At 46.4% G+C, this 134,029-nt stretch overlaps 18 protein-coding genes, 1 non-coding gene and 1 pseudogene across 33 annotated transcripts in view; 8 read left to right on the top strand and 12 right to left on the bottom strand.

The window, feature by feature from the left end:
* The window catches only part of LOC112873977 (kinase-interacting family protein-like), a 4,911-nt gene extending 885 nt beyond the window's left edge, over positions 1-4,026 (top strand). Inside the window, exons 2-4 of one of the 5 annotated variants that reach the window (XR_003224864.1) lie at positions 558-822; positions 2,657-3,688; positions 3,897-4,014. Coding sequence is in view for 4 of the 5 variants with exons in the window: in XM_025937098.1 (XP_025792883.1) it covers positions 741-822; positions 2,657-3,576 (1,002 nt within the window). In the remaining variant the exon portion in view is untranslated. Of the gene's footprint in view, positions 1-487; positions 823-2,656 lie in introns of all 5 variants that reach the window. The other 4 variants (XM_025937098.1, XM_025937097.1, XM_025937100.1 and 1 more) reach the window with 4 other exon arrangements.
* Positions 4,027-22,095: 18,069 nt separating this feature from the next.
* Positions 22,096-24,965, top strand: LOC112877697. 2 transcript variants are annotated; one of them, XM_025942055.1, is made up of 4 exons: positions 22,096-22,501; positions 22,613-22,761; positions 23,765-23,985; positions 24,072-24,965. In XM_025942055.1, exons 1-4 carry the CDS (start codon positions 22,286-22,288, stop codon positions 24,575-24,577), a joined length of 1,092 nt encoding a protein of 363 aa, XP_025797840.1. In that variant the 5' UTR covers positions 22,096-22,285; the 3' UTR covers positions 24,578-24,965. The 2 variants fall into 2 exon arrangements, with proteins under 2 accessions (XP_025797840.1, XP_025797841.1); XM_025942056.1 differs by having other exon boundaries at positions 22,098-22,501; positions 23,810-23,985.
* Positions 24,966-25,574: 609 nt separating this feature from the next.
* On the bottom strand, positions 25,575-32,976 carry LOC112876452 (actin-related protein 4). 2 transcript variants are annotated; one of them, XM_025940572.1, is made up of 20 exons: positions 32,767-32,968; positions 32,587-32,678; positions 31,564-31,737; positions 31,414-31,487; positions 31,016-31,096; positions 30,502-30,562; positions 30,381-30,430; positions 29,737-29,791; positions 29,414-29,491; positions 29,287-29,340; positions 28,297-28,350; positions 28,153-28,213; positions 27,888-27,939; positions 27,273-27,339; positions 26,957-27,016; positions 26,802-26,864; positions 26,613-26,675; positions 26,232-26,296; positions 26,031-26,099; positions 25,575-25,949 (listed from the first exon to the last, which is right to left on the bottom strand). In XM_025940572.1, the coding sequence occupies exons 1-20, from the start codon at positions 32,777-32,779 to the stop codon at positions 25,904-25,906; spliced, it is 1,332 nt and encodes a 443-aa protein (XP_025796357.1). In that variant the 5' UTR covers positions 32,780-32,968; the 3' UTR covers positions 25,575-25,903. The 2 variants fall into 2 exon arrangements, 1 of the variants encoding a protein (XP_025796357.1); XR_003225322.1 differs by lacking the exons at positions 25,575-25,949; positions 26,031-26,099; positions 26,232-26,296; ... (6 more) ...; positions 28,297-28,350; positions 29,287-29,340 and having other exon boundaries at positions 29,429-29,491; positions 30,502-30,557; positions 32,767-32,976.
* Positions 32,864-35,019, top strand: LOC112873457 (annotated as a pseudogene).
* On the bottom strand, positions 33,077-33,148 carry TRNAT-UGU. Its single transcript has one exon. It is a non-coding gene; the product is annotated as a tRNA-Thr (tRNA).
* Positions 35,020-36,974: 1,955 nt separating the features above from the next.
* On the top strand, positions 36,975-41,142 carry LOC112874267 (DNA (cytosine-5)-methyltransferase DRM2-like). The gene is made up of 8 exons (XM_025937496.1): positions 36,975-37,291; positions 37,619-37,759; positions 38,043-38,148; positions 38,235-38,281; positions 38,378-38,536; positions 39,429-39,528; positions 39,637-39,725; positions 39,819-41,142. The coding sequence occupies exons 1-8, from the start codon at positions 37,286-37,288 to the stop codon at positions 40,977-40,979; spliced, it is 1,809 nt and encodes a 602-aa protein (XP_025793281.1). The 5' UTR covers positions 36,975-37,285; the 3' UTR covers positions 40,980-41,142.
* A 154-nt stretch (positions 41,143-41,296) lies between these two features.
* LOC112874268 lies at positions 41,297-43,642 on the top strand. Of its 5 annotated transcripts, none has more exons than XM_025937500.1 (9): positions 41,297-41,554; positions 41,640-41,739; positions 41,929-42,056; positions 42,145-42,284; positions 42,381-42,449; positions 42,550-42,688; positions 42,865-42,924; positions 43,070-43,113; positions 43,358-43,642. In XM_025937500.1, exons 1-9 carry the CDS (start codon positions 41,458-41,460, stop codon positions 43,442-43,444), a joined length of 864 nt encoding a protein of 287 aa, XP_025793285.1. In that variant the 5' UTR covers positions 41,297-41,457; the 3' UTR covers positions 43,445-43,642. The 5 variants fall into 5 exon arrangements, 4 of the variants coding, with proteins under 4 accessions (XP_025793285.1, XP_025793284.1, XP_025793286.1 ...); XM_025937499.1 differs by having other exon boundaries at positions 42,529-42,688; XR_003224923.1 differs by having other exon boundaries at positions 42,397-42,688; positions 42,865-42,962; positions 43,358-43,455.
* A 3,485-nt stretch (positions 43,643-47,127) lies between these two features.
* LOC112873456 lies at positions 47,128-51,467 on the bottom strand. The gene is made up of 4 exons (XM_025936403.1): positions 51,196-51,467; positions 50,855-51,099; positions 47,649-47,803; positions 47,128-47,439 (listed from the first exon to the last, which is right to left on the bottom strand). The coding sequence occupies exons 2-4, from the start codon at positions 50,975-50,977 to the stop codon at positions 47,157-47,159; spliced, it is 561 nt and encodes a 186-aa protein (XP_025792188.1). The 5' UTR covers positions 50,978-51,099; positions 51,196-51,467; the 3' UTR covers positions 47,128-47,156.
* Positions 51,468-53,528: 2,061 nt separating this feature from the next.
* Positions 53,529-57,923, bottom strand: LOC112876300 (folylpolyglutamate synthase-like). Its single transcript, XM_025940378.1, has 16 exons — positions 57,675-57,923; positions 57,466-57,590; positions 57,295-57,360; positions 56,991-57,100; positions 56,750-56,810; positions 56,475-56,558; positions 56,170-56,226; positions 55,839-55,899; positions 55,704-55,750; positions 55,535-55,612; positions 55,287-55,451; positions 54,966-55,211; positions 54,773-54,851; positions 54,420-54,572; positions 54,174-54,283; positions 53,529-53,915 (listed from the first exon to the last, which is right to left on the bottom strand). The coding sequence occupies exons 1-16, from the start codon at positions 57,880-57,882 to the stop codon at positions 53,856-53,858; spliced, it is 1,710 nt and encodes a 569-aa protein (XP_025796163.1). The 5' UTR covers positions 57,883-57,923; the 3' UTR covers positions 53,529-53,855.
* A 638-nt stretch (positions 57,924-58,561) lies between these two features.
* LOC112873567 (remorin-like) lies at positions 58,562-60,912 on the bottom strand. The gene is made up of 5 exons (XM_025936569.1): positions 60,516-60,912; positions 59,688-59,732; positions 59,490-59,577; positions 59,100-59,181; positions 58,562-58,999 (listed from the first exon to the last, which is right to left on the bottom strand). The coding sequence occupies exons 1-5, from the start codon at positions 60,661-60,663 to the stop codon at positions 58,799-58,801; spliced, it is 564 nt and encodes a 187-aa protein (XP_025792354.1). The 5' UTR covers positions 60,664-60,912; the 3' UTR covers positions 58,562-58,798.
* A 3,271-nt stretch (positions 60,913-64,183) lies between these two features.
* On the bottom strand, positions 64,184-64,727 carry LOC112877543 (non-specific lipid-transfer protein 2P-like). The gene has a single exon (XM_025941867.1). The coding sequence runs from the start codon at positions 64,665-64,667 to the stop codon at positions 64,377-64,379; it is 291 nt and encodes a 96-aa protein (XP_025797652.1). The 5' UTR covers positions 64,668-64,727; the 3' UTR covers positions 64,184-64,376.
* Positions 64,728-65,584: 857 nt separating this feature from the next.
* On the bottom strand, positions 65,585-67,130 carry LOC112877542 (heavy metal-associated isoprenylated plant protein 39-like). Of its 3 annotated transcripts, none has more exons than XM_025941863.1 (3): positions 66,962-67,130; positions 66,759-66,840; positions 65,585-66,041 (listed from the first exon to the last, which is right to left on the bottom strand). In XM_025941863.1, exons 1-3 carry the CDS (start codon positions 66,968-66,970, stop codon positions 65,809-65,811), a joined length of 324 nt encoding a protein of 107 aa, XP_025797648.1. In that variant the 5' UTR covers positions 66,971-67,130; the 3' UTR covers positions 65,585-65,808. The 3 variants fall into 3 exon arrangements, with proteins under 3 accessions (XP_025797648.1, XP_025797650.1, XP_025797651.1); XM_025941865.1 differs by having other exon boundaries at positions 65,597-66,041; positions 66,759-66,837; positions 66,962-67,122; XM_025941866.1 differs by having other exon boundaries at positions 65,597-66,041; positions 66,759-66,882; positions 66,962-67,121.
* A 597-nt stretch (positions 67,131-67,727) lies between these two features.
* On the top strand, positions 67,728-74,417 carry LOC112876464 (WD repeat-containing protein 6). Of its 3 annotated transcripts, none has more exons than XR_003225327.1 (20): positions 67,728-67,885; positions 68,009-68,289; positions 68,366-68,459; positions 68,557-68,639; positions 68,783-68,985; positions 69,097-69,235; positions 69,446-69,528; positions 69,661-69,873; positions 69,968-70,324; positions 70,407-70,578; positions 70,910-71,101; positions 71,187-71,390; positions 71,478-71,570; positions 71,971-72,170; positions 72,250-72,771; positions 72,876-72,956; positions 73,042-73,124; positions 73,197-73,222; positions 73,345-73,838; positions 73,936-74,086. XR_003225327.1 is itself a non-coding variant. In XM_025940584.1 (20 exons), the coding sequence occupies exons 1-20, from the start codon at positions 67,789-67,791 to the stop codon at positions 74,242-74,244; spliced, it is 3,969 nt and encodes a 1,322-aa protein (XP_025796369.1). In that variant the 5' UTR covers positions 67,728-67,788; the 3' UTR covers positions 74,245-74,417. The 3 variants fall into 3 exon arrangements, 2 of the variants coding, with proteins under 2 accessions (XP_025796369.1, XP_025796370.1); XM_025940584.1 differs by adding an exon at positions 74,166-74,417 and having other exon boundaries at positions 73,197-73,838; XM_025940585.1 differs by lacking the exons at positions 67,728-67,885; positions 68,009-68,289; positions 68,783-68,985 and adding an exon at positions 74,166-74,417 and having other exon boundaries at positions 68,426-68,459; positions 73,197-73,838.
* A 1,443-nt stretch (positions 74,418-75,860) lies between these two features.
* On the top strand, positions 75,861-86,648 carry LOC112874845 (AP-2 complex subunit alpha-2-like). Its single transcript, XM_025938405.1, has 26 exons — positions 75,861-76,345; positions 77,690-77,821; positions 77,920-78,045; positions 78,656-78,718; positions 78,800-78,897; positions 78,976-79,183; positions 79,795-79,866; positions 79,946-80,038; positions 80,215-80,316; positions 80,438-80,535; positions 81,044-81,125; positions 81,208-81,296; positions 82,142-82,247; positions 82,328-82,393; positions 82,683-82,789; positions 82,866-82,970; positions 83,064-83,184; positions 83,420-83,917; positions 84,026-84,106; positions 84,233-84,397; positions 84,480-84,566; positions 84,672-84,797; positions 84,949-85,029; positions 85,105-85,176; positions 85,893-85,972; positions 86,057-86,648. Exons 1-26 carry the CDS (start codon positions 76,214-76,216, stop codon positions 86,196-86,198), a joined length of 3,132 nt encoding a protein of 1,043 aa, XP_025794190.1. The 5' UTR covers positions 75,861-76,213; the 3' UTR covers positions 86,199-86,648.
* Positions 86,649-88,367: 1,719 nt separating this feature from the next.
* LOC112876812 lies at positions 88,368-98,692 on the top strand. Its single transcript, XM_025940991.1, has 12 exons — positions 88,368-88,907; positions 89,046-89,125; positions 90,051-90,235; positions 90,742-91,810; positions 91,887-92,014; positions 92,410-92,469; positions 92,567-92,617; positions 92,723-92,793; positions 93,619-93,764; positions 94,093-97,617; positions 97,699-97,853; positions 97,933-98,692. Exons 1-12 carry the CDS (start codon positions 88,558-88,560, stop codon positions 98,320-98,322), a joined length of 6,210 nt encoding a protein of 2,069 aa, XP_025796776.1. The 5' UTR covers positions 88,368-88,557; the 3' UTR covers positions 98,323-98,692.
* A 2,102-nt stretch (positions 98,693-100,794) lies between these two features.
* Positions 100,795-101,824, bottom strand: LOC112873455 (rRNA 2'-O-methyltransferase fibrillarin-like). The gene is made up of 2 exons (XM_025936402.1): positions 101,606-101,824; positions 100,795-101,076 (listed from the first exon to the last, which is right to left on the bottom strand). Exons 1-2 carry the CDS (start codon positions 101,822-101,824, stop codon positions 100,795-100,797), a joined length of 501 nt encoding a protein of 166 aa, XP_025792187.1.
* An 803-nt stretch (positions 101,825-102,627) lies between these two features.
* Positions 102,628-106,756, bottom strand: LOC112877935 (transmembrane and coiled-coil domain-containing protein 4-like). The gene is made up of 15 exons (XM_025942311.1): positions 106,419-106,756; positions 106,257-106,338; positions 105,543-105,971; positions 105,212-105,377; positions 104,947-105,099; positions 104,509-104,606; positions 104,306-104,397; positions 104,118-104,188; positions 103,905-104,040; positions 103,645-103,704; positions 103,485-103,567; positions 103,281-103,357; positions 103,110-103,180; positions 102,961-103,018; positions 102,628-102,873 (listed from the first exon to the last, which is right to left on the bottom strand). The coding sequence occupies exons 1-15, from the start codon at positions 106,667-106,669 to the stop codon at positions 102,748-102,750; spliced, it is 1,953 nt and encodes a 650-aa protein (XP_025798096.1). The 5' UTR covers positions 106,670-106,756; the 3' UTR covers positions 102,628-102,747.
* Positions 106,757-108,395: 1,639 nt separating this feature from the next.
* LOC112873454 (uncharacterized mitochondrial protein AtMg00810-like) lies at positions 108,396-108,749 on the bottom strand. Its single transcript, XM_025936400.1, has one exon. It carries the CDS (start codon positions 108,747-108,749, stop codon positions 108,396-108,398), a length of 354 nt encoding a protein of 117 aa, XP_025792185.1.
* Positions 108,750-123,939: 15,190 nt separating this feature from the next.
* On the bottom strand, positions 123,940-125,611 carry LOC112876557 (probable receptor-like protein kinase At4g10390). The gene is made up of 2 exons (XM_025940687.1): positions 125,170-125,611; positions 123,940-125,033 (listed from the first exon to the last, which is right to left on the bottom strand). Exons 1-2 carry the CDS (start codon positions 125,549-125,551, stop codon positions 124,351-124,353), a joined length of 1,065 nt encoding a protein of 354 aa, XP_025796472.1. The 5' UTR covers positions 125,552-125,611; the 3' UTR covers positions 123,940-124,350.
* A 731-nt stretch (positions 125,612-126,342) lies between these two features.
* Positions 126,343-127,595, bottom strand: LOC112876992. The gene is made up of 2 exons (XM_025941184.1): positions 126,795-127,595; positions 126,343-126,662 (listed from the first exon to the last, which is right to left on the bottom strand). The coding sequence occupies exons 1-2, from the start codon at positions 127,225-127,227 to the stop codon at positions 126,424-126,426; spliced, it is 672 nt and encodes a 223-aa protein (XP_025796969.1). The 5' UTR covers positions 127,228-127,595; the 3' UTR covers positions 126,343-126,423.
* Positions 127,596-134,029: the final 6,434 nt, after the last annotated feature.

The raw sequence follows: 134,029 nt of genomic DNA, 5'->3' as shown, positions 1-134,029 counted from the left end.
ACTGCTCCCTCCCCTCCCCTACCTGTGAGTCTACCATGACACCCGCATCCAGCTTGTACATCTACAGTAGATCAGTCGATGTAGGGGGCAAAGGTCAAGGGCATCGATAGCCGCGCCACGTCGCAGACGCCACGCAAGGCCTGGACAGGCGCGGCCACGGGCGTCCCATCGGTGTGCCCTGCCCTCGTGTACTGCTGCAAGGCCACGGCCATGACGTTACAGCGACAACACCTCACCTCGCCTGCCGTGTTCCTTTCCTCCTAGCCAGGCCAGCCTACTGTGCTCAGCCTTACCACTGCACTGCACTGCACCTGCACGCTCAAAGTTCCCCTTCATTTACCCTGTTGAATTCTTTTCTTCTCTGTGTTGCTGCAATTTACAAAGAAGTAATACACAGTGCTGCTACAGTTGAATATATTATTTAGACTACCAAAAGCGTATGTATCTTGTGCTTGTACAGTGTTTCATAAGGCTGTATGTGTGGCAGGCAGTGTTGCTTGTGTCTTCACGGCACAGCGGCACACTACCTCTGGAGCTGCTTACCTATTCTATCCTAGGCTGTGGCTTGTGCCAAACAGGTGCCATCGGGGGTGGAAGCGACGCCGCCGCTGCTGGCTCCTGCTGCAGACTGAGCACGAGAGCCGCTGGCCGGTGGCTTCACTCTCTCCGTCGGATCGAAGAAAAGTAAAGGAATCGAATCCCGTCAGGAGGCGCGGCGCGGCGCAGAGGTAGGCTTCCCAATGGCTACGGTGGAGCAGCCGCCTGTGAGCGTGAGCTGCTGCCCGCCCACGTGCCCGCCTTGGCTGCAAGCGGCCATCGCAGGTCAGTGTGTCACTCACTAGTCACTACCCTCCACCCTCCCCTAACGTTCGTTGCATCAGCATCGCCTTGTTCTCTTCTCTCTCTCGTGCCTGTTACTACCTGCTGTGCATGTACTTGTTCTGTACCTCATCACCATGAAATATGGAGGAACGTTGGTAACATCGGAAACCTGCGTACCAACGTGTCACTGTCTCAATGGTAAGATCTCTCTTCGCTATAAGGTAGGTAGTTGAAAGGAGGTAGAGTAGCAGGTTAAATTCACAGGAGGTAAACCCTGCTTTTCTTTTATATTCTTTTTTTTTCTTCTTCCTGTGATGCTCTGCTTGGGGTCGAGGTGGGGCGCAGCAATGAAAGCCAGTGCCACTGATAGATCCGAGCCTGGACTGCATTATAAATGCCTGCACCTGCACGTACTCCTTCCTACCAGCGCGCTGTCTGTGCTGCTGTCTGTCTCTGTAGTAACACGATTGCGTTGCATTGCATTGCTCTCGAGTGTGGAGCAGTAGATTTGCTCGTCAAGTTCTACTTCCTTCCTGCTGCCGCGGTAGTAGTTGCTGGCATCATCACTTCAGGCCATGGATCTCTCTCCACTCTCGCTCTTGTGTGAGGCGCAGAGAGAGAGAGTAGATGACGAAGTGGATCATGCATGCAGCACCTGTGAGGAGGGAGGTCACGGGCGTCCTTTGATACGCAATGGATTGATGACGCCCAGGATCCTCCTCCGTCGGTCCTCTGGCTAGGGATTCCATGATCCGTCCCTTGCCCTCTAGTGTCCTTTTTTTTGAAAAAAGGCCCTCTAGTGTCCTCATCATGCCTCATCTTGGCCATGGTGATGCTGGCCTGACCCTGACGGTACACAGACGGCAAAGGGGCCATGCCGACGTGCGCTCGTAGCCTTGCCTTTGTTCCCTAGCTTCCTCTTGGAATCTTATCTCCCTCCCTCTCTGTCTTTGAGTTCTTTTTCTCCATTCTTTTTACCTGTATAGGTAAGGTGCAGCGCTTCCAAATTTTTGAAATTTGAAACCCATCGCGCTCTCGCTGTCAATCTAGCATTGCATTAGCATACAAAAGGTGACAAAAGTTAGCAACAATCCTTCCAAGTCAACGCATCCATCCATCCCAAGTGCTGCTGCTGCCTCGTCGTGTCATGTCAGTGCCGCCGTGCCAAAAGTTGGCAGGCCACCACCTCACTCACTGACTCAACCTTGCACACAAGGATTACACGGCTCTTTATAGCCCCTCCGATGACGCAGCGCCCACGCAACCCACTGCAGCGAACTTGCGCGCCGCGCGCGCACTCCCCTGGAGACCCGGCCTTCTCCACGTCTGAGCCACGAACTCTTCTGTGAGAGCCGGTCTTCCGTTCTGCCCGCAAGCCATGTCGCGCTCTCCTCCGCTACTTACGCCATGGCCACCGGCTTCACCATCCTTGCGACTGCAACTCCTACTGAACCACCAGCACGCACCGCACCGCACGTCATGCTGGACTCAACTCCGGACACGAACGCGAGCACACACACGCGCACCATCCGGCTGAGCCTACTACCATACCCAGAACGTGGACACACCAGCGTTCTAGCTTGACACGGACTCCCCCTAAACAAGCTAATTGACTCAAACGCGACACACGCAGCACACCAAGTACGGACCTTGGCGTGGTTTATTCCTAACATCGCATGTCTTACAGTGAGTCAAGTCGCTCCTTTTGCGATGAAATTCTGTAACAATCAGCTATTCTACTAATCATCGTCATTAACATTCAAATCATCGATCGGTTTAATCTGCGGCGTGGTGACATGCGTTTCGTCTGAAACTGGTTTCGTTTTGAATGCAGACATCGAGCGGCGGGTGCGCGCGCTAGCCGTGGACGAGGCCGCCACCGAGCACTCCTTCGCCGAGCGCGCCGAGAACTACTACCAGAAGCGGCCGCAGCTGCTGGCGCTCCTCACCGACCTCCACCACCGCTACCTCTGCCTCGCCGACCGTTACGCCCAGTCCCTCCACGCCAAGCAGCTTATCCAGCCTCACCACGCCGCCATCTCCGACTGCTGCTCCTCCGACGTCGACGACCGCTGCTCCGACGCCGACAGCTCGCTCTCCTTCCAGCACCCGCCCATCACTGCTCTCACCGATGTTGACAGCGCCGAGCTGACCCTGGCGGAGCTGGTGCTGGCGTGGGTGGACCGGGACATCCTGGCGGACGAGGCCGAGCGCCGGCGCGCGGAGGCGGCGCGGAAGATCGAGCTGCAGGGGAGCCTGGTGGAGGTGCTGGAGTCGGAGCGCCTGGTGCTGCTGGGCGAGAACGCGCGCCTGGGGTTCCGCGCGTCGGCGGCCGAGGAGGAGGCCGCGGCCGCGGCAGCCGAGCTGGGCTACACGCGCCGGCGTGCCGCGGAGATGGCGCGGCTGGTGGTGAAGCTGCGGGAGGACCACCGCGTGTGCATGCTGGGCCGGAAGATCGAGGCGCTGCAGGCGCAGGTGTACGGGCTGGAGGTCCGCAACCGGGAGTGCTACGAGGCCATGGCCAAGTGGGAGGCCGAGCGCAAGGCGTGCGCCGCCGAGATCCAGAGGCTGCGCGCCGAGAACCGGCGCCTGGCCGAGGAGGCCGCGGCGACGGCCCGGCGGAAGGGGAAAGGCGGCGGGTGGTGGTGGTCGAGGGTGCGGATGGCGGCGGAGTGGACGCCGTGCGCCCCGGCGGTGAGGAAGGTCGGGCAGCAGATGAAGGGGAAGGACGGCGGCGGGTGCTTCTGCATCTAGAGGGAAGCGGGCGGGGCGGGCTCTTTCTTTTTTGGCCCTTGGGTTTCGTATTATTATCCAGTCCATGGAGATGGAGGACCTAACCGTGTGATGATTGCGGATTGTTAAGCGGGTAAGTACATAATGGCGTGTTAGTAGTAATCAATCTATCCATCATCCTTGATCTCTGGTGTACCGTACCGAGAAAGAAAATGGACATATGCTCCGTTGAAATGGGAAATCGCAGGCCAAGTGGAAAGCAAGCATTTCAGATAAAAATTCAGTAATGATCACAGCTAAGGTGTGAAAAACCTCTTGATCTCCGTCATCTCGCCGGACAGGGATAGGGTCTTCCTGGCCCTGGCGCTGGTATGCCGAGGACGGAGGAGTGATCTGGGATGCCATCCGCGTGCGCCCCGGCAGCCGCGACCTCATCGACTTCCAGTCCGTCCGTGGCCACCGCAACCGAGGCATCTTGCGCCTCGCCTAACCTCGAGCGCATCGATGCCTGTTCCCCAATGTCCTCTCCAACAGCTCCGTCACTCTAGGGATTGAGGCTGATGCATCCTCTGATTGCTTCACCTCCGATGGATTCAGCAACGCCAAACATATCTTCAGGCGCTTCTCTTTTCATCCTTCTCTCTAATGGAATAATAGTGCAGGAGCCAGTTGAAATGGAGATCGCATGATTGCCCTTCCTCTGTTCTCCGCCCATGTCCAAATTTCCCATTAGAATAAATTAGGCGTAATTAGGTTAATCTCATTGCTAATGTCAAGAGGAGTTCTGAAAATGCCGTTTGTGTGCTCATGATATGGTTACCAAATTTTAGCTCTACAGTTGTTTTTTCTTTTACATTATTGACTGACTTCATGCAGAAAATAGGATTAAAGGGAGATGGGAACAGAAAAGGTTGAAGTTGTTTTGTTGCAGATATGAGAAATTAATTTGTTGTGAACTATTTGCCTCACTGGATGATACATGTCTTCTTACTTCTACATTTCTTATTCTTTGATTTCATTCTCTTCTCCAGGAAGTGAAGCTGAAGACCCATGGTTTGTATGTTTCTATATTTCAAATGGATTGCTGGCCACTGCTTCTTGCTTTATTATATATAGACCCTGCCATCCTGAAGCCACATGGTCAACCAGGCAATGCCAACATGACTGGGTTCTATATGTCAGTCAGATGCAAACTTCATTAGGGCACTGACATACAAGATGTTGAGTGATGAGGCATTCTTTTTTTTTGGTAAATGAGTAGACTATTTCCAGAAAACAATCCGAGGTGTTTTTTTTCTAAATCCTGGTTAATGATGGTTAAATTAGCATTCATTATGCGTTGCAATTTAATTCTGATCCAGTCATAATTCTTACCTTTGTTTGGTGCCTATGTTATGCATGTACATGTCATCTTTATACGTCCAAATATACTACTTATAGCTATTTTCCCATTGTTGTTTGATGCTAAAAAATCACTTTACCTTCATGATTATATGCAGTGATGTTGTTGATTAATCAGATTTTTTTTGGTCATTTGATTTGAAAGGTATCTTGCACATTAACAAGACGTACATGATGAGGGATAGAGATATAGTGCAAGGTCATGCTGGTTATATAGATGAACGCGGCATCTCCTTCCAAGCATGATGTGAGGGCAATAGCAATTCTTAGAGTTTAATGGAGGCACTTTTGCCATTTTATGCATGTTTCATATACCTTTTCAAATATGAATCTTTGTCATTGAAAACAATACCATAGTTCCTATCCACCTGAGGACGTGCAGCAGCAGCAGGGGCCTAATTTCCAGGTAATTGAGAAGGTTCTAAGAACCCGTCTCCTACAAACTGTGGCCAGGAGGTACGTTGCAACTGACTGATGGTTTTGCCTTTGCCCTGGTTTGGAGGAATGGGATCATTACTTTTGCCGTATGCCTGTCATTATTAGAAAGTTGACAGTTCCACACTGTCTAATCCTTGCCTACCTAAACCTGCATACTCAGTTCTGTTCTTTCTTTTACCAGTCCATATATATTGTTGTGTGTTCTATTTCGTCAATATTTCGGTAATGTTGCTAAGATGTTAGTCGAGTCATGAACTACGAAGGTGTACAACCTGTCCTGCTTCCCACTTCTGACAATCAGGAACAGAAATTAGTTTAACTGCTTTACTATACTGTGATTCGTGTGCCAACATTGTCTGATACTGATATCAACAAGGTTGTAGAAGAAATCTAATTTTCTAAACCCTCCTATTCTGCAATGCCGCCTTCTTTAGTTTGCCTATCATGGGTCATCAATGTAATTGACTGATACTTTGTACTTCCAAGTTATATGTGCTACAATGCTTCATTTTGAACTGATTTATTAGTACTACATACACCAGCTGAACTTTTGCCTTTTCGTTCTCCATATTTACTGGTCTCCGTCGATGATTTTGTTTCCGATTAGGCTGAAAACTATGGCCTAAAGTAGCATGTCCGGCATCACACTGTAGAGGTGAATTATTTTAGTTCAGAGAGGTTGTACTCCTGTTCATTTCTTGGGGCATCTTATAATAGCATCCATGTTTCCACTGCACATATCAGTATACCACATATGCCTATTGGTCTGGATTTTAGTGGGGTGATAGATGATGAGTCCACATGTAAGGCTGAACTTGGATGGCTGCTAATTTGGAGTAAGCTCTGTCTGAACATCCACGTTGAAACACACATATAGACGGGTCACGGGTGTAGCCTCTGGAGCTTCTACATGGGTTTTCCTCCGTGGAAGAAGAATTCGTGCGTATACAACTAAATATTGACTGTTCTTAGGTCTTTATGTGGCCACATCAAGATATGGCAACAATTAGCCCACTTCAATCTTCATGCCACGCAGGCTACACCAAGTACAGAACGACTCAATAGTCCCAGTTGACAAACCCCCTGTTGTCATGGTTTTCTAGCCGGGATCATCAATCCGGGACTAAAGGTCCCGGCCTTTAGTCCCAGGTACCAGCCGGGACCGTCAATCTGGGACTAAAGGTTCTGGCCTTTAGTCCCGGGTCAGGCAACCAGGACCAAAGAGTGTTTTAGTCCCGGGTTAAGGTACCGACCGGGATTGATAAAATTTTCAAAAATAGAAAAAAGCGTGGGACCCTGACTGCTTGTCGGCTTGGCTGGCCGGTGCCCTCTCTTTCTATTTCGTCCTCGTCCTACACAGGGAGCCTACTTTCTCAAATTCCCCAGTCAATCACATCGCCAGCAAATTTTGTAACCCCCTGTAAAAAAGAGAAAGAAAGAAAACTCTCCCGACCCACCCCTCCTTTCTCTCCTTCCTCTCCCCTTTCCAGCCCAGCCCAATCCCTCTTCCCCTCCCTCTCTCTTCCCCCTCCTTCGCTCGGCCCAGCATCAGTCCCGGCCTGCCCTGGCCCAATCCGCTCCCACTCTCCCCTCCCTCTCCCTGACAGGCAGGTCCCACCCGTCACTCTCCTCGCCGTCTCGCTGACAGGCGGGTCCCGCCCGTCAGACCCTCCTTCCACCTCCCGACGGTCCGCCTCCCCCTCCACCTCACGCAAGTCCCGCCGGCCGTAACAGCCGCTCGCCTTCACTCCCCCGCTGCGCCCACCCCCTTCAACGATCGTGATGAGCCCCGCCTTCACTCCCCACTCGCACCTCCTCTCCTTTTGCCGGAAACCAACTCCGCCATGATTGCCATCATGGCCGGCCATCACAAACGCTGCCCCTTCCCCTGCCAGCCGCTCCTCTCCCTCCCTCGGCCTATAAAAGCAGCGAAGCCCTGCCGTGCTTCCACACCTGTGACATTCAGGTAATTAGAAATATAGACACTAGATTTTAGTATGAAAAGTATATGCTTGCTATGGTGTATGTGTGTGGTACAAAGGAATAGGGGTATAATTGTAATTCTGTAAAATATAGGTCTTTTAGTGATAATTGGGTAAGTATGGGAGATAGCATCAAAACCTAGGAAAAATATAACACTAGGTGTCAAATTTTATATCACCATAAGAAAGAAAATGCAATAGCTAGGTTAAATCCTAAGAAAAATAGGTCTATATGTAAACACAGGGACCTAGATGTGATTAATGTAAAAATATGGATCCTTTTATGCAAATTATTGAAGTATAAGAGTAACTTTCAGAGTTTACTTAAGGGCCAAAATGTAAGAATACAAGTCATCATGACATCCTATGAAAACTTACAAATGTGTCCAAAATTACATGAAATCTACCCCAGTAAGGACAAAAGTAATTCAAATACAACCTTTGTTCAAAATTTAACATGTAAAGCTATAAGATTTGGGTTTTTAAACTTGAGCCCTAAAGCAATATTGTAGAGTTTGAAAAACTCTCCAATTTTCATTTTGGGAATTTCCTCATTAGACCTCTACATCAGTGGGAAATTTTAGTTTATCAAGAGGTCCCTGAGGTTTCTGAAATTTTCAAACAGGCCCCCTGGACCCCCTCCCTCTCTTCTTCTTCCCCGGGCACGTGCTCCTCTACTCTGCTCCTCCTACAGCCGGCGCAGTGCCCCGCCCCTGGCCGCCGCTCTGCCGCCGCCGCCGCGCCACCTCCTGCTGGGATGATCTCCACGCGTCGTTCTCCCCTGCCCCGGCCCTGTTCCCCTCCCCTGCTGCTCTCCTCGCCCGCGCCACGACTTCCCGAGCCATCCGCCGGCCGCCACGCACCTCATCGCCGTTGCCAGCTCCTGCTTGCACCCGTAGCACCGTTTCTGGTCTTAAAACATGCCCTACGACTACTCCGTGATCTGTTTACTCGTTGCCGCACTTCCTTTCCACCGCATTCCCTCTTTTCCGAGCTCACTCCCTCACCGGACCTCCGCCGCCACCACTGCTCACCGTCATCAGCCGCCCCCATCGCCTCCGAGCCTCGATCATGTGCTACCAGAGCACCACCGTGATCCATTGGTGCTCTCCAGCCTGATCAATTTCATCCTCCCGCATCCGAGCCTCGTCTTCCACAGCTCCGGCCAGCACAAGTTCCGCCGCCGCCTCCTGCTCACCGTGGGCAGCCCACTCCAAGCCCATCCGCACCACGACAACCCCTCGGTCAGCTCCCTCTCGACCCCGTGAAGCTCTACGACCCCTCCATTGGCTCCCTAGTGCAACACATCGACTCTCCGACGCTCGCCGGCGTTTACCTCCACCGCCATCATCACTGCTTCCGCCGGTTGCCCCTAATCCGAAGCTTATATTCCCAATTGACTGCACCAATACCTTCCCCACAACTCACTGGAGCTTATGCGCAGGTCCTTCACCGACGTCGGCCGCCGGAGCATCGCCATCGTCGTTGACCCCTCCGCTGCCGCTTCGGGCTCCCGTCGAGGTCCCCTTTCCGGTCACCTCTACCCTCGACACGTGGCCCAATCAAACCGTCGTGAGCCCCTGAAACTTCCCCTCCCTTCGGACCTCGCCGCCGGTGACCCTCCTCGCCGGTACAGGGTCGTCTAACCCCTGTTCCCCTTCCTCCTCTGGCCAAGGACCATGAGTTAAAAGACTCAAAAGCCCAGTGGGCTGTCTGCAAAGCCAAGACACATAGGAATAGTGCCAGAAGGACCCCCTTGTGTTATTTGTGCTGTTAACTTTGAAATTCCATAACAACTTGAGGAAAAATTATAAAAATGCAAACTAAAATTTGTTGGATTCCTTATTTTAAGATCTACAACTTTCCTTATATGTTGAATTTCAATTTCTGAATAGTTTGTGTTCTAATTCAAATACTAAGTTTAAGTAGTTGTAGGCTAAGAAAATGCATAATAAATACCAGAAAAATGGTAAAAATGTAAACTCAATTGTGTTAGTTTTACTTTGACATGTAGGACTTAGGAAAAATAATTAAACTACTGTTTGTATAATATTTCTCTAATGTGTGAGTTTATTTATGAATAATATCTATTTAAACTTGAATATTTAATATCTGTGGATTTAAATGTTCAAAAATCATGAAAATATTTTGAGGTATTGTTCTTAAGTAGTGTAACCTGTCCCTAAATTCTCAACCTAAGATCAGGTGTTAAAGAACCAGAACAAAAAGAACATGCTATGATAATGTTATATCTAAATAAAATAGGTCCATACCTAAGTAATAACCTAGGGTTAGTATAAATAATTAGCAAAGCAAATAGATAAAGTTATTAAATATAATTATTCTAAATATTTAAAACTAACTCAATATGTTACCTCATGCCATTAGTTAAATATTTAGGGTAACCAACCCTGTTACTTAATGTAACTAGGTAAAATGGTTAATACCCGATAAATGAATGCCCAGTAGAGAAGTAAATAATATGTGTAATAAGTAAATTATATTTTCATTGGATTGCAACTTTATCGTGAAATAAAATAAAAGTATATGCATCCCTTAAATTATACCTTTGCATATCATATAGATTCGACAACCCTCGCCGACGGAGACTACGAACTGATCCCGGAACAAGAAGTAGAGCTTTCTAAGGACCCCGGGAACGCCGTCAGAAATCTAACTGAATCTCCGAACCAAAGTTCGAAAAACTTTGACACTACTGCCCCCAACCCCACGCAAGAAGGCAAGCCCCGGACATAACCCCTACTTTATCTACACTGCAATCTATATTATTTATACTTATCTATGCATTACGTTCTTAGGAATTGTATGAGAAACCCTAGTTACATTTTCCTAGGAACCAGTGTATTGAATACTAACAATTGAGTTCGAATAGCCGCTCTGCTAATAAGACCGGTAGAAGTCGGGTGATTTTCTGTCACTCGCGCGACATAGGAATTGTAATGTTTACATTCCTATAATCACTATAAGGATGACAGACGGGATTTATGTCAGGTATTATGGTTGAGATGATACCCCGTCTGTGTTGGTGAATTTGATAAGGTCGCAGTGTGTGGTAGCGGTGGTTAAGCGTTTGAAAGTACTAGCCACATACCGTGAAATATGGTAAGCGGTAAGCCTAGTAACCAATCGGCCCGAGAAGTGGACATACCTCCCACCACTCATATTTGGTTTTTCCTGTTACTTGACTCGACGTGTGGGAATACGTGTTGCAGGGCAACCAGGAGTATAGCCGTGTAGTCGCTCTACAGGCATACGTCCTGCATATTGGATGTGCGTATGGTACTGCAGTCGCTTGTGGTGGCTCTGATCCACGAGTCGGAATGAAAGGCAAACGGTTGATTCGGAACGATCTCTAAAAGTTCCAAGCGTGTGAGTTAGGTTTACCCTTGCAAGGCTGAAATTCGATTCAGGAATCGTCCGTTTCTCGCGAAAATTGAGACTTCTTGATCCCTTTGCCACATAGAGTAACAAGAGTAACTTTATGGTTATCAAAGATGATGTTTGGCTAAAGATTCTACCATGCTTGAATAGCTATAGGTGCTTATCTAGAATGAATAATCACATAGAACTTGAAAGCTAAAAGTTGAAATTAAGGATCTACTCTTTGTTGCTTTTCAGCTGAAAACTTTACCCAAAACCAGAAAAGCCGTCATAAGTCTAGTTATATGGCTAAGTATACCATGAACGGGTAAGCCTTGCCTTGTGACTTTTTGTTTAGGTAATCCCCCTGATGACCTTGCTCTGCCTATGCCATGGCCTTACCCGCTGCCCGATGGTTGGTCCGTGGAGTGGGACCCGTCCCCGGCCAACACTGATCCTACCGAGTGATATCATGCCAGGGCTAGCATGATATCCATACCGGCAACGTGTACAGTGTCCGTGTTTTAAATTCCGCTGCCATGACTTGAGGCTTATACTGTTTGTAATAATTCTCATCAGTTGGAAACTGATGTTACTTTTAACACTCATGTAATATACCTGCCTCTAATGTAAAATGTGATGGCAATTATATCTCTGGACTCGCCTTCGTGCGAGGTACCTTGTTTGATCTTGCATTCGGTGGTTTATCGGGATGTTACCCGACAGTCCAAGGGATTATATCGTTTGAAGTTCGTTGGAGCCCTCAAGAGTGGACTCACATACTTGAGCCGGTGTAATTCAGGTTGGTTCTGCCACAACACCTCCCCCTCCCTCGCTCTCTCGCTCTCGCTCTCCCTCATGCTCACCTGCGCTGTCATCGTTCCGGAGCGCCGTCCCCCCCCCCCCCCCCCCCCCGTCGATCTTCTTCACCGTCGCTCTTCCTTGACAACAAACTGCCACCGGAGCTTCGCGTGGTGGTGGGCGTCATCGCCGTCCCTTCCTTGCACTCTCTCTTGCCCTCATGCCACGACGATTGCTCGCCGGAGCAACTAAGCTGCGCGCCACCGTGGCGCGTACCTCTCCGGCCACCGCACCACAGACCCGAGCCCTCTATCAAGTTTGTCGTCATCACCTCTCGCTCTCAAGCCAAATCCCTTGAAAAATCGAGACCCAGAACAACGGATTCGGTGAACTACGGCGACTCCGCCGCAAGCCTCGTCGTCGGCTGCACAGCGCCGCCGCCAGCCCCTCACCCCCAACCCTCTGCTGCCGTCGCATTAGGATCCAACGGTCCAGATTCCGTCCAACTCGGGTCAACCGAGTCCAAACCGGTCAGCCTTGGTGCTTTTGCAAAAGAGGCCCTGCAATTTTTGAAAATCAAGCCGCAATCCACCCTAGTTCAAAAATATTTACAAAACGGTCCTTTCTTTTCTATCTAAGCTCCTAGCTTTTCTAGTTGTTGTACTCGCCATCCTAACCCCTCTATTTTTTTAGTCTAGCCCCTATGTTTTAAGTTTTATTAGGTTTTAGCCCCTGGTTTCTTCAGACCTAGCCCCTGGAAGTTCAAATCTTTCGCAAATAAGTTCCTGAAACCTTGTTTTAGCCATATCTTCTTCTCAACTACGTTTTCAGTAATTCTTGCGCTCACGCGATCCTTGCAGCATGCTCTATATCTTTATCACCTTATCTTTCAATGTTTGTACTATTTGTTGTTCTGTCTCTTATTTTGTGTATATTTTTGCTTGTGTAATCATGTAGATGACATGACGTTTGAGGAAGGTCAAGAGCAACAGCATGAGGAAGAGAACCAGCAGTTTGACGAGGAAGGCAAGTGGATTTTCCCCTACATATTCTGTTTTTATCCCAATAGTACCATGATAATACACTTTGCTTTATTTGTTGAATTGCATAAACTTGACGGGATACCTATTAAGGATTGACCTAGTCTTTTCACCCAAGCTTTGAACATATGGTTTTAGTTATCTTTTTGGTAGAAATGCTTAGTTGCTTAACTTTGAGAATGGTGTTATCATAACCTTTTGAGAATGATACTCAGGACTTTATTTGTTGTTATATCCGGATAATTTGCAAGATCACTTTGTTTAAATGGGATATGGAGAACCACCCAAGAAAAACCGTACAACTACAATGTCACATGGCTCCGACCTTAGCTGATTAATTAGGCGTGTAGTTAATTGGTAGTCCTACTGAAAGGGGGGTCAGTGATTGGAGTATAGCCCGATCCTCTTGTGGTAGCAGCCTTTGTTAAGGTACTGACCTTAGGGTTATGGTTCACGTTGCTACTAAAACTCTAGCGTGCTATCTAGTTTTCTATGTTTTTGTAAAGGCTTCGTAGTGAACCCCTCGCGACTCACTCATACCTTGGAAGTTTTTAAGAGCTTCGCAAACCCGACTCAGGGGACACAACTTGTGGTAAAAGTGTACAACCTCTGCAGAGTGTCTAAAACTGATATATCAGCCGTGCTCACGGTCAAGAGCGGCTACATCCTCACATGATAATTGAACTTAAAGACTAATTAAATTGTGGTTCCTTGGTTTTGCTATGATGCTGTATCCATTATGCTTAAGTGGGTTGGTATAAATTTATATCTAGTTAGTAAGTGATTGCTAATAAAATTTGACCAATTAAAGAAACGCTAACCGCTTTAAGCCTTTAGTCTTTCCTTGATGGCCTTGCATTCTTCCCCTATTCGTTGAGTACCAACCATAAGAGTATGTACCATTGCATAACTGTTGTTCAGAAGAAAACGTGGAAGTGGAACACTATAGCGACTTCGAGGAGCTCTAGGCGTGCGTTCACCAGTCAATCGTCCGTGGAAGAAGCTTTGTTGCAGACCTCGTTTAGGATATCGGTGAAACGCTTAAGACCTTCGTGTCTATTTTATTTTATTCGGAGTGTAATAATGTTACTTACCTTATCTTGTTTACTTTTGAAACATTATCTTTGATATATTTCACTTATGACGTCTATCGTATGTGTGTGAACTTGATCTTGGAGCACATATAAGATGCATCTGGTTTCTTTCTGAAATCGAGTGTGACAAATTCCCCATTCAACTACAACAATTAAGCCCGCATCAATCCTCAAATTAACCATATTCAATCTTCCCCAAATTCCTCCAAACAGCAGTAGCTCAGAACATTCCATCAATAGAAAAATAAATAAAAAAACTATCAATCTCCACCTCCAATCATAAAAATATCATCAAGCGCCGGCCCATGCGCTCGCGGTTGAGCCGCCGCCCGCCGCCAGCCGCTGCGCTCGGGCTGGCCGCATTGCCGCCCGCCGGGGCCTGGCCGAGCCGCTGCCGCCAACGCGCGGCCTGGACGCGCAGCGGCCGGCGGCGGCACCCAGCCCGCTCCGCCCGTGCTGGCGGACCTCAGCCTCATCCCGCGGCACCAGTCCCTGAGCGCTTCTCCTGCTCCCGGCATGAGAGAAGAGTTGAGATGAGAGAGAGGAGTTGAGGGAAGAGACAAGAGTGAAAGAGGATTGGATAAGGCACCGGTGGTGTATGACCAGAGGATATAAGAGAGAGGGAGGGCTTCTCGAGACTTAGAAAAAATCACCCGAGTCAAGGAAATATTTTAGCCCCGATGCGTGGTTTTCACCCGGACTAAAGCTTCCCTATTAGTTCCAGATGGAGACGCCACTCGGGACTAACTCACTTTTAGTCCCCTGTGGTGGCTCTATCTGGGATTAATAGTGGACCTTTAGTCCCAGTTCGTGGCTTCAACCGGGACTAAAGGTCCCACCTTAGCTCTCCTCCAGCCTCCCATAGTTGGACCCCGGACTAATGCTTTTATTAGTCCTGGATATAAACCTGGTCGGGATAAATATAAAAGACCAATAAGGGTATCCGTAGTGGTGTAGTAGTACTAACCAAGTCAGCCTATTACAGTTCAGGACTTCAGGTACATTTGAGCCTATTTCACATGCAAATAAGACACGTAGTCGAGCACGCAGCCCTACGGGCGCGGCGAAGCGTGCAGTTCATCCTAGTAGTATTCCTTTTGAAAGAATTTGGCGACGCAGAATCTGCCGGAACCCAGGTGCACAAGGTAGGTAGGTCGTCCTTCTTGTGGTTGTACAGAATTGAACAAGGATGATCGCCGCCGTGGCTTGAGGCTTCTTGACCCTGAGCCGAGCCGTATGAGGAGAATTGCTGCCTTGTCTGGTGGATGAGCCGGGCCGCAAATGAATGCCTATTGGAACTGGGTGGGCTGAGCCAGACCGGGCCGAATCGTAGCGATTGGCAAACACACTGACAGCCTCGCTGTTTTTGCTTTTTGTGGCAGGGACTAGTCTGGAATTGATTTCAGAGTTTGACAGGAACAACAAGGAAAGAAAAGGATGGTGGTTTCATTTGTGGATGCACAGATTTGCCGGGAGCTGTCTATCTCGACCGACTTTTTTGAAGAGAACATCCAATTTGGTGTGTGGACCTTGATCGGGCGGGCATGTTCGGTCTGGATGACACGATCTCATCAGTTCCAGAGCAAGCAAGCGTCAGTCAGGCTCAGGCCCCGCATTTAATCACTCTCACAGTCTGGATCCGGCTGCCTTTATTTCTATCCAACCCCGGCGCGACCATGTTTGAAAAAGTATTAAATATAATTTAATTATAAAATTAATTACATAAATAGAGACTAATTTATTAAATCTAATTAGTTCATGATTTGACCATGTTGTGTTACAGTAAACATGTACTGATGATGGATTAATTAGGCTTAATAGATTCGTCTTATGAATTAGCCTCCATTTATATAATTAGTCTATATTTAATACTTCTAATTGATGTCTAAATATTCAATGTGACGGGACTAAATTTTAGTCCGGTGAATTCAAATAGACCTTAGGTATAGGATTCCGCGGATCACGGCGATAAGAAAGAGACGTCTAATTAATAATAATAATAATAATAATAATAATAATAATAATAATAATAATAATAATAATAATAATAATAATAATAATATACACCAAACGAATCAGTACCCTCCCTCCATCATTTATCAGAAAACCAACTTTTATGAGTACGACCGTATCAACCCGTAATCTGACGGACCTCTTCTTTCCGTGCATCTCACCTCACTCGATCCTATTCCTGTTATCCTGTAAAGCTTGGCGTCCCAGTTCTTCTGTTCACCCGAAAGCTAATGCAGGCACCATCATGTTTAAGTTCCATTGCGTCCGGCTCTTGCTGCATGTGCTCACGGCCCATTGGACACGGGCACTAGATTCGCCTTTTTCCACGTACTTCCAATCTAGTTCAACATAAAACAACCCACTTGCTAGTTTCCCTGTACACGGTTTCGCTGACAAAACCTGCATGAGCTGGACGGCTTTATTTGTTGGTAACAAGAAAAAAAATGCTCTCAAAGTTAATCACTTCACTTAAACGACGATCGATGTGCTATGTTATACTGATGATTTTTACAGCCTACTAGCATAGTAACTCAGAGTTCGTACAGGATCAAATTCTTTTTTTGTTTTCTAGGATTGTACTACATGGCATAACCTTTTAGGTATCTACTGTAAAAAAATATTTATTTTTTTCTTTATAGTGCCGAAGGACACTTTGGGATCGATAAACACTGGTTTTCTGATTGTTCCTGTGTTAGTCCGAGGTGTATTGTATATTTGTATGGCTACTCTGGGAAAAAAAAGGTCAGTTTATGCAGCTCGCAATTGTACTAAAACCATTACTGTTGATGCGTTGACGTCATCAATCGGGCGATTCTCTTGTGCCTGCGTACCACGCAAAATTATTTATAAAAAAAGGTACAAGAGTTGACATAGATCGGCCACCAAAGTCTTGTTGCTTCTCGTTTGCCGATCATTAATAAAATTATGCTTGGTACCTGCAACTTAAGTTGGACTGTGTCGGTGTTTTACCGGCTGACCACCGAGGGGTATACCCGAGGTGGTAAGTTTAGATGAGGAGATGCCGAGATCAGGAACTCGAAGTTATAAGGAACACAAGATTTAGACAGGTTCGGACCACGATGTGTGTAATGCCCTACGTCTTGTATGGTGGTTTGTATTGCCTTGGGTGTTGATGTTATGTTTTTGCCTATTTAGGTATCCCTGCCCTCCTTTATATCTTCCAGAGGACGGGGTTCCTAATAGGATTACAAAGTATGAGTCCTAATAGGATTACAATGGAATTCTAGTAGCAATCAGGCTTGTTTTTCCTCACGGGTAGCTTCCTTGTGGTACCCAGGGGATCCATCCCTGACAAGCCCCCGAGCTCTTTATAATCGAGTACTGCAGGCATTTCGAGTACTTCTGAAGTAGTCTTCAGCTTCTTCTGAAATTCCGTCTTGAAGGTCTTCTTCGAGTACTTCCTTGCTTGCATCGAGGCTATAAGGTACTCATGCCCCTAATAGCTTCAAGTCTTCTTTTGTATGGGGTGTGTCGGTACATACGGACAGGGGTACCTCCTGCTAGGGTGTCCAGACCCTTAGCGTCTTGCTGTCGCCTCACAGGAGAACGCGATGGTGTCAAGCTCCGGCGTGTGCGCCAAGCGCATCGTGGTGGACGCGCGCCACCACATGCTCGGCCGCCTATCCTCCATCATCGCCAAGGAGCTACTCAACGGCCAGAAGGACATTGTAGTCCACTACGAGGAGATTTGCCTCTCCGCTAGCCCGCCAGGAAGTCATCTGACAGACTATCCACCCTAGTGGACACAGGGTTTTCCAAGCCTACACCCTTATCCTCTGGGAGACGGGACGAACGGCCCGGACCTGACAGCTGGGGTCGTGGCCTCCGTACCTCCCCCCGAGCTCATATAGGTCAGGGGGTCCGGCGCCGCCACGTGTGGGAGCCAGACCCCTATGCGCTTGCCTCTCAAACTGGCCTCGGGGCCCGGACCCCCCCTATTTCCTCTGGGAAGGGGTCCGACGTCGCCACGTGCCGCCACGGGGGCAATTGCAGGGCCGGCCCTGTCACGTGCCCGTGGCAGAAGGCCCTCCGCGGGACACCAGCCCAACAACCACATTAAATGCCGGTGGATGGGCTGTGCGTGCCTAAGTTAAAGCATGGTCTGCCCAACTGACACCACGGTAAGCCCGCTTGTTACCAAGACGGCGCGTCACTGTGCCCTGTGCGCAGGCAGACGGCGTGTAGTCACATCACGGCGCCGCGCGCATGAGTAATGATGGCCTGCTGCATGTGTGCTGAGGCGTGTGCTGCAACAGTGCGCGCGGAGGCGACGGCGCGGCAGGGTCAGCGCTGCTTCTTCGCCTGTCAGAGGGTCCTGACCCAACAGTGGTAGCACGGCTTCTACTGTTGGATAACACTGACAGCAGTCACTGTGCCGGCAAGACGGCACACGGCCATATCTTGGCTGTAGATACGCACATCAACTTCCCGATCGTGAGGACTACAGAGAGGAGCTGGAGATGAAGATTCCATATCTCTCATGGAACAGGCTCCTATTGGCCGGGCCCACCTGTCGGGGCCCCGCATAGTGTAAGTACACCCCTTGGACTATAAAAGGGAGAGTGTACTCGTTAGAAAAAGAGAGTTCCCACTCAGGCTTACATCTGAACATCCATCTCAAGTTCCTTTCAGGCTTCCACAATCAATACAACACCCAAGTGGACGTAGGGTATTACGCTCCTGCGGCCCGAACCACTCTAAAATCCTTGTATCTTTCCTGTGTTCATCCGCCCATCGATCAAGCGGTTCTAGGTCTCCCCTAAACTCTTCCTTAACTAGGATTAGGCGGGTGCATTCCGCCACCCGGCTAGAGATTTCCTCCGACAGGGTGCGATGGAAAATCACACTCCATATGGAGTAGTCCCCGAGCCTTAAGTTGAATCAAAGAATCAGGCTGAGGGTCACATTAGTCTTGATTCTTCCTTGCCTACTCTTGGAATATATTTGAAAAATAAATAGTCGATGACACGTATCCTGCAGTCCCCGAGCTTTGAATCCAAAACCCTTAGATTCGGAAAAAGGATCCAAGAATCGTGGCATTGGTGTTACTCTGAAATCTCGAGAAAAACTCTTCGCCTTCTGCATAGTGAAATTGAGCCTCCCGCTGGTTTATTTAACCGCGCGGTGACTTAGGGTTTCTTCTGCACTCTCAGTCTTCATATGAGTCGTCTTCGAGTAGTTTTGCGGCGTCCAGCCCCCGAGCTTACGAGTCAGGAGAGCCGAAGGAGCCATGTCGAGTAGTGTGCATCGCCCAGCCCCTGAGCCTGGGAACTAGTGGAACAGTGATGGCATGCCGTGCTGCCTGGAGGGTTGTTACCGAAGCTTGATCTGAAAAAAGACAACGTATACATTATGTAGCATAATGCAAAGATACCGAGTAGTACTCAGTAATAATGTGAAAACACTAAAATTTATTCGGTCTAAAAATTGCAGTGTCGAGCTCTTTTTTAGGCCATTTAAATCTCCCAAGTAGTCCACCCTTTACGTTCACCCGGTCCTAATTTAGCCTTCGCCCATAGCATGTACAAGTCGCTTAGGTCTCTTGCCTTCGCTCATGCAGGATGGGCCGCTTAGCTCATGACTGGAGACTCGAGGTTTCACGGATTAAGATATTTGCTACTTGAGTAGAGTAGCGACCGTTAAGAGGAGACAACGAGCAGAAAGTAGTCGTCATGCGACAAAGAGGATGCTGCAGTGCGCAAAAGTGGTCGACAAAGTGTAGCTCTAGAGGGTTTCAATGCCCATCGAGAGTCGTACACGAATAAGTAGTCGGTGAAGTGTAGCTCTGGAGGGTTTCAATGCCCGTCGAGAGACGTACACAGATAGGTAGTTGATCATGGTGTAGCCCCGGAGGGTTTGATGCCCGTCGAGAGGCGTACCCAAAAAGGTAGCCGATCTTGTGAAGAATAAATCGGAAAAGTTATAAGTCACTTAGCTTGATTCGTGGACGAATGTCGACGAAGCCGTGGAGCTCGTTGATGGAGCTACGACGGTTTGCTGATGAAGCTCGACTAGTCGGAGTCGATTCCGACTAGTTTTCAAGTCGAGACAAGTAGTCGAAGTAGTCGTCAGCGGGTCGCCGATCGTCCTCGTGAAGTCGAAGTGATCGCCGACGAGCCGCCGAGCCTTCTCGCGAAGTCGAAGTAGTCGAACTCGTCGCTGCTGCGCGCGGATATTCCGGCACAAGCCAAAGTTGAACCGGGTCGTCGAGGTCGGCGGCCGCGGTGCATCGACGTTGCAGCGCGAGGTGAAGTCGAGCCGAGTAGTCGAGGTCGATGTAGCCGTTCGCTGAAGAATCCGATCTCGAACTCGATGAATCGATCCGCCGATGCATATGTACGAAGTAGCAATCCGCCACCTTGAGTGGATTGATGTTGATGAAGAGGTCCTTCAAATTCGTCCAATGATCGCGACGATCGGTCCCATGGTGCGCGCCAGCTGTCACCAATGCAACCCGCAGCCCCCCGACGTGCGGTGGCTTCGGGTTTTCCGATTTGGAGTAAATAGTCCAAGTTCTTTTCCAATACGGAGAGGGACTCGGACTTGTTGACTTCCTGAAGTTCAGTGGCCGAATTGCGTAGACCGAGTCGTGACCGGCTACGCAAGTCCTCAGATTGGAACGAGTCCGATCCGAGCGTGGTTGTTGCAGCACGGGGCAGAGTCGCGTTGGAAGCGGACTCCTCCTCGATCTTCCTAGTGGAGCCATGGATCAACGAGTCGTCGAGATTGTTGACAAACTCGTTGAGCTCGCTGTGAAAGCTCGCTACGAGAGTTTTCGGCTTCATGACGTCGATGGTGAATCGACGGAAGTCGCCCGCGCCGTCCAATCTTGATTCAACCTAAGGCTCAGGGGCTACTCCATATGGAGTGCGATTTTCCATCGCACCCCATACAAAAGAAGACGTGAAGCTATTAGGGGCATGAGTACCTCATAGCCTCGATGCAACCAAGGAAGTACTCGAAGAAGACCTTCAAGACGGAGTTTCAGAAGAAGCTGAAGACTACTTCAGAAGTACTCGAAATGCCTGCAGTACTCGACTATAAAGAGCTCGGGGGCTTGTCAGGGATAGATCCCCTGGGTACCACAAGGAAGCTACCCGTGAGGAAAAACAAGCCTGATTGCTACTAGGATTCCACTGTAATCCTATTAGGACTCATACTTTGTAATCCTACTAGGAACCCCGTCCTCTGGAATATATAAAGGAGGGCAGGGATACCTAAATAGGCAAAAACATAACATCAACACCCAAGGCAATACAAACCACCATACAAGACGTAGGGCATTACGCACATCATGGTCCGAACCTGTCTAAATCTTGTGTTCCTTGTAACTTCGAGTTCCTGATCTCGGCATCTCCTCATCTAAACTTACCACCTCGGGTATATCCCTCGGTGGGCAGCCGGTAAAACACCGACGCCCATGAGAAAAAAGAAGCTACCGGTAAAACACTGACAGGTAAGGAGGATCTATCCCTGATAGACTGCCTTGTGTTTGATGCTATGTACGTATAGTGCATCTCCAGTAGATTGCCCATTTCCATATTTTATATATATTCTCTCTCCATCACTAATAATATTTTTTATAACTAGTAGTAAGTGTTGTAGAAGATTACTAAATGGATAGAGTAGATAGAGGAATTCTCTATATTTAAGCAAAACGAAGGTATGTTTTAACGATCAATATTTTAGTATTGACGATGAAATTGGTAATCTGTCGGAGCACCTCCTATTATTAAAAGGGTATAAGTAGAATTTAAGCTAGGAATTGCTAGTGTCCACCGTAATGGGTGTGAACGGATACTAGGGGCCTGTTCGGATCCAATGGAAAGAGAAAGAGAAAGTGCAAAACTTTTGCTCTTTTACACTTTTTTTGCACTTTTGGATCCAAACACCTCAAAGTGCAAAAGGGCAAATGCTACCGTAATTTTGCTAATTATGGATTAATTAGGCTTAATAGATTCGTCTCGTCATTTAGTCCTCATCTATGTAATTAGTTTTTTAATTAAACTATATTTAATACTTCTAATTAGCGTCCAAACATCTGATGTGACAGGAGTAAAAATTTCACCATTTGTCCTTTTACCATTTGCCCTTGGATACAAACAGCACCTAGGTGCCAAAGAAGAGAAGGAAGGGGTAGGCGGTGCGTGGACCCTCACCCGTTCATCAAGGTTTGGCCATCTTGACTTGACACATGGAGATGGATGATGTGCTTCCATCCGGAGCACACGATCGAAGCGGCAACCATGTTCACTGTCTCCCATGGCCACTCATAAAAACATGGGTGTCTCGGTCGTGGGGTGTGATGTGGGCAGAGGGGGAGAGAGAGAGAGAGAGAGAGAGAGAGAGAGAGAGAGAGAGAGAGAGAGAGAGAGAGAGAGAGAGAGAGAGAGAGAAGACGAGGTCGGCGGGGTCGCACTTGCCCCGCACCGCTCCTCCTCTTCTCTTGTTTATTGGCCCGGGCGCGGGCGGGCACCGACGCAACGCCGGGAGGAGAGGACAAGCCGGAGGGAGCCCCGACCCCGCCAAAAATAGCAGGAGGGAGGGGGCAGGGCCACCCATGGGCATCAAGCAGGTCCTCGTCCGCCGCCGCCGCCACGACGACGACGACGACGATGACGGCGGCAGCAGCACCGGCAGCGCCGCTGCCCGCGAGGAAGTGCTGCTCGACCAGTCGCCCTCGCCGCCGCCCATGTCGTCCTGCGGCCGCTACCTCCTGCACCGCGTCTGCAGGTTTGACACCCTCGCCGGCGTCGCCATCAAGTACGGCGTCGAGGTCCGTGCTCGCCGATCCTAGCTAGCTTTTCGATTGGATGGATGGATGGCCAACACTAACTAGTGCTGATCTGCTCGCTCGCGCCTCGGTTGGTTCGGTTGGTTGGTTCAGGTGGCGGACGTGAAGCGCGCCAACGGCCTCACCACCGACCTGCAGATGTTCGCGCACAAGACGCTCCGGGTTCCGCTCCACGGCAGGCACCCGCCCGCCGCCGCCACTTCTCCTCCCTCCTCCTCCCCGAGCCACGCCGATCGCGCCAGGTGCGCCCCCTTTCTCCATTTCCTCCTCTCCTACCGATCACAATACTGTACCACGACATTTTTACCAGATTAAAATCGTTTATTTACTCCTCCGATAATGTGATTGCATTGAAACCAAATTAGTATGAGGTTATATGGAACCGTGAGTCGCTCTCTCCTTCCCATCACTAGCACACACTGCATCGTTACATTTTTTTAGAATAATGACTGCATCGTTACATGCGTTCTGCATTTTCGATCTTGCCTACTACCAGTCGTCAACTATTCTGGACAAATTCGGGCCTGATTTTGACTTTGTGCTCATCGCTCCTGCTCCTGGATGCGTACACCACCAGCACACGATTTGATTTGGCAGTGTTCCACAAGGTATACAAGTCAAAGCACGGTGAGGTTGGCAGGTTTGGCCTGGACACGGTTGAGAAGTAGAACCGGTGTGGTAGGCAGTGTTCCACCGGTGACTGAGACAAACCCGCTGCCCCTTCAACGATTCACACTCGCACCCACACTGTTGAGTGTGTTGAGCACTAACCTGACACCTAGTGTCAACTAGGCTAGATTTTTCTTTTCTGAACTTCCAAAGGGATCTGCCACCTGTTCTGCTAATGATGCAATACCCAAGGAGAAACAGCAAGGAGGAAAGATGATGCATTCCTGCCTGGAAACAGATGTGCAGCCAGCCTCCACATGCTTCCACTCTCTACATCACTGCACACACTTTATTCTTGACAGATACATCCATACAACCTTGGATAGTTACAAAAACATTAGAGAACAATCCATTGACAAAATACAGAAACTTTTTTTGTTTTATTCTTGATGAATTTTGATGTAAAAGGACAGAATATTTAATTAGTTGATGCTCCACAGTATAGATTCTTAGTACTTCCCCCTAGTTGTGATTGCATATGCTGCTGCCTTTTCCAGTATATAATGATGCTACCATGTGACTGCCTTTTTACAACGCTGACCAATAGTCTTGATTTCGGTGGACCTTTTTGGCTAGGTATACTCCATGCTTTATCTGCAGTAACAATATGGTTTGTTTCAGAGTGTGGACTATGCGTCGCCCTCCCAAAAATGCTGCTTCTTTGGATCCATCCCTTAAACCGCCGCGGAGCACAGTTTCATCGTCCATGAGCCTCTTGCAGGGATACTATGGCCTCACACCAACTCCAAAGGAGAACCTTACCAATGAAGGCACTGAAATGGCGACGTACATTAAAGGTATTCCTTTACCGTTGCTTTGGTTATGATTCCTCATCGAGTGATGCACTGAATTTCTAAACTTGAACTCTGAAACGCCTGTCCAGGTCATCATAGGAAAGCTAGAAGCTTATCTAGCAGCTTCTCTCTTGAGAATGGAGATTCAAATAGGGAGACTGATGATGCTGAAAAGCCCATAAGGCGGCGCCAGAAAGCCGATGTTGAGCTGACAACAAGGGAGGACAATGGCGGTAGCCTGTTGGCGAGGGCCGGGCAGGGTTTAGCCATGAGGCCAAAGTCTGGCAGTCGGGCAGATATGAACAGTAGCCAGCAAGATCTCTTGGCGACGTGGATGCCTTCTTACGGGGACGGATTGCACGCTGTGAAGAAATCATTGAGCACTCCAGAGTTCCAAGATTCAGACAGCATCAGCATTGCGTCGGTATGGTTGAAGAGCAAGTGGAACCTGAAACCAGATGTGTTCACCCTCACCCTTCCTCTCCCGCTATTCGACGGCATCCCGAAGCCTCTCTTCGACAGCATCCCAAAGCCCCTCCTTGACAACATTCCGAATTCGATTGCTGCTTGGAGAAACAAGGCTGCCAAAGATTAGTGAGGTTCATAGCTTTGTTACTACATGCCTTATACTTATTGGTTGTTTTTTGGTATCTTAGTGGAGGTGCAGGAAGGCCCTGGAAGAGTTGGTTTGTACTGTACCTCCTCAGTCCCCGGCCACACAAGGGACGATGGACACTGCTAAGGCAGGGATGATGCTGCAATGGCATGATGGATGCAGTGATACATAGCTCCCACATACATACTGTACTGAATCTGCTGTGCCAAGGCGGCGGCGGCAGCAGATGTTTTCGTCGTTATAAGTTAAAGTTGAGAGTTGAGCCTTGTGGGGTATTCTTTTGTACACATATAGGAAAGAAGGTAAACGCCAAGCAGCATGTGTATTGGCCCTATGCACAAATAAAGAAATGGCTTTGTTCATTCCACTGTGGTGGGCGTTGCGGTTTCGACCTTATTATTCATATGGGTTGCCATGACAGGCCAATGGGTCCTCTATATTTTTTTTATTTTTGTGAATAATATACACCAGTACGAATAATTGGAAGTTCAGCAATAGGAGAAAGAAAGTCTTGCAACACGTGTAAACATGTGTGATCTACCCCCTCCGTCCCATGAAAACTACGATTCTAGTTTTTCCAGACACATTAGTGGTGATATGAAAAGACTCTTGTACACTTAATTATTTGTTTTCCATATGCAGTTAGTTTTGGCATGCAAATCAAATTTCACCACTTAGTTAGGCGGATAGTTGAGATTCAATCTCTAGAATTTCACTCTTTGTGAGATTTTTTTCAAACTCAGAATTGCATTTTCATGGGAAGAGAGTAGAGACAATTGCCAAGCCCGCATAGCTAACTCGGCTGTGTAACAATCACAAGACTGACAACTGCTCAACCGAGCAGTAACCGTTCTGTTAACAACGGTATGGTTACTATCGTTATCTTTTACCTGCTTGCTTAATATACGTTGTGTTGTCAGGAGTCCAGAATTGCAGATGTTTTGAAAGAAACACAAAAGGTGAACTGCTGCAGGGATTGAAACAACCGGTACAAAGACCAAGTTCATCTTGAGTCTAAACTGCCGGCAAAAAGTTAGCTCCAGTACAAGATAGAGTACCCCATCTCATTCTACAGCAGAGAGAAAAGGATTTAGCACATGTATCTAACATCAATGACAAGTATTAGCTGACCCTGTTCTTACACCCTTGCATAACCTAAAACTAACTAGTCATGACATTGATAAATATAGCTTGACAAAGAGCCTTCATAAGCCAACATGACAAGGCATCTAACTGTTGGACACACGCACCCTTTGGACATACAACCCTTGCGAAGCATATTATTGCGGTACATGTTCCCCTGCTTCACGGGCACTTCCTCTGAATATAGGAAACTCCATGCTCTTCATACCTGGTGAGAGATATAGTGCGGATTATCAGGTGTCCAGGGCAAGTATGAGAAAATGTAGACAACCTAAAAGATCAAGCTTACTCTGCTTTGGAGAACCACATTTGCTGGAACGACCCAAGTGATGCAAGAATACTCCCTCCAATCCAAACGCTGCATTTGAGGTCCAACAAATCAGCCATGCCGTTGCACATAGCAGTTGCGAAAGAAGCAATAGCTGAATCTTATCTACAATCATCAGATAAGGGTAAATGCTACTAAGACAAGCAAACATAGTAGTCTAACCTGAATCGCCTCTCTACTGAATTTCCACTTGCCATAACCTTAACACGGGCAGCTTGAGGAGACTCCTGCAATAATTCAATGTGAAAATAAGAACCAGGACATACAAAACATTCAGGGACTAAGGAACCATTTCAACAGTATTAACCACAGAAGCTTGATTATATGAACTACTGTACTCACTAATACCAACCAACAAGAACAGAGAGGTAGACATCAATAAATCCAAATATACTCTATTGACCATTGCTTCATAGTTATGTAGAAGGAAATTATTTAAATACTGCAGTACCATGAAAACTATTGTATGAAAAATCCAGTAATATAGTGTCCATCTTACAAACCTATATAATATTGTATATATGAGCAAAAAACAAGTTGTACCTCTAGTACTTCTTTCTCTAGGCGCTCCTTTAACTGCAGAATTGATGATGAGCCACCAGAAAGCTATCCAGGAAACAAGTTTGCAGATGTTAGGATAGTGTTGCAAAAGAATAATTCTGAAGGAGCACATGCCATCATGCATGATGCATATAAAGTAGCAAAATGCAGCTGTGTAATTTATGTCTTTACCAGGATGTTGCTAAATAACTCCTTGCGTATGTCAACGTCACACCTATTTACGCTATCAATGACCTGGGTAGAAACGAAGTATCAGCAATTTTAGCTATACAAAGAATTGCCATGCTTCCAGACACGCAAAACAGAAGGGAACTCTGAAAACTCACCATTCGTGGAAGGCCACGGACTGACATTGAATCTGCAAATCCATCAACCCCAGGAATAGTCTGCCAATCATAAAATTTGTGTGCATGATAACGAGAGATGTAGGGAGAGATAAAGCAAGTCCACTGACTTCAAAATAATTTTCTAGACCACTCAAACATGCTAAACAAGAAAGCAATGAACTAGTTATCTGCTCTGCAATAACACAATCTAGTAGCAAAACCAACAAGTCAATACAATAATACCAAAACAAGTTAGGCAGTTACAACATGCAAATCATTCCAACCAGCAAGTACTACCCCTTTCCACACTACTCACCTGGGATAGAGATGGATTAAATAGAATATCAGGAATCTTGAATCTATCAGCACCAACTTCAATAGTCCTGCTCAAATATCAGGTCAATAAGTTAAAAATCCCATAACCAGAACATGCCAAAGAAAAAAATAACATAAGACTAAAGACAAGAGCAGTGGAAAAGGTGGGATATACACTGCATCCACCCTCTCGATGCATCTATGAATCCCACCTCAGAGACCATGCAAATGAATAACTAGCCAGGCAAGGTTATTAGATGATCCACCAAGTTTCAAATGTTCCATGAATATTGTGAGAGATAAGGGCAAAAAAAAATTCAGTAAACAATAGTGTGTCCTTATCCCCTTCATTCTTGAACCCTATTTCATCTGAGTCCCTCATGATCCATTTTGTGGCATGGTAAAATTGGTTTTATCAAAATTATGAAGTCAGAGTATACCATGATCCATTTTTATGCCATTCAAATATGGGATACCCAGGCCCCAGATGCACCAAGAGTTGAGGTGCCCCAAATAAGCCCCCAAGGTAAAAGACCATTCTTGACAGGGATGAATATAACGAGACAATATAAATACTCATTTAACTGGAAATAAATGTGGCTGAAATATAACTTACTGTCCATCAGGAAGCTCATATGAAGTCGTAGGAACATTTGCATATGCCACTTCTGCAAGAAAAATAAAGCTGGGAAAGTAAGTACTCAACATAATAAGAAATGTAAGGAAATCTTTTTAATATAAATCAATGAAATAAAAATATTTATGTTTATGGACTCAAGGTACACATAAAAGCCAGAGGAATTAAGGAATATTGAATTCACAATAGAAACAGCACTGAAGATAGCATCTGCCACATAAATATTGTAATTATAATGGTATACCATCAAAAGCGGTATCTGGAACTCTGCAAACAGACTCCTTGATGTCACTAGCAATGGCCCTCTGTAATCCAACGTATCATCATTGAGATCATAAAGAGAAAAAATAACACGACAAAAAAACTGAAGGTTTGAAAATGAACATACCATGCAGTACAACCTGTAACTCTCTGTTGTGTTTGGAAGATCAAGATCTACAATCTGAAACGACAAGGACAGACAATAAAGTTACAGAAACAGAATGTTTGCCTTTCATTCATCTAAAATGCAGTTTTAGCTGCAAAAGTGTGTCAAAGCTCATTATTGTATAGTGATAACTATTTTGTAGGAGTGGCAAATAGTAGTACTCCCTCTGTTCCAAAATGTAAGACACTTAGTTTTCTCCGAAGTCAAATTTCTCTAACTTTGACAAAGTTTACAGAAAAATGCATCAACATCTACGACATCAAATTAGTCTTATTAGAGCCACCATGAAATAGGACAAAACCAAAACGTCTTACATTTTGGAACATAGGGAGTAGCAAGCAAATACGGCAGTAAAATGAATGAGACTTTATAACAGAGCAAAGGTCAACATATTAAGAGCCTAAGACCCTTATAACAAGCCACATAAGCTGTAAGAGAACCACGTAGGGTACGTGTAATCCAGAATGGGAACTATAATCACTTGAATCTCCTGGGGTTCCTGTATCTGACTATTAAACATACACAATGCAACTTGAGCGATACACTGGAGAGAAAAACAAGGGTTTGTAACCAGAAACCTAAACATTTTTCACTTACAAGTTACAATATGCTGACAGCCTGACACTATCAGTTACCAGGTATGAAACAAGTCCATATGCATGAATATGAGGCGCTATTTCAGAACCATTTAGATCGAAGATGCTAATGATGACAGCCAAATATACAGCCTGGGTTTGTTTCCAGCTATCTTATTTTTGCGTTGGTTGCATCCCTAACTATCAAAACAAGCCTATAAAGTCTTTCTAAAGTATTTCAAGCACAATGGCAGATCAGCTTACATACTACATAGTATTATTATTTCAATGGTATGGCGAGGTTTCCCTTGGCTTGAAAGAATCACAAGCGGACAGAAATAATTTAAATGTCAACATAATTTAAAGGAAACAGCACCTTATATTCTCCAGGACTGATTTCCTTCTTCTTAAATGAATATCTGGGCCTAATCTGGAAAGGGAACAAACAAGAGTGAACAGGGAGCGCAAATTAGTATGCCATGTGAAGCCAGAGAGAAGCTTACAACGACACCCTTGCTCTCCAAGCTTTTCATCATGCAGTCAGTTAAAAATTCACCGCCAACTGGAGAAGTCCCCACAGACTGCAATCACAAAACATGTTAGCAAATAAATAAGTTATAGCCATCAGATAAGATTGAAGGGATGTTGTGTAATAACTGACTAATTTATTAAATATTAAATAAGTATTGGTTGCTCATGTTTTCAAACGGAAATACCGAACAAAAAGCAGAACACTAATTAGACACATACAAGTATGGCATCGTACACTTTCCCCTTACAGAGAGCTATGACTCGCGAGCTTGTCACATATGAAAATATATCCTACCTTTTGCAAAACAAAACCGTCGTGCACAGCTGAAACCACAGTAGACCCACCACCACTGCATCAAAAATGGCCACATTGTCATATTCCAGCCATGTTTATCATGATGAAGCCCCAAAAGCCATGGAAATTAAGATGAACTGAATCAATGGTGTAATTGTAATACGAGCAGTGTCCCAACACACACAGCAGACTTCAAAATGGAGACAATTCAAAGCCATAGTTTGTAAAGCATTGATTCACACAACTATCAACTAACACAATAGAACCAATGTGAAAATCATGATAAGGGAATTATCATTGTGTATGCTAGTTAATAGTCAGAATGGTGTAGAATCTGCTCTTGCAATTTTGCAAAACAAGAAAGAGTATCAACTGAGTTTCTCAATTCCATTTTATTTCCATGGTATGGATGGATGGACTAATCAGCAATCATACCTGTGCAATTGTGCCCAACTTAATGATGCAAAAGTATAGTTCGTATGTTGTATTAGATAACAAGGATGAGGAAGAACTAATCAAAGCAGAGAGCAAATGGAGATGCATCCATTCATGAATTGACCAGTCTAACGTGAGGAAATGGAGCTTTTCATATAAGAAACAATATCTGCTTCAGCTGAGGGAAATGGAATCATTAAAATGCTCACCTGTCAACCACCAAAGATGTAGCTCTTCCAGATGCAAAAGATGTGAGCACCTGAGAGCAGAATCAACAATCAAAAAATAACAAACTAATTGCAATAGGTATTGATTATGACAGAGACATACTGCATTTTTCGCTAGGAATAGTGCTGGCACTTTGTAGTTCTCAAACATAAGTTCTGCTGCTCTATGGAAACATGTAAAACAACAGTCAGCGATGAAAGTATTAAGTCTTTCTAGAGTCATAAGGAAAAGGAGTATGTAATTAATTACAAACAGACAACTAGTAGAGTAAGCAAAGACAGAGGTACCAACAAGACCCAAAAAAACAATAACAGGAAAGCCTTTGGGTCCCAAGCAAGCTGGGATAGGCTACATATGAAACCCAAACATGAAACAACACCAGAAAGAAACAACCCAAATTAAATACAATATATAAAATATAAAAAGGCATAATGACGGTAGTATTTGCAAATAAATCCTTACTAACAAATAAGAAAATAGTTTCAGGTCCTTGTAATAGAACTGGTATGTATGAAAGAGTCATGATCACAAAAGAAGCTAGGAAACCAGTTGTGTTGTTCTATGACTCATAAGTATTGTAATAGAAACAATGTAAATAGAAAGCATAAGCGCATACTTCTCTCTTTGCTGTGCAGTGTTTGTAGATGGTTCGGCTATGAGCATGGGATGCTCCTCAGGATTAATCAACAACCTCCGTCTGAAATGTGGAATAAGTTAGAGTAACACTAAAAGGGGCAAAGGGAAGTGCAGAGCCACACCAGAAATAAAAAATTATAATTTCATTAACGTTGGCTTATAGAGAAATAATACCATGTCATCAATTAAATCAAGCTAAAACAACCAATTGTATTTTACTAGCAGATATAGCAGGAGACTTCACAAACAACACACTGCACCAGGTTAACAGAAAATTATAAGGTTAAGCAGTAACAATGTTCAGATTCAAATAAAAACCTACAAAAGGTAATGAGGAGAAATTTTTTGGAAACACGACAAAAAGGTAGCAAAATTCACCTGAAGGCATGATTCCATATATTATCAACAATATCCCAATCAGTTACTGTTCCATCTTTCATAGGTGAAATCACCTGTATGGGGCAGTGAGGGGAAGACCATCAACAAATGATAACCAAAGTTAAAACCTCAGTACGCACAGACACTAACCTCCATATTATCCCGTCTGAACTCCAACTCTTGACCAACATAAAGTTTGCGTTTTGTCTTGGCTTTATCCACATCCATAGGCTTGGCTCCATTCTTAGAATCTGATGCAGAGTCAGCTTCTTTCTCTGTCTTGGAGTCATCAGTGTCTCTAGTTTGTTCAATTGAACCAACAACCTTGACATGTCGAAAGGCATGGTAAGAATTTGTTGTAGGTAGCTCACCGAGCATGAGTCCATGGAGCAAAAACAAAAACATTTCTAAGCTGCAGTAATTTTGCTAGAAAAGATGACAAGAAATTGCAAAACACTTAGCAGTTGAATTAGTCATTAATGTTATTCATACATAATTTCTCATTGAACATACTAAATCCTTAACGTTTGTGAGTTTGCCATAGATATGATGTCTTAGCATTTTCTAAACAAAATACTGAATCTAACAAGATAAGAGGATAATAATGTCCTATTTATGAACTGGTACAGAAGATGTGGTTTAGATTATCAGTCAGTTCCATGGGATCTGAAGTTAGCCTCTAGAATCAACAGCAGCAGGACCAACTAGGCAGAAACTATGTTCACTTATCAAGAGAGAGCTAATACTAGCAACTATACACCTGCTGGGCTACACTACAGGGCTTGCTGCAAACACCAAACTGACACTAATTAACCTTGCAATCAGCTAAAGTATCCATATACGAAGCCAGAATCTATGTGCAGGTTAATATCTGTTGCAGAATTCACAAATTGAGCCGGACCTATCCAAAATTGTAAGAGAACACAGCATATATGTGTACAGAACGAAGTGAAGCAGCAGCGCGTCATGTTTGAACCCAGCATTTGAAGTCAGCAGACTAAATTACCTCACGAACTTTCAGACTAGATGCTAATTCGCCAGCCCAGAACAAACTACCAGGAACTGCATTTGGCGCCTAACAGCTTACAGACACCCCAAAGCGAAATTGAGGTGTTTGGAAGCAGCAGAGAGGGGGGGGGGGGGGGGGCGGGGAGGGGGACGCATTTCTCTCACCGACGGGAAGACGGCCTTGGGGGTGTCGTCGCCGGCGTAGCCCGCCTTGCAGCTGTAGGAGCCCACGTCTATGACGATTGCCGAGACCTCGTCTGGCAAGGCAAAACGGAGCGGCGGGTGCGTGAGATCTCCAGGGGCTTAGGGTTTAGCGGGAGCGGACGGGAGGGCGAAGGAGCTTACCTCCGCCATACATGGCTGGAGATCCGGGGAGGGCGGGATTGCCGAGCGGTAGCGGCCGGGAGGCGAGGTGGGGGCCGGAAACCCTAGCTCGCCGGAGATGGGGCGGGGAGGGAAGCTTTGCGTGTTTGGGCTCGACTTGGCGGCCGTGCGAGAATTGGCGCGGTGGCACCTCACCTCACCCTCGATGGTGTGGCCCGCTTGTCAGCGGGAGATTAGCAGGAGCTCTTCTTGCCCGCTCCTGGCCTTGGAAATCGAAAAATAATAACTAGGCAGCGTAATAGGCAAAAACAAAACTCCAGACAAAAAAAAATGCCCCCACGCAGGATCGAACTACGGACCTTCAGTTTACAAGACTGACGCTCTACCACTGAGCTATAGGGGCTGTTGTGTGTGGCAGTAATTAAAGTTATTCGTAGATGTGTACCTTCTCGGGGTTTGTTGCCCACTACACCGGCAGCGCTCCAGCTCCGACTAGCAAAACATGCGTTGTAGTCTCGGATTGGCAGCACCTCAGGAACAACATTCTCTCGTTGTGCAGATCGAGTGTACTCATCTATCTCACGTCAAATCCATGAGCCCACGTTAACCAAGAAAAACCAAAGCAAAAAAAATAAATAAAGAGAGAGCAATGCCAATGCAAGCTGAGCCCAGCACACAAAGCACAAGCAGCCTAAAGAGCATCTCCAGCAGATTACTTATCTCTCATATCTTATATATTTTCTCTCTCCATTGCCAATACCACTTTTTATATTTTTGGTAATGAGTGCTAGAGCAGATTATTCAAATAGATAAGGTGGAGTGAGCAATCCCCCTACATTTGAGCAAGAGAAAGGTGTAATTTGGTGATTACCAAAAATTTCGGTATTGGCGATGGAATTAGTAATCTGCTGGAGCACATCCAATTATAAAAAATTAATTTTTTAATATTAAGAAGAAATATGAGTAATCTACTAGAGATATTATGGTATAAACCGCTGGAATCAAACACTCAAACCGCATATGAGACGAGAGCAAAGCCACTTCTCCCGGCCGCCAACTGATCTCCCAGGGCAACTAAGACAACGCCGATCGAATCACCGAGGTCACAAAATTAAAGCTAGTAGCAGGCAAGGTAATAAGTATATGCGAGCAGTGTGGGATGCGTTCGATGATGAGGCACCACGCATGGGCATGGCACGTCGCCGCGCGTTCCGAACGTGACACTCCGTCGTCTCGTCCGATCATCCCCGGCCGTTATAAGCCGCCTCGCCGGCCGGCCGCCCTGGCGACAACGCCTCTCATTGCATTGTTATCCAAGAGTCGCCGGCCGGCCGATTTGATCCATTACCTAGCTAGTTAGGTAGATCGATCGATCAGCCATGAGGGCGGGACGGCGCCGGTTCAATGTCGGCCGCCTTGCCACGGCCACGGACCCGGCCGGCACGCTCCGCGACGCGGTTGCCGAGCTCCTGGCCACGGCCATCTTCGTCTTCGCCGCCGAGGGCGCCACGCTCTCCCTTGCGAGGATCGGGCTGGTGCCGGTGGCCCTCGCGCTCGCGGCCGCCGTGGCATGCACCGTCAACATCTCCCGGCCACGTCAACCCGGCCATCACCTTCGTCGCGCTCCTCGGCGGCCGCGTCTGCCTCGTGCGCTCGCTCCTCTACTGGGTCGCGCAGCTGCTCGGCGCCGTCGCCGGCGCGCTCCTGCTCAGGCTCGCCACCGGTGGCGTGGTACGTCGTCATCGGTCCATCACTTGCACATGCACATACCAATCATATACTGTTAAAAGCTAGCTAGCTAGCTGAAGAATTTTTGCTTTGCTAAAAGCCCAAAACTAACTGATCTGAATTGAAACTGCCCACACGTACGCTTGTTGTTGCAGCGTTTGCCCGAGTACGCGCTGGCCGGGGGCATGACCGGCTGGCACGCGGTGGTGCTGGACGCCGCCATGGCGTTCGGGCTCATGTACGCCTACTACGCGACGGCGATGGACCCGCGGGGGCGCCACGCCGGGGCGGTGGCGCCGCTCGCCGTGGGGCTCCTGGCCGGCGCCAACGTGCTGGCCTGCGGCGCGCTCGACGGCGCGGTGATGAACCCGGCACGCGCGTTCGGGCCGGCGATCGTGGGCTCGCGCCGCTGGAGCAACCACTGAGCGTACTGGGCGGGGCCCCTTGTCGGCGCCGGCCTCTCCGGCTTCGTCTGCGAGCACCTCGATCGTCGTCACCCCGGCCGACGACGAGGAGCCCAGCCGCGGCAGCAGCCGGCGTGCGTAGCGGATTGCAGGACGTACGTCCTCCGATCCTCTTCTGAATAAAGACTGGATGCGTGACGAACGTGTCGTGTCCTGTTACCAACCAACCAGTAGTAGTAGTAGAATGTTTCATGCAGTGCTGCCTGCGTTGGTGTGAGAGCCAAGATCCTGTGCGTGTCTGAATTGTGTGTGCTGTGATGCTGCGCGAGGTCGCAGTGTCAGTGTGTCTTGCTGTGCCTTGTGCCATGGACTATGTTGTGGGTTTCAATAAACTCGGCATTCTTGTTCAGTTCGTGCGCAGCAAAACATTTTATAAACAATAATCATCAATATATAGCAACCATGTGTAGACAAGGCCTGTTTACAAAATCCAGAAATTGGAAAGCGCAGGATTGGAATGTTCTGCCAGTTCAAAATTCAAATCCTATTGAATTTTGTAATGCAAAAAAGAACTATATCATACACTCTCTGGTTGCTTTTTGGGTATTTTGAATCACGAGTTACTTTTAAGAATTATATTAGAACTAAGTTATCCCCTAATAATTTTTCTATAATTTGCATGTACATTCTAGCATATGGATATAGTCGCTATAGTTCGTAATGATGTAATACCTATTCATTGCATACACGCTATTTTAAAATATTTAAAATATCAAAATAGATTAGCATCCAAAGTTTACGTGGGGTTAGAGCAACTCCAAGAGTCTGAATAAATCGATTTGGCTATGTATCTTTGGAATAGCAGCAGTGAAAATCCCATCGAACAGACTCTCCTTCTTCCTCTCCGCGCTATCCCGCTCGGCATCTTCTCCCCTCCGCTAAGCTTTTTTGCCGAGCACCCTCCCCTCGCCATCTTCCTCCTCCTGCGTGCGCACCTATTCCTGCGCCATCTTCATCCTTCCCTTGTTGCACTCGCGCCCTCTTGCTGCTCCGGGCCCCTCATGCCGCCGCCACCCCCCGAAGCGCTCCCGCCCCGCTCGCGCCGCTCCCGCCCCCTCGTGCTGGCCCGCCAATGAACGCCACCGCCGTGCCTCACCATAGACACCAGGCCGGAACGAGAAAGGGAGGGAGGGGCCGGCCCCGTCGGAGGAGGACGGAGTGGAGAGGGAGAGGGAGAGCATGAGGCCGGGTCAAGGGGAGCGGAGAGGAAAGGGTGTGGTCGGCGAGGATAAAGAAGGGGAAATAAAACGGATGACGCGTGGGACTCAACACATCAGTGTGTGGAGGAGAGAGTTGAAGGAGTTGTTGTGATTTGAATAGTAGGAAATGGAGAGTTTGTTAGAGTAAACAACTAAGTATGAAGAGAACTTTTTTTAAAGAGTTAAATAGAGAGCTAAAAATAGCTACTCTCTTGGAGATGCTCCTACAACAAGGAATAAAAATAATAATTTTCTTTATTTATAAAAATAAAGGGATTCTATGTATGCATCTAGACAAGTAATCGTCGAGATACATAGCAAAAATTATTTATATTAAAATTAATGATAAGGAAGATGGATGGATCCAATATTGATTCCACACATCTCAAAATACTATCCTTTTATTATAAAATAATAAAGATCACTAGCTTCTTATAAATAAATATTAGCTGGCACGCGCTACCATGATACCAGTGAATTCCAGCTGTGTTTGGTTTGGCTTTATATCTGGGTAGCTTTTCTCTTTCCTCCCACTTGCATCGAGACACGCGCTACGCAACGAACTCTGCGTCCACTTGTGTGCCTCCAAAATTCGAACGGGGAGCGGGGGACCCGAGCGGCGTCTGTTAACTCTGCGGAACACTCCCCACACAAGTGACCACATGTCGATCGCCACACCGAATCCTTACTCCTTACGCTTACCCAGAACCGCGCCTCTTTCCTTCACTGACAATACTGGGTCACAGTTAGATAGGACCCACAGGTCAGTGGTGAATCATCAGCGACGTGCCCACAGCACGGGCTACTTGGCGGGGGCAGCACACCACACCACACCGGCCTCGTTGAGATTCGCCGTCTCCCCCTCCTCCCCTCTCCTCGTCTAAAGAGGCCAGAGGGCGGAGCCAGGCAGCGCCGCCGTCCGCTAGCCGTCGCGGCCTCCTGCTCCTCCTCTGCCACCGCCTCCCAACGCGCCGAGGCCGAGGGCGACGGAGAAGAAGGTGGGAGGTCGTCCGTGGGGAGATTCTGGAGCGCGCGTGTGGAGAGAGGCGGAGCCGACTCCGTCGCCGCAGCTTCTCACCGCGCCGGGGCCGGGGAGGAACAGAGGGATCGAGGGAGAGTTAGCCCGAGACGCTTCGCGAACGTTCCAGAATGGTGGTGAGAGCTATCTCTCGTCCCCTCATCTTCTCTGCTCTCTTTCCTTCCATGTATTGCGAGGAGATATATTTTTTTTTCTGTTTGATGAATTCTTGATACTAATTTTGCGGTGATTCCGCGCGTTAGATTTGGTTCTGCGATGTTGCGAGGTCATTGCGATGCACTACTCCCAATATTTGTTTTCTTCCTTTTAGCGCTCCAACTTGGGGGGTTTTGCGCTGGAATTGAGTCAGAACTTGCATTCTGGATGCCGTTTTGGGATTGCTGGTGGTTTTATTCAATTGTTGATTGAGGTTCCTGACGTGGGATGTTTAATTCGTGTTACAGCACTGGGTTAGCGACAGCGAGGATAGTGATAAATTCGAGTGGGACAGTGATGAGGAGGATGCGGTGAGCTTCAACGCCGCTGGTTCTGGTTCTTCAGCTCTGGCATCAACGAACATTGATGCTCCTGGCCCCTCGACAAGGGTAAGGCAGTTAGCCGATCCATGATCTCACCAGCTAGTTGTTCTTCAGTTGATCTTACTCAAGAGTGTGAAACCGGCTTGCCAACTGGCCCAAACTGGGTCTTTTTTTGGGGGGGTGGGGGGGGGGGGGGTGTACACTAAACATGAACAGAAACAGGATCATGGTTAGTTTATCCTCCCCCCGCTGGTTTGAGCCGGTTTGGAACAACCCCAATGTTACTCTTACCTTGTTTGTTGTGGCTACGATCATAATGTGCTGTTTGTTTATTGGTCTGATTTTAAAGGTTGCTAATGGTAATGGGAAGGCTGGGCCATCTGCATCTGCAGTTCAGGAATATGTGGATATGGGTTTCCCGGAGGAGATGGTTCTGAAGGCCATGAAGGATAATGGTAGTTTTTAATGACCCATTCCATCTCATTTATTTTCGTTATTGGTGATTTTACATACTCTATTCGACTGCTGCTTTTGCTTTCAGGGGATAACGGGGCAGATTCATTAATCGAACTTCTTCTTACCTACAAGGTATTCATCTACACGCCTGCTTTTATTTGTAATTCTTTGATGACCTTATTGCATGCGTGAAAGAGTATTTGTATTTACAAGTGATGTGAAATGCAGGCCATAGGCAATGATCCTTCTTTGGAGAACGGCTCTGCTTCTCACTGTGACCCCCAAGCTGCAAAGGATAGTGACGATGATGACAATCTAGAAAACTGGGACGATGATGATGCTGGTGGGAGAAACAGGGGTCCTACCTTTGATGAATCCGATGACGAGGTATTTTCATGCTCCCCCTTGGTGACTGTATGCATTTACTTTTCCTTTTGAGAAACATGCTATGCATCTACTACTACTACTAACTCAATCATAAATACTTCTGCATCAAACTTGTTTCAAGTTATAATGCAGTAAATACTAAATAGACTACTTACCGTGAAAACCATAGACTACTTCTGCATTAAACTTTTACCTGCTCCTGTTCCTTTTGTTGTCAAACAGGTGTTAGCTACATAGCTGTATTAGAAATCTAATAATCTGTTTTGTTTTTTCCTTATACTTGGGTGGATTGTGTTCTTTTAGGCAAAACAGCATGTTCTCACGAAACTAGAAACCTGGATTTTGTATGAGAATCGTATTGGTAGTCAAGATAGTTGTGTCAATTATAAACTTTGAACTGCTGCATTTCATCTACAACTCTTGTGTTAATGACATTCTTGAACAACACACTACTGTGGAATAACAAATCTCACCTTCCATCCTATCATTTGTAGCATTCACAAAAGGTTCTGCAGTTGGGTGGAATCTATGTCATCTTAATTGCGCGCTTCCTTTTTGATACTTATGCAAATTGATCACTGGTCCTGAGAATTGGAGGTTCTATGTTCAGAAGCATTCCTATTTCACTAATATTGAACTTGTCTTGTACTTTGCAGTCTTGGGCATGTAATTGCCTGTATCTAAAAGTTGGTTGAATTAGACCGCAGCTGGGGTTCTCATTTTTTATCCCTTGCAAACTTTTTCTCAATCAAACAGCTGTTTGTTTTCCTGACTTGTCCATAGTTATGATGATTCAAGAATTTTATTTTTGTACTTTGGTAGTTAGTTGTAATGCTAGTTTATGTAGCTGCATCAACTGTATTCTCAGTGCTTTCCTGTGCTTTTTGTACAGGATTTCTTACATGAGATGTCACAGATTGATGGGAAAGTTGATTACTTGGTGAAAATGGGATTTCCAGAAGATGAGGTCAACATGGCTGTTACTAGATGTGGTATGCTCTCTCTAACCTCCGTATGCCTTAGATTCTTCAGCAAAGCAAGCAACTTTTTTTTCAGAAACCATGTTCCTAAGGTTAATCTCCAACCTTGAAACTACTCAGGGCAGGATGCATCTATTTCTGTTTTGGTTGATTCGATCTATGCCTCACAAACAGCAGGTGGTTGCTGTGGCAATTCTTCTGACCATGAGGTGCCTTTTGGTTTAACTGTCAATTTAAATCTGCAAAAATGTCCAGTTCTAATGTAATGGGCTGACAATGGAACTGTTTATGTAATTCTGCAGGATAATTCCTATGGAGGGAGAAAGAAAGGAAGGCCCATGGAAGGGAACAAGAGAAAGAGAAAGAGGTTTGGAGGTCAAGCACAAGGAAGTAGAGGGCCCCTAGATGGTAGTGATGATGAGTCGATGCGTCTCCCAAAACCAATGGTTGGTTTTAACTTGCCAAACGGGTTAAGGTCAGCGAACAGATCACTACCTGGACCGGCTATTGGGCCACCATACTTCTATTATGAGAACGTGGCACTCGCCCCGAAAGGTGTTTGGACTAAAATATCAAGATTCCTCTTTGATATTGAGCCAGAATTTGTAGACTCAAAGTTCTTCTGTGCTGCCGCCAGAAAGAGAGGCTACATACATAACCTGCCTCTCGTGACCAGGTCACCTCTACTTCCCTTACCCCCAAAGACAATATTTGAGGCCTTCCCTCGTACCAAGAAGTGGTGGCCCTCATGGGATCCAAGACGACAATTTAACTGCCTTCAGACTTGTGTGGCTAGTGCTAAGTTGACAGAGAGGATTCGCCTAGCCCTAACAAATAGTGAAGATCCGCCTCCTGTAAGAGTTCAAAAGTATGTGCTTGAAGAATGCAGAAAATGGAATTTGGTATGGGTTGGTCTCAACAAGGTTGCTCCTCTAGAGCCAGATGAGATGGAGTTCCTACTCGGCTTCCCGAAGGATCATACCAGAGGAATCAGCAGGACAGAGAGATACCGGTCCCTGGGCAACTCGTTCCAAGTGGACACTGTTGCGTACCACCTCTCGGTACTCAAGGACATGTTTCCACATGGCATGAATGTGCTATCCTTGTTCTCTGGTATTGGAGGGGCCGAGGTGGCTCTCCACAGGCTTGGTATTCGCATGAACTATGTAATTTCTGTAGAGAAATCTGAAGTGAACAGAACCATTCTAAAGAGCTGGTGGGATCAGACGCAAACAGGCAAGCTGATTGAGATTAGCGATGTGCAAACACTGACATCGGAGAAGATCGAGGCATATATTAGAAGAATTGGTGGTTTTGATCTAGTTATTGGAGGCAGTCCGTGCAACAACCTGGCTGGGAGCAACCGTCACCACAGAGATGGCTTGGAGGGCGAACATTCTGCACTGTTCTTCCATTATTTTAGGATTTTGGGCGATGTGAAGGCCATCATGGCTCGTCTGTAGTTTCTGTGTATCTTTGTTGTCTTGTTCCAGAATTTTAGCATTTTTCTTTTTTTGTCGAACTAGTGAATGATTTGAAGGCTGGCTGGTGTCATTCACATGTTACTCTAATTTAGGCTTCTTTAGTTGCCTTTGGTGATCAATGCAAAATTGTCATATTGGCACAGTTCTGTGGCACTGACGCTTTCCTTCTTCAAATTAGTATTTCTCAATGAGTTCTAGTAGCTTTGGGAACAAATCCTTGATCGGAGCAACAGTACTTCTGGATGCAACAAATATCTGAAATTGTGAAGCTGCGAAAGGGACAGTGCTATAAGTTGCAACCACCCACTGAGGGTGAGGAGCTTGTGTGCACGCCAACCCAAAAGATCCTGCTTCTCCTCACGGTTACCACCATACCGCAACTCCACCCAAAGCCATAAAAACCAGTGCAGCAACAATGAGAATGAGAGCTAAAGCTTCCAGGATCTGAATTTTCAGCATGTTGGCGCCAGCATCAGCCCAGGTGCCTCACACCATACGACCTGTTGCAAACTGCTTTGGGCTTCATCGACGATCTGTGCTGAATTTGGACCGATGTGAGTTCTCAGTCTTAGCTTTGGGCTTCTTTGCAAAGTCTATGCATGTTCAATGTAGATTTAGCACTGCCCTGCGTTTGTGTAGATCACAGATGGCGGGGGACTGGAAAGCAGATGATCCTTTCCACTCGTGGTGTGCTCGAATCCAGCAATGGTGCACCGTCTGGTGGCCTTGTGAAGAAAAGGTGGGGGTGTTCTGAGTGTTGCATTACTAAATTGCCTCAAAATGGAAAAATGTTGCCCTGTGAAAGTATAATTTTTACCTTTGTTGTTCTAAATTCTGCATACTGTCATCTCATGTTTCAGAAGAGCTTAGTATAGATGCTAATCCGGACTATGCAGAGCTGTAGACAGCTGATTCAGTAACTTTGCAGAAAGATTGTGGAGCACATTATTCTGCTTGGAGCCAAGCCAAACATCTCAGATGCTGAAGAGAAAGATATGCTGGATTATCTGTATACATCACAGTACCAGATGAGAGGGATACTCACAATCTCGTTGGGTGAGAGGCTTATATCCACCTCAACCGCAGAATCAATTAAAATTATGAACTTCAGTTTGGTATCCCTTTGTGGCATATTTGTATGCAGGCCGCATAGAGGAGCCAAATAGCGAGAACTTTACGCACGCTGTCTTCATGCGTTTTCAGCAGAAAGAAGACATTGCCAAGTTCCAGAGCAGTGCCTACTATTCCAAAATTCTTGATGACCACGTAAAACCTGTTTCCTATGTACGCCTCAGCATGTAATCTTCTTTCCAGTTCCTACACCGTCCTGATTCTTTATGCTCATAGCACCATGATAGTCACATTTTGGATAACTTACAGGGCTCAGTTTCTGTAGATTTCGAGTCTGAGGTGGAAGATGACATTATTCCCCTCTTTCGTAGGGGAGAGGTATCTCAAGCTACCTTATTCTGGAGTAAATTGGTACCATTCTTTACTATGTAAAATACTACCCATTGCATTTAAACAGAAAATCTGGTCCTTGAGTCAGGATTTTAACTACGGTGTTGAGTTTATGTTGCTGATATCTTTCTTGGAGACTGCATCTCGAGAGGCAATGGAGGATGCATCATCTTCTCTGCAGAGGTTGATCAGCCAATGCAGTTCATTTATTGTGCAGGCAACCTGTGGTAAGACTACATGGTATCCGTACGGTTCCTCTGTCGAATTGCCACTGCAACCTTGGATCACCTGTACATTTTGCTGAAGCTGAAGATCCATCTTGTTTCACATAATTTTTTTCTTCTTACTTAACTCTACAATCTCAGGCAACTGCTTCTGATGTCATACTTCTATTTTGTGTCAGGCCGCTGTTTGAATCCGGAAAACGGATATAATCACGCTGCAGTGATCCGCTTTCCATCATGTTAGTGGGCTATAAGTTTCCTGGCCTCTCATGCTCAAGTCGTAAACTCTATACATAAGTTTGAATTCCTGGGTTACTTGATCAAAAGCTTGACTGCCACTTGGTTGGATCTAAGGTTGCTTACTTAATTCATCGTTTCATGCAGATGATGACTTCAAGTTGTTCAGGGAGAGCATGGAGTACAAGGATGTAAGGATTCTCTACTTGCATCTGTTCATATTTGAGTTTCCTGTCTGGATTCGCATACCTTAAACAAATTGTATTACATATAAGATACTAGATGTTTACCTACCGAATTACAAATCTGGAGATGAACGCCAAATACATTGGATCCAAGCCTATAGTGGATCAGCAAACAAGAGGCACTGTTTCAATTGTACTCTCCGTATTTGCCATCTCCATAGCTGATTGTTTGTTTGCCTGTGAGTTGCAGATGTGGGCATCAAAGTTCCACCCGATTGTGGAGAAATCCCTCCAGCTACATTTCACCGTCGACCCCGTGGGGAACCAGCTGATGTAAACCAGTCACGCCTCTTCACTCTTCAGATGAACAACGATCTTGCTGGGAGTTTCCATCTCTGCTCATTTTGGTTGAAAAGGATGGAAATGTTTTACTGTCGTCCACTCTGTCCCAAAGCGTCACTGCAAATTGTGCTCCACAACGACTCCTTGTAGTATACTCAATATAAATAAGAGAACCATGCTTCTTAACAGAGAATCGAACTCGACGGTCAACTGCTAACGTGATTGAAGTTACCGGTATCAACAGGTCTCGTATTTTCTCAGTTAGAGCAGATATCATCAGGCTGATAGATGCCTGCAAACCAAGAATATGCACGCCACCTTGAAGTCGTCCGTGCTCGAACCTCCGTGTACCGGACTTGAGTCGTCTCCCTTTGCTGCTCACTTAGAACAGCTCGACAAGGCCGATCACATCGCCTTGCCGACCTCCGGACAGAACACCGCCACAGTTGCATTGCTATCCATGACTCCACCTTCAACCACGCTTCCCATCAGCTTGTATTGGTGTGCACTTGACTTCTCACCAACCATAACTGTCTTGTATTCCCGCATGACCCTCGAGATCTTCTTATCAAGCGCCACCTGATACAACCATCCTTCATCATGCAATAACTCAAGCTAAATTAGATTCCTCCCTAACACGGCACTTGCTTCACACTCTTGAGTAGAATCTCTTGTCCATCACACATCTTGAATTTGATATCACCCACTCCTATGATACGGTAGCCCGAATCATCTTCCAAGTGAGCAAGACCACCATCCTTCTCAATGTATGACGAGAACCGCTCCTTCTTTGGTGTTACATGAAACGAGCTAGCTAAATCCAACAACCACGCTTCACAAGAATTTTCACTTGATATTGTGAGAACATCACCATCACTATCTGATTCATCCTGCTTTTCGGCAATCATCACACTTGCGGTTCCTCCAACCTTCTTCAGTTCCATACACTCAGCCTTTTTATGTTCCCACCCATCCCTTGCACTTATAGCACTGCAGCCCCTTCTTCTTCCCGTTGCCCTTTTTATCCTCACCACCGTGACCACCTCTGACTACAAAAGCACCTCCAAAAGGATCTTCAGATAAATTGTTCTTCCTCCTTTGCTCATGCAAACCCAGCAAAGCTGTAACAATTTCATCCAGCCATACGTCAGTGTAGTAACCCAGTGCTCATAAGACCCTGGCAACGAACACATAAGAATAATAGCCATGTCTTCATTATCAATCTTCACATCGACCTTCCCAAGATCAGCAATTACTTGATCGAAGACATTAATATGCTCAGCAAGATTCGACCCCTCCCACATCTTTAGCCCATATATACAATTTCTGCTTCAGGTACGGCTTACGGGTCAGTGTCTTGGACATAAACTGCTCTTCCAACTTGTCCCAAATATCCTTCGGCGATGTTTTATCCATGATATGGTACATGATTTGATCCGAGAGACACAACTCACACCGACGGGATTAAGTACTACGGGTACCCCAAAGCACGGCCTTTAAAGGAGGTTACATGACCAGGAGAGACGACCATTGGCCACTGAACCATCCAATCATCATCCATGTCATCGGAGGTTACATGACCAGGAGAGACAAGCCATTCTGCCAAAGGACGCTTTGGGCAACTAGGCTGAAATTGGGCTATATTCAGCATGTTCGGGTCATGGGTACTTTAAGCCGATTACTAAGATAATATATAGATGGTCTATATATATGGGAAAACTGATTCAGCTCATAACAAGTTGCTATATTTAATTTGAAAAAGCGAACAATTTAATAAGTAATAAGTTGAGGAACGTATATGGCCGATTCTTAATCGGTGTCGCTGGACCTAGACGACACCCAAACAAAGTTTAGGGGTGAAATATGTATTTTGAGAACATAGCTAGAGATCGAAATGACATGACGTCCAAAACTACTAACTTTTAAGTAACTAAGCGACACAATCATTCAATTTCAAGGACAGACCAAGCACTTTACTCTAAAAAAAATGAAACAAGTATGAAAACTACTTAATGAAAAATGGTAGGCGGGATGCACATATTCAGGGAAGGTTCAGGCAACATCCGCTCCGACGAGCTCGATCGGCGCCCCCGGCCGGCCTTCCTGGATCCATGTCGATCGCGATCGCACTCGCGTTCACATCCTGCAGAGTTCAGTTGACCGACCAATGCAGGCAGGCAGGCACGCATTATACTATCCATTATACATCATCCATCCCCATCATAAAAATCTGCGATCGATCAATCAGCTCTCTGTACGTATTCAATAGCCAGCCATGTCGCACGAGCCAGCACTGCAGGGCTGGTGATGATCACGAGGAGCGGAGACGGCAGCGATGACTCCATCACGGCCAGCCATCGTTGCCAGGTCTTTCCCTAGCTTATCACGGCCAACGATCAAACAAGGACAACGATGGTTTCCGTTGGACACACCCACAATAGGATCCCGTAAATTTACGAGGATCGTATCGTGTTTATAAGCCAGCAGCAGTAGTGTGTGTATATATATATAAAGGGATTATTGCGTTCTTGCTCCTACTTTGAAATCCAATTATGATTTTGCCCTCGCTTTTGCTCCGTTTGTGATTTTACCCTATGTTTTCACTGTGAAGCCTCCGTTTACCCCTACTCTTGACTTTGTTTAGTTGAATCAATAAATAAACCTCTCAAAAAAAATGAGAAAACCCTTTGTAATATGGCGAATAGACAAAAATAACCCTTATCTCTTCAATCATCTCTCCTTGCGGTACCTGACTCATGCTCCTCTTCCATTGTTGTACACGGGCTAACCCTAATAAGCTCAGCGGCGATTCCCGCCAGGCCAGCAGCAAGCGGTGAGGCCACCCGCGAGGTGCCACGGGTGGGCACGGGCGCGCAGCGCTGCCCCATGTGCTGAGCGAGTGCCGGCGGAGGCACGGGCTCATGCTTGTCTAGACCAGTTGCACCGGCCAGCCACGGTGCACGTGTCGGCCATGGATGCAGGGGGCAATCCAGTTGTGGATTTGGAGGCTAGGTAAAAGAGCAATCTAATTATTTTTCATTCTGAATGTCTTAAGGAGTAATTATAGGATGAATTAGCTTATTGTGTTTTTGTTGATGTGATTTGTAGGTCACATCATATGGTTTTATTATAAAAGTAGGGGTATATTCGTAAGGGCAAACTTATCTTCTCTTAGGTCATTTGACACCGTTACATGCTCTTCACGGAGTAGGGGTAAGCAAAGGCTTCGCATTGAAAAAGTAGGGCTAAAATCACAAACGGAGCAAAAGCGAGGGCAAAGTCACAATTGGATTTCAAAGTAAGGGCAAAAATGCAATAGCCCCATATGTAAACGTATGCAACACTCTATTTATGTAAACTTATGCAACACTCTAAATAGAACATGCATCTCGTTTACAAGTATAGTATAGGTATGTAACACTTTGTATTTTAACTTTTGTAATTTATATCTCATTAAATAGTAAGTAGAAAATCCAGACAACCAAACCAAAGCTTATGAACATCAATCACAAAAGTAACCAAAAACATAATAAATATATTTATAATGAAATGAGAGCTTAATTATGAACATCAATCAATCACAAAAGAAATCAAAGACATACTAAACATATTTAGGCAGTAATGCATTACAGTTTCCGAAACATGGATATATACAATGTTGCGATACTACACCACACACTATCACTTAGTATACCGCACGCTAGCTATCACTTAGCATACACCATCTCTGAAATACTCACCAACTCCTCACACACCGGCCGAATAGGCGACCAAGCAACAAGGACTTCCAAAATGCAAGAACCAAATGTAAGAGTTGCATAACTTTTACCTTTCTTCTCAGCCTTGAACAACACATCGTCTTGCATTGTTTCATCACCTCTCCATGCCTTGTAAGAAACAACCAAATCTCCAGATGATTCAACGGAGACGACAAAACGAGATAGGTCCACGTTACCATTATTGTTACCATTATTATCGTAACAGGCCCGTCATCTCCAAACTCAGCGAGCACGATTTTCTTACTCTGGCTAAATGCAGCAAGTTGTCCACTGAATACAATTGGCCATGTACCATTAAGGACTCGGATAAACATCAAGGACGCGGATAAATATGGTGGCTTCCACAGATGCCACAACTTGAGCGAGCGCAATCTCTAGTTTCCTATTCCTGCCCATCAAATCAATGTGCACCAAGGAAACTCATCAGATGGTAGTGCCCCAGCTTCAAAAATCAAGTGCTTATTTAGAGACCCATCAATGCTCTTCACTTTTAGAGCGGCCTCTTTGGTCATAGGGATTGTATCCTCATTCGTCACAGCAGCACGTGTAGAACCCGTCACTACCAAATATGGATCCTGCAAGAAACATCATTAAATAAATAATAAAAGATAATTAGTGCATAACAAAAATGATTGCCACAAAAGATGAAAGAATATCTTTATGCATTACACAAGCAACCAAAACTCATATGTGGTGCGCCTATCTATCTACAAATTACAGCTAGTCGTTTGGTCATGCGTGTGACTGTAGGGTGTAAGCATAAAAGAGCCTGGAGTTCCTTAGGCATTCCTTTGGGTCCCAGGAACTGAAGGACAATGACGACGGCATTGCAGATGGCTTCTCTGCAGGCGAGATTGCTTCCCTCCCAAGTATGCAATCTAATATGCAGCGCTAACTACTATACGCCGTACTGTGCAACTTAAAAATAATTACCCCCTTTGCTTATCAATGTGCAGACACATGCAGGGAGGATCTGTGCTGACAAGCAGACAGGCAAGGGTAAAGCCTGGGCTGTTGACTTGAGAAGCAGGAAGATGTGGTGTGTACTGCGTTGACTACGCCATGAGCTATCTACCAGCATTCATCAACAGTGATGATGAAATCGCAGGTTGCATGTCTGCAGGGTGAGACCCCTTGCCTCCAACTATGCAATCTAATCTGCAGCACTAACTACTATACACTCTGCTGTGCAACATAGAAATAACTAGAAATGTAGTGCGCCTTTGGTGCGCTTGTAGGGCCCATGAATTTTGCTATTCAATGAAACATGTATATGAAGATGGAATCAGGAGCATATATAGTGAATATTTTAAAGAATAAGAATGCCGCATGAGCTGTATCTTCTTGTTATAAAGAAAGCAGACAGCATATTAGCATGTAAATACCACATGGATATAACAATATTAAGTAGAACATATTTGCCTAACATTGAAATGAATTGAGTAGAACAGAATTGAAGAAAAGTACACGCATTCTACTTCATTCAACTTGAAGAACATTATCCTTGTACCAAGGAAATTTCAATTGAGATTGCATTCAGTTTGCATAGTCTCCTAATATGTCTATGAAATCTGAAATCAGTGAGCAATTAACAATGATGAAAATTGAGGTTAGCAATGTGATTGTGAAGTCTTGTTATAGGTTGTAGTATGATTTTCTCCATCTTGGTAGTGAGTGAGGTAGAAAAGGTAATGGTGTACCTAACATAAACGGGTCTGAGAAACTGGAAAAATAAAAGGGTCGTAAGGCGAAGCATTAAAAATTAGAAAAGAACTGTTTAAAGACATCTCTGATTTAATTGTGCTAGTACCAGTAGGCGCTGCTTTCCAAGAGGTAATTTCAGCCAAGCAAAGTAAGGAAAACACGGGCAGATTGACGTGGCACTATAGTGCAACAAATCACCAGTAAAAAACGTGGATGCCTCTAGAACAGTCCTTTGCGAACTGAACAACCAGAGTGAGAAAGCACCTGAGCTGAGAACATGCATGGTCCAATTAATTTTCATGATCGAAATACTGCTACCAAGAACAGGTCATTAGACAATCATGTAGTATTTTTTCTGTTGTACCATAATTCTACCACTCCGACTAATATGTAGAACTAATAATTTTGAGCTTATCATTATGTTGCTCATCAATTGATTAGAAACCACAGTGATTAAGCTTATCAATTTAGAAATTATTTGGGAACAGATAGCTTGAAAACATATAATTAGAACTCAGGTCCTAGAAGCAGTTCAGCATTAATCTTTAATTCATACGCATAATTTATAAAGAGATGGATTGGTTATGATAAACATAATTAAGTATATGTGTACGTGAAATCATTTGGGAACGGTTAGCTTAAAAACATGCAATTAGAACTCAAGTCCTAGAAGCAGTTCAGCACTAATTTTCAATTCATGCACGTATTTTGTACGGAGCTGGGTATCATTTTGGTACTCTATGCAACAATAAAGTCAACACACAAGGCAGATGCTACTATTTCTGCAAATTAGGTAAAAGGAGATAACTTCCCATTCAAACCCTCCACTTCCTCTCTTCCTAGCAGGTGTTCAAATCTGGATTGCTGCTAGGGGTCCGGTGCTAGCTCCTGTCTCTCATTTTTCACCAACACTAAAGCTACTACTTCAAACACCATAACTTTTTAAGATTTTGCCAATCATCTATAGTACACGTATTGCACCGCCTCACCAAAAAATTGCCATTCTTCAAGGTATTCAAGTTTAGGATCTCATAGAAAATGATACATTTGAGTAACTACTATCTTGCATCAGCTGAAGTTTGAGAAATGTAGAATGAGTGGTCAAAGCAGTGTTTGTGAAGTAGTAGGACATTTCATTAATTATGCGTTCTAGGTCATTACTTTTATTGTATCTTAAATTATAAAATACAGTACACGAACCTTCGGTGGGTGATGGCAAAGTTAAAAGAGTAAGTACTAAAGAAAATTATACTAACATTTTCGGACATTAATATATTATATATGTACCATGTAAAATGGAAATAGTACAAAATTATACCATAAGGACATATCAGTAACTTCTTCAACCGACCACATTTAGTTATTGAGGCTTCAATTACGGACTCTAAGTCATCATACCTATTCAATTACTAAATATGAAGTAGTAACTGTAATTTTACAAAAAAATTCCATTTTTAAACAAAAAATATTTGGGAATCGTATTTTTTAAAACGTATCTCTGAAATAGTTCGGTGAAATGCAATAACTTTCTTGAATTTAGTATGTGATTGTCTGATTGAACAATATCATAGCAACATCCAGGTTTTGTGTGTGCATCACGTATTCCCGTCTAAGATTAAGCAACAGGAAGTCATTGGCATGCATCGCTGGATCAAAACATCAAGAATAAATATGTAGCTAAAAGATGGGAGCTGGAAATATTGGGAAGAACATCATCCGATCCATATAGGTATCTTCTACTTTCTGTATTATCTTTCAGTGAAAGAATTTTCATAATGGCTACTCATTTCATCCAAATTGTCTTATGTGCGAAGAAGATCAAAATCTTTTTTATGGTAGCGGACAGTGGCAAGAGCACAAACAATCATCAAATAACATGAAAAGGACATGAGTTTGATGTGCTGAATAATGAACCAACTTACATGTTTTGTGATGATTTGGTAATCATCGCGTGTGCGGTTGAAGATAACATTCCGATGCTGGTCTATTGAGTCCCGTAGAGCGATGAGATCGAACACATGCAATGGCCAACGCAGTCCATCCATTCCTCCTAAATTGCGTGCCGGTCCCACTTTGATTGAAAAGATCTGCAATGTGTCTGGTGGGCCGTGATTATACACTTACTGGGGCACCGGATCATTTGCGTAACCCATGGGATGAATCTTAGCTGCAAATAGAAAAACGTCAGCAGCTGTAGTAGCATTTAATGTAACCCATGTGTTTTCAATCAAATGCAATGCTATTTTTTATATTAAAAACTCACTTATATCTTCAAATACACCCCCGAGCACGAGTGTACTTCGACCCAGATGTCCTGAAACTTAACACATTTCTTGTTGGTCCTCCTCAGCTGCATGTCCTGCGGCACACTTTCCTTTTCTTGAGCCTCCTCCAGCTGCTGCTGCTTCATCACAACACATAGTTGCTCAAGCTCCATGGCTTTCTTCATCCATACCCAACGGCAGAACCAGGGGGCGAGCAGGGGCTTTGAACCCCCCTAACACCGGTGAAAATCTTCAGCCCCTGCTTATATTCTAAAGCCCAACGCACATGTCATCGATACAACGATACTTTTATTTAAGTTCTTCAGCTAACATTCTTAACACATCCAACAACACATACTGAACGATGCATGCGATACTCATCTAGCTCGGCAGATAGCTAAATACTAATTAAATCCAACCATAAAACTAACATTATAGGCCGAATTTGCAATACGTTAGCAAATAACTTGTATGCTACGAAGTCGTATAAAGTGCAAATAGGTCATATGTGAAGCAGTTTTCTTATCTAAAATATTGGTGACACATATATTAAGGGTGGTAAAGGATTATGACCCTAGTGCTTTTTTCGCAATCCAACTTGGTATTATATATTTTTAGCTCAAAATTGTATAAGATTAGAGCTCAACCTTTAGATTACTTGGCTAAAAATTTAAGGTCCTTTATCTCCCCTACTTTTAGCTTAAAATTGTATAAGATAAGAGCTCGGTCTTTAGATTATTTAGGTTAAAATTTAGAAAACCCCCCACATTAAACTGGATTTGCTCCTCCATCGTATCTCGGATGGCCATGGCTTTCCCGTCCGCCGTCGACGGCGCAGGCGCCAGGTGACATGAATTTTCCGGAGAGCCGCGGCCGCGAAGCAAATGATCCCCTATACGCGCCTGTCGCTCGTCGTGCTCCTCCGCCCGCTCCTCCACGGGTGGCAGGAACAGCAACAGCCAGCGCCACACGGACGAGCGCCGGCGGCCACCGTGGAGGCAGCCGATCATCCATGGACCAGAAGCAGCAACCATGTCGCGAATTGAATTTCCAGCTAACAACACATCTCTCAAATCAGTTTGCCATTCCAGGAATAAACACACACACGTAAACCACGATCTCAAGTCTGCGCTGCTACTTAATTCGATCGACCACTACTGCTAATAGCTTACATGTATACTACCAATACAAAAATCCCTCTCTGCTTCCTGCCCGTGGCCGTGGGCTCAAGACTGTTCATCCAGAGCAGCACTCGAGCTGGGCCTTCAGTTGTGCAGCGGGTTCGGCCCCTGCGGCACCTTTCTCTTGGACTCGGACAAGTCTTGCACGCGCCTCCAACGAGGCCCCTGCTGCTTGTGCTTGTTGGAGAAGCCCTCGCCCGGCGGCGCCTCGACGTCGTGCGCCATGACCGCCTCCGCGCTTGGGATTCGCCGGCCATGGCAGAGGCCTGTCAGTAACAGAGTGAGTACTACTACTAGTAGCATGAATCTGAAGCTTTCTGATAATCTCCTCATGGTTACAACAAGTCAAAGGACTTGGAGGTACCAACCGATCGAGTCTGATGTTCTGAACAGAGATGCGTTGGTTTGTCCGTCGCTATATAGCGTGCAATGCATCAAGGCGAGAGAGAGAGAGAGAGAGAGAGAGAGAGAGAGAGAGAGAGAGAGAGAGAGAGAGAGCCTAGCCGAAAGTCAAAAACGTCTCTTGACGGGGCAATAGCATGTGGGGTAGTAGTCTAGTGCATTGGATGATGTCCTGGTCATAGCCAACGACTTGCAAACGTTTTGTATGTGCGGATCAAGACAGCATGAGCGGCAAAGAAAGTAATCCAGTTTAGCCATCTGGACCCATGAGGCAGCTGCAGCTGCTGTTGAATTGCTGATGCGACCAGGCAACCACGCACGACTTGTGTGAGGCGAAACGAGACACGGGGGCAGGCGTGCGATTGCCTCACCATTTTGGCTTGTCGCGGACACCGCGCCGAACGGGATCAAAGGCCCTCACAGCTGACTGATGCCATGACCACGACCTTTCAGGGAGTAGCTACCAGTCAGTCTCGATTCTTGACCCATCAAAACCGTCATGTCGCGTGTCTTACGCCTAACAGAATCGTGGCTGGCCATGGAAAGAAGGTTTCTCACGGGTGAGCTACAGGGAAACCACTGTTCTGCCCTATCCTATCATTGGGATATATATGGTCAGCCGTTAACGGGGCTAGCTACAATCAGCAAAGCCTAGGAAAAGTACAGCTATCTTTCCAATGAATTCTGTAACGATCACAGCTCTGAGAGTAATAATTGGATTGGTTCAATTTAGTTCCAAGCGCAAATACTGAGAAAGACCCAAGCACAATTATTGCTAGACCGAGTTCCATTCCAAATCACCTTTCTCAAACTAGTTCAATGATGGCCTGATCAGAATCACCTTATTTCATGAGTTTACATCTGAGCTACAACAGTGGGCATAAAAATTTCCTGAGTGTAGTAGGTTGCGAACTGTGGCCAGAAAACACAGAATGTAAAAGTCGAGAACCTCGCAGCTTGGTTAGCATCATAATCAAGCCGTTGAAATTTCTTCCCTCGCTAATCTTGTTAGCCATGGGACACACCATTGGTTGCTTCCAGTTTGAACTTCAAGCTGTATATCATTGCTAAATAGATCACTTATTAATAAGCCTCAAGACATCACCGACGAGATGCAGGGAGCCAGTAACCAAGACCTGGTTCAGTGCCATGAGACACAAATATATCAGCATCGAGTGTGAAGACAGCTAGATAAATAAGACAAAATGATAAGATAACAGTTCCGGAATCATGTAAAAAATGAAATTAGCAAATAAACAAGATCCCATATTAGCACGGATAGTAGGACAGAAATTACACACATCAGAATGCATGGACAAACCAAGCTGACAAACATTAGGATAAATATACATATTTCTACAGGGGAAAGGTTATGTTCTCTTGGAAACTTTTACCTGAAAAGAAGTAGATCGGTTTTCTTCGGCATTCTTCCTTAGCCACTCGATCGCGGGTAGAAGAGATGCAAAAACTTTACTAGTGTCACTGGAATTTCCACTATCTATTCCTGCACCGATTACTTGCAAGTTATTAGAATATTATCTCCAGACAAGACAATGCTTGTTTCAATGGAGAAAACGTATAAGGCACTAAGAAATGCAGCAAAAGTGGCTAAAGCGACCAAGTTCGGATTTCGGAAGAACCTTTATCCTGAAGTAACTTCTCCCACACTGTTTGGAGTGACAACTGCCATGACAAATCGATTTGTTCAGGCTCAGCAGGTGCTGATGTGTTAGAACCAAGCTTGTTGTATTGCGATTGGTTTGGCACAAATAGGGCCAGATCAAAGTAGACTCCTGACAAAATTAGATAACAATGAATGCATCCATTCCACCTAGAAGGCCAGAACCAGCAAAGGTCAAACTTGAAAATGAACTCTAACTTCACGCAGAACTCAAGGAAGTAAATTCAATTGATACCAGTTAAACAAATTTAGATGAATTACACGGTGAATGATTGCAATGGATGTTTTCAGTGTTGAAAATTTTTTAGGTACCATTTTGAGTTGAGGCGTCCAGGAGATGGGGGAGCAGTCTCATAGGATCTCTCACAGACATGCAATTGAACAGAAGGATCTGCAATTGGTCTCAAAAGAAAATTTTCATATAAGGGAAGAATCTAAGTTGTAAGATATGCAAAAGTGGGTCAATTCAAGCATGACAAAAGTAGAGATGTGCTGTGAGACATACCTTTAGAGACTTAGAACTCTGAGACTGCTCTGCGGAAGATGGTATTCTTCTATCGTCATTGGTGACATGAGAAAACCACTTGGCACATATTTCCATACTTTCAGGACTGTGAGCCCCATCCAAATAGAAAACCAAAGAAGAATTTATGGACTCTCCTGAATTCACTTGTGAATCTGGAACAATCTGTGCTCTCCCTTGCAAACAAGCATTTGATAGTCCTCTAATAAAATGATCTGGTAAGGGATCCTGAATTCCATCATAGCAGAAGAAATCGTTATGCCATCTTTCTTTTGGAAATGCAACATGACTGAGAAAACTTACAGTACGATTGAGTGGTATCCTGTCCTTGTGTCCCTGCTTCTCAAGCCACGTACTAGCCAAAGCAACTGCAAGGCCAGCATTTATGTATTGGTGTTCACCATTCAATCCAAGATGTTGACCTTTTAAGTGATACGGCTCCAGAGGATCAGCAACTTGGAGAGAGATCTTCAGAAACCAATGCTGCATTAAGTATCACGGCTAGAATAGGAGCAACCAAAAAATAGAAAGGAGTTGATAATAGAACATACACCCAACTCCGAAGCTCTTTGTTTGAGAGCAACCATTGACTCTTCTTGTTGTGGAGCAGTATAGGCTGGAACTCCTTTCTGTTAATAGCAGACACCAGGGAACCAAAAGAATTAAAGAAAATTGACTATGGAACTGAAGTGTAGTTTTCTAGGAAACAACTAAGAAAACCTTGAAAATCCCAGCCTTCTCCCCAGCGATTTCTCCAAGCGTATTCCCTGCTCACAGGACACCGGCGAACATGAGAGCATGAAGCCCGTTTTTCCTAATAGTAGAGTACTTCAATTGTCAGGTTACATGACTAACCAAGAATTTCCATATGATCGTATCCAAGCGAAGATACCCCACAAACTACAGGTGCTTCAACCTGCAGACACCCAAATTTACAGACCTGTCAAGCACTCAAGCTCTTTGTTTTGGGATAGTTCAAGATCACAGTGCGCAATATAAATGATGTCGCTCAGAAGAAATACAAGGTACCGTTAAACAGAGTTGCTTTGAAAGCCAGGATAACACAGCATTTTAAACAAGGAACAAGCCTATAAATTGATCTAATCCATCCTTTTGCACATGATGCAAGGATGCTCACAAAAATAATCTCTTTAGGTATACATTACTGGAATAGAACATCACATACCACATTAGTTGCATCAAACTTCCCTCCAAGGCCAACCTCGAGAACAGCAACATCTACCTATTAGAGCCATAAAAAGACAAGGGAAATGATTTAGCAGATGCTAGGAAACTCAAGATGTATAACCGGTCAGTAAAATCGAAGTCTCAGAAGAACTCATATGTGACAGATGTGTCTACCTTAAAATCATAGATTTGTCCACTTCTATGTAAGTAAAATGACTTGGCCATCTTTATGGCTAGACAGATGTAACGACTGAAAACAGCAAAGCAGGCAGAAAGGACAGGGAATGTTTGTGTTTATTTCACCTGCTCAGCAGAAAATATCTTGAATGCAAGCAACGCCAGGAACCTGAAATAGGCTGGCATGGGAATATCATCATCAGTCTTCTCCTGGAAGTAAGCCCATTTACCTCATCATCCACAGTTTATATAAAATAAAAGGAGTATGATGAGATCAGATAGCTTATATAACAAAAATACAAAAAAGTCCTGATGAAATTAATTCTTTTGTTTGCGCTTTGTAGGTGGTAGGCATCCAGCACAGAGTGACTTTGTATGAAACAACAAATGAAGACATTTACCTTCAACTTATTCCAGCACCACCAAAAGTACTTCAAAAATTTCTCTTCAGAAATATCAACTCTGGTTCCCTCAAAAAGGAGGAGCTAGGTCAGTGCAATCACCAATTACAGGAACAACACAAAGAAGATGACCCAGCACATCAGCATACAGAAAATTATTCAGAAGCATAAAGGATCTACTGTTATCATCACCGGAGCTTGATGCGGATATAAGATAAAAGAACAATAGGCGAAGAATTACCCATCTAGCCGGAATCGCTCCCTGACATCCATCAAATGTGGTGAAGTGAACAGCCCAGTGTGGAAGCCACACGATCGCAGGATTGATTCAGTGAACGTGCATGTCGAACCCTGTAGATACAATCAATACAGACATAGAATTGGTTGCACTGCATCCTAGTACCAAATACAAATTGCACTAAACTAGCACGTCTTTTTGAAAAGCTCAATTAGTGCTGGACATTGGACAAATTCAAAATCTGAACTTTCTGATCAAGCTAGAAGTCACACGGCAACCTACTCGAGCAACTTGGCAGTTAGTTTACCTTCCCCTTGGTCCCTGCGACGTGAATCACCTTCATCCGCGCGATCGGCTCCTCCAGGTCCAGAATCTACGCACCGTAGCAGCGAGATCGAACCGAATCAAACGATCATCCATTCTATTACGATTCACACCTGGAGCATTAGGACTTGAGTGGAGAAGGAAATGCACGGACCTTGACGTAGTGTGCCATGAGGCCCCACTGGTTGCCCCGGTTGCCGCTGTGCGCGCGCACCTTCTGCGTGATGAGCGAGGAGAGGCGCCCCAGCACCTCCTCGTACTCCGCCGCAGCCACACCAGCTGAAAAATTGTCCCAACATCGTTGGTCATTAACCTCACCAAACATCAGCCGTACTAAGCAAGCTCGGTCCCTGCGCCGCTCACCTGCCCGCGCGACGGCGGCGGTGGAGGCCATGGCGCGACGGGTGGAGGAGGAGAGGAGGAGGAGGTGGGCGGCGAGAGGGGGGTGCGAGCGCATAAGCGTGGAGCGGGTGCGGGCTGCAGCGGCGGCGGTGGCGGGATGGTGGAGGAAGGGGTTGGTGGTCGTGCCGGCGGCGCCGCGGTGGGCCCCACGGGCGCCGCTATGCGGCATAAGATTCCCGTCCGTGTTTGGCTCACTGACTGGTGGGCCTATTATTTTTTCTTACCCAACCGGGTGGGTGGCGGCAGTTTTGTTTATCTACGCCGCTTCGAAAGTGAAATACGCTTTCCTGGAGCAGAAGCGTATTCTTGCCCACTTGTTGCGTTGCGTGTTCAGCATTGCGGCCGTTTGCGGACAGAAATACTAGTCGCCGAAGCAGGGTCGGCATCTTGGGTGAGGCATGGACGGTCCGAGGCGGAAATCCGAGGAGGGCATTCATCATGCGAATCAATGCCTGTGGTGCTATTTTAACTGTTAAGCCACTGGAGAGTAACTTCGCTCTCCACCACCAGTTGAAACTGAAATTTGATCCGCCGCCGCCGCCCAGGTTTCTCTGAAGACTGCCGGTGCTGGCTTTTCTGTGATTGTTTCAGTAACCCAGTTCAAGATCAAGACCGTGTTATACGGCTAAAAACAGGCCCCTGAAATTACACCTTGCCTGGAGGTACTTCTAAGTTGTATCTACCGTTGTATGTAGGATTGGTTTTTGTAAATTTCTTTTTCTTCAGTCGTAAATGCTTGAGCTCTGATGCATTAGTTGCATTGATAATGTCTTAGCTAAGCTCCTCCCAATTTTTCTTTGTTGCATTACTGATACTGAATTCTGGACGGACAAAGCTTTCATGAAAAAGGACAAAAAAAGGGTATACATCCATCCATCAGAGCTGAGCTGCACTCCTATGCATATACAGAATGAATTCCTTTTTACAAACTGCACCAGATATCAAACCTTCCAACAACAAAATTAATTAATACACACCGGTGGCCTTCTTCAAGTACACATTCACAAACCACAAACATGCCATGCACCAAGTCTACAGGTAACAATCCCAACGTGTGCATATCTTCGGCAGAGATCGTGGGTTTCTTATGCTTTCAAGAGGCCGAAGAGCTTCGTGGGAGCCTCACCCTTGGCGCGGTACTTGGCGGCCAGCTCCTCCGCCATGATGATCTCCTCCCCGCGCTTCGCCTCCGTCAGCGCCCTCTTCTCCTCCGCCGTCTTGTGGAGCATCGCCAGCTTGTTCTTCAGCTTCTCCTCGTACGCCGCCTTCTTCTTCTCCAGTTGCTCCTGCATGCCATGCCAATCAGTGCTGCAGAATGTCACCGATGAACTGCTAACTGAAGTTACCATACAGTGATGGTGACTTGTCAGCAACTTGATCGCCTACCTCGATCTTTTTAAGCTCGGCCTCCATCTCTGCTTTCTTTGCGTTCTCCCAAGAAGTGACGTACGCAAGCTTCTTGGCAGCCCTGTCATCGATCATTGCAGACAAATGCAGAAATGAGTTAGTTGGAGACAGTACAATCTGTTGTTGGTGTGGTTGAGAGGTCAGTTGCATCTTCCATGCAAATGGAGACGAAAGGTGCGCTTTCGTTTCTCATGCTTTGAGTGCATCTTAAGATATTCATCGCTCCCATCAAATCGAGCCAGAGTGACGTGCCATTTGAGTAGAACACACACTGGTAATTTAATCTGTTTTACTTCTAAGCGACTAGGAATTTAATGCCCCTCAATCTCACTTTCAAGCGACTCCAAATTAAGTACAGCTGAGTATTACCTGTTCTCAGCTCTCGCCTTCTCACTCTCCTCCCATGCAGTGATCAGAGTCAATCTCTTCTCGGATTCAATTTTCGCGAGATAAGCATCTGAAGAAAAAGGGATGGAATAAGATGGGTGTAATGAGCCTGCACGATGAGAATTGTTTTTTCTGTTGTCTAAATTGGGAATTTTGATGAACATGTTTCTTTTGTTTTACCTCTTTCAGTTGAACCTCCTGTAGCTGCAGGTTTCCCAGCAGCGTCTGCACAAAAAAGGAGGTGAGATATCAGAATTTTCAGTTTCTTTTTCTTTTTCGTGGGTATCAGAATGTTCAGCTGGTTCTGAAGTGCTTAGCCCAAGCTTCTAGTGCTAGAGTACTTGCTGATAAATATTTCAGAGTGCCTGGTCGTTGTTGTTTCCTTTTTTATTTCGGCCTCACAATAATTTGTTAAAAAAAGGTCACACATTTGAATAATCTATTTTGCAGTTTGTGGGGAAAAAAATAGAGGACATTTAGTTTCCATATAATTACTATTGAGTTGCATGCACCAACTAATTCAACCCAGAAAACTTAATCTGATGGGAAGAGGGGGGCAATTCACTTGTGCTTCAACACTCCCCCTCACGTGCAGGCTCCGCTAGGCCTCAAACGTGAAAATTGCAATTATTTTATTTAATCGCAAACTCGACACCTCCGACTTTGATACCAGATTGAGGTGCATGCACTGACTAATTTAACCCAAAAAGGGAATAGGAGGGAAATTCACTTATACTTCGACAATCACGAACAATGACCTTTAGTTTTTATTTGGTCTGTCTGATTTTACCCAAAAACCAGTGTACTCTGAAAAGAGATGAAAGGGAACTTGTTTCCCCTCTATAACTAGAGAAATGTTCAGGTAAAAAATTGCTCCCTGCATGATCTTGTAAGCTTTGGTTTGGGGAGATCAGACTAATAAACTAGTATAAAGTAAATAGAAGCATCTCGAGTGTATCGTATGTTTAAGTTGGTAGTACAAACTACAAGGATGGTAATTTTACATACCCTTGACAGCAACGATGGCCTTGGAGTCGTCGGCCGGCTTGTCGACCTTGGCTGCAGCCGGTGGAGTCGGCAGCGGCACAATCGCCTTCTCCTCAGCGATGTCCTTGGTCGCCTCCACCTCCACCTTCTTTGCCTCTTCCGCCGCCATTGATGCTGAACTCAAGCAGATGGGACCTTCTCACAAGCAGCAGCTGAGCTTGCAAGACGCTTAGAGCTACAGAAGAAGGCCTGCTTTGTGAAGAGGTGGCAAGCAGCAGAATGAAGAATGGCCGCACAGGGGCTGAAACAGTTAGCTGCTAGGAGGATATATAGAAGCTGGCAGAGTAAGCTCCTGGTAGATATATGTAGAGAGAGAGAGAGAGAAACAAAAGTGTGCTAGTGTTTTCTCTAAGCAAGCACGCAAAGCATATTACGACTACTGAGGTGGCTTAACTAACAAGAGAAATGAGACGATTGATGGGCTGTTCCAGGCAGGCGGTGAGCTGGTAGAGGGTTGCACTTGCATCATCAAGATGATTCGATCAATTCAAGGTGCATAGGTGATATGATAGGTGCAGTACTTACATTGTGGTGAGTGGTGACTTTTTTCTTTTTAAGCAGAGAGCTAGCTAGGGTACCTGCAGTTACACCTCCACGACATGTCGTTCAGTCTGAGTCCTTTTCGACCCGACTTTAGATGGTACGGTTAAATGTCGTGGACTCTTGGTAATAACGCAAAATAAAATTTGCTAGTCCATCAATCAAAGCTAGCTAGCCTCTTTTTTTTTTCTTTGTTTGGTTGCGCTAGCTCCTCCGTATGGTCTGTGAGCTGTGAACAATTTGGTGTTGGATGCACGCCATGGCAACTCAACCGCTGCCAACCTTACATGGGGCCCAATAGGACAGCCGAGCCGCCGCCTCGGAATTCCAGGTTGCGTTGCTGCCTGCGCCGGCCACCTGGCCCCAACAGCTCACAGCTAGACCCATGCATCGAGCTGGTCATGCTCCTGCTAGCTGGGACTGCTGGGAGAAGAGAAACTCTTGCTTGATGAGTGATGCTGCGGCGTCTATCTATTATATTCTGCAGTACCAAATTGCACGCGGGAATGAGATCATCATCATCATCAGATGATGATGATAGCTGACAGATTGATTCCAAGCGGCAGATGAGAGCTTTCGGGGGATTCCAAGCAGCGCAGAAATGGGATTTATATGTACCTGCCACTGCCAGAGAATGAGAATGTGGGCGGGGTACTCTACTGTGGATTCTGAAGAGCAGTCAGCAAAGTCGTCCACAACCGCGTACACTGATCGATCCGTGGGGAATTAAGCTGATGGGGGTGAGAGCGAGAATGAATCACCAATCATTAAGTTGAGATAAACCACAGCAAGCGCCCGGGAACCACTGCTACTACCTGTGCTAGCGGTGACAATCATTGCCGCCTTTTCCCACCACACAGAGTAGTAGGGCATGCTGCTTTTTCTGCTGTACCTGATCAAACAAGCTGTACGTGTGGCTGGAAAGGAAGAGAGGTCATTCGAATTCGATGGACGCCTGAAATGCTTACTACAGTATAATATATGCTGATGGAATACATACATGACGGTGCCTTGCTGCCGGTTCTCTGCTCCTGCCTCGCCGAGCAGTCAGCAGTGTGTGTGGGTCGGTGACCATCTACCTATCCATCCATCCATCTATCTACAGAAGAGTACATATATGTTGGGGAAGATAAAAATTTACCCATATTCTAATGTTCGTGCGATTCGTGCGCGCATTGTACACTGTCCGATTAAAATGCAACATCTGCAGCTGGCGGGAATAGTATCTTCCGGAAGATAAAAACTTACCCATCTTCCAATGTTCGCACATTGTGCACTGTCCGATTAAATTGCAACATCCGCAGCTGGTGGGAACAGGGGAGAGCTATCCACGTAGGTGCTTTTGAGGGTTGCTAGGTGCCGGGGGTGGATATCACGGATCCCCCAAAGTATGTTCTCTAGGAAGCTAGCTAACTACAGATTAGCTCTCCCGAAATATACGGCTCAGCCTAACCAGGCTGTCGTATGGCCACGGACGGCACAATACCAAGCCCAGACGAAGGGCACGAGCCACCCCGCCGGACCACCAGAGGTCCGGCTCCGCCTCGCCCGATCCCAAGGATGCGAGCGTGGCCTTGCCCGACCCCTGAGAGAGAAGCTCCGCCTCGCCTGACCCCAAGGGCATGAGCTCGGCCTCGCCCGACCCCGAGGCGGAGCTCCGCTTTGCCCGACCTTGAGGGTACGGATTCGGCCGTACCCGCCGCACAGACGTGGTGCTCTCAGGGTGTCATGAAATGACAGGTCGTGCCGGGGGTTGAACCTCTGGTACGAGGATAGGTAAGGACGTGCCTCGACATGAGCTCTGGAGAGAACAAGCCATTACCGCGAACCCCGGTCGCCCGCCGCGCCGAGGGTCGTGCCGCAAAATGCGACGGGGGCTCACACCGCTCGTCTTGTCAGAACGCACGTCGCCCGTCGTGCACGCTAGGGGCTTGCGCAACCTGCCCTGTTAAGGCGCACGTCACGCGGGGAGCAGCGCAAGGACACCCGCGGCGTCATCAACAGGGCCTATGGGGCCCACGTAAAGGAAAGAAGGGCGGCAGGATCCCGACGACCCTCCACTTTCTACTCTCTCTCAAGTATCCGACCCTTGCCCCTTGGCTTATAAAAGAGAAAGGGAGGACCCTGCAGGGGGACTAAAAAAACTCTCATACGCTCACACGACACTTCGCCATCAGAGACTTAGGAACCCACTCCCTCTCTCGCCCGTTTGTAACCCGTACTGCAAACCAGTGCAAGAACACAAGCAGCTCGAACTGGACGTAGGAACATTTCATCCAAACCAATATAACTCTCTTCAACTTTCTTGCGCACAATCCGGGCCAGACGCGCAAACACAAATTCACTAGAGTCCGCAGTCCGAAACACTGGCACTACTGTCCCTGTATGGTTGGTTCTGCGCATGGCGTTGGCTTTATGGCTTAAAATGCATTTTTCTTCCAAACCATGAACTTATTTTTGAATCCGTTTAAATTACAGCGTTGTTGAGAATTAATCCAACACAATGAGTTCCAATATGAATATATTTTATTTTTTTAAAAGTCAACATTTTGGATGAACTATGTCAACATTTTAAACATACTATTTCCACATTTTTAAACTAAATGTTAAACTAGTTTATCTGAAATGTTGGACTAACTCTCCTGGATTGTTGAATCGAGTTTTTTTTTGAATGTTGAAATATGTAGTTATTTGAATGAGCTAGTGAAACCAAAATGTTGACTACATTAGCTCAATGTTTTCCCCATTGAACGTTGAAATGTCAAGTGCTTTTGAAATGCATGAAATATGTACTATAGAACACCATGGATACTAGAAGAAAAAAAAAGAGAGACACATCTACGTGTGCAATCTCCCCCAGCTTCTAGTGAGCTTCGCTCTTGCGCGTTGGGGCTGTGCCGCCGTGTGCTGCATGCTACCTGGTGCTGCAGCAGTTGGGAAGGAAAAAACTTACGTACGCCAGCTTTTCGCAGCGGAAGACGAAACCCGGCTGGGCCACTAAATGGGTTTAAAGATATACCACATGAATTCTGTTTTTTTTATAAAAAGTATAAATTCGGTAGAAAAAAGGGGAGAAGGCCCTGCATACCTAGCGAAACATCAAAGTAGGGAGCAGCCCGGGCATCTCTTTTATTTATTCCTCGTATACGACGACGTAGCGGCTCAACCGCAAGCATGTACACGACTGCTCTAAGTATATGCGCACGCATGCATGTGTAGCTAGGATAGAGACATGATGATAGCTATAGCTAGACAAGGTGCACGCGCGGCTTGATGGATCGATCAGCATCGTGGCACGGCGACGCCGCAGGACGTGACGACCTTGCGCGCGTTTGGGCTGTTGATGTAGCGCGCGTATGCGGGGTTCTTGGCGAACTGGCAGAAGCACCCCTGCTGCGCCTTGAGGTTGGAGCAGCACGCCGCCGAGGGCTTGCCGCCCGACGTCAGCGCCGCCGCGCACACCGCCAGCTGCCCGGCGTTGCACGACGCCGCAGACGCGCCGCCGGCCAGCACCAGCAGCAGCAGCACCGCGCACGCCACCACAGCCTGCTTCTTCATCTCCACCACCACCATAGTATGTAGTAGCCCGACGATGGATGGGTTATGGCGAGTGGCGAGTCGAGGGATGAGGAGGCTCGGCTCCTCGCCCCTTTATAGCCGGAATTGGATCGTCTTGCATGCGCCACGTAATGCGGGTGCTGCAGACACGTACGTATGGTGGACGATGGAAGAATGTGAAAATGATATGACCGGGTTGATGCGGCAACTATACATACGACGATTATTATGCGTGGACTGCATTTATGTTTAACCGGTGATCCATGGGACAGGTCAATTTCAGTCGGGTGGTGGTTGCTCGTTGGACGACGACGCCATTGATGCCAGCGGACCACCACCGACGTCGTCGTCGTCCTTTCCTTCCCTCTCGTCGGCGTCGGTCCACCATCATCTCCCAACCAACCAACCAACCAACTCAGCCCATGACGTCCTGCAGCCTGTGTACGCTTGCTCTTTTCGGTGTGGTGGCCCATCCCTTGTGGGCTTAAATCTACTTACTACCCCTCTACTGCACCACACCACCTAAACTTGCGTTGGCCCAAAGCCCATGAATAGCCCAGAAATAGAAGAGACGGCCCGTAACACGCTCGCTTCGCATGGGCCACGACGGACCGGAGCCCAAATCACGGGGAGGCCTCCTCCTACTTCTTCCATGGCGAGCCACAAATGGTGCAGAACTGCACAGGAGGAGGATCATCTATCTCGTCGCTGTCAATGTCATTCAGCAGCCCACTGTGCCTCTGACGAAGATCTGCAGCTTTCATGCGATGCCATCCTTTGAGATCTCTTGCAAGTTACGACAATCCTCTGCCATCCTCGACGGCCGTTGCAGCCTGCAATCGCCAAGCGATGACTGCCAGAGGTGTTCGGGCTAAACTTGATGTTCGAAGATTTGATGTGACAATAAACTAAACTGAATCAGGCAGGATTCATGTCAGCCGCTATTGATAGCGTAAACGTCTCGACTTTTTCTTTAAAAAAAAATAAACGTCTCGATTTCTTGTGCGTAGCAGTAGCCAGTAGCAGAAAGGTACACAAGGCAAGCGATTCGGCAATGGGGACACACCACGCAGCTCTCACTCTCAGCCGAGATTTTCGCCGGATTTACGTGATTCCGTTGGCTTGCTTCCTTACTTCTTCAGTTCAGACCGAGTTTTCACTGCTTCTTGTCCTTCTTCTCCCCCTCCGCCGGCTTCTTATTCTCATCCTTCTTCGTCTCCTCTCTCTTCTCTTCCTTCTTCTCCGGCTTCTTCTCCTCCTTGGCGGGGCCGACCGAGACGATGTCGATCTTCCCCAGCTTCTTCAGCTTCTTGGCGATGGCCACGGTGTCCATGTCGCCGATCACCGTCATCTTGCTGTCCTTGAGGTCTGCCGCGATCGAATCGATGCCTGAACCAATTAAGACCAAACACAAACAAAAATACGATGCGTCATTAGTTGATCTGTCAGGTGTCAGCTAGCTCAGCATGAGATGAGCCGAGCCGAGCCGATTTGTAGTGTAGCACGCACCGAGCATATTATTAGAATTACTTATTTATTTAATTATGCAGCATATGATTAGATGTTGTTTTCGAGCATCTGCCCACCTCATGCCATGAGTGATGGCCAGCCATTCATTTCGCATGCCTGCAAATAATGGCCCATCCCGTCCCGTAGATACCAACCAACTTTCTGCATCGAACAAAAGAGCAGTACGTTTCATGCTCTGACAGACTACGTGTTTGATCAGGCGTCGCAATCTGATTCCACCTAACAACCTAGCTAGCTTCTGACCATGCATGCTCTATGGTCATCACGAAAATTCAGCTACCGATCGATCGGTCTCTGATAAGCCATGTTTCTGAATAATGGATAATAGCATACCATAACTCACAAGGTGAACGTACAAGTGAATGAGAAAGATGAACCCAAGCAACGTGTGTCGTAGTTTCAGTTCTAGAGATGACATGCTTCATGCACATCCTCCGTTTTCAATCTCGCTCCTAGCTAATATAATTAAGCCGGTCAACTTAATTTCGGGCTTGTGGAACACAAGCACAGCAGCTGATCTCTTTAATCCGAACTGACAAACAAGCAATGAATGAGAAACATGCTAGTACTGCTTACCGTAGATATCTGCGACGGCTTCCATGGCTTTCTGCTTCGTCTTGTCGTCGGTCATGGCCGGGACCCGGAGCACCACCTTCTGCTAGCACCGGTTATCAAACTCTTTAATTAGACGACTCGCTCTCTGCAGCCATGCATCCAGTAACATGCGTGGACATGAAAGCAGAAAAAGGATCTGAGGAAGGAGATGAGGCATCAGCAACCTGAGCCATATGATCGATGAGCACCAGAGGAGAGGCTGCTTGCTTGCTCAGGCTCAACTCAGGAGAGATGAGAAGTTTGTTTTCCTTTAATTTCTTGGCAGAAATGTGAACAGCGGGAAGAGTATTGGCTGGTCTTATAGAGGGCCCTGAGTGGATGTCTCCTCTCCATTCAGATGACCAGCAGGACAAACAAAGCCGTCTAGGTGTTTCCACACGGAGACTGCTCGTCTCATCTCAGGAAGCGCTTTTATTTGTTTGTTTTTCTTGCCCCGTCTGTCTCTGTCTCTGTCTCTGTCTCTCTCTTTGCAAGAAGAGTTTAGCAATGGTTGTGTTATCTATCAATTTTTGTTGTAAATCTGCCTGCGTAAGCCGTGGTTAACCTCCAGATGTGCGGTGGTCATTCCGCTCGAGCACAGGCGGGATCGGAACAAGAAATCTTACTCGATTTTCCTTTAAAGAAGAAGAAAAGCTTTAGATTGAGCATCCACATGTGCTTACTCCTCAGGAAGGTTCTTAGGCGGTCGCTCAAGATTCCTTCTGCCTCCTCTGACGACGATCGGGCACCGGACAAAATTTTTTGGTTGGTTGGCCACTCGATCATCGCTCCTCCTACATCTTGGTAGATAGACTCCATCGCAAAAGAAAACAGAGCTCAATACGGGCTTGTTTTCGTACAGGCCACCTGGCCCGGCCCGGCCCAATGGTTGAATGCAAACGGAGCTCCAGACCAACCAGCGCCGGCTGAAACCGAACCCAAGGACGGACCGTCAGCAGCCCAACCAGCTAACCCCGAATAAACCCTACTCCCAGTCTACGCCGCCCTCGCCATGGACGCCGGCGGCCACCTCCGTCCGGGCTCCTACCTGGGGGACGTCTCCGCTCTCTCCTTCCTCCCCTCCTCGCCCCGCCCTCTCCTCCTCGCCGGTACACTCCCCGCCTCCTCCCTCTTCCCATCCAATTGTGGCTCGCCCGCGCGGCTGGTGGAGCGTGCGTGTCTGCCTGAGTAGGCGGGTGATAACATCCACGACCTTCGCCTTGTGGCTGCAGGCACCGGATCGGAGCTTCTCGTGCACGAGGTGGGCGCTGCCAGGCTCGTCGCTGCGTTCCAAGTGTTCGACGGAGTGCGCGTCCACGGCATCGAGCTCCGGGGAGGAAGCCCCGATTGCTCTACCCACTCGCTCGCGGTGTTCGGTGAGAGGAGGGTGAAGCTATTCGCCCTCGGCTTACGTGTCAGTGCAGATGGCAGTGAAGTGGGCGAGCTGCGGCTGGAGCTGGAGCAGAGGCTCCCGGGGTTCGATCACTGGGTGCTCGACGCGCGTTTCCTGGAGGTGCCGCGCTTGGTTCTTGCTCTCACGGTGGAACTTTTCGATTTTACCTCACTGGTCGTGGCGGTTCCTGGTGCAGGTCGATGGGCTGCTTGCGATTGGTCTGAGTGACAATTCGGTAGCACTGTGGGATTTGAGCAACCGTGTGTTGGTTACCCGAGTGAAATCTCCAGGTTGGTTCAGCACCTCGGTGCTCCCTTGGTCCAAACGGCATGGTCTGTGCTAAATTCCTCTTTCATGATTGGTTATGAAGTTGCCTTCTGGATGCAGAGAAGTGCCTTCTGTATTCCATGAGGATGTGGGGAGACTCTGTTACAGAGCTTCTTGTGGCATCCGGAACCATTTTAAATGAGGTAAGCTTTCCAGGCTCTTGGCTGTTTCTGTTTTAGCTCCGCTTTAAATGTTCAAGGAAAATCTTAAACAATTTCCTAATTATCCGAATAGGGAAGTTCACATTTCATTATAAATAGCTCTTGATGTTAATATTCTTTCCCAGATTCTCATATGGAAATTGGCACCACAAAATCTTGGATCCTCTTTGTTACACTCGTATGAAGGGGATAACGAAATCATACATCTTGGTGATAATCAGTACATGACAGTCCATCTTGGTAGGCTGAAGGAACATGAAGGTTCAATATTCCGAATAGCTTGGTCCTCTGATGGATCAAAGTTTATGTCTGTTTCTGATGACCGTAGGTTGGTCTGTTTTGATTTTGGCTCCCACTGCCTGCATCAGGAATCTTTTTGTTTCATACGATTGCCTTTCATGATATTGTTGGCCCACTTAATTTTATTGCTGTGTGGCAGTGCTCGCTTGTGGATGCTGAGTTTCAAGTCACAAAGTTTTGTCAGTCAGACAGCCAGTCAAGACAGTGTTGAAATTATACCAAAACTCACGCTTTTTGGGCATAGTGCTAGGATATGGGATTGCTATGTTTCTGATTCTGTAAGTTGTCATACTTTATTCCCTCTCCTTTTGTAGATGATTTTTTCATCCTCATCATTTTTCAATGCTTTATATTTTTGTTGCTTGTATTTCCAGCACAGAAAAAGTGTCAATAAACCTTTTTCTCTTGAATGGGTTGTAATTATTTAAAATATCCAGTTGAACGTTTCTCTAGATCTCTTACTGTTTATAACTAAACTTTCCTTTTAGATAGTTATAACTGCTGGTGAGGATTGTTCTTGTTGCATTTGGGGAATGGATGGAAAGCTAATCAAGATGTTCAAAGAACACATGTAAGTTTGGAAGATGTAGTTTGTTAGATTGTAACTTGTGTAAAATTAGCATGCTGCTGTTTAATTATCTGGAATTCCAAGAAGTGTTTACTCTAAGTAGAAAATAATTCACTGTGCTACTGTAATCTACAGTGGCCGGGGAATATGGCGATGTTTATTTGACCCAAGCTCACTGCTTCTGGTCACTGCTGGGTTTGATTCAGCCATCAAAGTGCACCATCTATGCAATTCCATTTTTCATGACAAAGGGGAAGACAAATTAGTATCTGATGGTCTGAACTATGATTCTGAGATCTTCGTAGTATCTTCTCCTTCAGTTTTGGGGCGGTGTGGCCCCCTGGATAGGTGTGATGTACTTCTTTATGGTTCCACAATTTACATAATATCTCTATCTCTCATATTGTGACAGTGAAATTGTTTATTCATTGGTTCATCACAGCAAAAGCGAGTATGTACGTTGTCTACACTTTGCAGAAGAAAATGTTCTGTATGTTGCCACAAATAATGGATATCTGCATCATGCTGAACTCTCTAACATTGAGGATGTAAGATGGACTGAGATTATTCAGGTCACTGAGAAAGCACCAATTATCTGCATGGATGTCATGCCGATGTACTCAAACCTTTCTTTGAATAGGGAGGACGTAATTGCCCTTGGAGATGGCCGGGGAAATGTTACTATCGTCCGTTTAGCTAGTGGCAGCATTGAACCAAAAATGAACCTATCTTTTACCTGGCCAGCAGAAAAAGATAGGCAACTACTAGGAGTATACTGGTGCAAGTCACTCGAATGTAGGTCCGTGGATTGTTAAATTTCTAATTAAACATTTTAAATAGCAGCTAATCATTATTCTCATCAGATTTTCCTTCACTTGCAGTCACATTTTCACAGCTGATCCTAGGGGTGTGCTTAAGTTATGGAACATAAGAGATGCCCTGTTCTCAAGTGCGGATGTTATCAATGCACCTCAAAAGTGTTCACTTGTAGCAGTGTTTGAATCCTCCTTTGGGGCTCGAATCATGTGTTTAGATGCATCTCCTCGAGAGGAGGTATTGATTTTAAAGCCTGTTCGATTTCTAGTTGAAGACAAATCCATAAATTCTTATTGTTAGAATCCTTTGTGTGAACATTATATTTTAATATCTGGGATCACAGTGTTAATGTTTATATATCTAGGATTAGCGAACAGAAGAATGAAGATAATAAGGAGGCCTTTAGATTGTAAGATGTTGCTTGGAAGGTAGAACAGGGTGTTTCAGTCCCTGTGGGGAGACTGTAATACATCGTACCATTAACTGCTAATTAGCTGATTTTTTTCTCATAAAACTAACTAAAGATGTGACTATATGATATGTAATTTCTCTCTTTTTTCCCATGCAGATCCTTATAGCTGGTGATAAAAAGGGTAACATCACAGCCTTTCCTTTCCCTAAAATATTGGTACTGTATGACAGTTGTGTGATGCAACAGAAGATTCTTCCATGTGACCGTTTTAAAGGAGCTCATGGCATTTCTAGTGTCACAAGTGTTCATATAAAAGGCTCCACTTCCGATCATATTGAAATTCACACTGTATGTCCAGAATGTTATTGTTATTCATATTAGCAAAGTCATTGACTCATTCTGACCTATGCTCCCCATCCTTGAAATTTTATAGACTGGGGGAGATGGTTGCATTTGCTTCTTCAAGTATGGAAGAAATGTGCAAAAGATTGAATTTTTTGGAATGAGGCAAGTAAAAGAATTGGGCACCATTCAATCCATCTACACTAATCTTGCACCTGAGAGCCAATTGAGTACCTATGCAATAGGTTTCACTTCTGCAGATTTTATCATTTGGGACCTTGAGAATGAAACAAAGGTAACAGAACAACATGTACCATATGAATTGGCCAATCGGAACCAGCAGTTCAGCTAATCAATAGCACCAAACTTTTATCGTCTGTAGATGGCTCAAGTATCCTGTGGAGGTTGGCGGCGCCCTTATTCTTATTATCTTGGGACGGTCCCCGAGTATCAGAACTGCTTTGCCTTTGTAAAGGTTTGTGTTCTAAATTGCATTAGTAATGTTTTGTGGATTTTTTTTCTCAGCTGATGTTCTAGTGAAAGTTAACACACCTCATGAGAACTATTTCTTCCGTTCCAAAGCTTGCATGTGTTATATCTTCCATCGTTGCTTGTTACGAGGGGCTGGTAATTCTGAATTAGTCACAAGAGTGGCAACTTTAGTTTCCATCTCTTTGCATATTGAGGCTTAATCATGTCTCAACTCTAAAATGCTACAGACTAAGGCCTACTCACGTAACTTGTAGAAGGAACAATATTTTACATTTTATACCCTTTCCATCACATAGTTGAGTTTTGCCGTTGTTTGACTATATTTTGTGTTGCACATTTTTCATCGCATACTTAACGTTTTGCTGTTTTTGCCTTTCAAGCAGGATCATGATATTCACATTCACAGGCACTGGGCACCAACTCAAGATAGGAAATTACTCCCTCAAGTTCTCCAGTTGCAGTTTCATGGTAGAGAAGTGCACTCATTGTGCTTCATAGATCCAGCAAGTTATTCAAATCTTGAGAATAGCTCAGATCTGTTGATAGCAACAGGATGTGAAGATGGAACTGTGCGCCTTACAGGGTAAATAATTTGCTTCTTAAGTGATCAATTTGTAATCATATGTTCCATCTTTATACTGATGTAGTGACGTCCATTACAGATTATTGACTGGTAGTTCTGGAAGATGGCGTTCCTCAAAATTGCTAGGGGAGCATATTGGTGGGTCAGCTGTGCGAGCTACATGCTTCATCCCGAGGACCTACACAATAACAGATAAATCACATAACTACAGTCTGAACGACATTTCTGATAACATTGTGGTTGAAAACAAAGACAAGACTTTCTTACTCATATCTGTTGGATCAAAGCAAGTCCTGACTACTTGGATTTTGCAACCTAGGATAGAAAATGGACAAGTATGTCTGAATGGCTTAGATGCTGACTCCAAGCAAAGCTCCAAAAACTTGGAAAGTGGTGATTTGACCATGTCATTTCAATGGCTGACTACCCACATGCCACCAAAGATTGCCAGGAACAGGTTGAAAGCTGGCCATATAAAACAGAGTAGTGAGGAAGGAAACTCCTCCATTGTGCAGCCAAATCTGGGTGTTATGGATCACATGGAAAATGACTGGCGTTACCTTTCTGTTACAGCATTTCTTTTGAAACATCCGGTTCTCAGGTAGGATCCAATATTGTGATCCATGTGCTGCTTGCAGTACAGAATCTAGCTAGCATGGCCTTTGTTTCATTCTCTTGCATCCTGTAATCTCCCTTTTGTGGCAGGTTGACAGTATGCTTTGTTGTTGTTGCTTGCTCGGACGCAACAGTTGTGCTCCGTGCTCTTCTGTTGCCTTCTCGATTGTGGTACGCGTTCTGAATTTCTGAAACAAATTTCTAATTTGTAGTATTCTTGGCTGTATCTCTGAGCTGCTGCTTCGATTTTGTACAGGTTTGATGTTGCCTTGTTGGTTCCACAGGCATCACCAGTTCTGGTGCTGCGGCATATTATCATCAATGCTAGCCACTATAAAGGTCAGTTCTATTTTCTCCTCTCCTGTTGTGACATTGTTTTTATCTTAATGAAATTATCACTCTGATTTTCAGATGATGCTGGGGATAGATACCTTATTGTAAGTGGATCTACAGATGGTAGCATTACTTTCTGGAACCTGACAGAGACAGTTCATGGTTTTATGCAACTAATATCAGAGACGCAACCACACATGAGTATTGATTGTCAAATGCGTCCCAGGACAGGAAGAGGGAGCCAAGGCGGTCGTCGCCGGTGGAGATCACTGGCAAACCATTCTTTGAAGAAGAGAGATGGAGATATATCACCCCCTGATGGAAGCAACCTGAGTACCCCATATGCTGCTGAAAATTCATCTGAAACTTCTGGTGTGGATAACACTCAGAATGTAGTGCATGAAGGAAGCGATGTCTCAAATTCTGAGATTCCTTCAAGTACCCAGTCATGTGAGATACCTGAACTGAGGCCAATACAATTATTATCTAGTGTTCATCAGTCAGGCGTTAATTGTCTCCACATATCATACTCAACACCTGACAAGTCATACTGCATCATAAGTGGTGGGGATGATCAGGCTGTTCAGTGCTTCATCTTCACAGTAGGATCCCTAGAGAACCGCTCAACTACCACAACTAGGCTAAACTCGCATGACAATGGTATACTTAAAATTCTATATCAACATAAGGTCCCATCAGCTCATAGTGCTGCAGTTAAAGGTTTGTCACCATTCCAATCAATGTAGTTCATACGTTTGTACTTTTTCTTTCTGTTTCATTGGAGTTAAGCATATCTGCATATCCATGTTCTCGCTAGGAATCTGGACAGACGGTACCTGGGCTTTCTCTACTGGCCTTGATCAAAGAGTAAGATGCTGGAAGATAGGATCATCCGGCAAATTCACGGAATACTCCCATGCTATCATTAGTGTGCCTGAGCCTGAAACTCTAGACGTTTTCCAAGACCGGTGAGCCAGTCTTTAACAATGTGTGTGTCTACATCAATCTTTTGATGTTTCTGATTGTAGTGGTGGTTGTCTTTATCAGGGCAAAGACGAATTACCAGATTGCTGTTGCTGGGAGGGGCATGCAAATGGTTGAGTTTTCGCAACCTGAAGACGATTGACAAAGGTGGTGCAATTCTATGAAGTCGCATGGTTGCAGGGTGTCGCTGTGCTTGCATGGTATATCCGTATACCGTATATGTAGTTCTCTAGTGAGACGGATTCTGGTTGGAATTTTTGTTGGCGAGGCTTAAACGAACTGAGAAATCAACACGAGGGGATTTTTGCTCGTTCACAGGTTCTGGTTTGGGCTGGCTTATAATGTGTGCTAACATGTGACTCTAGCCCAATCGGTTTCAAAATTTCAATGCTGTAGAGAAGAGCCGTTTGTAACATTGCGCCCATTATAAACGGCTGAACCGAAAGCCGGCAAGCGCGCGCACCCGCTGCTCTCGATGTTTGCATTCAAAACTGAAGCAAAAACATCATCAGTGATAAAATAATTGGGTAACCAACAAGTTTGGATCGACTCAAAAAATTAATAAAATAAATTAGAATGGCATTCTGCGTAAATAATTTGAAAGAAAAAATAAACTAGAGTGGCATTCCATTGTAATTAATTATCTGACTAAAAAATACTATTGGATACCCACGTGTATCCTTAGATTTATCACTGGCAGCGAATGTCACATCCATATGCGTATACATCAATGGTTGGAGGTGTATGTGCTGAAGGGTAGATGAAAAATACATATGGTAGGTGAGATAGAGCTTGTGGTCATCAATACGTGGTTTTGCATTTTTGAGATAGAGCTTGTGGTCATCAATATGTGGTTTTGCATTTTTAGGTTTACTGTCGCGCTTGACGTGGTCTTTTCGATTGATGGGATATAAATGATATATACACTTGGAATCAATCAATGGTTACATGTAGAGAAAAGGAGGACTAAGATGGAGCATGTGGTTTTGTGCATGTGGTATGGCATTTGAGGTACTCATTTCGCTTGAGGTGCGTTGGTAGCCGTGACATGAGTCACCCAATCAAGTTGTGTTGTATAATAGAAGAGGACATGTCTGATTGAAGCAACAATTGTTTAAGTTAGGGACTTGATCATCACCGGACAATGAGATTTTACTGAGAATTATCTGATCGGTGTAAGTCTAATGAAATTAGTGTTCCTTTGAGCTCAACACAATAGTACCGATGCATGGAACTAATGTATTCTATACTACTAAATTGTATCCCGTAACGTGTCTACCCATGAAAGATTAGGTGGTGTGGTTTTCTATCACATTGCTTTATTTATGTAGTCTATGTTATATAAACAAGGATATGGCTATTCTAATCAGCCAATTATTCTCGCATAACATAACTTGTGATCCATCTTTAACTATAGAAATTTATACATAGCGTATATCTTGATGAATACAAAAGATTATACATATCTAGAAAAATTAAAAGAATTTAAAATTTGAAACAAAGTAAATATTCACTCAGAGTGCCATATATTATGTAATGATATTCAAAGGACGGTTTATAAAAACTTTATCGATCTATTTCCTTATCACATATTTGAAAAAAATGATCCATCAATTATATCTACTTTGATACTTAAATTTTGTTCTTTACGGTTTGCATGTAAACCCTCATAGCCAAGGGCAAGGAGTCCGCTGCTGGACGGAAGATCAAAGTCAACCCCAAATCTCCTGAAATCTCATGGCTTGTGTTTAAACTTCAACCCGACCAGCCACGCCAATTTTTTTCCTCTTCCTTGGCGGACGCAATAAACCTTCCAGAAACCAGCGAAAAAGCGCCCCCAATCCAGCACACGCACACCGCCGCCGGGGCAGACAGGCAGGCAGATCAGCCCCACCTCCCCGCCGTCCACCTTCGACGACCGCCGCGACCGAATCAAAACCGCTTCCTCCTCCTCCCCGCACCGCCTCCACGCGCGGAGGTGCCGATCCATTCCGCCGCCCCGCGGGGTTTTGCTCCCCCGTTCCGGGCGCCAGATCTCGCGCGCCGGTAAGCGGATCTGGGGTTTCTCTAGAAGGCGGCGGCGGGGACGGGGGCGGCCGGGGGACGAGGTGATGGCGCTCTCGGGGATGCGGGGGCTCTCGGTCTTCATCAGCGACATACGCAACTGCCACAACAAGGAGCAGGAGCGCCTCCGTGTCGACAAGGAGCTGGGCAACATCCGCACGCGGTTCAAAAATGAGAAGGTCACGCTTGTTCCCTTCCCTTTTCTTAGGGGTTTTGGTTTGATGCTGGTTGCTAGCTGCGAATGCATTTGCGTAATTGAGGGGGTGGGGCGCTGGTGATTTTGCTCGAAATGCCCTGCTGGACGATAATTGAAGAGCTGCGTGGTGCAGAATTGCTGCTTGGTAGTCACTAGTCAGTTCGGGCCTGGAGGTCCGCAGTGTAGTTTTGAGCCGTCCTAGTTTCAAACTGTTCGATGGCTGATAGAATTATACTTCGATGAACTATATCTTTTGGTCGCGTGGGCATTGCTGTCTATTGTCTCAAGTCTTAACTGTGACTACTTGCAACAGTCTGTCAAGGAGACCGACCATTTTGAATGATTTAGGGATCGTTTTCAACCATTTCAGCCTCTGGTTCAGTTTGTATTTAATGGAAACGGTTTCCAACTGTTCAATAATTAACTCACACCGCACCTGGTACGTTGGGATTCTCTTGGAAGTTAGGGTAGTGGGATCTAGGGTTTGCCAGTGTGCTTTTGAGCTACCTCTCCATTTACAGTTTCATGCAACTAGCTAATCTTCTACTTATGTTGGGATGAATATTTCTCATTCATATCGCTGAGGTCTCCTTTCTGCTCCTTTGACCATCATTTTTTCTAGTTACATGTTTAATTAAGAAGCTGTTTGTAAAACATTACATTAGCAGCATTTTTGTGAATAATTTTGGTCAAAATTTGACAAGTTATATTGTCTATATCCAAAAGAGAGATGTATTATAACAGCGTGATTACGGAATGTAAATTGTTGTTGTGACCTATGATATTAAAAGCCCAATAATAATTCTCTACGACATGATGTAACAGCATGTGTTTCTGGACAAGACTTGATGTTAAAGCATATGAAATGAAACTGCTGATAGACTTGCCATGTATAGATGTGCTCATATGCATGGATCTGCATTAGGGAGTTCTTTACTAAAATAAAATAGCACCACACTGTGCTAAACAACCTGAATTTTGTTGGGATATCAATCTCATCAGCTCATCCAGACTGCCGCATATGGAAAGACAGACAGATCCAATAACTTGTGTTCCTGTTTATGACAACACACTTGTGTTTCCCTCAATGCATCAACTATTATATGGACCATAGTAGGCAGTTCCTGATAACCTAGTGTAGAATGCCAAAGAAACATCTCCATTCAAGATAAAACTTCAATCACCAAGCCTTGCTTTCCCTGGGATTTATGGCGTTAAAACATGCTGTTGTAGGCTTGCAATCCTGCCCTTAATTGCCTGAAAACCCCAAATCATCGACAAAAGTTTGCAACCGTGCTATAAATCACTGTGTTTTCTTACCTTGCAGGGCTTATCACCATATGAGAAGAAAAAGTACGTGTGGAAAATGCTTTACATTTATATGCTGGGTTATGATGTTGATTTTGGGCATATGGAAACTGTTTCTTTGATATCTGCACCAAAGTATCCTGAGAAGCAGGTAAAACATGTAGTTATGATATCGTTAGTCATAGCACTCTTTCTCAAAATATTTGTTTTAGTTGTTTCTTGATTGCTATCCTTTGACACATGCTGCAGGTTGGCTATATCGTGACATCTTGCTTACTGAATGAGAATAATGATTTCCTAAGGATGGTAATAAATACAGTACGGAATGACATAATAGGACGAAATGAGACTTTCCAGTGCTTAGCATTGACAATGGTATGCCATCCTGTCTTATCCTACTCTAATTTTTCTGCAGGCTTGGTCCTAGCTTCCTTTTCGAACTATCAAATACTCCCTCCATTTTTAAATATACGATGTTTAGGACAAGCTAACTAGTTTAAATGTCATATTTAAAAACAGAAGGAACGAATTTGATCTAGAAATAGCACTTGTGTCTCAATGCGTTCAGTACATCAAATTGGTGCCACCATCATTAGGGGAGCAACCGAAACCTGCAAGTATGCCAAAATTGTAGAGCATGCTTTTAAGGCTTCTACTTTACTGATTTCATTTCTGTAATTTGGACACCTTTAGTTTATTACCTTTTTGTTGTAATTTAATGGCTTCAACTTCATAATTATTTTATGACTTGGCCTTTTTCTTTGCATGCGTTGGTTATATACGATGATCTACGTAAACAGGCGGTGGCATATGGACAAATGTCATTATTGTTACATTAGCACATTGCATGCCTTCTTGCTAGTAGCTACCACATTTGACATTTATATGCTGGACTTGATAGTTTAGTTCTTATCTGATTCTCCTGCACAATTAGCACCATTCTGTGTCCACTATGTGTTATATCTTTTACTGAAATATTTTTCAGGTAGGTAACATTGGTGGGAAAGAATTTTCTGAGTCACTAGCCCCAGATGTCCAGAAACTTCTTGTGAGTGGATGTTCTATTGCTTATATTCCTCTTTCACTGTTTTGTGAATGATTCTATTAATGAAACATCTTATGTTGTCAGATTTCAAGTAGCTGCCGTCCTGTTGTCAGAAAGAAGGCTGCTCTATGCCTTCTGCGGCTTTATAGGAAGAATCCTGATGTTGTGAATATTGATGGCTGGTAGTAATATTATAGAATATAGAAGTGTTACATTATACTCTACCTAATATAATATGCTAATTGGATTCTGCATATCAGGGCTGATCGAATGGCACAACTTCTAGATGAGCGCGACCTAGGTGTGCTGACATCTGTCATGAGCCTTTTTGTTTCATTAGTATCCAACAATGCTGAAGCATATTGGAATTGCCTTCCAAAATGTGTAAGAATACTGGAGAGGTTAGCAAGAAATCAAGATATTCCACAAGAATACACTTACTACGGAATCCCATCTCCTTGGCTTCAGGTACTTTCCTTTCTCGTGCCATCATTCATTCATCGGGTTTTATTTATCAGTAAAGTTAGGCCAAATCTGTTTTTGATTAGTGGACATTAAACGGATACCTTCTATTATGCTTGACCAATAACAACAGTGAATTTGTGAGCGGTGACATGTAAATAGCAACAAAAGTGACTAGTTATGGGTATAGTTTAATGGTTGCTACAAGTTTGTAACACTGAAGCTACTTAGGCAAGTTGTGATGTAAGGCTACGTTTTAGAGGTTTACAAGTCTGAAATCCTACATATTCTGTACTGTGTATAAAAAGTAAGCAGCCGTAAGGAATTACTACTGAAACTAAACAGTTGGAGTTGCTATTGTTAGAATGCCTATTCCTTTTCTTTTTCATTGGAGATAGAACCTTTTTCTGAAGGGTAGTTTTAGGCTGTGCACGGCCATGGCAGAAACACACAACTTTGAAATTATAGAGATATTTCCTTTACGAATTTGAATTTACATGCACCGGTTACTTCTTCATGTGCGTGTTGAAGCCTTGAAGGAAAATATGTATATCTGCTGTGTGTATAGATGGAAATGGTCCTCACCTTCAACTAAGCATAAATTTTTATCTTCACAGGTTAAGACAATGAGAGCTCTTCAGTACTTCCCTACCATTGAAGATCCCAATGCAAGACGAGCTTTGTTTGAGGTACAACGTTTTACTTTAAAAGTTGTACTCACCTGTACAAACATTTGTGAACTATAATGATATTCTTGTCATTCTTTAGGTTTTACAGCGCATTTTGATGGGCACTGATGTTGTTAAAAACGTTAACAAGAACAATGCCTCACATGCTGTTCTCTTTGAAGCTCTTGCTCTGGTGAGTTTATGCTGACTTTATGAACGTCTAATTATATTTATTTCTAGCAATTTGGCCTTGCATTTTTCTTTCTGCAGAAATTTATGCTTCACTTTACCAGTTTAAAATTGATAGCCTAGTGTCTTACTTCTTTTTCTTTAATAAAGTCTATTTGCATGTATTTTATTTCCTTACAGGTCATGCATCTGGATGCTGAAAAGGAGATGATGTCACAGTGTGTGGCTCTTCTTGGGAAGTTCATTGCAGTCCGGGAACCAAATATTCGGTATCTTGGTCTGGTAATTGCATGCCTGTTTAACATTTACTTGATTTATGCCTTATTGGCAGTCTTGCATCCACATGAAGCTGTGCAACTGGAAAATTTAGCATATTGAGACAGTAATTTATCTATCTTCGCAGGAAAACATGACTAGGATGCTGCTAGTAACAGATGTGCAGGACATCATCAAAAGGCACCAGGCTCAGATCATTACATCTTTGAAGGATCCAGATATCAGGTTTGAGTCTCTTCCAGTCTGTAATTTTCCTATACTTCTCAAAGAATTGAATGGATAATATGAGCATCCTGACATTTCTCACTAGGGTGTACCAAAACTATCTAGGATGGCTTCTACATAAACTCCACACCTTTAGTTCCGAGTACAACAATACCTTTTAGTCCCGATCAAGTTTGGCTAGGATAGAGATGGAAGTGCATAAGAATTACAAATACATTTATAGTTCCAAATTAACCACTTAAATGCATTTTCATTATTTTTAATTGCAACTGTGGATCCAATCATTCATTTGTAGGTGTAGTGTAGTAAAGTACTCCATCAATTATCTTGTATTTATCATCCTAGAGTGTCTGATGTCACCTGCAATCTCTTGCATGGAGTGACTATCGATGGTAGTAAAGGTCAAACACTAAGAATAAACAGTGCTAAATATTTTCAAGTTTGCTGTAATAATCTGTGTACATTCACCTTTGCTGCAACTTCATATTTGTATGATACTTTATTGCAGCATTAGACGAAGGGCTCTTGATTTACTATATGGCATGTGTGATGTTACAAATGCGAAAGAAATTGTTGAGGAGTTGTTGCAGGTAACTAATCTTGTGAGAGTGGTCCTGTTGTGGATTCATTCATGTGGTTTCTTAGATTGAATGTTTTCTTTTTCCTGCACAGTATCTTAACACAGCTGAATTTGCAATGCGTGAAGAGCTCTCTCTGAAGGCAGCTATTCTTGCGGAGAAGTTTGCTCCAGATCTTTCATGGTAATATTTTGATGACAAGATCAGACCAGTTTTCCAGTTAGTATGTTGCAAATTGTCATTTACGTCTGATATATGTGGCAGTTGAAATCACGTAATTACATGTTAGAAGTTAGTACATTTTGTGCCTTGAATATTCTCAGCTTCTATTTTAGAACTTTAGTAGATAGAAATGTTTCATTTTACTGCCCTGTAAATATAAACAATTTTAGCTTTTGGCACGATAATTGAGGCACAACATGAAATGACTTCGATGTCCTCATTTATCCCCACATTTTACCTTCTTTTGTCTTATGTTTAAGAAGCAAAGTGATCAGGAAAGAGGCCACATTTATTTATTAGAAGTTTAGAACACGAGCACCATTCAATCATGAAAAACTAGGAAAATAATGGTTAAGATTTGAAATTCTTAGCTGCAGAATGAGCTAGGGTGTTGCATGTCTGAAGAAGAATTTACCTGCTTAGTGAATTGTAATGGGTTTGTACTTTCCTTCACAATTTGGGTACATCGTTTCCTGTCACTGTGACATACCTAACATGCTACCTTTTGTGGGGTTTTATACTCCCAACTTTATTGGGATTAGAAGATTTTTATTGTTATTGATGTTGTTGGTGTTATTGAGGTATTTTGCTAGCCAAGACTAGAAGTATTTAATGCCATCAAGTTCAGCCTTTTACTGTGCCCATAGCTGTGCAATGACCAACCTGTTATTTAATTACTAGATTTTGACATTTCATGCAGGGTAGGGTAACAACTGTAGCAAATTGTTTCATTAGTTGATGTGCATTTTGGTTTGTGAATTTCATATCCTTAAAGTTTGTGCTATATCTAAATTGTATTTGTGCAGGTATGTTGATGTTATTCTTCAGCTTATAGATAAAGCAGGAGATTTTGTAAGTGATGATATATGGTATCGAGTGGTACAATTTGTCACCAACAATGAAGATTTGCAGGTTGGCTTATATATCGAGTTGCATGAAATCTTCTCCTTTTTGTTTGGCAAATTCATGATTTGATTTTGCAATTTTATCAGCCATACGCTGCAGCAAAGGCGAGGGAATATCTTGATAAGCCTGCTATTCATGAGACAATGGTCAAGGTATTTTCTTTTATCAGTTCAAGTTGTATTATGAAGAATTACAGGGCTACTAGATATTAATTTTCAATGGAACCTGGTATACACTCCTTAGTACGATATATGCCTACCTTTATTTTGGATACATATTTCGGTTACATGAAATTGCCTTGATCAAACTGGAACCTTTGTTCTATCTTTTATTTATTTACAAAAATGGACAGAAATCTGTCTGCCATCTTGTTACACCTCCTATTTGTACCCGCACATTTTCTTTCTTGCATTAAATTATCCTTCTTTCTCACTGATACAGGTCAGTGCTTACCTTCTTGGGGAGTATGGCCATCTTTTGGCCCGGAGACCTGGTTGTAGCCCTAAGGAATTGTTTGCTATTATAAATGATAAACTTCCGACAGTATCGTAAGTTGTGAACTTGAGTAACTTGTTTGTCATTTTCTATCCTGTTGTAATGTATGCACTATCAATTTCTCCTCAGGACAAGTACTGTTGCCATTCTTCTCTCAACCTATGCCAAGATATTGATGCACAATCAACCTCCTGATGTTGGATTGCAGCAACAAATCCTCACAATATTTAAAAAGTAATAAATGATTGTTCCAGTTCCAGCTTAATGATGTGCTACCACATTTTGTGTTGTTAAACTTTTGTTTCTCTTGCTTACATTATATTCTAGGTACGAGAGCTATATTGATGTTGAAATACAACAGAGAGCAGTTGAATATTTTGAACTAAGCAGGAAAGGCTCTGCTTTGGCAGATGTGTTGGCCGAAATGCCGAAATTCCCTGAACGTGAGGTAACATACACTACCGACTATTCTTGTAGGCAGTTAGGGCCCAGTAACCTAACATTTTTTTTTCTATTATTATTGAAAGACGCAGCTCTCCTGCGGGTTCAAGAACAATAAAACTTGCACTGCCAACTATCACCTCCATAGTTATATTTTGATGGGATACACTTATATTTTGGTCAATTTATTCCATTGAGAAGGGTTTTTTTTTTATAACTATGGGTTTACTTGTTAAATGTAGTCTGCTTTACTGAAGAAGGCTGAAGATGCTGAAGTTGACACAGCCGAGCAGAGTGCTATAAAGCTACGAAGTCAGCAGCAAACTTCCAGTGCTCTTGTCGTAGCTGATCACCCCTCTGCAAATGGATCAACACCAGCAGCTAATCATCTCACTCTTGTGAAGATGCCAAGCCAAACTGTTTCTGATATTCAGGAGAGCAGTGCTACTTATGAAGAAGCTCCCAACCCACCTGTTGAAGCTCCTAAAGAAAATGGTCCTGTTGAAGTTGAGAGCAATGCCACAAACGTTACTGATATCAATAATGAGATTAAAGTTGAACCTCCTTCGACATCCCGTTCTACTTCTCCTGCAGACCTCCTAGCAGATCTTTTGGGTCCTCTTGCAATAGAGGCCCCTCCTGCTGTAGAGCAACATCCTGCCCAAGGATTAGACGCTAATCAAAGTCCAGTAGGTGACTTGGCACTAGCTACCCTTGAGGACCAGTCCAACTCAGTTCAGGTATTAGTGTATTCCTATTTCCTTTGGCTGTATGCTAATTGAGTGCCGTCTTAAGTCGAACTATATCTCTTCAATTGACACCTGTGAACTGAAATATGCTTTATACAGCCAATTGTCAATGTTGAGGAGAAGTTTCATATATTGTGCACAAAAGATAGTGGAGTGCTGTATGAGGATCCTCACATTCAGGTTTTCATAAATAGATTTTGTTCCCTTACTTCCTATAGCTGTACCTTTTTTTAATCCTCATGTTGCATATCTGCCTTGCCATAACTCTAACACAAACTTTCTTTTCCTCCTGGATGTTGTTTCTAGGTTGGTTTGAAAGCGGAATGGCGTGCTCATCATGGCCGTCTTGTTCTTTTCCTGGGGAACAAAAACACTTCACCCCTTATGTCAGTGCGGGCTCTGATTTTGCCTCCTAGTCATTTAAAAATGGAGCTCTCGTCAGTTCCAGATACTATCCCTCCAAGAGCTCAGGTATTATTTGATGCAGTATAATGTTTTTGCACCTTTAATGTTTTCTTCCATGTCTTATTCAATTCTCTTTTGTTTTCTGTAGGTGCAAGTTCCACTTGAGATTGCGAATCTTCGTGCAAGTAGAGATGTTGCTGTTCTTGATTTCTCATACACGTTTGGAACTGCACTGGTGATTCTTATATGCAATTATATTTTTTCCCTTAGTGTCCCAATGCTCACCAGTTTCCTCTTTTCCTCACAAGGTAATAATGCTTTCTTTGTTTTGTTTATGCAGGTGGATGCCAAACTTCGACTCCCTGTTGTATTGAATAAATTTTTGCAACCTATAACTCTTACCCCTGATGAATTTTTCCCCCAGTGGAAAGCACTGACTGTTCATTCGCTGAAGGTTCAAGAAGTGGTAAGGCCTCAATTGTACTGTGGAGGATAAGCCGAGTTAAAAAGTGGTCTTCGGTGTCATGTGGGAAATGAAAGAATCTCATTACGATTATTGCGTTGAGTGTTTATTGGAAGAATCTTTCTAATGGCCATATTGTTATGTCAACAAACAGGTAAAAGGTGTGAAACCGATGCCTCTTCCTGAGATGGCTAATCTTTTCATGAGCCTTCACTTGGCGGTCGCTCCTGGACTTGTATGTTATGTGATATTTGTCTCCTTAATTTGAGCCTTTGTTTTTTCAAACTATTGAAGTTCCTGTTCTTTTTAGGATAACAACCCGAACAATCTGGTTGCGTGCACCACATTTTTTTCTGAAGCAACACGTGCGATGCTTTGTCTGGTAAGCATGATGGTTGACTGCGCTTTATATTCTTGGTGTTTGTACCATGGTAATTTTCCTTCCGTATCGAATTACATTTTTAGAATGCAAATAGATTGCTGCCTGATATTCTTTTGGAGCTATTATGGTATTGATCCATTTTACTAATTGAACCCCAACTGAACTCCAATGCATCCTTCACCCAATATTGTTATACCAGTTCAACCATATTCTACGATTGAGTCGAGCTGACTCATATGGGTACCACTTGTAACTGGCGAGCACAATACGATTAGATTTGAAACCAACTCTGTTCAGAATACACGCTGGTTCAACCCTAGCAAATTTTCTTTAGGGTTCTTTTTTCCGGCTAGTGTAAATGTTCAGTTGGATCCAGGGTAGCATGAACTGTGAAGACAGCAGTATCTTAATGATTTTTCTAGCTTCTGCTTACAAGTGATGTATGCTTGTATGATGCTGTCCTTTGTACTGGTCAGCAGAGCACAGTAGAACAATGGATACAGTCACTGCACATTAGCCAAAGATCAGCCTTAGGAAAGTGCTGTGCCTGAGCCTTATGTCGGATGTATCTAAGCCTGAGTCTTTGCTAAGTCTATCTTTTTTACTTGCAAATGTTTCGTGCATGCATTTGTGTATATTAACTGTTTTTATCCCTTGGGGAAGACTTTTTTTGGACAGGATGTTAAATTTTGCCGCTTATCTTTGACTCTTTGCAGATAAGAGTTGAAACAGATCCACAAGACAGGACTCAACTCCGGCTAACAGTTGCATCTGGCGACCAATATTTGACATTCGAGTATAAGCTTGCTCCATCATCTCGTAAATAATAGTTTCTTGCTAATGGGAATGGAAAAGTTGATTCAAAGATTTTGCTAAACAGGTTGAAGGAATTCATCAAGGAGCATTTGATCCATATCCCAAGGACTCAGGCAGCCCCACCTGCCGCGGTACAGCCACAATTGCCTGCTGCAGCACCTGCCACATACAATGACCCTGGTGCCATGCTTGCTGGATTGCTATGAGAATGAGAAGTAAAAGCAACACAATGACGTTTTGATGTACATGACAGTTGTTTAATATGAGGATCTAACATCTCCACAAGCATCTTGCTGGCAAGACAACACGTGGAACAACGAAAGGGCTGGCGGAGTAGTCTTGAGCGGATTCTTCAGCGGGAAAGTGCTAGATTCTTTTGGGCCTGTTGCAAGGCCCCTCCATGGAGCAGTTGCTATATTGTGTAATCTTAATTTGTTGTTTGTCATTGTCATCCCATCCCCTTTTGCCCCATTTGTATAACTTGATTGCCCAGGTCTGGTGGTGAATATCAGTAGTTTTGTGTGTTTATATAAGGTGTTAGATTTTCCACCAAGCCGATTGTAAAGTTGCCTTGATGCGCATTGCATTACAGTTTGTACCAATAAGGTTGGAAACTTGGAATAGGGAAAGGAAATTAATAGGTTTTGTTTTGTGCATGGGGTGTGTGTGTGGTTGCATAGCTTTAATCCTTCCTTTGGACTATCTGAATGATCAGGTCACCACATTGGGTTTCCTGTTCCTTTATGCTGCCTCATCCTTGGCAGCGCCACTGCCTCATCCGGGTGCTCTCTCGCTCCGTGGCATCGAGAACTCTTTTAAGTGTGGGGTGTAAGCCTGGTGCTGCCACTGCTTCTATGTGCGCTCTGTAGGTCTGTGCGCTTGCATATTTCCTGTTCCTTTATGCTCGTGTGTAGATGGCGAAATTCGCGATTGTTTAATAATCAATCTGGTGGTACATATTCTATATTCTAATTTTCAGTGATTCGTACCAGTATGAGATGTCAGGGGTTTTGGATATCCAATGGGCAGGTTGGCGCCGGAGGTTTGTTGAAGTTGGTGGAGGGGATTCTTGACATTTGTGGTGTATCTGCTGCTGGTGGACAATCTGGGCGGCACGTTCGTCAACGGGGCCTGGGCTCTCTCTCCGGGCCTTGGTCCAATGTTAGCAAGGCCCGATTGCTGTTGGTTTTTGTTTTAACTTTTGGGTTTTCTCTTTTTAACACATGAGGGAAGGACGTCAGGTGGATGATGAGAACCGTACCACACCGCCGTTGTACTTGCACGCGCCTTCAGGGAGGTTGCAGACGTCCAACTTTTAGCTGTGACCGGTACCTCTCAGAAATAACTGCCGACCTGTTATTGTGCGACGGGGGGTGATGTGAACAAATGCTGCGCTCCACAAGGTGCCGCCGTTCCGTTGCTAACCATCCAAAGGGAGAAGCAAGCAAAGCCGTGGGTCAGGTACACTCGCCATCACAATGGTTCCTTTCGTCGCTTTCATCGGGAGATAGCCGGTAGCTGTTTTGCCCTGCGATCCTTTCCCCGAGCAAGGAACGCATGCGGCAGACGACGTGACGGCGCTGCGCGGCCTCGCGGGGGATGGGCAGGGCTCTTCGTGGCTTCGGCTTCGGCTTCGGCTTCCCATGGGGACGGTACGATGGTAGACTGATAACGCTGGACGGAGCGGGAACTGGAAGAGCGCATCGCTCTGACTTTTCCGGCTCCATGGGAAGGGAAGAAAAAGAATCAAGGCGAGCGATACTGTCTTTGCACATTACCCGCTTCGGGTGAGAAATGAAAGGCTGCTGCATCGTACCCTATCATCTCCTTTTTTTTGTCTCAAAAAAAAGAAAGAAAAGAAAAGAAGAGAAAGAAAGAAAGAAAAAACAACGGACTTGCGACGCACCCAGCGGCCAGCAGCGGCCTTGCTCTCCTCTACGCTACGCGGAGGAGAGGATGGAGGGAGGAGCCAGTCAAAGCCGCAGGTGCAAGCTCGCGAACCACGCGGCGAAAAAGAAAGAGAGCCAGCCATGCCCCCAGGCGGACAGCTGCAGTGACCGCCCCCGTCTTTACTGCCCAACCCAACCCGCACGCGCCGCACCGAACCAGCCAAAATCCCCGAGACCGCAGGGGCCGAACCGCAAAGCACAAGAGAGAGAGAGAGACTCTGTGGCTGACCGACTCGTCTCGTGTGTCACCTCGCGTCTGGCTGGTCTCCCTCCCTTTCCCTCTCTCTCCCTCTCCCCCCGCGTGCGCGCGCCCACCGGGCCAACCCCCCAAACCAAAAGCGGACGGCCCCACCCCGGCTGGCCGCTTTTATGCCGAAAGCCCCCTTCCCCACCCAGCAAATTACTCCCCCGTCCCTCCCTCCCATTCCATTCCCATATTCCCTTCCCCCACCAGGCAGGCAGCAGCGGCAGCAGCAGCTTCCTGCGTTGCGCCCACAGGGTCGGGGCGAGGAGGAGTCGCACGCGACCCCCCGGATTAAGACCGCCGCGACGACGGCGACGCGCTCCACGCCGACCGCCGCGGGGCCGCCAGCCCTAAACCCCCGGGGCCCGATCCATGGACGCCGGCCCCGCCGGGGCCCAGCAGTTCACCCCACCGGAGGCCGACTGGCCGCCCGAGCTCCGACTCCCGCCGCCCCCAGCGGAGCCGCCGCAGGCGCCGGGGATGGACGATTCGCAGTTCCTGGGCTCGATCATGGGGGTGCCGCCACCGGACGCGCCGCCGCGGCAGGAGGCGCCCGCGCCGGTCGGGCCCAAGAGGAGGGGGAGGCCGCCGAAGAAGAAGGAAGGCCCTGGCACGGCGTTGGTCGCCGCGGCGCCCAAGCCCGCCAAAAGGAAGGAGGACGAGGAGGAGGTCGTCTGCTTCATCTGCTTCGACGGGGGCAACCTCGTCGTCTGCGATCGGAGGTGGGTGCCGGGCCGCGTCGCCCGCGGGACGCGTCCGGGGTTTCTCCCAGACTCGGGGCCACACGCGTTGCCTGCGAATTGCGCTGTGGCTTTTTCTCCGACACTGAACCGGCTGCTTCTGTTTGTCTCGTGCTGTAGGGGATGCCCTAAGGTCTACCATCCGGCGTGCATCAAGCGCGACGAGGCCTTCTTCCAGTCCCGGAGCAAGTGGAACTGCGGTGAGCTTCATCCATCGCACTCGCCCCTTCTCCGCCTTCCTTAAACAAGCCCGGGTTATATTTGCCTAAAGTTAATATTGGATGGTGAATATCATAGGCTAGTTAAGGGAACAGATACGAGTGATTGCACTGCTCTTTGATTAATGATGTATAGAGCTGCTACCTCCTCGTTGAATGCTAGCAAAGTTAAGTCTCCTATATTGGAGGGACAATAATCCTATCTCTCGCAGTCAGCTTGTATCATGAGTTTGCATTCCATCACTTCAATCGGAGTTCCCATTCAGTACATTCCCTAGATAGACAAGTGAATAATTAAGGGGTTAATTGATAACTAAAGATAGAGGTCTGAAAGGAAAGTAGAATGCGTCATGTACGGTGGAGAACTGCCACATGCCATGCTATGGACAATAAATAATCCTGATCATCGCACTCTTCTCACGCTTCATTGTATTCACGTCATCACGTGTGTATATTCTTCAGTGATATATTGTTGTAGTAGGCTTTAGTTTAGTCAGTATGGATGAATGCTCAGATGTTGGCCCATTATCTTCTATTCTTTCCAAGGAGCTCCTGTTTTATTTGGAGAAGTTTTTGAGATGTGTTTGTGTAGGCATTTTGCATGGTTATGTCCAATACTTGGCTTTGTGGTGGTTTAGTTCTTTCCCCTGTTTTGTTATCTAAATAAATGTAGAATTTGGTTTGTTTTTGGCTTTTTGCTTCTCAATTGTATCATGTTGTTGTGTAAGAGGTTGTGATGATGACTGATGCAAAGTTCTGCAATGATTCTTAGTTAGTTTGGCTTAGCTGGTGATAGAAGACGAAGAAATATGTACTTTCATGAAATTTTTAAGCTTGAATTCAATATCTTGGCACTTGAAGTAAACCCACTGAGCTGTTCCGTGTTTCTTGACATTTTTTATATCAGGTTGGCACATATGCAGCAGCTGTGAAAAGGCAGTGCACTATATGTGCTACACTTGTACATACTCCCTCTGCAAAGTTTGCATCAAGCAAGGTAAATTCTTCAGTGTCAGGGGGACCAAGGGCTTCTGCGACACTTGTTTTGGAACTATACTTTTGATAGAATCCAAAGATGAAAGCGCCACAAAGGTAAACCTCTAATTAATCTAAAAAAATACTCCATTCATGACAAAAAAATCAGAAATACTCCGTTTCAAATCACTTTCGCTTTAGCTTTGTCCTAAGTTAAACTTTTCTAACTTTGACCGAGTTTATAGAAAAATGTATGTACCAATATCTACAACATCAGATTAGTTTCATTAGTTCCACCATAAAATATATTGATAGTGTATTTATCTGTTATTGTGGAAATTTAGATGTTGTGACAAGTAATTTGGAACGGAGTAAGTGTGTTTCATTTCAGCTTGGTGTTATGTTATTGCATGCAATTTTTTTAGCCAACTTAGTCATCCATTCACTATTTTTCTTTGAGAGATTAAATATTTCACACTTATTCTATACCTGCCTTTATGTGCTGCTTAGCATCACAATCTCGTACAGTCCGCGTGCGAAGAAACTAAATAGTTCACCTATTATTTGGCGCACTGTCCTACACACTCAAGTGACCTTTCTTTGCTATGTGTTGTGTCTTACAGGTTGATTTTGATGACATACTCAGTTGGGAGTACCTGTTTAAGCTATATTGGCTAGATCTGAAAGGGAAGCTTTCATTAACATTGGAAGAACTTACTAATGCCAAGAACAGATGGAGTGTTCCTATCACTCCTGCTAGGAAAGAAAAGGATGAGTCATCTGATGACCTATATGACGTTAATAATGACGATGATGCTGGTTCTGACTGCTCCTCAAGAAAACGAAAGCGAGGTAATTCTGCAAGGAAAAAGGTTCGAAAACGTCGCAAGGTAGATTCAGATTGTAGCATTGCTGCAAAAAAGGTTGAGCTTCCAGTTAAAGATGCTGGGAGCCTACCCACTGAAGTACTAAATGAACGGGCGCCCTTGCCTATAGACACAAAAGTACCAAATGAACAGGTGCCCTTGCCAGTAGACACAAAAGTACAAAACGAACGGGTGCCCTTGCCAGTAGACATGGAAGTACAAAATGGACGGGTGCCCTTGCCAGTAGACACAAAATGGGCGTCACCAGAGCTGCTGGAGTTTGTAGGACACATGAGAGGTGGCGATCAATCTTTCATTTCTCAATTTGATGTTCAGACCCTTCTGCTGGAATATATTAAGAAGAATAACCTTCGTGATCCTAAGAGGAAAAGCCAAATTGTTTGTGACACAAGACTTCACCGCTTGTTCAGGAAATCACGTGTTGCTCACTTTGAGATGTTAAAGCTTTTGGAAATGCATTTTCTTATGAATGACACTCCAAAAGTAAGTGATAATAGCCAAGTGACCATCAATCCAAATTTGGCTCAAGTAGATAACAATGGATACAGTGACATGGCAGTAAAATTGTCTCCTGATAAGAGGAGAAGGATGCATAGAAAGATGGACAGAGAACCACAAGTTAATCTTGAGGCTTATGCAGCTATTGATATGCATAATATAAATTTGATTTACATGAGGCGCAGCCTGATGGAGGATTTAATTGATGATGCCACATTCTCAGCCAAAATTTATGGTGCTTTTGTGAGGATAAAAATTTCTGGTGTTGGCCAGAAACAAGATATATATCGCCTAGTAAAAGTTGTTGGTAAGATATTTACTTCTTTAAATGCATTGTTAAAGTTTTCTTCTAACCGTGAGCTAACTTTTTTTATTTTTTGCAGGAACGCACAAGGTTCCAGAAAAGTACAGCATTGGGAAGAAGATGACAAATTTTGCCCTTGAGATATTAAATTTAGACAAAAAGGAGATTATCACAATGGATACAATATCTAACCAGGATTTTACAGAGGTTAGATATTTTTGCTTGGTGTCCTGTTTCTTGTTTAGTTTGTGCTGCTAGAATTTCTTAAATGTCCTTACTTCATGTATAGTTTGTATCATTGAATACTCGGTGTCTATAATTGCACATGTTCATTCGTTTATGAGTAGGTAGTTATAGAATGATAGGGTAAGGTGACCATATTCAAATGCCTAGATTTTGGGCATATGGGTGTTTTTCTCCCTCAGTATTTGACTAAATGCTTTATATGCACCAAGTTCTTTCTTAGCAGTTATGTTCTGAAATTGTCTCTTTGATTTACTTCTGACCTAGTTATTGTTCAATGGATTACTAGTGTGCATCATAGTTGAACTACATCGGGTTTCGTTTTCACCTCCTTTTGTTATCTACATGTACTTGTGTAGGAGGAGTGCAAACGCTTAAGGCAGAGCATGAAGTGTGGTCTAATTAGCAGACTAAAAGTGGTACGCTACATGAGGCTTGACACTCGTGATCTAATTTATTTCTGGCCCCTCAGATATGTGTAAGTTTGATTTGTGTTTGTTTGTATTATCAACACAGGGGTATATTCAAGAGAAAGCCAAAATCTTGCAATCTGTAAGAGTGAATGATGTAAGAACTACTCAGCTGCATGAAATTATAGATACAATGATACAATGATCTTGTTTCGTTCATAAGATCTCAGATTTAACTTACTGCTATTTATAATTCTTACAGTGGTTTGAAAATGAAAAGGAAAGGCTGGGGCATCTTCGTGACCGTGCAAGTGAAACAGGGCGCAGAAAAGAATATCCTCTAGACCATTTTACTATGATGTGATCTGCCTTTATTACTTACATGTTTGTGGTGCTCATCTTCTTTATGGCTGAATTATCTTTTTTCTGGATCTAATTATTTGCTTCTTCCAAGATTGATTTTGGCTTTGTTTAGAATTTATTATGCAATTTGCGGCTCCCTTTTCTTGTCATAGTTTTTCTGTAGGTCCGTTCATGCTAGGGGCATGCTTCTAATAACCGGTAATCTTTTGGTCTGGAATTGTGAATATTCATGATGATCAAAGACAGATTTATTTTTCTTATAGTATTATTGCACTGGACTTTGTACCCCCTGCCAATGTTATCCTAAACGCTAAACGGTAAACAGTCGGTCACCCTTTGTTTAGTGTTTAGGCCGTTTAAACGGTGTTTAAACGGAGTTAAACGGCCTAAACGGTTTTGCATAGTAACACTAAAATATACAAATTTATGTACGTAAATGTCAAATATGCTAGAAAGTTTACATATTTGCACATGTAAAAAGTAAGTATGCTACCAAATAATCTTTTTGGAAGAAATCTAAATCCCAAAACACTTCATATACTTACAATGCTAAATAGTTCGATATTGATTGTGGTAGTTGTAATATTCCTATTGACTAAATTATGAATTAAATAGTCATTTAGCTCATTTAATCACGTTTAACTTGACCCTGTTTAGACTGTTTAATTCACCGTTTAGGGCCTAAACGACATGGGTGACCTCTGTTTACCGTTTAAACAATAAACGGACTAAACGGCCGTTTAGGCGAACAGAGCCCCCTGCTGGATGAATCTGTGATCCTTGACTGTATCATACACTTAGAGAATGTGTAGAAAAGCTGCAGCTTCTCAACAATTCTGAGGAAAGAACTCGGAGGATAAACGAAGTTCTGGAAGTGCATGTTGACTCCCATATGGACCCTAATTATGAATCCGCCGAAGAAAGGGATGACAAAAAAGCTGGTATATATCTTCCTAAAATGTCTATGCTTTATGTTCAGTAATAAATATTAGAATGTACTAGGTGTCTCGCCTCCAATAAATCTGGCACTTGTAGCATAATTTCACGTGGTCTGTTGCAGTATGTATCCGTAAAGCCTTTAGTATAAGTTTTTATATTGTAATTTTCATGCAAAGATGCAATCCAACCTTTTCTTATTACTACGGTAACATTTCACTTGACATGGCAAAAGATTTGCATTGATGTTGAGCTGTTGAAATGACAAAACTTTCCTTAGTTGAAGTGTTGATTAACTTTAGTGTTTGAGCATTGTTTATTTATTATGTGCAGTTGGAAGGTCAATAAATCAGACAAGACCAGACACGTCCATATCACGAAGAAAATCAAAATATATAAACACTTTGCAAAACCATCCACAAAAAGTTTCTGATTCTAGCCGCCATCCAAAAAACTTGTCCTGGGAAGGTACAATACATGGATCTGTAGCTGGAAGAAAGTTTGAGAACAACACCATAACAAACAGAGCTATGTATGAAGCTGGATCACTTTCATCGTCTGGAGTAGCAATGTCAGGTGACACGGAGCCAGAGAAAGTCTGGCACTACAAGGATCCTGCTGGGAATGTTCAAGGCCCATTCACTCTTTTGCAACTATCAAAGTGGACAAGTTACTTCCCACGTGATCTGAGAGTTTGGCTTACATTTGAGAGTGAAGAGAGATCATTGCTGTTGACTGAAGTGCTTTCAAAACAGCAGAAAGATTTCACTCAGGCTGCATCGCTTACAAGTAGCAAGGCAACATTGGCTGGCACTAGACATACAATGAACAGCCCAAGTGTGGATCAGACGAATGCTCTATCCCCTGTTGGTTATAGTATGGCTGGTTCTTCTGGAATAACCGTTCAGTCTAATAAGTATTATGCTCCAGAAAGAGAGAGTGTGTACTCTCCGGATGATAGCTTGTCACTGTCAACTAGTTCGGTTCCACCCAAGGATGTTCATACTGCGAATAGCCAAGCACAGTGCCAGGCAAAGCATTCAGTTTTTATTCCATCTCCTGGGAATTCATATGGGCAAACAGACTTGCACCATGGTGGAATACAGGGAGGATACTCTGGTGAATCGTACCACCGTCACAGCAGCGGAGCCCTATGGAGTCCAACCACGCCCCACATGAGTTGTTGTGGACGTGGTAATGTGGAATCTCATCAGAATCAACATGTTTCGTGGTCACAATGTCAACATGATTCCAAAGGTAGTTCACAATGTGGATCTGTTAAAGATCTGAGTTCAAGGCTGGATCTATCGAAAAATCTACCTACTCAACGAGTTGGGAAAGATGTTTCCAGTCCTGTGTTTGCTTGGAGTCCGTCCGAGTCCAGGACCGCTTCAAGTCAACATGAAGGCTCTTGCTTAAGTTCAACAACCAATCCAAATTTTCTCGATGAACTTCATTCTTCTATTGCTTCTGCAAAGCCAACGAGCTGTGCTCCAGCAACTCCTATTGAAGATAGAGGTTCTAGTTCGCCATCCGGCATGCTGAGTCACTCAGAAAGAGTTCCAGTCTGCAGTACAGATTCAGCCCCTTTGGCATCTGCTTCCGATATTTGCAAGATGGAGGAGATCATGAATCAGCAAAGAACACTTGAAGCGGATACATCAAATGCTTCAGTTAACCAGTCTCCTCAATCGAAGATTTTCCATGTATCCTCTCCTGATAACCAAGATATTGACCGTGAGGTTCCTAGTCCAACTCCAAGATCTGAGAATAAGGAGCTTGCAGTTGCCAAGTCAGGATTAACACCAGCATCACCTGAAAATGTCACCACTACTAATTCACCTGATTCGGATACACGCAAGGAGGAGAAGATTGTGTGTCAACAAAAAGTACCTGAGGCGGTTGCCTCAAATTCTTCGGGTAACCATTCTCAATCTAAGGTTTCCCCTGAATCGTCTAATAGCAAAGATCTGGAATGTGAATGTCCCAGTTCATCCCCAAGGTCTGAGAATAAGGTTCCTGATGCGGACAACTCACTTTTAACATCAGCGGCTCCTGAAAATCTACCGGAAACTACTGCGCCTGCTTCTGGTACATGCAAAATGGAGGAGTTTGTGAATCAGAAAAAAACACTTGACGCGGATGCTTCACTTCATCAGCCTCCTCATTCTCACATTTCCCCTGCATCTCCTCATGACAATCATGATATTGGGCGTGAATGTCCTCCAAGATCTGACAGTAAGGAACCTCTTCTGGACAACTTAGTGATAACATCAACGGCCACTGAAAATGTAATGACAACTTCTGCATCTGCTTCTGATACATGCAAAATGGAGGAGTGTGCGAATCAGCAAAAAATACGTGAAACTGATGCATCAAATGGTCCACTTCATCAGTCTCCTCATTCTCACATTTCCCCTGCATCTCCTCCTGATAATCAAGATATTGGGCGTGAATGTCCTCCAAGATCTGACAGTAAGGAACCTCTTCTGGATAACTTAATGGTAACATCAACGGCTACTGAACATGTAATGATAACTTCTGCATCTGCTTCTGATACATGCAAAATGGAGGAGTTTGTGAATCAGCAAAAAGCACTTGAAACGGATGCATCAAATGGTCCACTTAATCAGCCTCCTCATTCTCACAGTTTCCCTGTGTCTTCTCCTGATAATCAAGATATTGAGTGCAAATCTCCTCGTCCAACTCCAATATCTGACAGTAAGGACCCTATTGTGAACAATTCAGTGTTAACATCAGTAGGGCCAGAAAATCTACCAACAACTTCTGTGCCTGCTTCCGGTACATGCAAGGTGGAGGAGATTTCAAATAAGGAAAGAACACATGAGTCGGATGCATCAAATGTTTCACTTAATCAGCCTCCTCACACTGACACTTTATGTCCTGATAACCAAGATATGGAGTGTGAATATCCTAAACCAACTCCAAGATCTGAGAGTGAGCAGCCTCTCATGAATAACTCAGGGTTAACATCAATAGTGCCTGAAAATTTAACTTCAACCTCTGCATCTGCTTCCGATATATGCAAGATGGAGGAGATCTTGAACGAGAAAAGATCACTTGAAGCAAATCCATCAAATGGTTCGGTTACTCAGTCTCCTCAATCCAAGGTTTTCTTTGTATCTTCTCCTGTTGTCCTAGATATTGAACGTGAATTTCCTAGTACAAGTCCTAGACCTGAGACTAAGGAACCTGTTGTGGTCAGCTCTGTGTTAACATCAGCAACGCCTGAAAATTTGACTAAGCAACATATGGACTTACCAGATGCTTTTGTATCACCCAAGTCTGGTCCACCAACTGGGGGTCCTAGACCTGAGATTAAGGAGACTGTTGTGGTCAGCTCTGTGTTAACATCAGCAGCACCTGAAAATTTAATTAAGCAACATGTGGACTCACCAGATGCTTTTGTGTCACCCAAGTCTGATCCACCAACTGGGGAATTAGATGCCATGAAATCAGATTTTAAATGTGAACAAAATATTCAGAAAGAACTATACTGTGAAAGTGAATCTACTGTTCTTACAAGAGGGAACATGTTAATTGATCCTTCCTGTGGTGCTGAGTCAATTGATGTGTCAGATGTCTTGGAATCTTTAATGGAAGAACAAAGGTGTGGGACTTCGTACATGCAAGGAACAACTGATTTGGAGGACTTCCTAGCCACCTCTGCGGAGGAAGAACCACAATGCTCTAGCCCTATCGCATTATCTCCTTGGGGTGAACCTAGTTACTACCAAGGTGATGCTATTGATTCTGCACTATGGGGTGTCCAAGATGATCCAATCAACGATATGTGGTCATTGCTTTCTCCAAGACCTATGCTCCAACCTTCATCTGGTTAGTCAGTATGCCAATGCTTAGCATGTCCTGAACTCTCCATTAATTCTATTGTGGAATCATCTGTTTTCTCTCCACCAGGTATTGGAACTGAGGGGAAGGAAACTTATGATATCAACGAGGTAGGTCTGGCCCATGGTAATAATGAAATTGTTCAAAGAGGATCAGTGCCAGGGGATGACAGTGTGAACCAGGTGAACTTGGGTGCTCCAACACATTGGGTCCTGCCTGAGCAGGTAATTGTATTGTAAGACCTGAATGGCATTTTCCTCCTATATGACTTTTCATATGACATTGTGTTTTTCCCTACTTCAGGTTCCGTCAATACCATATGATATGTCAATATCATCAGCCAATCAGAACTTAAATGAGGGTACTACATGGAGCACTAGCCAGAATCTCAACATGTCTAGTAAAGAAAAGGCAGAGCCTTCAAGTAAAAGGACTTGGGAAGCAACAAAGAAGCAGGAATCCACCAATTCCAGTGTTTCTGGTTCAGGAGAAGCCATTGGAAACACCAGAAAGGGCTTGAACCCACCTTCTGGTATTGCAAATCGGGGCAGCCAGCGGAGTCATCAGCGTGGCAGGTACTCTCAAATCAGTGAGTCTTGGCTTCTTAGTTCAAATCACTCTAGGAGTAGGTCTGATAGATTTGGCAGCAGTGGGTCATCAAGATCAACTTCGAAAGGGCAACCTAGGGGTTAATGTAAATTTGATGAGAGCGGGAGGAAGGGTGCATCTTGTAGCTACCTGCATCCTTGATCTCTGCAGCAGAAATAGGTTTTAAAATTCTTTGTCACATCTTTCCCCTTTGTATAGGCTAATTACAATGTAGTCAACAGAGCGTAAATGACCATATCTGCTCCACTCAACTGTAGCAAGGAGTATATGTGTAGCATAGAGGTATGACGGAATGTGCTGCCCAACAAGTAGATTCAGCTTTTGGGCATGGTCTGTATCATCTTGACACTCTGTTCGATGGAACAGCCATTGTATCACCACAATCTCTTCATGCACTGGTACGCCTGATGTGTTGGAAAGAGTGATGTCTGATTGATTGGTTTAGCTTCTGATATTTCTGGTGTTACTGGATGATATTCTGTGATTCCTAGGACTGCTCTGCTTCACAAATGACAGCTTCACGGTAGAGCTGCTCAGCTTTGAAGTTGCAGAGTTTTTGAAAGTGTTTGGCTAGCAGATCAACTTCAGCTTCAGAAAAAAGAGATTCGGATTGAAAAAGTCCCTTATGCCCTTGAACGATGTATGAGTGGATTTTATTTATGATTTTTCATCTAAACGTTTAATTAAAAAATAACAGTACATTACAAATAGATAATAAATAGATAATAAACTACAAATATTCCAAAATAATTCCATTACATATTAAGTCTCAATGATCTACTACTCATACTACATCCAATTTTGAGAAATAGCCGTTGCTAATGTATCACGAAAAACATCCATAGTAGGCGCATTGGGTACTGGAGATGATCCATCCGAGGGCACTATATACTTGTTATACCTTTCCGGTACTGTAGGCTCATAATTTTCATCACGCTCTACATGTTTAAACTCTAAATCACCACTGTTATGCTCACGGATGAAATTATGGATCACCATGAGTCCTATCGGTATCATCTTTTGTTTCCATAATGGATACATCGGCATTTTACTTAGAATTTGCCACTTCATTTTTAAGACTCCAAATGACCTCTCAATAATACTACTAACTCGTGCATGAATACGATTGAACTTTTCATTAGGAGACCTTGGTTCTACACTTCTATGCCATTCGGGTAAGTGATACCTCTCACCCTTGTATGGTGCTAGATATCCTGGTCTATTAGGATATCCGGCATCAACAACATAATACTTACCTACAAATAAAAATTATATGATATATTTAGATAATAAAGAACTAGAGTTGTAAAATTGAAAATGTAGAAACCAGCCATAAATTACCTACCCTTGGGAGGGTGTGGGAAGAACTTTCGATCCAACTTCATTGCATTATACAACACAGTGATGTCATGCACAGAACCCGACTGCCCCACAGAAACATAAGTGAATCTCATGTCAAAGTCGCAAATTGCTAGGATATTTTGAGTCGGTATCCCTGTTTTTCCAATATACCTTACTTGTTCACTAGGGGGTAGAGATACCCTAATGTGTGTCCCATCTAGAGCACCAATACAATTTTTAAAATGTGGAAATGCCCTTCTATCATCTGCTATCTTTTTGTGGACGGTACGAAAGTTTGCATCTTTTGGAACAAGAAAATATTTTACCATTTCCATCAAAGATTCTAGAACCTCAGAAAATTTCCTACTAATAGTTTCACCAGAGTGATTGAAACGATTTTGACATTTCCTATTGGACTCATTTCCAGAACATATGAACAAGAAAATTGCAAGAGCCTCATAGTGCATAGATGGTTGCAGTCCATACCTTGACACCAATAAATTATGCAAATCCATAAATATTTTCGTGCTCATGTGCAACTGAGAATGACATTCACCTGGAGTTCTCAAGATATATTGTAACCAGCCTATGCCACTTTGTTCCGCTATCCTTGGTGGATTTTTGTTAAGGTAGAGATCAACATATTTCTCTGCCACTTTAGCACCACACAAAATCAAGTTCCAAAACTCAGCACTATCATCATCTGACTCCTCCGAACCATCACTCTCACTTTCATACATCTGAAAATAATAACAAGTAGCAATAGTAATAATGTCATGGATACAAGTAGTAGTAGTAACAATATCATGATTACAGGTAGTCAACAACAAGGTACTCCCTAGCAGCAATCTGAAAACTAAAATAAAATAAAAAAATAGCACTACTGTAAAAAAGCACTCAAAAATATTTCTCGAAGCCTTCAATTTCCATACTCGTTGTTGTACCTCCTTGTAAGCCAATTCAAACAAATTTCTCTAGTAGGAAGGGTCAAGAACATTTCTCTTTGTTCCTTTTTCACAAATAATTAGGTAGCAATGTTATGCTCATTGCTACCATATTGTGCCCCACAATCCAAGACAACATCCATCACTTCTTTGATAGAAACGACTTCAGCTTGCTTTTTTTTTGATGTAAACGACTCGGCCGAATCAGCAATCTTTGTAATTTGTTCTTGAATTATAAGAGCTGTACTTGACTTTTGCATTTTAGGAACCTCTAGAACAACACGAGCTCTTCTTTTTTATTTCCATTAGCAGGAGATACCTCCTGAACCTCCTCATCCTCTTCCTCTCTATACGACCAATCATGCAACATATTGTCCTCCTCTTCCTCCTCTCTTGCTCCATCTATATTTTCAGTATCTCCTGCTCCATCTACATTGTCACTCATCGGGTTCCAATGATCAGTTTCACCATTAGAAATGTAACCAAATATTTCTCTAAGGAAGTCTTCATTTTGCAGCGCTTTCTTCTTGAATTTTTCAGAACCTGGCACATCCTGAACAAGGAAGGTAATCAGAACCCCAAAAAGGTATTGTGAACATAGATGAACAGCTAAAATTTGTGAACAAAACAATACTTACCACTTTCATTTTTTTTCCACCATTCATTGTCCATGTTAATTACTCCTCTTGTATTGTCCCAACCGGTTCCGGTTTGATTCCCGCAGTAACTTTTGCCAAATTGACCGATCATTCTTCAACCTATCTCACTTGTTCTTGATTTGTGTCTTTGATAACTCGATTCCGATCATTTGGTAAAATCTTCCCGATACTTCATTGTAACATAAAGTGTTCAAATGTGTATTTGGCCTATTTCCTCTCCTTACTTGTTCAGCGAATAACTCACATACAATGCGATTATAATCATCCGTCCATTCCATAGAATCACCCTAATCAACAATTATGTGGAGCAATATTTTGAAGCATACATGACAAGACAAATTATGTAATTGACTAGCATACATACACTCAGCAGCAATGGAATTGACCAGCAGCCATAGAAGAAATCGAGCGAAGAAATTATACCGATTTCGGAAGACTAGAGATGCGGGCATGACCCTTGCTGCCTCCCGCGCCGCCCCTGCTCGCGCCGCCCCTCCTAGCGCCTCCCCTGCTTCCTCCCGCGCCGGCCGCGCCCTGGGCCGCGTGGCCCGCACCGTGGCCCGCGCCCCCCGCGCCAGCCGCGCCGCCCGCGCCAGCCGCGACGCCCGCACCGCCCGTGGAGCCCGCGCCGCCCGTGGACATGGCCGGCAGCTAGGGTTTTGAGGGATTTGAGCGGACAAAGGGATGGGGAGCGGACAGAGGGAGGAAGGGGGGGGGTCGCGGGTATGGGAGAGAACAGAAGAAAAATGTTTCATTCCAGGTGTGTAATCAGTGGTATTGGTGGGTAATTTTCCCCCAACTTCATGAGGGAGTTCAAAACGACTATTCGTGAAGTACCATTTTGGCTGCTTCATGGATTTCGTGAAGTTGGGGCCAACTTCACGTTTTTTGGTGAAGCTGAGCTGGTGAAGCTGTGGGTGTTTGGCTACAGTTTCACGAAGCGAAGTCGAATTTGGTGAAGTGAAGCAGTCCCAAACAGACGCTTAGTGTAACTGTACACCGAACTTGGTGGAAGATGGTTTCTTTCTTTATTTTGGCGAGTGTAGAAGATGATTTGCTGAAAGGAGTTTGTATGTACCAGACAGGAAGATGAGGGCGAAAATTGCACTTCGAATTTTAGAAATTTACATAGAATATAGAACGGCTGCTCCATCTAAATGAGTAGCTGGTTGTCAATTACCATGTATGAACCTGCTATGGCATTCGGTGCTGGTCTCTGCCCGGTTTCATCCTACTTCGTGCTTTCTCCGCTTGGTTCAGCACCACAGATGCACTTGACATTTGCCTGTCAGCAATTGCTTCGTGAACCGTGGAGATAGCAGCATGCGGTTCGTGGCCGCATCAGCAGTCCTCAAATAAATGCTAAGCGTATGAGTGATGCAGGAAACGACGAGTAGAAATCACAAAAATCCAAACTTCGAACGTGTCGATATCCAATCCAAAAATATTTTAACATCTGTTAAGTAAATATATATGTAAAAGCGTTAGTAAATTTAGAAGTTTTTTTTTCTCACGGAGATATTTACATCTTGTCCCAAATGCATACTGTGCAACTGTTACATCTTCTATTTGCTGACTACCGGAAGGGGGGCAAAAACAGGATAGTAGGTATTCAATTCAAGATGCTCTAGGATCTGTTGGGCAGCTGACAAGTACGACGAATGGCCATCAACAAGCTCGGTAACGTCAACCTGTAAATTGTACAGAAAAGGTTATGCAAACAGTAGAAGGTCAACAGACTTGATCAAAGGCACAAGAATGGTCATCAGCATACTTACATTCTCGACACCAGGCACATCAATGGCCTGGATGCCAGCTAATCCTTGGGTGAGCAGACTGCATCAGAGAATTAGTAAGTAACAGAAAAGGACATAAAAACTGTTCCCGCAATGGCTATCCAATCCAGAACCAATCCTATTTTGTTTACCTTGCTCGGAAGGTAACACCAAGAATCCAGTCATCTCTCGAGTACACATTGACAAATCTTCCTGAAACCATCTGCAGCGAAGCAAACGCGAGGGCATGTTAAGTGATCGAAGCAGCCAAATAGGGCGTTAGTGACATTTGTAACTGAAGATTACATAGCTTTGCACCCTACCTTCCTGGCAGGCTCCCACTGCTCACCCTTGACCGAAACTGGTGCACCTAGGAGCACAACCCTCTCGACAAGTCCCTCTGATTCATCCCATCAAATGTATGAGCAAAGTCATAATGAACTTTAGGTGGAGATAATTATAGAACCATCAAATGTATGAGCAAAGTCGCAATGATCTTTAGGTGGAGATAATTATAGAGCAGATACCATTGTCGCTTGACAAAGCAAGCTCTTGTAAACACTTGAATATAACTCGTGCTCCTAGCGAGAACCCAATGAGAGACACAGGCCTGGGAGAATTTTGGAATCAGGAAAAATGTACATGAAACTAACCCCACTGGATAAAAAGTGCTTCAGCTGGAATTACCTGTTTCCTTGCAGTCCCTTTAGAAGCACTTCAGCAAGCATTTTTCCTGCCTTGTCCGATCTGAGAGGGTAGAGTAGCTTAGCTAAATAAATTGCTGTGATCCTTAAAGAGTCACATTTTCCAACCAGTGCACTGTAGATACACTATAGATATTCTAAAGTATTGTAACTGGGAATTTAGCAATTACCACAGAGCATATTAATACTGGAAAAATAAGCAGTTGTCACATGAGACATTGTACTACGAGAGTTAGCAAGCACCTGTCAATAGCAACGGACCATTTACTATCAATAAAATCAGTAGCTGCAAGCAACGTAGCAGGCCAAGCAAATGCTGCAAGAAGACCACTTAAGACAGTTCTCATTGCACCTTGTTTCATCAATTCCATTGCAAGTCCTGCATCAACAATGACAGTGATAGTTACAAGGTGTTCACAAACAGTGTAAGGTAGAGTACAAAACCCTGAGCATTACTTGATGTCAGCCAATCCTGTATTGCTGTACTCACTGCAATTATATGCTTACTCTCCCATTGAAGGATGTACCTGTCAAACATTAATCGACAGTGTAAGAATGCTCAAGCCTTATAGCACAGATGTAAAACACATGGATAAAGTACAGCAACTATGATTCATGAAACAGATATGAAAGGCATTCCATACTTCTCTAGGTTATCCTTCCATCCTTCCCAAGGTTTGCAGAAGTCGTCCTCATCAAAAGCAAATCCAGAGACCAAGATGCCAACCGCAAGGCGCTGAAAGAGTTAGCACCATTTACAAAGACCAAATCAGTTTGGTTACAAGATGGGTGAATGGAATTTAGTCGCTTAAAGTTAACGTGAAAGTCAGAAAGAAAAGGAACTCACACCCTGATTGTGGTTATCGCCAATAGGTTTGAACTCAAATTCTTTCACTTTTCCAATTCGTCTCGCCATTTTGCTTCCCGTCAAGCCAGCTCCAGCAGCTAATTTGCCAACAATCAATCAAGGAATATAAACAACTAAGTACAACAATTCTAAACTGCTTCCTATTTCTCTTTTTGGGATAATACGTTACAACTACCACAAGGAATTCACCTGGGAAAAAAATTAATTGGAAAATGTGCCAGTACTCATACAAAGGTGTGCCGATTCGTTATTTGTGTAGGTTCACTAAGCAATACAGTAACAACTATGACCAGCGGAGAAGTGGCTACTGTTAACTAAACTAAATCTTTATTGGTAGACAGCACAGGACATATAATGAAGAAATAGAAGCATGAAATAACATCATCAGAGCAGTTTCAAAAGAACTTCTCTACCAACCTCCAAATGAAGCAGCTACTGCTACAGAGCCAGCAACAGATCCTGCTGCAGCAGCCATAGCAGCAAATCCACTAGCTCCTATGAATGGGACAAGTGTGCCAAGTGTTGGAGCTAGGGCACCAAATCCTGCCGCAATAGCTGGTGCAGCTAAACCTGTCGGGTAGAAGAGGTTGAGAGCATATCAACCTCCTGGGGGTAGTGTGTCCAAGTGAACTGTCAATATGTTTATACGTTAATAGATATATTATTGGGAACTCAGTCCTACCCCCTGTAATAGCCAGCAATGCTCCTCCGGTCAAGGCAGCTGCACCAATAATGCCTCCACGCTTCCATTTTTCCCACTTGCTCTTCGGTGATGCGGTTTCTCGCTCTTGTTCTTGCTCCTTTGCCGCAGCCATGGCAGAGCATGCGACCATTACCTCTATAGCTTCCTACAGTATCAAGATTCATGGTTACAGAAGAAGTCAAGCTATATGAAAATACATGCATATGAGCAAGTTCCTCCTTGGATGATCTCAGTGAATTTTTGTTTGTTGAAATTCTACACCAAGTGATTTATTACTCTGCTGCATTGAGAAGGAATAGCTTGTACAAACCATTTTGATCCACTTGATGTCAAGCCACGTTGCTATCAACCGAAGAGCAACACGATGCCGAGCATCATAACCCTTCCTGAAGTGAGACGACTTCCTCTCCTCTTCCTCTTGTGATACGGGTTTATCAGCCACGCACGCAGAGAGAAGTGCATACAGCAATGCCATCTTCCGGTGATGCTTAGCAGGAACATCATCCAAGGACAACTTGTCAATTCCAAGCAAGTTCTCAGGTGAGCCTGCCTCTGGTGATTCTGCGGTTCCAGAGCTAGAAGTCGTGGAGTCTTTACCCTCCTCTTTGATTTTCTCATCTGGCACAATACCACTGCCCAAGCTCATTGCCATGACATCAACTGCTTTCGCCAAGGCGTGTTCCTGCTCCAATCTATCAGAAGAGCTCGCACCGTGTTCTTCAAAGATTATCCTTAGAAACTGCAAAACGCGAAGCGAAACGATACTGTGAAATGCAATACTGAAAGAGTCAGTTCAACATTCACGGGACTGCTTGCTTAAGCACACACAGAATTTGAACAGCATTTTAGAGAGATGATTATCTGAACAGCAGGGATTTTTTAGCAATTTGATCTGGTGAGCGTCACAAGCATAATCGTTACCCCCTCCAGTGGAACACCGAAACGCCAAATTGAGCCCCGCGATGGTGACCCCCACCCAACTAATTAAGTGAGCACACGATCGGGGTGGGAATGGAGTGCGTACCGCGCCGATGTGATGCTTGGCCTCGGGCGACGCGGCGGTCTCCTCCAGGCCAGCCCACGCCTGGGGTTCGATCTCCAGGAACCTAGCATAGCAGGCAGCGATCGCGAGTACTGATCAGAAGTAGAACGGGCGCGCTCATCTCGCCGCGGGGGAGCAGCGCACCTGAAGACGGGGCGGAGGAGGCCGCGGGAGTCGTGCGTCCAGAGGTCGGCGTCCGCGGCGGCGTCCGAGCCCGAGGCGCTGCTGGTGGCGGTGGAGGCGGAGGAGCCCCCGCTGGCGCTGCTGGCGCGCTCCTCGTCGTCGGCGGAGCCGCCGCCGAGGGGCACGGACTGGTGGATCTGCGCCTGGCGGAGCGCGAGCGCCAGCAGCGCCCCCGCCGAGTAGCGCTGCGTAGGCGTCAGCGTGGTGGCCATCGGCGGGCGGGTTCCGGAGCGCACGGGTCACGCTGCCGGCTCTCGGCAGCTTTGCGCCGGCACGGGGCCGTTTGCTTCGGGGCGGGGCGACCGCGACACGCCAGTCTTCAGTCTTCAGTTGGGCGGCGCCGGCGCGGGCATTCATTTAGGAGTAAAATGCAGCCCCGGCGCTCGAACTTGATCTCTAAATTTTAAAATACATATTTAGATCTTTAAATTTGCTAATCGTATCATGTGAAGTTCAAACAGATAATTTTAAGTTATAGTATAAAATTATTTAATTTATATCGAGCTTACATGTGGGTTCAAATTTTATTTTTTGAAATTTTCTGCTCAACTCTTACATTTTTAAAAGAAAATCAAGATTTTATTTAAAAATTTTATGCCGAATATTTCCTCCAAAATTTACCTTTTTAATTTTCTATCTTTTACAAATTTAATCATATAAGTTTCTTTTCTTATTTTATAACTTTTTTATACAGATTTTTTTATTTAAATATATTTGTACAAGTAAATTGGTATGAATTATTATTTACATATATAATTCTTTTAACAAATTATATAACTTTCGATTTTGGCTTAAACAAGTGTGATTTGGATCTTATGTAATACAGTTAGCAAGTTTAAAAATTTAAATGTACATTTTAAAAATTTAAGAACCGGAATGATATTTCGATACAAGTTTGAAGACCGGCCGTGCATTTTACGAAATACGCTGCACGGGTTGACTGCTTCTGCCTGCAGCCCAAATTTTAGGCAGGGTCTGGGTCTCAGGCCAGGGAGCCCGGAGCACGTGGAATGGGGAAGAAATCGAGTTCCTTCTAGACGCCCAAGGTTTCTGCCACGAACACCGCTGCACATCGATCCCATCTGAGTTCCCACACATGGAGTAGCACCGCAGACGCTCTATGCCTTGCCTACTCCCAGCGAAGCAACAAGCGAGATCCCTATTCACGACGCTTGCATTTCCTAGGCCCGCACAGGCCACAGTGGCTTTTGTTCACCGGCCGAGTTGAGCCAGCTGCTGGCGGCTGGCGCGCTCCTCCAGTCCTCCTCGCCGTCGGTGGAGCCGCCGACGAGGGACACGGCCTGGTGAATCTGCACCCTGGCGGAGGGGGCCCTTTGCTTCTGCCTGCGGCACTTGACTGCACGAGACGGCGACATTTTGGGCAGGCCAGAGCACGGTGGTCTGTGCTGTGCGGCCGGAGCACGTGGAATGGCAATCGATCGAGAGCTCCGTCCAATCGGCGAGGCTTGTGCAGCGGAGACGAATGAAGACGTGTGTAATTTGGGGTAATCACGGCTTGATTGATTTACATCAGGAGATTACAATATATAGACACAGCGCTGCCTGCTTATAGAAACAGAACGGGAGGCTAGCCTAGATTACAGGAGAAGAATCAGGGGGACGTAACGTCCCGAAGCTATCCTGTCTAACACCCCCCGCAGTGTGAACGTCGGTGGAACGGACATTCAAACTGAACCGAAACTCAAAAAAACAGTGGACGGAATCCCTTTAGTGAAGATATCAGTGAATTGAGAGGTGGTGGGTACGTGTGGAACGCGAACATTCCCGGACGTTCGTTGAAGTGGATGATGCAGCTCTTGGAGAAGTTGACGAAGCCAGGTAGCCTCGGCGACACCATTGGCAACACCTCGATACTCAGCCTCGGTATTGGAACGTGACACAGTCTGCTAGCGCTTGCTGGACCAAGAGATGAGATTGTCACACAGCGTAGCCCGAGGTGGACTTACGCGTGTCGGCATAACCCGCCCAGTCTGCATCTGTGTAGACGGTGAGCGCAGAAGGTGAGATACGGCCGAGGAAGAGACCGAGGTCGACGGTGCCCTGCAGGTAGTGGAGGAGACGCTTCACGGTAGTGAGATGAGGCTTCCGAGGGTCATGCATATGCAAACAGACATGCTGAACAGCATACTGTATGTCTGGTTTGGTGAAGGTCAGATACTGAAGAGCGCCAACCAAACTGTGGTACTCGGATGGGTCAGCCACAGGTGCACCTTCTGATGACAGCTTAGCCTGAGTGTCAACTGAAGTGGAGCAAGGTTTGCAGGCAGTCATCCCAGCACGTTCCAGAATCTCGAGAGCGTACTGACGCTGGGAGAGCAACATACCAGTGGGTGAGCGAGTCACGGTGATGCCCAAGAAATGCTGAAGTGGCCCAAGATCCTTCATAGGAAAGGACGCTTGGAGAGAGGCGATGATCTGCTGGAGAAGCCCGATGGATGATGCTGTCAAAACAATGTCGTCGACGTATAGAAGAAGATAAGCTGTCTCTGACCCGCGACGAAGGACAAACAGTGAGGTGTCGGACTTAGCCTCCAGAAAGCTGAGTGACTGCAGATGAGCGGCAAAGCAGCTGTACCATGCACGAGGGGCCTGCTTTTAAGTCCATGGAGATTTGTTTAGGCGACAGACGTGGTCGGGGTGAGCCGGATCAACAAAGCCAGACGGTTGAGTGCAGTAGACCGTCTCTGAAAGAGTGCCATGCAGGAAGGCGTTCTTGACATCAAGCTGATGAACAGGCCAATCCCGTGATAGTGCCAAGCTGAGAACGGTATGGACTGTGGCTGGCTTGACCACCGGGCTAAATGTCTCATCAAAGTCGACGCCAGGTCGCTGTGTGAAACCAGGAGTACTCAGCGGGCTTTGTAGCGATCAAGACTGCCATTAGAATTGAACTTGTGCTTGAAAATCCACTTGCCGGTGATGATATTCGCGCGAGGAGGCCGAGGCACGAGAGTCCAAGTGGCATTGTCAATCAGAGCTCGGAACTCTTCATCCATCGCACGACGCCAGTGGGGTTGTCCAAGGCACGACGATAGGAGGTAGGCACCGGAGAGACAGTCACCGCCTGGAGGTTCAGGTGAGGCTGTCGAAAACCATCTTTGGCGCGCGTGCGCATGCTGTGTAGATTATCCGTCGGAGTAGCTGGTACAGCGCCGGGAGGAAGAGCAGCCACAGGGGCGCGGGACCCATGCGGAGGAGGCAGGCGACGGAGGCCCTGGTGCAGCCATAGGGGGCGACGAAGGTGCCGGCGCGGGCCAGTCAAGGGGCCCAGGGGGTCCGTCGGAGGCCGAACGCAGCAGGCCCCGCGAGCCAGCAAGACCAGGCGGTGATGATGGCCCAGCAGTGTCGCTGGAGCCGGGCCGAGGTGTTGCAGGAGCCGGGGACGGCCCAACTAGGCCGTCGTGAGGCGGCCCAGTAGTGGCGGTGGGGGCACAGCGAGGTGACCCATGGGCGAGGGGCAGCCCCGCAGGGCCACGATCTTCATGATGGGGCAGCCCAGGGTGCGTGGGCCGGCTTGCAGGCTCGCGGTCGGTGCGGAGAGGCGGCCCAGGAATGCATGGACGTCCCAAGGACGTGCCAAGCACTATGAAGAGCCTCAACACAATAGGCCGGAGGAAGGTGGGCTTGAAAGAGAACGGTACGAATAATATTATTCGTAGTGCGAAGCACGCGTTCGGCCTTGCCATTCTGTTGGGAGGTGTATGGGCAGGACATGCGGAGGTGGACACCATGGGAAAGAAAGAAAGCACGAGTGGAGGAATTGTCAAATTCACGGCCGTTGTCGAATTGGAAGCTCTTAATGGTAGTTCCGAACTGGGTGGCAACAAGAGAGAAAAAACTCGCAATAGTGCAAAATGCTTTGTATTTGAGGCGGAGAGGATAAGTCCACAAGTGATGAGAACAATCATCGAGAATGGCAAGGTAATATTTGAAGCCGGAGACACTAGGAATTGGAGAAGTCCAAAGATCACAGTGTACGAGATCAAAATTATGTGAAGCACGTGTTCAGGAATTGGAGAAAGGGAGGCGCACATGGCGACCAAGTTGACAGGCATGGCAAACGTCCTCAACAGAGGCGCCTTTATTACATGAAATAAGAGAGCTGCTAGCAAGACGGGCGGGCGTTGTGGCTGGGGTGACCGAGGCCACGATGCCAAAGTGCGGGGGAAGCTCCAGCAAGAAGGGCACATGGCGAGGCCGAGGGTGGCGAGGGTCGAAGTGGATAGAGAGGTCCGGAGCTATTGCACCTGGCGATCATGGTCCTGGTCCTGAGGTCCTTCACAGAAAAACCAAAAGGGTCAAATTCGACGAAACAATTGTTATCGGTGGTGAATTGACGCACAGAGATAAGGTTTTTTATTATCTGGGGAGAAACAAGGATATTGTCAAGACGGAGAGGACCAATGTGAGTGGAGCCGGTGGCAGTGACAGGTAACAACATCCCATCCCCAACGATGATGGATGGAGGGGTGGAAGGAGAGGGTGGGTGAGTTTAGGACAGTATACCAGTCTATGAAGCCATGTTGGCAGTCGCTCCGGAGTCCATGTACCAGTCGCCGGTGGATGCTGGGTGGGCGAGCATCATGGTGTTGAATGCCCCGGCGAGAGCATTCTGGTCCCAGGGACCAAAACCTCCATAGGTATGCTGTGGCGTGGGGTAGAAGGCCGCCTGCTGTGAGCCCTGGAGGGCGACCGGCGAGGGGTGGTGCAGCCCATAAGCTGAAGGCCCACCAGGCAGCCCAGCTGCGCTAGCAGGTGGGAAAACTGGCCCGGCAGCCAGAGCTTGATGCTGAGCTTGGTGGGCCGGCCCACCAGCGGCGGGGTTGATGGAGCGAACCCCTTGGACCGGACCGGGCCACATCTGAATGGTCCCGGTCCAGGGGTTATACACCGTGGGCCAGGAGCGGGAGCTGGGGACGGGTGGCTGCTGTCCAGGGTTGCCACCGCTCGGGCGAGCAGGGCCACCGGCGCCGCCGCCGTATCCGCCGCCGGAGCCGCCACCGGCGCTGCCGCCGGCGTTTCCACCATTGGCGCCGGAGGAAGTAGAGCCGCCCTTGCCACGGCGCTTGCGGCGGTTGCCTCCGCCGGAGTTGGAGGTGTTAGAATTGATCTCTCTCTCTGGGCCATCGGATCCCAACGGGCCCGATGACCCACCTCACCCTGCGCCCTGATCGGGGGCGTTCCAGCCGTTCCCTAGCTGGTGGGCCCCCATCGCGCCGCGCTATAAAAAGGGAGGTGGGGGCCAGCGGCTCGAGGTACGAGGTTCACCGGGCCGCCGCCACCCCACCCACAGTAAAACCCTAACCGATCTAGTCGAGCACGGTCAGCGGCGGGAAGTCCACTCCGGCCATCCTCGACGCCCCTGCCTCGACCCCGAGCCCGCGAGCGCGATCTCACCGCCGGCCACCGCGAGCGTGAATGCCTACGGCCGGACCACCCCGAGCACCCGCACTGCACCACCAATGGCGGGCACGTCTGCGTCAGCTGCTGGCCTAGGGCACGAGGGTATGCCCGTGCACTCTCTCTCTCTCAATCTCTCTGTTACTCGATTTTATCAATAGCAAAGGAGCTCTTCTAATCTAATCACACATTAGCCGATCCAAAGCATCTATCAATGGTATCAGTCGCCTAATCTTCTTGCGTTGATTAGTATTGGAAGATAAAGAGGAAAAGCACCCTTGAAAAGATCCCAGAAACAATCCCAGATCAGATCCCGCGAACCCCTAACCCTAACCCTAGCAAACAGAGGAATTGGGACGCTGGCGAGGGGAGGGCTTACCTCTTCTTGCGCCGTCCATCGTCGATGCGCCCGGGACGCCGACGCCTCGACCGGATCCCGTGAGGCCTTGGGCCTCGCGCGGACAGAGGCTGTGCGAGCACGCCGCAAGACCGCTCGCCGCGCCACAGATCTGGGCACCACGGTGAAGCCCCTCGACGGCCGCGCGCTCACCTTGCGGTGGACGCGCGCGCCGGCGAGGGGGCTCGCCGTGGCGCCGCTTGGACGCCGCCGGTCGCCGTGTTGCTCTCGCTCGCTCGCTCGGGCTGAGGAAGATGAAGGCGCCGGGGATCGGGGGGGAGGAGAAATGGAGCTAGGGTTTCGGGGAGAACGGCGACGGGGTTTTTGATCGCGCGAAATCGACGCGTAGCCGTCGATCCTGATCGGGCGGCTGTGGTCGTCCCGCGCGTGATCAGGCCTCTATAGGCCCAGGCGGGGAAGTGAAAGCGCGGCCCGGGCCCAGGTTGCCTCGGCCCCGAGCTGAGAGCTCGCGCGGGGGGTGCGCGAGGGGACGTGGGCTGGGCCCTCGCAGGCCGCACACGCGCGCGCACGCGTAAGGGAGCCCGTTTTGCTGCTGGGCCATCGCGAGGATATGGGCCGGCTGAGCTGTTTTGACAGACGAGAACAGTGCGCCAATTTCATTTTCCAGAAGCACTTTTCTATAGAATTTGATTGAATTTGATGTTTTTTCAAATTCAAACTTGAATGAACTTTGATGCACTGCTTATAAAAGACAAATTTAGATATATTTTTGATAGAATTACAGTTTTCCACTGCAAAGATTAAATAATTTCATATGCCCTTGATTACTTGCCTTGTAGTTTAAATTTGAACCAACGGAATAATTTAAATTCTTCAAGGCAAATAGATAATTTTTATGAGTTGTAATATTATTATCTTTTGACCAACGTTAACAAGTGATAATATTGCAATTTTTACTGAATTACCTTATATAGATATTTTTCATGTATTATTTCTATTTATGCCCCACGGTATTCTAGACTTAATACAAAAGAGATTCTGCCTTATATTTTCCATAGATAATTGTCAAGTATTAATTCTAATTCTGCCCAACGGTGTTTTAGTTTTAATACACAAGATTATTGCATATTTTAATTTATGACCAACGTCGTATTTATACGTATGCAATAATTTTATTTGACTTTAATTTAATGTTTTCACCACTCATGAATGTTTTTCAGGAGGAGTATCAATGATGTTTTCCATCAACGATATTCCAATATTAAAGGGAGACAATTACAATGAATGGTACAGAAAGCTGGATCTCTATTTCATCATGGGTGAATTGGATTGGGTCCTAGCTACACCGACTCCTACAGAGCCTGTGCTCCCTGAGAGAGAGGACACAGACACAAATGCTTCTTGGAAGCAAACAGAGCTTGCTTATAAGAAAGCAAGAGCAGATTATGAGAGGCTTTATGCAAAATGGTTCGCTGCCAACAAGAAGTGTTTGGCAGTGGTAAAGAACACGATTGAGCCTGCGATTATGGGCTCAATCCCAGATTGTTTCACTGTCATAGAGTATCTTGAAAAACTAAAGAATCAGTATACTGGTTCTTCAAAGACTTATGCAACCCAGTTGATTAAACAACTGGTTTCAGAGAGATACACTGGCGGTGGAATAAGGGAACACATTCATCGCATGGTCAACCAGAATAACAAGCTAAAGTCATTGGACCTTGCCTTCAAGGAGGATCACATTGTCCATCTGGTTTTTGCTTCGTTACCAAAAGAGTTTGACACGTTTGTTGTCAATTACAACACCCAACCGCAGACTTGGGACATAGAAAAGACCATTGCGATGTGTGTTCAGGAGGAGGAAAGGATCAGGTCCACCACTGGAGGATCCTTAAACTATGTGAACAAGAAGAAGCATGCCAACTTTAAAGGCAATTTTTCATCTTCTTCTTCATCCTCCTCTAAAGGCAAAAACTCTCAACAACACAGACCGCAGGAGGGACAGGCTCTAGTAGATAAGGATCAGTGTCTCTACTGCAAAGAGAGGGGTCATTACAAGAAGAACTGTCACAAATATTTAAAGATGAGCATGGAAAAGAGAGGTGAGAACATTATTTCATTTGTAAATGAATTCTTGTATGTAGAATATTCAAAATCTACTTGGTGGATTGATTCAGGAGCGACTGTACATGTTGCAAATTCTTTACAGGGATTCCATTCGACGAGAACCACTCAAAGAAGCGAAAAGCAAGTTAGAGTGGCAAATGGAGATCAGGCAGACGTTGAAGCAGTAGGAGACGTTCATTTGGAACTCGACTCTGGCTTCATTATAGTCCTTAGAGATGTTTTATTTGTTCCTTCTTTACACAGAAATTTGATTAGTGTGTCTCGACTGGACAAAGATGGTTATTCCTGTCTATTTGGAGATGGCAGGTGTTTAATTGAATGTAATGATACAGTTATTTCCATTGCATTCAGAAAGAATGATCTTTATTTGATATCGCTACGCGAAAGTATGAATTCCGTATGCGATAAGAGTGCGAATGTATTCTCGTCTACACCGGCGAATAGAAAACGTAAGAGAACTCAAGATGCGTCGTCAAAATTATGGCATTGTCGTTTAGGCCATATTTCGAGGGGGAGAATAGAAAGATTAATTAAAAACAAAATTCTTCCTCCATTAGAGTTCTCTGACTTAGAACAATGCATTGAGTGCATAAAAGGCAAATTCGTTAAGAAAATAAATAAAAATGCTAAGAGGAGCACAGGTGTATTAGAAATAATTCACACAGATATCTGTGGTCCGTTCAATGTAAAGAGTGTGGATGGATATGACTCGTTCATAACATTCACAGACGATTATTCCCGTTATGGATACATATATCCAATTAAAGAAAGATCAGAGGCTTTGGATAAATTTAAGATATTCAAAGCCGAAGTAGAAAATCAACACGATTTAAAGATTAAAATCGTAAGATTCGATCGTGGAGCGGAATACTACGGTCGACATACCCAATATGGCCAAGTTCCAGGACCTTTTGCGAAGTTCCTGATGGAACAAGGCATAGTAGCCCAGTACTCGATGCCGGGTGAGCCTCAGCAGAACGGAGTGGCTGAAAGACGCAATCGCACCCTAATGGATATGGTGCGAAGCATGATCAGTTACTCTACATTGCCAGTGAGTTTATGGATGGAGGCACTGAAAACCGCCATTCACATTCTCAACAGAGTTCCAAGTAAATCGGTGCCGAAAACGCCGTATGAAATGTGGACAGGAAGAGTACCCTCACTGAATCACCTGCGGGTGTGGGGGAGTCCTGCTGAGGCAAAAGTGTTTAACCCGACCATTGCAAAACTAGATTCCAGAATGGTATCTTGCCATTTTATTGGCTATCCAGAAAGGTCAAAGGGTTTTCGTTTCTACTGCCCAGACAGATCCACGAAATTTGTAGAAACGAGACATGCAGTTTTCCTTGAGGATCAAATGATCTGGGGGAGCGGCACAGCAAGGAAAATTGATCTTGAGGAGAAGCGGGTGTATACACCCAATCCCGTGATTCAGGAATCCTTTTCCCGCTGCCCGCTGTGTCTGCACCGCCAGTGCAAGTCACTGCGATGCCCACACCTGTAATGGCTCCTTCTGTGGTGACAATGAATGAGGAAGAGGAACCCATTCATCAGGCTCTTGACGAGCCAATTGCCGCACAAGAAGAGGAGCATCAGTAGCCCCAAATAGATGAGGCACCACAAGCTTAGGCTCATGGAAGACCTCAAAGAATAAGGAAACGCGCTATTTCTAACGACTATGAAGTCTATAATAGCGAAGAAATTCAAATGGAGGATGATCCCACTTCATCTGAAGAAGTCATGAGAAGTGAACATTCGTCAAAATGGCTTGATGCCATGGAAGATGAAATAAAATCGATGAGTACTAACAAAGTGTGGGACTTAGAGGAAATTCCTAAAGGAACCAAAACAGTAGGCTGCAAATAGGTCTACAAAACCAAATATGACTCCCAAGGGAATATAGATAAATTTAAAGCACGACTCGTGGCTAAAGGATACACACAAAGAGAAGAAATTGATTACAACGAGACCTTTTTCCCAGTCTCTTGTAAAGATTCTTTCAGAATCATAATGGCTCTTGTAACTCATTACGATCTAGAATTACATCAGATGAATGTGAAGACAGCATTTCTGAACGGGGATCTAGATGAAACCGTCTACATGGCACAGCCGAAAGATTTTGTCGTGGAAGGCAAAAATTGGGATGCCGTCTGAGGAAATCGATTTATGGGCTTAAGCAAGCTTCAAGACAGTGGTACTTGAAGTTCGATAAGACAATAAAAGAATTCGGGTTTAAAGAAAATATCGAGGACAATTGTGTTTACGCAAAGTTTAAGAATGGGAAGTACGTCTTCCTAATCCTGTATGTGGACGATATTCTACTGGCAAGTAGTGATGTCAGTCTGCTACTGGAAACGAAAAAGTTTTTATCCTCGCATTTCGAGATGAAAGATCTCGGTGAAGCAAGATTCGTCCTAGGAATCGAGATTCACCGAGACAGACTGAAAGGGGTATTAGGACTGTCGCAAAAGACATATATAGAAAAGGTCCTGAAGAAATTCAATATGCACAAATGCAGTGCCTCACCTGCACCTATAGTTAAGGGCGACAGATATGGGGAATTTCAATGCCCCAAAACTCAATATGAGATCGATCAAATGAAAACGGTACCATATGCTTCTGCTGTGGGAAGCTTACAGTACGCACAAGTGTGCACACGCCCTGACATAGCTTACGTTACCGGGTTGCTTGGCAGATTCCAGAGTAATCCAGGACCAGAACACTGGAAATTGGTAAAGAAAGTTCTGCGCTATTTGCAAGGAACAAAAGGCCTCATGTTAACGTACAGGAAAACAGAATCTCTACGTATCGTAGGATACTCAGATTCCGATTACGCAGAAGATGACAGAAAATCCACGTCAGGATATGTGTTCACTCTAGCCGGGGGAGCAATATCGTGGAAAAGTTGCAAATAAACCGTCACTACATCGTCCACAGTGTATGCCGAGTTTGTTGCGTGTTATGAGGCTACAGGGCAGGTGAACTGGCTAAAGAAGTTCGTACCCGGTCTGAGAATGGTTGATGATATATCTAAACCATTACAGTTATACTGCGATAACGAGCCCGCAGTAATGTATGCTCACAACAATAAGACAAGTGGTGCCGCCAAACACATAGATATAAAGTATTATGTTGTGAAGGATAAAGTCCGAGATCAGATTATAAATCTCGAGCATATAAACACAGTAAAAATGCTTGCGGATCCGCTAACGAAAGGCTTACCATCCAGCGTGTTCAAAGAACACGTAGACGGCATGGGGCTAAGGGATAGCCTGTGATCTTCGGACTACAAGGGCCCAAAAAGGTTAAAGAATCCGTTTCTGAATGGAAGCGTGAATCGTAGCTGCTAAATCCATCGATAGCTGATCGTGACGATGAAGCATGCTCTATACACAAATCTATGACGAAACGCGAAAAAGTAAAAGTCAAAGAATAGTACAGGGTGAGATCAAGGGGGAGACTGTTAGAATTGATCTCTCTCTCTGGGCCATCGGATCCCAACGGGCCCGATGACCCACCTCACCCCGCGCCCTGATCGGGGGCGTTCCAGCCGTTCCCTAGCTGGTGGGCCCCCGTCGCGCCGCGCTATAAAAAGGGAGGTGGGGGCCAGCAGCTCGAGGTACGAGGTTCACCGGGCCGCCGCCACCCCACCCACAGTAAAACCCTAACCGATCTAGTCGAGCGCGGTCAGCGGCGGGAAGTCCACTCCGGCCATCCTCGACGCCCCTGCCTCGACCCCGAGCCCGCGAGCGCGATCTCACCGCCGGCCACCGCGAGCGTGAACGCCTACGGCCGGACCACCCCGAGCACCCGCACTGCACCACCAATGGCGGGCACGTCTGCGTCAGCTGCTGGCCTAGGGCACGAGGGTATGCCCGTGCACTCTCTCTCTCTCAATCTCTCTGTTACTCGATTTTATCAATAGCAAAGGAGCTCTTCTAATCTAATCACGCATTAGCCGATCCAAAGCATCTATCAGGAGGGAGACGGCGCGCCGGTGGTGCCAGCGACCAGAGCGGAGGGAGGCGTCGACGAGGGAGATCCAACTGTGAGTTCTTCAAGCAAAAGGTCAGATCGAACCTCAGCGAAGGAAGGAAGGGGGCGCTGTCTCTTCAAGATCGGGCGCATATACTCGAACTTCTCGTTCAAGCCGCGAAGAACATTGATCATCAGCATGCGATCGGATACGGGCTCGCCAAGTTCGATGAGGGAGTCGGCCAGGGACTTCATGCGCCGGCAGTAGTCGGAGATGGAGAGGTTGCCTTGCTTGAACGTGCGGAACTCCGTGTCCACGAGAAGGATGCGAGTCTCGCGGTTCCCGACGAACTGCTGTTCGAGGAGCAGCCAGACGGCCCGGGCGGATGGCGAGGGAGAGGTGACGGTCTCGAACAGCTCCGTCGTGATGGACCCGTAGAGCCATGTCAGGACATGGAGGTCCATGCGCACCCAGTGCGGGACGTTGGGGAAGACGGCATCGCAGAGCACGTGGTCGGCAAGAGCGTATTTGCCGAGGACGAGGAAGAGCCGGCGCCACTTGGAGAACGACGGTGCGTTGAGGTCGAGGACGACTGGAACAAGAGTCCGGATGTTGGGGACACCCAGCACTTGCGAATGGAGGACGGAGACGGCGTCGGCGTCGGCGTTGGGGGTAGGAACGTCGTCGCCGCTGGCCGCAAAGGGCGCGCCGTCGTCGACAGCGCTGTGGAGGGACGCATCGGCGTCGCGGGCAGCGTCAGCAGCCTCTTGGAGGCGGCGGCGCGCGTCGGCCAGGGCGAGCTCATGGCGAGCCACTTCCTCCTGGAGTCGACGCTGCGCAACAGCAGCCTCGTCGGCCTTGGCGCGACGTGCAGCGGCAGCCTGCTCGGTCGCGAGGCACGCTTCTTCAGCGCGTGCAGCGGCGTCGGCGTTGACGGGGTCGTCGCCGGCCATGAACGCAAGAGTTTAGGAGATGCGGAAGCGGTTTTCAGGAAGGAAACCCTACTGATACCATGAAGACGTGTGTAATTTGGGGTAATCACGGCTTGATTGATTTACATCAGGAGATTACAATATATAGACACAGCGCTGCCCGCTTAGGCTATCTCCAGCAATATCCCCTAAATCTTATCCTCTATATCCATTCTCCATATCAACTCCATTCTCTATACCACATTTAACTCCAACAACATCCTCTATTTCCATCTTCTATACCCCACAATCTCAATTTTTTATCCATTCTTCCAACTACCCTTTCCCCACCCGCAACCGCCCGCGCCCCTCCGCTCCGCCGCTCGCGCCCGCGCCCGCCTCCCGCTCCGCCGCCCGCGCCCCTCCGCTCCGCCGCTCGCGCCCGCGCCCGCCTCCCGCTCCGCCGCCCGCGCCCGCCCCCGCCTCCCGCTCCGCCGCCTCCTCCCTCCTCTGCGCCCGCCGCCTCCTCCCTCCTCCCTCCTCCCTCCTCCGCGCCCGCCTCCTCCTCCCTCCTCCGCGGCCGCCCCCTCCTCCACGCCGCCCCAGCCCCGCGCCGCCCCTGCCCGGCCGCCCGCGCCCGGCGCCCGCTCCGCCGCCTCCTCCCTCCTCCGCGCCCCTGCCCCGCCGCGCCCGCCTCCTCCTCCCTCCTCCCTCCTCCCTCCTCCGCGCCCGCCTCCTCCGCGCCGCCCCTGCCCGGCCGCCCCGCCGCCCCTGCTCCGCCGCGCCCGCCTCCTCCTCCCTCCTCCACGCCCCTGCCCCGCCGCCTCCTCCCTCCTCCGCGCCCCTGCCCCGCCGCGCCCGCCTCCTCCTCCCTCCTCCCTCCTCCCTCCTCCGCGCCCCCCTCCTCCGCGCCGCCCCTGCCCGGCCGCCCCGCCGCCCCTGCTCCCCTCCCCGCGCCGCCCCCTCCTCCGCGGCCGCCGCCTCCCGCGCCGCCCCCTCCTCCGCGGCCGCCCCCTCCTCCGCGCCCCTGCCCCGCCGCGCCCGCCTCCTCCTCCGCGGCCGCCCCCTCCTCCGCGGCCGCCCCCTCCTCCGCGCCGCCCCTGCCCCACGCCGCCCCTGCCCGGCCGCCGCCCGCGCCGCCCCTGCCCGGCCGCCGCCCGCGCCGCCCCTGCCCAGCCGCCGCCCCGCCGCCCCGCCGGCCTGCCGCGCCCCGCAACTCCCCTCCCGCGCCCCGCCGGCCGCCGCCCCTGCCGCGCCCCGCAGCGGCGCCGCCGCCCCTGCCGCGCCCCGCCACCCCGCGCGCCGCCCCTCCCGCGCCCCGTTTCCCCTCCCCGCGCCGCCCCGTTTCCCCTTCCCGCGCTCGTCGTGCGCTGCTCGGGATGGAGGACGCCAGTCGTGCCCGCCTCTGTGCGGGACACAGAGCGCGTCCTCCATTTTACCGTATGCTATAGAGTGTACCGATGGAGCGGTAGAGGAGGTACAGTATCCTCTATAATAGGGAACAGACCCTTTTAGAGCATACCGCTGGAGACAGCCTTATAGAAACAGAACGGGAGGCTAGCCTAGATTACACGAGAAGAATCGGGGGGACGTAACGTCCCGAAGCTATCCTGTCTAACGACGAAGACCACTTCTGAATTCTTGTGGATCCAGCTGAGTCAGCACACCACAGCTTCTGCGGCAGCGAGCCAGCGACGGCGAATCGAGCGCTTCCAATCCTTGCTGCTGGAGCATAGAGCTGCCCAACAAGAGCGGCGCTTGCAGGAGACAGCAGGAACGAAAGGCGAGAAGAACGGCGACGGCGGACCGGCGATGGAGCCGACGAGAGGCGCGCAAATGAGCCGGCGGCCGAAACCAGGGTGTTCTTTCTGAAAATATTTGGATGGCGACACAATCGCGATCCAAATCAGGGGGGGTTTTGCAGATGTTGTGACCGATTTTCGGGCGGGCGTCATGACCGCCGGCGATCTCCCCAAGCTCCGCGCGCCATACCTCCTGGGCCAGACTCCGCCAAATTGACGCGAAGTAGAGCCTCCTCATGCCCCGCGCACGCCTCCGCCACCGCTCACGGGGCTAGCGAGGCTACTGGCAGTGGTGGCTCGGCTGCAGCTCGATCCCACAGTCTCCGCAGCTCGGACAACAGAGAGGTGGCGCCCGCAGACTGCGTCAGCCGCTCAGCGCCGCAGTCGATACAGCATGTATAGGGTGGAGGCCATCGATTCCTCTGTTCGAGTCTCCTACAGCTCGAACCATAGCCGTAAGCTCCGGCCGCGGAGCAGAGTCGGACGACGAGGACGCGCGATGCGGTCGGCGACTGTCGAGTGCGGCCCGGCTGCAGCTCGATCCGCATCCACTCATCGCATTTGCCAAGCAAACTGATGTTACCAATCATCGGTCCCCGAAAACTCTGCAATGGATGCCACCATCTCGGCTCGTTCTCTTTGGTCACCAGTTCCCAGTGGCGTCGCCGGCGGGTGTCAGCCGCGGATGCGCACCAGGTGCTCGACGCTTTTGCCTTGGCCACCCTCTGCCAAGGACGCCGAGGAGCAGAAAAGCGAATGGGCATGCCGCGACGCGCAACAACGTCCGCGCGGGCCACGACGCCTTCATCCCACCACCACTGTTCACAGGCCGAATTTGAGCCAACTGTGTGGGCCGCGGCGACCCAACTCAGATGAGATTGCTTGCAAGCAACAGGGCCCAGCTCATCCTGATGGATTGGCCAGAAGCTGCTGCTGACCAAGCAAGGGACTTCGCCTTTCTGAATTCTGACAAGCCGCCAGATGTGCTAGTACGATGACAATGGCGACGGGTGTCTTTGCACGTCAAGTGTGTCTTGCATGCGTCGTGGGGCGTGGACGGTGCACGTACGTATATGCAGTGGCGGAGGATGCGACGAAATCGTGGTATGGCGGCGGCGCGCGGGGGGAGCAGGCCAGCAGGCGGCGGCGCGGGGGGGGGGGAGCAGGGGCGGCACCGCGCGGGGGGGAGCAGGCCAGCAGGCGGCGGCGGCGCGCGGGGGCGGGGGGAGCAGGGGCGGCGGCGTGCGGGGAGGAGCAGGGGGCGGCGCGCAGGGGGTGGGGGGAGAGAGGGGGCGGCGGCGGCGGCGTGGGGAGGAGCAGGGGGCGGCGGCGCGGGGGGTGGGGGGAGAGAGGGGGCGGCGGCGGCGGCGGCGCGGGGAGGAGCAGGGGCCGGCGCGGGGGGAGGAGCAGGGGCCGGCGCGGGAGGAGCAGGGGGCGGCACGGGGGGAGCAGGAGCAGCGGGCGGCGGCGCGCGGGGGGAGCAGCCGAGCAGGGGCGGCGGCGCGGGGGGAGGGGAGCAGGGCAGGGGCGGCGGCCTAAAAATTTTTCTCCCATTCCCGTGCGCAGGTATGGCGGTTGCCATACCTCGCCACATTAGATCCTCCGCCGATGCGTATATGCCATGGCAGGCTGAGGCGACGCCCGTGCACCTCGTACGGCTGAGGCTATATAAAAGGAAGAACATCTCCTGTCGCGAGGACGAGGGAGAAGGAGGGAGCTTCATCCTATTCTATGAAACTCAGCCAATACAATTATGTAGTTCTCAGTTTTGATAAATATACCATAAAATTGTGCACTCCGACTAGATTGGTCTAATGAAGTATCCATAGCTAGCTGGTTAAAATATAGACATGTTAATAAAGCAAACTGATCGATTCCCGTTGAGTTACGAGTTGACAATACAAAATGTAGGAGGTAGAGGAGGGCCCGTGACATCACGTAGGCAGTTAGTTAACCAAGCACTCACTATATATATCCTCGAACTTGCATTGTCTCCCATCAAATGAAAGAATAATAATAACCTTCCATTCCATCATCCACGGTGGTTGAGGTGTGTCTAGCCACTGGCCGGCGGGCGGCGGCATCCCCCAGTTTTCTAGTAGCCGGCGTCATGATCACCAACAGGGCATGCATAATCAGGTCATCAGATATGGATAGATATACTCCTATATTCCAAGCAAGGTCACGAGATATAATTAATGATGCGATTAAGAAGCGCCACGAAACAAACATTCCCATTTCAACGCAAAAAAGTAAATAAAAGGAGATTATCATTTGATTGGTTTATTTATTTTAATCCAATAATCAGACGGATGGGGAGAAGGATCCATGATGGAGGAGGATCGGAAACCAGAATATTTTTTGGAAAGCTAGACTATCTGAAATCAGAATAAACAAGCAGCGGCAGCAGCAGGGCGCCGTAGCTAGGTGCGTGCGTGCAGAGCTCTGGTGGTGCTGCCATGGATGCCCGGTCGCTGCTGACGGCCGCCACTCCCGGCCGGTGGTTTGGCTGTGCTATCACGCACGACGGGGACGCGCGGCCCACCGGCTCGACGGTACGGTGGTGTGGCCGTCGTCGTGGACGCCTTCTTCATGCCCAACCCTCCGTAGGCGGCGTCAGCGTTTGGGACAGCTCTCTAGGCGGCAATCTCTTCGTATCTCCACTATGATGCCCGCCGTGTCTGAATTTATCTGCTGTCAGCATTTGACCATATTTGCGTTTTCTTCTGGAAAGACGGTGTTGCTTTTGTTTTGTTTTGTTTGTTTTAAAAGAAGAAGGAGAAGAAGAAGCTGTATGTCAGTATGACAAGAAACTGATGGCGCCATATATATTCAATTCGGTCATGGGCCTGCTGCATGCGTGGCAAAACTGTTAGGTAGAACATTGCCATTGGACAATTTTGTGATCCATTCAACAGGTTTACACTGCAGAGAATCTACACATTTTTTGTGCTGATTAATTGCACCAGCCATACAAATACATTTTGCATGCGACACAATCGAACATGCAATCCATCCTACCATGCACACACTTGGATTACTGAGAGAGAGAATCCTCTTCGCTCATCTGAGCTGCTGCATGCTCTCTTGCTCTGATGCTAATGTGGCCTGGATAAACACTCATCACCCAAACATAATGAAGATCACTGCACAATCCCGGCCCGAAGCTTTCGCTGGTCCGCTCAAGTCCCTGTCCAGACAAACCATACGTCCCCAATTAATAGGGTGAGCAATCGCATCCTACGGTTGCAGTGCTCGCCACGTATGTCTCGCCGGCACGGCTACCATCACACAATGCAATCTATAGCTTCCCGCCGCCGCTGTCTGATCTTCTCCCGACGGTGGAGATCGAGGCCTGCCCGTTCCGCTCCAGGGTCCGCACCACGTCGCCCATCGACGGCCGGAGGCTCGGGTTCTCCCCGACGCACGCCGCCGCCAGCGCCACCATGGCCGCCGCCTCGTCGCCGTCGTACCGGCACCCCAGCCTCTGGTCCACGAGCTTGCCGGCCCGTGCGCCCGAGCTGATCCTCGGCGCGACGGCCGCCGTCAGGAGCCGGCCGTCGCAGAACGCCTGCGCGCCGGTGAGCAGCTCCAGCAGCAGCACGCCGAAGCTGTACACGTCGCTCTTCTTGGTCACCACGCCGGAGCGGAGGTAGTGCGGGTCCACGTACCCGGGGGACCCCAGCACGGCGCGCGCCGAGGGACGCGGCCGGGCGACGGCCGCCGAGAACCCCGCGCGCGCAGACCCGAAGTCGCACAGCCTGGCGCCCATGCCCGCGTCCAGCAGCACGTTCGACGCCTTCACGTCGCCGTGCACCACCTGGGGCTCGCACCGCTCGTGGAGGTACTCCAGCGCGCGGGCCACCTGCAGCGCCACCGACACCCGCCGCGCCCACGGCATCGGTGCGGCGCCCTTGCCGCCGCTGTGGAGCTGTTCGTGCAGGTTCCCGTTCGGCGCGAACTCCAGCACCAGCACGCCTTCGTCTGCAGATATATGCGGCGGCAACCATACTTTTCATCTCAGAGATTGTGTCTCGTGCCGTCAGGCCGCGCGAATTGGATTGAAATTTGAAGAGGGAGCAAGCAAGTTGAGACTAGAGAGTACTCCGTATGCCCGTACCTCGCTGGTCGCAGAAGGCGAGGAGGCGGACGATGTGCGGGTGGCGGACGCGAAGGAGGGCGTCGAGCTCCTGGCGGAACGCGCGGTGGAGGCGCTCGCTGCTGCGGTGGACCTTGACGGCGGCGAGGGAGCCGGCGAGGCGCGCGAGGTACACGGTGCTGAAGCCGCCCTCGCCGACGATGGCCGACGTGAAGCCTCCCGTCATGGCCTCCACCTGCGCCCACGACAGCTGCCTCGCCGCGGTGGCACCGGCGGCCGTGCTCTTGGCGCCGGGCTGGCCATCATCGGTGTCCCCGAAGGCTGCTGCACGGCCGCCGGCGGCCACGCCGGCGGCGCTGCCCCCGCACCCGCAGCAGAGGAGGCCGCGCCTTTGCAGCAGCATCGTCTCGTCTCCGCGCTTTCGTAATCGCACGAGTTGGAGCGGCGCGGGTTTGGAGCCGCGTGTCCCTGATGGTGCAGCTAGCGTTTATATATATAGATACATATATACACTCCAGCTTGGCAGCTTGGAACGAGACGTGGAAAGGGTGAAGGTGAAATCATGGAAGAAGTAGAAACCCCATGAGCGGCCAGAGTAAAATCATGGAAGAAATAGCACTTCACCCATTGTATCACAAGGACGGACCGATCATATATGCTACTGTACCTAACGCTATGCATCAACTGACCAGAGAATAGGAATGGTTTACGGTCTGAAACTCGTAGGAGCGGTCGTCGTCAGCAGTGCAGAGAGACTTCAGAGTTAAGGGTTTGTTTGGACGTAAGTGATTTAAATTTTATTCCCATCATATCGGATACTTAACACCAATTAGAAGTATTAAATATAGTCTAATTATAAAATTAATTCGCGGGACGAATCTATTAAATCTAATTAGTCTATGATTTGATGATGTTGTGCTACAGTAAATATTGGCTAACGATGGTGTAGCCCAACATCGTCAAATTATATACTAATTGGGTTTAATATCAGTCTCCATTTATAGAATTAATTTTATAATTACGGGATAAGACATGACTGCTATGGGATACCGTCCTAGGCTACCTCACAAACACCGCCAATGCAAGGGAGATCATACGGAGCCTCTGACTAATTATGTGGTCTGGCCCTTTCAATCTTGTGATAGAATAATTCAAGTCATTTTAAGCAGGAACACAAGCAGGTTGAGGCCTGGCATAACCGTGCTTATTATTTCTCAGCAGTGAGCATGCAAGTCCCTGTTTCTCGCATTGCATTGGTATAGGTCATCCAGAGAATCACATTATTGGAGCGTTGCACAAAAGCAGCCGCACAGCCTGAAAACTGAAAAGAGGATACTTCAATTTACTATTTGGAAGTGTTTGCGCGATGGCTTCCACTCTGATGCTGGTTGGTCGCTGCCTCGCGCCGAGCACCAGCCATGTTCGCGCAGGAACGAAGCAGCAGGGGATTGCATGCGAGGTCAGGTGAAGAGACCATGACCTGTGGTCACCGGTGAGCAACAGAGAGATAGCATCTGCGTCCAAATAATTATCTCAGAGCATCTCCAGCAATAGTCTCTGCTTAAAGTTTCTACTTTCTTGAGCAGAGGTTGGTCCTAACTTTTTAGAGCTCTATTTTTACGTTCAACTCCAACAATAGCCCTTACATTTCAGCCCCGACTTCATGATGACAGGTGGGACCCATATGTCAGTGTCTAATTTTTTTCCTTTCATGACACGTGGGACCCATTCTCCTCCCTCTCCATCCTTTCTTCTGTCTCCCCATCCCGGTCCAGTCCCGATCCAGAACGGCGGAGCCCCGGGCGGCAGGGGCGCCGGACCTCTGGGCGACCGAGCGGGGGCGCCAGACCCCGAGCGGCGGTCACGCAGATCTAGGCGGGGGCGGTGGAGGCCGAGCAGCGCGCTGGCGGAGCTTCGGGCGACCGGGCCGGGGCGCCGGAGCCCGAGCGATGAGTGCTGGAGCTCCAAGCGGGGGCGGTGGAGGCTGAGCAGTGAGCCAACGGAGCTCCGGGCGTCCAACGGAAGTCTCCAATCGAAGGTTGGAGAGCTTTTCCATCCGCTGTGTGCACTGTCCTCCATGCTCAAGATCTGGGAGGTCTTCACGGAGCAGAGGGCTCGTGTGGCAGGGCGGAGGAGCGAGCGCGCCACGGCCGACGCATCATGGCCGGCTTGTGCGGTGGTGCGAAGGAGTAGGGCACAGGCGGCGGATTCGAGCGAGCGCGACCCAATCAGGCTTGGCCTTGGAAGATTCGCGCGCGGGGAGGGAGAAACTGTTCAACGGAAAAAGTAGGGAGGCCCCTAGCCACCCGTGGGAGATGGGGTTGGATGGGGGATTTGGGTACCTCCCTACTTCAGAGGTCCGAGTAGAGACCCTGCTGGAGCTGATTTTTTACCCTCGGCTCTTAAATAGAAACCTTACTGGAGATGCTTTTATTGGTGTCTCGTTTGATCGGGCCTGCATCCACCAACCCTAAGCGCCTGTTCGTTTCCAGCCCTCTAAATTTTAGACCCATCACATCAAAGAGAATCTTACTATTTAAAAATATTAAATAAAATCTGTTTATAAAACTTTTTGCACAGCTGGGTGCTAATTCGCGAGACAAATTTAATGAGCCTAATTAATCCATAATTTGCAACAGTGATGCTACAGTAATCATCCGCTAATCATAGACTAATATACCTCATTAGATTCGTCTCGCGAATTAGCACTGGGGTTCTGCAATTAGTTTTATAATTAGACTTTATTTAATACTTATAAATGATAAGATTCTTTTTGATGTGACCCTTCTAAACTTTAGACCCCAGGAAACGAACACACACTGAGTGCATCTGATTCCTTCCATCCGTTCGTACTGGGATAGCGGAGAGCGAGGATGCCGCAGAGTCATCAGATATGCTGACCTGAATTGTTAGCAGATGAGAGCATGTGAATTCAAGCGGCGATTCTGCTAGAGCGTTGGTTGGCGTTTTGCAGGGCTTTGTTAGGTACAGGTAACCACCTATTCAGGTATTATATTTTTTGGGCTTTGAAAAGGCTAGATTCGCAACTAGTAAGCAATCGTAGTGGTATCCTCTTTATTTGCTAGTAGCGCTTTGAGAACAAAATAAAGAAAAGAAAAGGAAAGGCGGGGGCAAACAAGAAGTTGAAGGTGATGCGGCATGGATGCTCTCGCTAGCTAGGTTTCGGGCCGTGCGTCGCCATCGGGCGTGTACAAAATGAAGTCCACTGATCACATCATCAGATCAAAGGAGGATTCTAATTCCCAACGCAACAGCGAGAAGACGAACGACTTTCTTGATGCCGTTTTCTTTACAATCCATTTCGTAAAGAGAGCAAGAGCAGCAATTCGGCTTCCAATCGAACGAGGGAAGATCGAGACATTGGCCTGCAGGACCCGTTCGTTACTCGGATCATCACCGGATTTTAAAAACTGATTGCCAAAGTTCGGTGCCATGGATATAGTACTAAATAATGCATGGATCATCAATGATGATTTTATTTTAGATTTCATGCCGGGATGATACTTTGTCGGCTAAACTGGTGCCTTTTTTTAGACGACGACGACGATGAGCTAAAACTGATGCTGAAGTAGAAGCAAACCATTTATTTTATCTTCTTTTTTGTATGAGACAAGTTCTGTTTACAAGTTTATTCCATTAAAAAAAAGACACACTAGAAGTTCTTTTAGATATACAGAAATTTCGGGGGGGTTTTTTAATATGGACTTGTTTTCTAGCATATTCTCTTTTTTTAAGAACATAGTACATTCTATAAGAACGAACTGGAATTTGGAACCAATCATGCTGCCGCCCATTATAGCACGATCTCTTCGAAATTTTTTTAAAAAGAGGTTAAATAATTAAATTCGAAAAAGGGTGCCGATTTGGAAAATTTTCAAAAATGGGTACCTCCCGCCCGATCAACGGGCGGGAGGCGTGGGGCCGGACACCTCCCGCCCATCCAACCGGCGGGAGGTGCCAAATCTTTTTCCAGACCCCTCCCGAGGGCCTCTTATTCGCGAAGGGGCCCCTCCCGCGGCGGCAAAGGCATCCCGCCCGGCCAAGGGGCGGGAGGTGCGGGGCCCCTACAGTGCGGAGGGGCATCCCGCCCGTTGGGCGGGCGGGAGTTTCCCTACCCATAAGCCCCCACTAGCCTTCTAAATTCCCCTAAATTTTAGTTCAATTTTTCACCTGCTCCTAAATTCCCCTAAATTTTAGTTCAATTTTACGAAGAAGATTACGGTATCTAAAACTCGTATGAAGATGGTTAAGCGATAACGTTTTGCAACGTAGAATCTAAATATTACGATAGTACGATACATCAAGCCATTAAAAATAAAATAGTATGATATAAAAAATAGTTTAAATATACAGAGTCCACCGAATCAGGAGTATGTACTCCGCCTGTCCCGGTCCTCGCGCTCTCTTGTTCCTTCCCCACCTAGTCCTAGGCCGTCGGCGTATGTGCCCCTCCGAGTACGTGAGTGCATCTGGAGCACGGTGAGGACGAGGCGGAGGAGGCGCCGGCGTGAACGGGTCATCCTGAGTCTGTAAAGGTGGAACATCATATGTCTGGGAGGGGCCAATAATGTCTGCCCCGACGCCGCCGCCGTCCAACTCCGACAAACTGATGCAGCCGATGTTCTAGTCCGGCATACTGAACAGACCACCGTGTGCAGGAGCTCCCATCGACCACGCATGCTGAGTAAAGCCCTGAGAATACGGAGCAGCTGGCGTCGAACCCGGCGGGAGAAACGTTCCTGGAGCATAGGCGCCAAACATCTGAGGCTCCATTCTTGCAGGAGGAGGCCCCATTGCCGTCTAGTGCATCACTATAAAAACAAACGAAATTAGTCGTGTAAATCAAAGTTGATCGAAATGGCAATTATAAAGGACTTACAGCTCGAACTGGCAGCAGTACCGCTGGACGCTGTGTGCGGTGCTGCAGAGGTCGATGGGCCAGCTGTGTACACGTGGGCGGACGCCTGAGATGAACTGGAGGCCCCCATGTCGTCTCTGCTGCAACACATCAGTGCACGTAACGCTCGCGTCAAGTTGTCATGAATCCGACGAAATCTCTCTTTGTACTGTGCCTCCGGTACACGTACTCCACGGTCAAACAACCTGATCTGAGATGCAACTTCGACCTCCGCACAGTTGATCAGATCGATCTGCATGAGTAATGGGAAGCAGAGTAATATTGTTATCGATTTTTTTAAAAAAAGATTTAATAATTGAAGTTGCGAAAGACGTACCGCGCCACGCTGCGCCTGATCACGGTACAAGGGATACGTGTCCGAGATGGTCAGCGGGTGCTGATGTTCCGCGTCATCAATACGTGAAAGAATGACGTTAATGGATCTAATTTGTTCTGAATTTGGCAGCCTGTGACCGGAACTTTTTGGGCCTTCCTTTTCCTTTCCTTACAGTAGATCATCTTTGTTTTCCTTTCCTACCTACTCTCTTGTCCTTTCCCACGTAGATCGAAAAGGTTGAATGTGCCGTAGCTCAAGAAAGAACGTGAGTCTTACTTACTTCGATTTCAATGCGGCAGACCAAAAACAAGAAGTGACAAGAAAGTTCTATATAGATAGAGAAATAGAAGAAAATTACGATGTGGAAAACAAAAAGGCTACTCGACCGAGAAGAAAGAGCAGTTGTTACTCGCCTCCACTATTCTACTTCCAAACAGCCTCGGCTCTTTCGTTGTGGATGATACTCTCACACAGGTACCGGGATGCGTGCGAGTGAGGTACCAGCGGAGGTATGCGCCGTAAGACGCCTCTGTGTGTGGCTGTGGCTCGTCCCACGCATCGTCAGGTGCATCTAGACACGCTCCTACGTACTCCTTGTTGTCGGCCAAAACCCGCAGGCGGGCAGTGACTGGCAACACGAGGAGCCGGGAGGCTTCCGGGACGGCTGGTGGGCCCCGGTCCCTCGGTCAACGGCCCAGCGATCCGACGTGCACCCTGGCTTGAAGTCGCTAGGCGTGCCACCTGATCCTGCACCTGATCAGGAAGGTGTGACTTGTCAAACTCCTGCGTGCATAGACATATGTAAAGATTAGTCCGAGCCGTGATCGGCTCATCACCTCCTCCCCGGTATCGGCTATAGAGAGCCGATTGCATCAATATCGGATCGGATCTTTGGAACAGGCAACATTATATATATATATATATATATATAAGACGTGTTTCATAAATATCAATCTAATCCAACCCACGATAACTAAGCCCTCATTGCACGATCGGAACTTCCTACACGTGATTGAGCCTAACAGATACACGAAGGCATCGGAACAAACAACCTAAACAGAGATTAAAGAAACAACGGAAAAGCCGATTCCTAGAGCAACCTCTATCCAAGCTACAGGCTGACACTAAGCATACTGCCAGAACATTCAACTCGTTTGCAGGGCCTAATCACGCACATATCGAACCAAGCCTCTAAATAAACAGAAACTAGCCATAACAGATCGGATCTACTGATAAAGACGAAACAAGATACAACCATCGCACCCGTGACCGAACACGACGATTAAGCACACGAGAGCAACGAACAAAGCATGATTAAGATTCAAAAACAATAACATCACTTTACGCGTGCTAGGATAACTAATGCTACTCGCCATCTACAAGGCTTCAGAATGAGCAACATATGAACAAACGAGCGAGGGTAATGCTACCCCGATCACGCAAAGCGTGATCGGGGCCGCACGGCACTTACCCAATGAAAAAACCCTAAAACAGGGGAGGCGATGCGCTGAGAGTTGTTGATGAATGATTCTGTCTCTCTTTTTATTCATGGTACATATTTATAGTCCGTAGACTTATCCTCTTTAACCCTAACCAAACACGACACGAATCTTAACTGCTTATACCTAAATTACACGGCCTTTCTGGCCTCAATCACCTGCACAGGGTCCGATTCGCAAGCTTATCGTGATTGTCTTCTAGGCCCATCTTGCTCCATGGCCCACTTCCGGCCCGGTCAAATTATGGCGATAACATATGCCCCCCTGGTTTCGGCAATGGTAATTCCGAAACCAACTATTTTAAAATCGCCACGACCCTTCGGCTTCCGATCCGTACAGCCATGCCCTTCTGACTTCCAACGGGTGTGACTGCTCTGAATCAGTCTCCTAGGGAACTGTCACGGTGCCGATTCACTTCACCTCTCTGTTTACCTTTATAAACTTACCCCCAGCATCTCCCCAATCATCTTTCTCTCACAGCCATTAGCCATTACGTTTTTCTCTTCTCTCTTGTTATGGCCTCTTCTTCTTCTGCTTCCTCCGTCATCTCCTCTGAATCTGAAACCTCCCGAGAGCCAACTCCAGAATATGATCCGATAGCGGCTTACGAGGTCCGTGCTCCCTCACACTGGGATGCGGAAGAATGGGATTTCCATTTCCAGTCAGAGGATGACGAATCTCTGACTGACGGTGAGGATCTTGCACTCCTCTTTGGAGCCGAGCTGGAGGAAGACGCAGATGATGTATCTTGGGGGGAAGACCTTTCCTCTTCAGAAGAGAAAGTCGATTCCTTTTCCTCCGATGAAGACCCGATGGCAGGTAACTTCCTCTTTGGCAGGTCCTCAAACGAAGCTTCCAACGACCCCGAGGACGCCGAAGACGATGACAGCTTCACCCACACCAGCAGCGAGAATGATGGTAGCAGTGACAACAGTAGCGATAATAGTGGTGCTAGTGTTGCTCCGCCGACCAAGCGTCGCAAGACTACTGGCGTGTACTGGTGGTAGGCTGTAGCACCACCATTAGTTTGTTTCAAAGAGCAGTTAGCTCTTCTTTTGTAATTACTGGCTTGCTGTGAATGGAATTCTCTTTGTGTTAATAATTTTCTTGCGCATAACAACTTGCTCAAGAGCCGATGGCAACGCATCGGCCTTAGAATATACCAATCCGGACCCGAAATAACCTTCCAATTTGCTTTACCTTCTACCGGCCCTCAGATCCAAAGCAAATCTCCGGTGATTCTGGAATCCAGGCTGGCTGCGCAACTCTTTTGCTCATAAACCCTAGCCGCAAGATCCTCTTCTGCTCCTTGAAACGCACACTCGATCCTATGCCGCCAACCCTAGATCTACTCTCCAAGATCTCGATTCAATATTCCCGATGGCGGAATCTTCGAACACCGTTGCCGCCATCTTTGGTCTGAAGGTAAACTTCGACCCTCATTAATTTAACGCAGCGACCATGAAATTTACTGCGTGGTTAAATGACTCTTTCCTCGGCAACCTTGTTTTCTTGGGGTTTTTTCAGGATTCCGATATCTTCTTACCACACCCTTCTTCCCCCAATTCTTACTGCCTCGGGCCTCGTTCTTTCGAGAAGCCCGTAGATCTAATCTCATCCGAAGCCAATCGGATCCCTTTCGTGAGTCAGGACATAGACCTAGAATCTTGGTCGGATAGCCTTCGTGCTTGGCCGAATCCTCCTGAAGGGTGGATAGTTTGGTATAACAGAATGGCGGATGCCTACCAACCCTTATGGGAATCCATCGGGATAGCCGATGCCCGATCTCTGTCCCTTTCTCCTCTTGAAAAAGATGAGAACTTTCTGAAGACTATCGGCTACTTCTGGTCTGATGCCTTGAATTGTTTTCTTTTTGGGCACGGTCCGATGACACCAACGCTGCTGGATGTCATGATGATCACTGGCTTGGACATATCATTAGCTTGTCCCTCTGCTTACAGACTCTCTGTAGTTCCCTTCAAGCTGTCTTCTAAGGCAGAATGTACTAACTGGAGTACATACTTAAGCCAACACCAGAAAAGCAAGGGCCCTGTATCGGAGAAGGAACACACGGACTTTCTAAACTTGTGGCTTGAACATTTTCTCTTCTGTGGCCCGTCCCTTGCT

This window comes from Panicum hallii, chromosome 9 (genome assembly GCF_002211085.1).
Source record: "Panicum hallii strain FIL2 chromosome 9, PHallii_v3.1, whole genome shotgun sequence".
Taxonomy (NCBI): Eukaryota; Viridiplantae; Streptophyta; class Magnoliopsida; order Poales; family Poaceae; genus Panicum; species Panicum hallii.
This window is presented reverse-complemented; position numbering and strand designations above follow the sequence as displayed.

Excerpts from the sequence above, each read along its gene's own strand:
- LOC112877697 (XM_025942055.1), top strand. The coding sequence starts at position 22,286 with ATGGGCATCAAGCAGGTCCTCGTCCGCCGCCGCCGCCACGACGACGAC. Across the intron at positions 22,502-22,612 it reads CCATCAAGTACGGCGTCGAG|GTGGCGGACGTGAAGCGCGC; the intron begins GTCCGTGCTCGC and ends TGGTTGGTTCAG. Across the intron at positions 23,986-24,071 it reads AATGGCGACGTACATTAAAG|GTCATCATAGGAAAGCTAGA; the intron begins GTATTCCTTTAC and ends ACGCCTGTCCAG.
- LOC112876452 (XM_025940572.1), bottom strand. Across the intron at positions 26,297-26,612 it reads TAGAGAAAGAAGTACTAGAG|GAGTCTCCTCAAGCTGCCCG; the intron begins GTACAACTTGTT and ends GAATTATTGCAG. Across the intron at positions 26,100-26,231 it reads TCAGTAGAGAGGCGATTCAG|CGTTTGGATTGGAGGGAGTA; the intron begins GTTAGACTACTA and ends CCTCAAATGCAG.
- LOC112874267 (XM_025937496.1), top strand. Across the intron at positions 38,282-38,377 it reads AACTTCTTCTTACCTACAAG|GCCATAGGCAATGATCCTTC; the intron begins GTATTCATCTAC and ends TGTGAAATGCAG. Across the intron at positions 38,537-39,428 it reads TTGATGAATCCGATGACGAG|GATTTCTTACATGAGATGTC; the intron begins GTATTTTCATGC and ends CTTTTTGTACAG.
- LOC112874268 (XM_025937497.1), top strand. The coding sequence starts at position 41,458 with ATGTTGGCGCCAGCATCAGCCCAGGTGCCTCACACCATACGACCTGTT. Across the intron at positions 41,555-41,639 it reads TGTGCTGAATTTGGACCGAT|ATCACAGATGGCGGGGGACT; the intron begins GTGAGTTCTCAG and ends GCGTTTGTGTAG. Across the intron at positions 42,925-43,069 it reads AGTGATCCGCTTTCCATCAT|ATGATGACTTCAAGTTGTTC; the intron begins GTTAGTGGGCTA and ends CGTTTCATGCAG.
- LOC112873456 (XM_025936403.1), bottom strand. The coding sequence starts at position 50,977 with ATGGATGGACTGCGTTGGCCATTGCATGTGTTCGATCTCATCGCTCTA. Across the intron at positions 47,804-50,854 it reads ACCAAATCATCACAAAACAT|GATCCATATTTGGTAGTGAC; the intron begins GTAAGTTGGTTC and ends TGTTTCTTGCAG. Across the intron at positions 47,440-47,648 it reads GGGGCACTACCATCTGATGA|ACGGGCCTGTTACGATAATA; the intron begins GTTTCCTTGGTG and ends AGTTTGGAGATG.
- LOC112876300 (XM_025940378.1), bottom strand. The coding sequence starts at position 57,882 with ATGCCGCATAGCGGCGCCCGTGGGGCCCACCGCGGCGCCGCCGGCACG. Across the intron at positions 54,284-54,419 it reads GAAGTTACTTCAGGATAAAG|GAATAGATAGTGGAAATTCC; the intron begins GTTCTTCCGAAA and ends TAATCGGTGCAG. Across the intron at positions 53,916-54,173 it reads ACCGATCTACTTCTTTTCAG|GTCTTGGTTACTGGCTCCCT; the intron begins GTAAAAGTTTCC and ends GCACTGAACCAG.
- LOC112873567 (XM_025936569.1), bottom strand. The coding sequence starts at position 60,663 with ATGGCGGCGGAAGAGGCAAAGAAGGTGGAGGTGGAGGCGACCAAGGAC. Across the intron at positions 59,578-59,687 it reads AGGAGGTTCAACTGAAAGAG|ATGCTTATCTCGCGAAAATT; the intron begins GTAAAACAAAAG and ends CTTTTTCTTCAG. Across the intron at positions 59,182-59,489 it reads AAGGCGAGAGCTGAGAACAG|GGCTGCCAAGAAGCTTGCGT; the intron begins GTAATACTCAGC and ends GATCGATGACAG.
- LOC112877543 (XM_025941867.1), bottom strand. The coding sequence starts at position 64,667 with ATGGTGGTGGTGGAGATGAAGAAGCAGGCTGTGGTGGCGTGCGCGGTG.
- LOC112877542 (XM_025941863.1), bottom strand. Across the intron at positions 66,042-66,758 it reads AGCCGTCGCAGATATCTACG|GCATCGATTCGATCGCGGCA; the intron begins GTAAGCAGTACT and ends TAATTGGTTCAG.
- LOC112876464 (XM_025940584.1), top strand. The coding sequence starts at position 67,789 with ATGGACGCCGGCGGCCACCTCCGTCCGGGCTCCTACCTGGGGGACGTC. Across the intron at positions 68,460-68,556 it reads TACCCGAGTGAAATCTCCAG|AGAAGTGCCTTCTGTATTCC; the intron begins GTTGGTTCAGCA and ends TTCTGGATGCAG. Across the intron at positions 69,529-69,660 it reads AAGATGTTCAAAGAACACAT|TGGCCGGGGAATATGGCGAT; the intron begins GTAAGTTTGGAA and ends TGTAATCTACAG.
- LOC112874845 (XM_025938405.1), top strand. The coding sequence starts at position 76,214 with ATGGCGCTCTCGGGGATGCGGGGGCTCTCGGTCTTCATCAGCGACATA. Across the intron at positions 76,346-77,689 it reads CGCGGTTCAAAAATGAGAAG|GGCTTATCACCATATGAGAA; the intron begins GTCACGCTTGTT and ends CTTACCTTGCAG. Across the intron at positions 78,719-78,799 it reads CAGATGTCCAGAAACTTCTT|ATTTCAAGTAGCTGCCGTCC; the intron begins GTGAGTGGATGT and ends TTATGTTGTCAG.
- LOC112876812 (XM_025940991.1), top strand. The coding sequence starts at position 88,558 with ATGGACGCCGGCCCCGCCGGGGCCCAGCAGTTCACCCCACCGGAGGCC. Across the intron at positions 92,618-92,722 it reads AATCTGTAAGAGTGAATGAT|TGGTTTGAAAATGAAAAGGA; the intron begins GTAAGAACTACT and ends TAATTCTTACAG. Across the intron at positions 97,618-97,698 it reads TATGCTCCAACCTTCATCTG|GTATTGGAACTGAGGGGAAG; the intron begins GTTAGTCAGTAT and ends TCTCTCCACCAG.
- LOC112873455 (XM_025936402.1), bottom strand. The coding sequence starts at position 101,824 with ATGTCCACGGGCGGCGCGGGCTCCACGGGCGGTGCGGGCGTCGCGGCT. Across the intron at positions 101,077-101,605 it reads TCTCTAGTCTTCCGAAATCG|GATGTGCCAGGTTCTGAAAA; the intron begins GTATAATTTCTT and ends TTCCTTGTTCAG.
- LOC112877935 (XM_025942311.1), bottom strand. The coding sequence starts at position 106,669 with ATGGCCACCACGCTGACGCCTACGCAGCGCTACTCGGCGGGGGCGCTG. Across the intron at positions 103,705-103,904 it reads TGGTCCGTTGCTATTGACAG|ATCGGACAAGGCAGGAAAAA; the intron begins GTGCTTGCTAAC and ends CTACCCTCTCAG. Across the intron at positions 103,358-103,484 it reads TGCTTTGTCAAGCGACAATG|AGGGACTTGTCGAGAGGGTT; the intron begins GTATCTGCTCTA and ends GGGATGAATCAG.
- LOC112873454 (XM_025936400.1), bottom strand. The coding sequence starts at position 108,749 with ATGACTGCCTGCAAACCTTGCTCCACTTCAGTTGACACTCAGGCTAAG.
- LOC112876557 (XM_025940687.1), bottom strand. The coding sequence starts at position 125,551 with ATGCTGCTGCAAAGGCGCGGCCTCCTCTGCTGCGGGTGCGGGGGCAGC. Across the intron at positions 125,034-125,169 it reads CGCCTTCTGCGACCAGCGAG|ACGAAGGCGTGCTGGTGCTG; the intron begins GTACGGGCATAC and ends ATATATCTGCAG.
- LOC112876992 (XM_025941184.1), bottom strand. The coding sequence starts at position 127,227 with ATGGAGGACAGTGCACACAGCGGATGGAAAAGCTCTCCAACCTTCGAT. Across the intron at positions 126,663-126,794 it reads CATGAAGTCGGGGCTGAAAT|ATGCTATCTCTCTGTTGCTC; the intron begins GTAAGGGCTATT and ends ATTTGGACGCAG.